The sequence below is a fragment of the Lolium perenne genome, chromosome 3, assembly GCF_019359855.2.
Source record: "Lolium perenne isolate Kyuss_39 chromosome 3, Kyuss_2.0, whole genome shotgun sequence".
Lineage (NCBI taxonomy): Eukaryota > Viridiplantae > Streptophyta > Magnoliopsida > Poales > Poaceae > Lolium > Lolium perenne.
This window is the reverse complement of record NC_067246.2, coordinates 295,572,710-295,716,888: the sequence shown is the minus strand read 5'-3', so window position 1 is coordinate 295,716,888 and position 144,179 is coordinate 295,572,710. Positions and strand designations below refer to the sequence as shown.

The window sequence follows — 144,179 nt, the reverse complement described above, 5'->3', positions numbered from 1 at the left end:
AGTATTATGTATGAGCACTAAGCATAGCCCTCTATGTAAGAAAAGTTTTTGTTGGTTCTCATTTTTGGAAAAAGGAAATTCATTTTCTCTTTGTTTTGAAATTTGGGGTGTTACAAACCCTTCTCCCTTAAACAAATCTCGTCCCAAGATTTTAAGAAAAGTTAGGTTCCTAAGAGAGATTGGGCGATATGATTTAACACGGAGACATACTTGGCATGGCCTGGGGTGCTTCTGGTGCTTCTGTGGCAGTCATGTTGTAGAGGCGGCCGTTGTTGTTCTGGTTCTTTCTTGCGGCAAAGCGGCGTTGGTTCTGAGCAGGTGCAGCGGTGTTGGCGGCAATCTTGGCTAGTCTCTTGGGGCACTCATTGGAGTAATGCCCAACCACTCCACACTCATAACAAGTGATGGTGGCCTTGTCCTTGTTGGCGACGGGGATGGCGTTGCTTCCAGTCCTAGGGCCAGTGTTGTTGTGGTTGTTGTTGTTGTTGTTGTTGTTGTTCCTGTTGTTGTTGTTGGTGTTGTTGTTGCTGGTGTGATTGTTGTTGTTGTTGCCTCCGGGCTTCGGGGGTCCTCCGTGATTGTTGGTGTAGTTTGGGCGGTAATTCTGAGCAGCGGGCTTGTTGTATCTTGGAGTAAATCCTCCAGATGAGTTGTTGCGGTACTTCTGGGTATTGCTGGACCCACTCTGGTGCATCATACGACGTTTGCGGTTCTCATTGGCTTGGTGAAGCTTCCCTTCCATCTGGATGGCGGAGTCCACCAGGGCTTCTAGGTCAGCAAAGGGAATGTTGACCAGTACAGTCTGCATCTCGTCGTGGAGTCCGTTCAGAAATCTTTCCTTCCGCTTCTCATTGGTGTCGGTTTCGTCCGGGGCGTACCTTGACAGAGTAAGGAATCTGTCGCGGTATTCTACCACAGACATTCTGCCTTGCTTGAGTTCGCGGAACTCGTCTCTCATCTTCTTAATCAGTCCTTGGGGCACATGGTACTTGCTAAACTTCAGCTTGAAGTCTTCCCAGGTCATCATCTGTCCCGCATTCATTGCGCGGGCGCTTGTCCACAAGGCTCTTGCAGGTCCTGACAGGTAGTGGGTGGCAAACAGTACTTTCTCTGCGGCTTCTACTCCCGCAACTTCAAGGTTGTTCTCTGTTGTCTGGAGCCAGTCATCGGCATCGAGGGGCTCTTCGGTCTTGCTGAAAATAGGTGGGTTGGTGTTCTGAAAGTTCTTCAGCTTTGACCCAGGGTGGTCGTGGTTTCCATGGCCATTGTTGTTCTGAGCGATCTGTTGCAGTGCAGCTATGTTGGCTTGGCGTTCAGCTCTCTCGGCTTCGCGGTCTGCCATCATCATCTCCAGCATCTGCATCATGGCGTCTTGGTTGGTGTTGTGGGTTGGTGGGGCCATCTGATCATTGAGGTAGATGCTAAGATAAGAGGGAAACTTCTATGGTTTGTTTGGGTGTTTAAGGTTCAAAAAGTTCAAAACTTGAAAGCTTGAGTAGTGTTGAGGGGGTAAAACCAACAACACTTTTTCATTCATACCAAACATCACACATTACAATTCTAACACACCGTTGGTTTGAAGAACCATTCATTCGCCCTACGATACAAGGGGATCCTGATACAACTCACACCTACTTAAGTGCGGGAGTGATACTACTCCTCAGGATGGATTCTTCGTCTTCACGGGTGATGTGCCTGGCAAAAGGCGAGGGCGTTGTCCAACTCCTTGCGGGTCTTGTACAGCATGAAGTCCAGGTGGGCTACATAGTGGTTCATCTCCGTGTGAGGGGGCTGTTGGAGATATGCCCAAGAGGCAATAATAAAATGGTTATTATAATATATCTTTGTGTTTATGATAATGTTTACATACCATGCTATAATTGTATTAACCGAAACATTGATACATGTGTGTTATGTGAACAACAAAGAGTCCCTAGTAAGCCTCTTGTATAACTAGCTTGTTGATTAATAGATGATCATGGTTTCGTGATCATGAACATTGGATGTTATTAATAACAAGGTTATGTCATTATATGAATGATGTAATGGACACACCCAATTAAGCGTAGCATAAGATCACGTCATTAAGTTATTTGCTATAAGCTTTCGATACATAGTTACCTAGTCCTTCGATCATGAGATCATGTAAATCACTTATACCGGAAGGGTACTTTGATTACATCAAACGCCACTGCGTAAATGGGTGGTTATAAAGGTGGGATTAAGTATCTGGAAAGTATGAGTTGAGGCATATGGATCAACAGTGAGATTTGTCCATCCTGATGACGGATAGATATACTCTGGGCCCTCTCGGTGGAATGTTGTCTAAATAGCTTGCAAGCATATGAATGGTTCATAAGAGACCACATACCACAGTACGAGTAAAGAGTACTTGTCATGAGACGAGGTTGAACGAGGTATAGAGATACCGATGATCAAACCTCGGACAAGTAAAATATCGCGTGACAAAGGGAATCAGTATCGTATGTAAATGGTTCAGTCGATCACTAAAGTCATCGTTGAATATGTGGGAGCCATTATGGATCTCCAGATCCCGCTATTGGTTATTGGTCGGAGAGAAGTCTCAACCATGTCTGCATAGTTCGCGAACCGTAGGGTGACACACTTAAGGTTTGATGTCGTTTAAGTAGATATGGAATATGGAATGGAGTTCGAAGTTTTGTTCGGAGTCTTGGATGGGATCCAGGACATCACGAGGAGTTCCGGAATGGTCCGGAGAATAAGATTCATATATAGGAAGTCACTTTCCAAGTTTGGAAATGATCCGGTGAATTTATGGAAGGTGGTTTCTAGAATTATCCGGAATAAAACACTATGGAAGGAGGAGTCCCGGAGGGACTCCACCAACCCTAAACCAGCCAACCAAGTGGGAGGGTGGAGTCCATGGTGGACTCCACCTCCTTGGCTGGCCAACAAAGGGGGAAGGGGAGAGTCCCTGTCCCTCTAGGTTTCGTCCATAAGGCAGTTTTTCTGTTGGGGTCTTATTCGAAGACTTTGGGCAAACCCTTGGGGTTCCACCTATATAAAGAGGGGAGGAGAGGGGCTGGCCGGCCACACCAATACCACCATGGCCGCACCACCTAGGGCTGCCCATGGCCGGCGCCCTAGCCACCCCCTCTCCCCAAACCCTAGCGGTTCCCTCCTCCCTCTCTCTCCCACATAGCTTAGGCGAAGCTCTGTCGGAGATCTCCACCACCACCGCCACCACACCGTCGTGCTGCCGGGATTCCGAGGAGGATCTACTACTTCTGCTGCCCGCTGGAACGGGGAGAAGGACGTCGTCATCAACACCGAACGTGTGACCGAGTACGGAGGTGCTGCCCGATTGTGGCACCGTCAAGATCTTCTACGCGCTTTTGAAAGCGGCAAGTGATCGTCTACCGCAGCAACGAGAGCCTCCTCTTGTAGGCTTTGGAAATCTTCAAGGGTTAGTCTCGTTCATCCCCTCGTTGCTCCCATCTTCTAGATTGCATCTTGGCTTGGATTGCGTTCTCGCGGTAGGAATTTTTTTTGTTTTCTATGCTACGAATCCGTACAGTGGTATCAGAGCCGTGTCTATGCATAGATGGTTGCACGAGTAGAACACAATTGTTTTGTGGGCGTTGATGCTTTGTTGTCTTTAGTTCGAGTAATTTGCATCTTTGTGGCATGGTGGGATGAAGCGGCTCGGGCTAACTTTACATGACCGCGTTCATGAGACTTGCTCCACGTTCGACATGCAACTTGTATTGCATAAGTGGCTTTGCGGGTGTCTGTCTCTCCCACCATAGTGAAGATTCAATTTACTCTTTCTATTGACAACACTAGTATCACCGTTGTGGTTCATGTTCATAGGTAGATTGGATCTTACTCGAAAACCCTAAACCACATAAAATATGCAAACCAAATTAGAGACGTCTAACTTGTTTTTGCTGGGTTTGGTGATGTGATATGGCCATGATGTGATGATGAATATGTATGAGAAGATCATTATTGTATGGTGGCAACCGGCAGGAGCCTTATGGTTGTCTTTAAATTTCATGTTGAGTAGTATTTCAAAGTAGTTGTAATAGTTGCTGCATGAGGTGAACAACCATGAAGATGGCGCCATGGACCTTGACACTACACCGACGATGATGGAGATCATGCCCGTTGATGATGGAGATCATGTATGTGCTTTGGAGATGAAGATCGAAGGCGCAAAGACTAAAGGGCCATATCATATCACATATGAATTGCATGTGATGTTAATCCTTTATGCATCTTATTTTGCTTAGATCGCGACGGTAGCATTATAAGATGATCCCTCACATTAATATCAAGATAATAAAGTGTTCTCCCCTCGTATGCACCGTTGATATAGTTCGTCGTTTCGAAGCATCTCGTGATGATCGGATGTGATAGACTCAACGTTCACATACAACGGGTGTAAGCCATGTTGCACACGCGGAATACTTGGGTTTGCTTGACGAGCCTAGCATGTACAGACATGGCCTCAAGACAACGGAAACCAAAAGGTTGAACACGAGTCATTTGGATGATATGATCAACATGTTGATGTTCACCATTGAAGCTACATCATCTCACGTGATGATCGGTTTTGGTGTAGTGGATTTGGATCGTGTACCACTTAACAACTATGAGGGATGTTGTATTAAGTGGGAGTTCATTAGTAATTAGATTAAAACATGAACTAATTATCATGAACATAGTCTGAGTAGTATTTTGAATTAATTTTGTAGTATTGGCATCCGTTTTTCTACCATGCGCTAGTCTTGTAATTGAGATAGAAATACTGTTAAAATCTGACAAGAAACTTTACGGATTGGTACCGTATTGTTAAAGAATCAAGAATTGATTAAGTCCTATTGCAAACTTTTAGTAAACCACACATTGTTGATTCAAAGAGCTATGGTTTCAATTAGTACCTAAAGTTATCTTGTCTCCGTAAAACTTGAAGTTCAAATCTGTTTGAAAAGTAAGGAACTGAAAATTTAGTTTTCAGAAATAATCAAGGTATGAGATATATGTGATATCTAAGACCTTATTGCAAGATGATAGAATATAATTTGGTGAGACTACATAAACTCATAAGTTTTATGGGAATGTACGAAGGTTGAAGACGCAAGGCGTCCCAATCCTCCAACTATTGGGGCACTAAAGATATTCGCATATCCATGAAGTGATCGTCCTTAGTATGCATCGTTGCTAAGACTCATCGTTTCGAAGCATCACGTGATGATCGGGTGTTATAGATTCTACGAGTGCATAAAATGGGTGCAAGCCAGATTTGCACATGCAAATACTGAGGTTAAACTTTACGAGCCTAGCATGTACAGACATGGTCTCGAAAAGTCGTCATGACATGATGGATAAAATTATGAGTGAAATTTGTTCGTCATATTAAAAGGTTACTAATAGTGAAATCCGGAACACTTGTCATATGATGATCAACTTCAAAGTAAGAACCTCAAAGTTATTGGTATTTGACCAACAAACCTAGAAGTTATTGATGTTGAAGTGTTTTTCTGAATAATGAGGAAAGCTGAAAGAGAAACTACAAAAGATTATTGGCAGAAAGAAAGAAAAGACTAGAAAGTCTAGCTCAGGTGTATATAAATAATATACATGTTATGGATGTATTCCTTGTTTGGTCACATAATGAAATTCTTGGGTATTTGTATCAGATTGGTTGGTATGAGATGTCATACAATACAACGCAATACAAGAATACGATGGCCTAAGTGACTGATAAGGAATATGGTAATAATGCACATCTGGAACATAATAAAGTGTTATTATGTTTGTCGTTGGCATTCTACCTAGCCCTTAGAATTTATAATAAAGAACTTAATAATTGTTATTTTGTTCCGGTCAAATGAAAACAATGAGTTGTTAAAATTATGACATTACTCCATGTACGATGGATAAGTTATTATAAATCTTAATGGTGAAACACACACACATAATACTGACGCTAAAATGCCATAAGGCAAATGATTTGAATTCCACTTATTTGTGGAACCGCCATTTAGGTCATATTAGAAAGGAACACATGAAGAAACTCCATGCAAATGGATTATTGGAGTCATTTGATTTTTGTATCATTTGGCGCTTGCAAATCTCTTCTAAAAGGAATGACTCAAATACCGTTCATAGGCCAAGTTTTGAACGGGCAACTAACCTAGTGGAAACATACATGATGATGTATATGGTTCACAAGGCATAGTTGTGTGCGGGAGATTCTTCTACTTCATGAAAACTTCCAACAAAGAATTGAGTATATATATGTGGATATATTCGATAAGGAAGAAGTTTGAAACATTTGAATGGATTCAAATAAATTTCAACATGAAGTGGAAATCATCGTAATTAAAAAGTCAAATATCTATGATTGGATCATAGTAGAAATATTTGAATTACTAGTTTTAGCGAACATCTAAGAGAATTATGAAATTGTTCCACAACTCACGTTTCTTGGAGTATCATAGTGATGATGGAGTATCCGAGAGATGTGTCCAAACCTTGTTGGGTCAATGATGAGATAAAATATTGATGCCATTATATTTTTGTGGATTATGCTTTAGAGACTACCGCTTTTACACTAAATAGAGCATCATCATGATCCGTTGAAATGACACCATACAAGTTATGGCATGGGTATAAACCCTAATAGTCCTTTCTTTAAATTTTGGTCTAAGAATTTTTCAACCAAAATCGGATAAATGTCTTTGTTGGTTATCCCAAAGAATTGATTGGGAATTCTTTCTACTATGAAGTAAAAGACAAAAGTGTTTGTCAATGTTACTTGATTATTTCCAAGAAATTGTTTTCTAGCGAAGTATTTGAGTGGGAGGACAATAGAACTTGATAAGGTTTATGAAACTGAGCATAATGATCAGAGTAGCGCAGCATCGGAAATTGGTTCCGGAAGCGGCCACGATGATCATGGCTTCCATGACTACAAAGTGTTTTAGCCATGGAGATTGAAGTAATTATTGAACCTTGTAGGTATGGTTTACTTTGCGATCAAATAAATGATTTGTGGACAAAGGATTGATTTTGAACAATGATAAACCAAAACAAAGAAGTTATGATGGGCCCTGACTCCGTTTAAAATGGCTATACGCCATGAAATCCAAGATAGATGAATACTTATTGATAGTAAATGGATCTATAAAATTGATGAAGCTTGACTTGTCGAAAAGTTGTTTACGACAAAGTTCAAAGAGTTGACTACGATAAGATTAGATCTTCCGTAGCAATGCTTATAGTCTATGTGGATTATTCTAGTAATCGCTACATATTTTCTTTTATGAGATATGCTGGTAGGATGGCAAAATACATTACTTATCAGAAGTGTGTATTAAAGGTGTATACAAGATACAACCAAGAGTTTTGCTAGTCCGTGGAATACTAGATAGGTATACGAACTTCAACTGGATGAAGTAAGTATCGCGGAGTTGGAATCTTCACCAGATGAAATAGTCAAAGAGTTTTTGATTTCATCAGAAATGATGAAGATGCTTGCATTTGCAAGATATTAAGTGGGAGCGCTGAGACATATTTATAATACTTTATGTAGATGACATATAGTTGGTTATAAATGATGTAATTATATACTTGATTAAAAGGTTTCATTGGGAAATTAACTTCAATGAAAGGATATGGACTGAAACAAATTTAGTGTCAAGATCTATGAAGATAGATTGAAACACATAATAAGTTTAAGTCAAAGTACATAGAATGGATATTGAAGTAGTTCAACATAGAAATATGAAGAAGGTGTTCTTTTCATGTGAAGGTTTAACAAGACTTGAGTGTGTCTGACACTCAATGAGTAAAGCCACATCAGTGATTTTAGATCACGGATAAAATGTACAACAATCAGATGTCCTGTGCTCTAAAAAGTTAGGAGTATATACCAGAATGATTCATGTGATGATTATTGAAAAACAGTAAGAATATTCTTGAGTACTTATGAAGAACCAAGGATGTATATATATAATTTTGTATGAAGAAATGACAAACAAATCGTTGTAAGGTGTTGCACCGATGTTGGTTTGGTCACATATAAAAATGAATTTCAAATCTCAATTAGGATAAGTGTTGATTAAAAGGTAGCACAATGAGCTAGATGAAATCTATGCTACATTTAGATAAGATCTAAATATTGTGACGGATTCTACAAACATAGGCAAAGCATGTCATTGTTTTGACAATGACTGACGATGTTGAGTCGAGAAGTTCTTCGAGAACTTGGTGTAGTTCCGATAGTGTCAGAACTTTGAAGCTATATTGTATGTGACAATATTAGTGACTTATTTCAGACTGCGGAATTAAGGTTCCACCAGAAGACCAAACATATTTAATGCGGACTCATTTGGAAAATGAGTGATGCGTTAAGACGCAAATGAATTGCAAAATACATACGTTTCTGAGCGTGTCAGATCCGTTGACTAAAACCTCCCCCGTGAGCAAAACATGATAAAGCACCGGAAGGCCAAGGTGTTAGATCTTTACATATGTAAACTAGATTATTGACTCTAGTGCAAGTGGGAGACTGTTGGAGATATGCCCAAGAGGCAATAATAAAATGGTTATTATAATATATCTTTGTGTTTATGATAATGTTTACATACCATACTATAATTGTATTAACCGAAACATTGATACATGTGTGTTATGTGAACAACAAAGAGTCCCTAGTAAGCCTCTTGTATAACTAGCTTGTTGATTAATAGATGATCATGGTTTCGTGATCATGAACATTGGATGTTATTAATAACAAGGTTATGTCATTATATGAATGATGTAATGGACACACCCAATTAAGCGTAGCATAAGATCACGTCATTAAGTTATTTGCTATAAGCTTTCGATACATAGTTACCTAGTCCTTCGATCATGAGATCATGTAAATCACTTATACCGGAAGGGTACTTTGATTACATCAAACGGCACTGCGTAAATGGGTGGTTATAAAGGTGGGATTAAGTATCTGGAAAGTATGAGTTGAGGCATATGGATCAACAGTGAGATTTGTCCATCCTGATGACGGATAGATATAATCTGGGCCCTCTCGGTGGAATGTTGTCTAAATAGCTTGCAAGCATATGAATGGTTCATAAGAGACCACATACCACGGTACGAGTAAAGAGTACTTGTCATGAGACGAGGTTGAACGAGGTATAGAGATACCGATGATCAAACCTCGGACAAGTAAAATATCGCGTGACAAAGGGAATCGGTATCGTATGTAAATGGTTCAGTCGATCACTAAAGTCATCGTTGAATATGTGGGAGCCATTATGGATCTCCAGATCCCGCTATTGGTTATTGGTCGGAGAGAAGTCTCAACCATGTCTGCATAGTTCGCGAACCGTAGGGTGACACACTTAAGGTTTGATGTCGTTTAAGTAGATATGGAATATGGAATGGACTTCGAAGTTTTGTTCGGAGTCTCGGATGGGATCCAGGACATCACGAGGAGTTCCGGAATGGTCCGGAGAATAAGATTCATACATAGGAAGTCACTTTCCAAGTTTGGAAATGATCCGGTGAATTTATGGAAGGTGGTTTCTAGAATTATCCGGAATAAATCACTATGGAAGGAGGAGTCCCGGAGGGACTCCACCAACCCTAAACCAGCCAACCTAGTGGGAGGGTGGACTCCATGGTGGACTCCACCTCCTTGGCCGGCCAACAAAGGGGGAAGGGGAGAGTCCCTGTCCCTCTAGGTTTCGTCCATAAGGCAGTTTTTCTGTTGGGGTCTTATTCGAAGACTTTGGGCAAACCCTTGGGGTTCCACCTATATAAAGAGGGGAGTAGAGGGGCTGGCCGGCCACACCAATACCACCATGGCCGCACCACCTAGGGCTGCCCATGGCCGGCGCCCTAGCCACCCCCTCTCCCCAAACCCTAGCGGTTCCCTCCTCCCTCCCTCTCCCACATAGCTTAGGCGAAGCTCTGTCGGAGATCTCCACCACCACCGCCGCCACGCCGTCGTGCTGCCGGGATTCCGAGGAGGATCTACTACTTCCGCTGCCCGCTGGAACGGGGAGAAGGACGTCATCATCAACACCGAACGTGTGACCGAGTACGGAGGTGCTGCCCGATTGTGGCACCGTCAAGATCTTCTACGCGCTTTTGAAAGCGGCAAGTGACCGTCTACCGCAGCAACGAGAGCCTCCTCTTGTAGGCTTTGGAAATCTTCAAGGGTTAGTCTCGTTCATCCCCTCGTTGCTCCCATCTTCTAGATTGCATCTTGGCTTGGATTGCGTTCTCGCGGTAGGAAATTTTTTGTTTTCTATGCTACAAATCCGTACAGGGGCATGGTCATCGGTCTTCCTGTTAGGTCATGTCTTGGGTAGTAGATGAAGCGAGTGTTCTGGATCTTGTTCTCATTTTGTCCACACAACGGGAGATTGCTTCTTGCATAGCTCCGACTAGTCCTTCCTTCCAAGTGTTTCCCGTTACAGAAAACCAAATGGTTTCCCATATTGGGGCTCCAAGCTTCCTTGGCAGATCTGCAGTAACTTTCCACCGAGGTGGTCCTCCGGAGTGATTGGTGAGGGGTACTCCGAAGAACTCGGGATACGGGCGTCCTAGATATTCCACCAGTTGCGTCAAATCCTTCTCGAACATCAGGTTTCCTTCGTGGCCAAGCTGATAGGACTTGCAGGTGTACTCCATCTGTGAGCAATTAGGATGAGTAAGTTAAAGAAATAGTCAAGTGTGCAAAGTTTTATGTAATTCTACAAGGAAAAGTAGAGCATGAATTTCTTCGTTTGAAAAAGATCTCAATGATAAGAGTGAGAATAAGTTTTTCACAAGTATTCACTTCTTTGGTTTTGAAACTAAGTTTTTCAGACGTCCATTCTAACTAGGGTCTCCTAAGGTCAAACAATGGCTCTGATACCAACTTGTCAACACCCGGATTTTTAAGTCCAGATGCCTGTTATGCCATACATCGCAATCCCAGGAATATTGTTGTTGCGAGACATAACAGTTGAATATCATAAGTCATCATTCATTACATACCATAGTCGTCTTACAAACTCAGATCACATGATCCATATTACACAAATAGTTGATCTATTGATCAACAAACACAAGTTCAAAGCGGAAGCGTAAATAGAAGGAACTCTCTAGTCCACAGGCCAACGTCTGACGTTAGAAGATTCCCTAGTTGTCGTAGACGTCTTGGTTGTAGTCCTCTTGGTAGTTCTGCTCCTCTACATAGTCTGGCCATTTGAATAGCCAGGGACACAGCCGTGAGTACTTTAAAGTACTCGCAAACTGATAGCGTGTATACACACGTCCGTTGGGAACCCCAAGAGGAAGGTGTGATGCGTATAGAAGCAAGTTTTCCCTCAGTAAGAAACCAAGGTTATCGAACCAGTAGGAGCCAAGAAGCACGTTGAAGGTTGATGGCGGCAGAGTGTAGTGCGGCGCAACACCAGGGATTCCGGCGCCAACGTGGAACCTGCACAACACAACCAAATTACTTTGCCCCAACGTAACAGTGAGGTTGTCAATCTCACTGGCTTGCTGTAACAAAGGATTAGATGTATAGTGTGGAAGATGATGTTTGCAGAAAACAGTAGAACGAGTATTGCAGTAGATTGTATTCGATGTAAAAGAATGGACCGGGGTCCACAGTTCACTAGAGGTGTCTCTCCCATAAGAAATAGCATATTGGGTAAACAAATTATAGTTGGGCAATTGACAAATAAAGAGAGCATAACAATGCACATACATGTTATGATGAGTAGTGTGAGATTTAATTGGGCATTACGACAAAGTACATAGACCGCTATCCAGCATGCATCTATGCCTAAAAAGTCCACCTTCAGGTTATCATCCGAACCCCCTCCAGTATTAAGTTGCAAACAACAGACAATTGCATTAAGTATGGTGCGTAATGTAATCAACAAATACATCCTTAGATATAGAATTGATGTTTTATCCCTAGTGGCAACAGCACATCTACAACCTTAGAGGTTGCTGTCACTCCCCCAGATTCAATGGAGACATGAACCCACGATCGAGCATAAATACTCCCTCTTGGAGTTACAAGCAATGACTTGGCCAGAGCCTCTACTAGCAACGGAGAGCATGCAAGATCATAAACAACACATAGATAGATTGATAATCAACATAGCATAGTATTCATTATTCATCGGATCCCAACAAACGCACATGTAGCATTACAGATAGATGATCTTGATCATGTTAGGCAGCTCACAAGATCTAACAATGATAGCACAATGAGGAGAAGACAACCATCTAGCTACTGCTATGGACCCATAGTTCAGGGGTGAACTACTCACACATCAATCCGGAGGCGACCATGGCGGTGTAGAGTCCTCCGGGAAATGATTCCCCTCTCCGGCAGGGTGCCGGAGGCGATCTCCTGAATCCCCCGAGATGGGATTGGCGGCGGCGTCTCTGGAAGGTTTTCCGTATCGTGGCTCTCAGTACTGGGGCTATTATCGACGAAGGCTTAAGTAGGCGAAGAGGTAGGTCAGGGGGCGTCACGAGGGGCCCAGACGACAGGGTCGCGCGGCCAGGGTCCAGGCCGCGCCGCCCTGGTGTCTGGCCACCTCGTGGCCCCACTTCGTTTCTCCCTCAGTCTTCTGGAAGCTTCGTGGAAAAATAGGACCCTAGGCGTTGATTTCGTCCAATTCCGAGAATATTTCCTTACTAGGATTTCTGAAACCAAAAACAGTGACGACAAGAATCGGCTCTTTGGCATCTCGTTAATAGGTTAGTGCTGGAAAATGCATAATAATGACATATAATGTGTATAAAAGATGTGAGTATCATCATAAAAGTAGCATGGAACATAAGAAATTATAGATACGTATGAGACGTATCAAGCATCCCCAAGCTTAGTTCCTACTCGTCCCGAGTAGGTAAACGATAACAAAGATAATTTCTTAAGTGACATGCTATCATAATCTTGATCAATACTATTGTAAGCACATGTAATGAATGTAGCGATTCGAAGCAATGGTAAATGTAATGAGTAAACAACTGAATCATATGACAAAGACTTTTCATGAATAGTACTTTCAAGACAAGCATCAATAAGTCTTGCATAAGAGTTAACTCATAAAGCAATAGATTCATAGTAAAGACACTGAAGCAACACAAAGGAAGATTAAGTTTCAGCGGTTGCTTTCAACTTGTAACATGTATATCTCATGGATATTGTCAACATAAAGTAGTATAATAAGTGCAATATGCAAGTATGTAGGAATCAATGCACAGTTAACACAAGTGTTTGCTTTTAAGATGGAAGGAAATGGGTAAACTGACTCAACAATAAAAGTAGAAGAAAGGCCCTTCGCAGTGGGAAGCATGGATTGCTATATTTGTGCTAGAGCTTTTATTTTGAAAACAAGAAACAATTTTGTCAACGGTAGTAATAAAGCATATGTATCATGTAAATTATATCCTACAAGTTGCAAGCCTCATGCATAGTATACCAATAGTGCCCGCACCTTGTCCTAATTAGCTCGGATTACCTGGATTATCATTGCAATACATATGTTTTAACCAAGTGTCACAATGGGGTACCTCTATGCCGCCTGTACAAAGGTCTAAGGAGAAAGCTCGCATCGGATTTCTCGCTTTTGGTTATTCTCAACTTAGACATCCATACCGGGACAACATAGACAACAGATAATGGACTCCTCTTTAATGCATAAGCATTTAGCAACAAATAATGTTCTCATAAGAGATTCAGGTTTGTTGTACAAACTGAAACTTCCACCATGAATCATGGCTTTAGTTAGCTGCCCAATGTTCTTCTCTAACAATATGCATACTCAAACCATTCAACTCATGGTAAATCGCCCTTACTTCAGACAAGACGAACATGCATAGCAACTCACATGATATTCAACAAAGAAATAGTTGATGGCGTCCCCAGGAACATGGTTATCGCTCAACAAGCAACTTATAAGAGATAAGATGCATAAGTACATATTCAATACCACAATAGTTTTTAAGCTATTTGTCCCATGAGCTATATATTGCAAAGATAAAGAATGGAAATTTTAAAGGTAGCACTCAAGCAATTTACTTTGGAATGGCGGAGAAATACCATGTAGTAGGTAGGTATGGTGGACACAAATGGCATAGTGTTTGGCGCAAGGATTTTGGATGCATGAGAAGTATTCCCTCTCGATACAAGGTTTAGGCTAGCAAGGTTGTTTAAAGCAAACACAAGTATGAATCGGTACACCAAAACTCACATAAAAGACATATTGTAAGCATTATAAGACTCTATACCGTCTTCCTTGTTGTTCGACCTTCACTAGAAAATATCTAGACCTTAGAGAGACCAATTATGCAAACCAAATTTTAGCAAGCTCTATGTATTTCTTCATTAATAGGTGCAAAGTATATGATGCAAGAGCTTAAACATGAGCACAACAATTGCCAAGTATCACATTATTCAAGATATTCTACCAATTACCACATGTAGCATTTCCCTTGCCAAGTATCACATTATTCAAGATATTCTACCAATTACCACATGTAGCATTTCCCGTTTCCAACCATATAACAATTTAACGAAGCAGTTCAACCTTCGCCATGTATATTATGAGTAAAGCCTAAGACATATGTGTCCATATGCAACAGCGGAGCGTGTCTCTCTCCCACACAATGAATGCTAGGATCCAACTTTATTGAAACAAAACAAAAACAAAAACAAAAAGACGCTACAAGTAAAGCACATAAGATGTGATGGAATAAAAATATAGTTTCACTAGAGGAACCTGATAGTGTTATCGATGAAGAAGGGGATGCATTGGGTATCCCCAAGCTTAGACGCTTGAGTCTTCTTGAAATATGCAGAGATGAACCACCGGGGCATCCCCAAGCTTAGAGCTTTCACTCTCCTTGATCATATTGTATCATCCTCCTCTCTTGATACTTGAAAACTTCCTCCACACCAAACTCGAAACAAACTCATTAGAGGGTTAGTGCATAACCAAAAATTTCACATGTTCAGAGGTGACACAATCATTCTTAAAACTTCTGGACATTGCACAAAGCTACTGAAAGTTAATGGAACAAAGAAATCCATCTAACATAGCAAAACAGGCAATGCGAAATAAAAGGCAGAATCTGTCAAAACAGAACAGTCCGTAAAGACGTATTTTTCTGGGGAAACAGACTTGCTCAAATGAGAAAACTCAAAACTAATGAAAGTTGCGTACATATCTGAGGATCACGCACGTAAATTGGCATAATTTTCTGAGTTACCTACAGAGAATTCAACCCAAATTCGTGACAGCAAGAAATCTGTTTCTGCGCAGTAATCCAAATCTAGTATGAACTTTATCATTAAAGACTTAACTTGGCACAACAATGCAATAAAACTAAGATAAGGAGAGGTTGCTACAGTAGTAACAACTTCCAAGACTCAAATATAAAATAAAAGTACTGTAGTAAAATAATGGGTTGTCTCCCATAAGCGCTTTTCTTTAACGCCTTTCAGCTAGGCGCAGAAAGTGTATATCAAGTATTATCAAGAGATGAAGCATCCATAATGGGGTTTGGAGTCTTCTCAACAATGCATTGTATCTTATCTATATAAGTTTCAGAGGCTCCCTTTTCATTACCCTTAGGCTTGCTACTCTCATCAAACAAAATTTCAGGAACAATCCAATCAAAATTCTTTTCTAGTGCCTCACACATTCCCAAGAGCTTGCAAGGTATTGATGTTTTAATATCCCCCTCATAATTAACTTTATTAGTGTACTTTTGTCTATCTTTTTCTATCTTTTCAAGGGTGCTAGCAAAGTTCGTATAAGAGCCAAGCATATTATATTTAGTAAAGACTTTTCTAGCTTCTCTTGCTACATCACCAAATTCTTTAAGAAGGGTTTCTAAAACAAAATCTTTCTTTTCTCCTTCTTCCATATCACCTAGTGTAAGAAACATATGCTGCATTATGGGGTTGAGGTTAACAAATCTAGCTTCTAACATGTGTACTGAAGAAGCAGCAGCAATTTCATAAGTAGGAGCAAGTTCTACCAAGTGTCTATCTTCAAAATCTTCAACCGTACTAATATGAGTGAAAAAATCTTCTATATTATCTTTCCCAATGATAGACCCTTGTCCTACCGGTAAATCTTTAAGAGTAAGCTTAGGAGGAAACATGATGAAATAAGTAAAGTAAATGCAAGTAACTAATTTTTTGTGTTTTTAATATAGAGAACGCAAACAAGATAGTAAATAAAGTAAACCCAGCAACTAATTTTTTTTGTGTGTTTTGTTTTAGTGCAGCAAACAAAGTAGTAAATAAAAGTAAAGCAAGACAAAAACAAAGTAAAGAGATTGGAGGTGGAGACTCCCCTTGCAGCGTGTATTGATCTCCCCGGCAACGGCGCCAGAAAAAGAGCTTGATAGCGTGTATACACACGTCCGTTGGGAACCCCAAGAGGAAGGTGTGATGCGTATAGAAGCAAGTTTTCCCTCAGTAAGAAACCAAGGTTATCGAACCAGTAGGAGCCAAGAAGCACGTTGAAGGTTGATGGCGGCGGAGTGTAGTGCGGCGCAACACCAGGGATTCCGGCGCCAACGTGGAACATGCACAACACAACCAAATTACTTTGCCCTAACGTAACAGTGAGGTTGTAAATCTCACTGGCTTGCTGTAACAAAGGATTAGATGTATAGTGTGGAAGATGATGTTTGCAGAAAACAGTAGAACGAGTATTGCAGTATATTGTATTCGATGTAAAAGAATGGACCGGGGTCCACAGTTCACTAGAGGTGTCTCTCCCATAAGAAATAGCATATTGGGTAAACAAATTACAGCTGGGAAATTGACAAATAAAGAGGGCATAACAATGCACATACATGTTATGATGAGTAGTGTGAGATTTAATTGGGCATTACGACAAAGTACATAGACCGCTATCCAGCATGCATCTATGCCTAAAAAGTCCACCTTCAGGTTATCATCCGAACCCCCTCCAGTATTAAGTTGCAAACAACAGACAATTGCATTAAGTATGGTGCGTAATGTAATCAACAAATACATCCTTAGATATAGAATTGATGTTTTATCCCTAGTGGCAACAACACATCCACAACCTTAGAGGTTGCTGTCTGATGACCCACAAGTATAGGGGGTGTATCGTAGTATCTTCGATAAGTAAGAATGTCGATCCCAACGAGGAGCAGAAGGTGTTGACAAGCAGTTTCGATGAAGGATTCACTGTAAATGCTCACAGACAAGTATTCAGGGGGTTTTGATGTAACAGTTGAATAAAGTACGAGTATGTAAAGTGCGAGAGTAACAATTGCAGCGAGTGGCCCAATCCTTTTTAGCACAAAGGACAAGCCGGTTTGTTTACTTATAATGACCAAACGTTCTCGAGGACACACGGGATTTTAGTCTAGTGCTTTCGCTACATACGGCTAAATAATCTTCATTGTTATGATAAGTGTTGTGTGGGTGAACCTATGCTAATGTACCGCCCTTCCTAGGACTAATACATACTTGTGATTATACCCCTTGCAAGCATCCGCAACTACAAGAAAGTAATTAAGAATAAATCTAACCACAGCCTTAAACTCTGAGATCCTGCGATCCCTCCTGCATCGATATACCAGCGGGGGTTTAGGTTTCTGTCACTCCGGCAACCCCGCAATTGGCAAACGAGTACAAGATGCATTCCCCTAGGCCCATAAATGGTGAAGTGTCATGTAGTCGACGTTCACATGACACCACTAGAAGAATAACACCACAACTTAAATATCACACCATTGAATATTACTCAACCATAATTCACTACTAACATTTAGACTTCACCCATGTCCTCAAGAACTAAACGAACTACTCACGAGACATCATACGGAACATGATCAGAGGTGATATGATGATGAATAACAATCTGAACATAAACTTGGTTCAATGGTTTCACTCAATAGCATCAACAACAAGTAGAGATCGATACCGGGAGAGTTTCCCCTATCAAACAATCAAGATCAAACCCAAATTGCTACGGCGGTGACGGTGTCCAGCGGTGATGACGGCGGTGATGATGGTGGAGATGATGATGATGGTGATGGCGATGATGTCCAGCTCGATGACGGTGACGATAGCGTCGATTTCCCCCTCCCGGAGGGAATTTCCCCGGCGGATTCCTGCCCGCCGGAGAGCTCTTTTCTCTCTGGTGTTCTCCGCCCCGCAGAGGCGGCTGTAACTCTTCGCGAGGTACCCTCTGTGGCTTAGGTTTTCGGGACGAAGGGTTTCGTGAAGAAAAGGAGGCGAAAGGGGTCGTGGGCCCCCCAGACCACATGGCGGCGCGGCCAGGGCCTGGGCCGCGCCGCCCTAGGGTGTGGGCCCACCCTGGGTCCTCCTGGCCCCTCCTTCTGGCTTCCTTCGTCATCTTGAAAAATAGGATTTTTGGTATAATTTCCTCCCACAGTTGATCTTCCGAAATATTGCGTTACGACGGTGCTTTTTCCAGTGAGAATCCACGGCTCCGGTGCTTGATCCTCCAATAATGATGAAACATGCAAAATAGATGAAATAACATAAGTATTGTGTCCCAATATGAAATATATCAATGAATAACAGCAAATTATGATATAAAATAGTGATGCAAATTGGACGTATCAACTCCCCCCAAGCTTAGACTTCGCTTGTCCCCAAGCGAAACTGAACTCGATAGACATGACCACATGTTTATGGAGTGAAGAGTCGATAAATAAAATACGGACAAGAAGCATCATATTCATTCACACAGGACATTATAGTAAACAACCTCTTATAACTCATATTGAAACAAGTATAAGGTAATCACAAGTAAAGGTGCATGAGAAATCATGATTGGTGATGGCAAACTTCGTTCTTGGTCAGAGAACAATTAACAGATTATATTTATCTCATTGAGCAGCGCTCTCATGTTAAAGTTTATAAGGCACAACTTTCATACTCAATCATAATGGTCTTCTCATGATCATTGATAACTTGCAAAGCTATATTCATTCAGATAAAAATTGTACTAAACAAGGAAGAACAAAAGACATGATGTAGCAAATCACAATATAATGGTTTGATCACAACTACTCAAATGCTTGCTTGAGATGGAGGGAAATAGGTTTACTGACTCAACATAAAGTAAAAGACAGGCCCTTAGCAGAGGGAAGCAGGGATCAAATCATGTGCTAGAGCCTTTTCAGTTTTGCAATCATATAAAGAGAATAAAAGTAACATTTTGAGAGGTGTTTGCTGTTGTCAACGACTGGTAGCGGGTACTCTAACCCCCTTGCCAGACAACCTCCCAAGAGCGGCTCCCATATTATTTTCGTTTTGTGTGGCACTCCTTCCAACCTTTCTTTCACAAACCATGGCTAACCGAATCCTCGGGTGCCTGCCAACAATCTCATACCATGAAGGAGTGCCTTTTTATTTTAGTTTTATTATGATGATGACACTCCCCCAACCTTTGCTTACACAAGCCATGGCTAACCGAATCCTTCGGGTGCCGTCCATCAATCACATACCATGGAGGAGTGTCTATTTAGTTTAATTAATTTGGGACTGGGAATCCCATTGCCAGCTCTTTTTGCAAAATTATTGGATAAGCGGATGAAGCCACTAGTCCATTGGTGGAAGTTGCCCAACAAGATTGAAAGATAAAACACCACATACTTCCTCATGAGCTATGAAACATTGACACAAATAAGAGATACTAAGTTTTGAATTGTTTAAAGGTAGCACATGAAGTATTTACTTGGAATGGCAGAAAATACCATGTAGTAGGTAGGTATGGTGGACACAAATGACATAGGTTTGGGTTAAGGTTTGGATGCACGAGAAGTAATCCCTCTCAGTACAGGTCTTTGGCTAGCAAGGTTAATTAGCAAGCATAAGAGTCGAGGGAAACAAACAAACATACATATGATAGAAACAATCATGCATCTTCCTTGTAAGCACAAACAATTTTAACTTCAGAATAGTAAGCTATGAGCTAACAAGAAAGACAATGAAACATCTACATGTATTTCTCTTTTCTATTTAAACCTCAAAGCGTTGTTGCTATTGACCAATGCTAAGTTTGCCAAAACCAAATAGATTCATTCAATGCTCCCAAAGTGATACTAATACTAACAACAAGGTGAATCATATAGTAGAGATTGCAAACTAAAATAAGATGTGCAATATGTAAATGATAAGACTTCTCATTAATATTCCATAACGATAACTCACACCAAGGGATACATAGATAACCAACTAAAGGAGAGATACTTCCAAACGCAACCCATCTTATATGATAACTTCCCTACTCATGATATGACACTACTTGACAATAAAAGTAAAAGGTAGTGATAATGTGATACCGCGGCACTCCCCCAAGCTTGAAACAAACCAAGGGGATGCCAATACCGATGATGAATTACTCCTGCGGAGATGGTGGTGATGAATTCCCGTCATCAAACTTCCAAGGAAGAGGCTCTCCATCAAGAAACGACATCTTGGTCTCGGGGATCCTGAAACTAGCAGCACGGCTTATGTATTTAAACCTGTTTTCATACTCACAGTTCTGATTCTGAAAATCATAGAGTTGTGCTTGGAGCTTGTTGGTGGTGTCGTGAAGTGAGAGGATGTCGCTCCAAAGCTTTGCAGTTTCCTTCTCATGTTCAGCAATGAGTTCAGACACAATCCTGTGGAAGATATCCACCTCACGCTCAGCCATCTTCTTGTACTTGAAAACCTCTTGTTCTAGCTTCTCCATCCTGTCTTCCAGGCTTCCTTCTCCTTTAGGACCCTGGACATCCTTGACCTGCAGTTCTCCTTCAACGAGCAGCAACTCCTTGGGGTGCATCCTCAGCTCCTCCATGTACAAGTGGCCAACATCCTTGCTGGAGCTGTCCTTCGGAGTTTCCGACGAAGACATGATGGCTCTAGATCCGAAGCAAATCCTGGCAGAAACAACTCGAAACAAAACACGTCGAAAACACGATATACGGACCTCCAGGGGTCCGGGGGATTATATAGCAAAAATTTTCACGACAAACGGAAAGTACCAGATCGAACCAGAGTCGGAAAGGGGCGACGAGGCGGCCAGACCATAGGTCGGCGCGGGCCCTGGTCAGGCCGCGCCGGCCTATGGTGCCACGCCCTCGTGCGTCCTTTCCACTCCGTTTCGAACTCGTAATTTTTCATATTTTCCAAAAACAGCGAAAATATTGTTCGGAAAGTAAATTGCGTACTTTTCATTACCAGTACTGTTACCTATTCAAAGTCGAGTTACGTGATTTGTCAATTTGCCCTTTGATGAAAGCTTCCGGTGTTTCCACTTGAATAATATCAACATCAACATTATAGGAATCACCTGAGATATAATGCTTGAGTCTTTGTCCATTCACCACTTGTGTAGCATTGCCTTGGAGAGAGCTAATTTTGATTGCTCCTGAACGATACACCTCCTCGACAACATACGGTCCTTCCCATTTCGAGAGTAATTTCCCTGCAAAGAATCTGAGACGAGACCGATACAATAGGACTTTATCCCCAATATTAAATTCTCTTTTGATAATCCTCCTATCATGCCATTTTTTAACTTTCTCTTTAAAGAGTTTAGCATTTTCATAAGCTTCACTTCTCCATTCATCTAGAGAACTCAATTGCAACAACCTCTTATCACCGGCAAGTTTAGGATCTTTATTTAATTCTCTAACAGCCCAATAAGCTTTGTGCTCTAGTTCTAAAGGTAAATGACAAGCTTTCCCATAAACCATTTTATAAGGTGACATTCCCATGGGATTTTTATAAGCAGTTCTATAAGCCCAAAGTGCATCCTTCAATTTACTAGCCCAATTCTTTCTAGTTTTATTAACGGTCTTTCCCAAAATAGATTTAATCTCTCTATTTGATAATTCTACTTGACCACTAGTTTGAGGATGATAAGCGGAAGCAATTCTATGATTAATACCATACTTAGCAAGAGTTTTTCTAAAACCTCCATGAATAAAATGAGAACCTCCATCAGTCATAATATATCTAGGCACTCCAAATCTAGGAAAAATAATATCTAAGAGCATTCTTAAAGAGGTCTCACCATCAGCACTTTTTGTAGGTATAGCTTCCACCCATTTAGTAACATAATCAACAGCAACAAGTATATGAGTGTTACCTTCCGAAGACGGAAAAGGTCCCATGAAGTCAAATCCCCAACAATCAAACGGTTCAATAACAAGAGTATAATTCATGGGCATTTCATTGCGTCTGGAGATATTACCAACCCTTTGGCATTCATCACAAGATAAAATAAACTTTCTCGCATCCTTGAAGAGAGTTGGCCAATAAAAACCTGATTGTAGAACCTTTTGCGCGGTTCTTTCTCCGGCGTGATGTCCTCCATAAGCACTACCATGACATTTACTCAATATCTCCTGTTGTTCATATTCGGGGACACATCTTCGCATAATACCATCCACTCCTTCTTTATATAAGTGTGGGTCATCCCAGAAATAATGCCTCAAATCATAAAAGAATTTCCTCCTTTGCTGAGCTGAAAAGGTTGGAGGCAAGTACTTGGAAACAATAAAGTTAGCATAATCAGCATACCAAGGACTGTCTCGCGAGCTCACTTTTATTACAGCCAATTGTTCATTTCGAAAACTATCATTAACAGGAACAGGATCATAAGCAATATTTTCCAATCTAGATAAATTATCAGCAACAGGATTATCAGCACCTTTCCTATCTACAATATGTAAATCAAATTCTTGCAAAAGAAGTACCCACCTAATAAGCCTCGGCTTAGCATCTTTCTTTGTCATAAGGTATCTAATTGCAGCATGATCAGTATGAATAGTAACTTTCGAATCAACAATATAAGATCTAAATTTATCACAAGCAAAAACTACAGCTAATAATTCCTTTTCAGTTGTAGCATAATTTCTTTGAGCAGCATCAAGAGTTTTACTAGCATAATGAATAACATTCAGTTTTTTATCTACTCGCTGTCCAAGAACAGCGCCTACAGCAAAATCACTAGCATCACACATAATTTCAAAGGGTAAGTTCCAATCAGGAGGTTCAACTATAGGAGCAGTTGTTAAGGCTTTCTTAAGAGTTTCAAAAGCTTCCTTACAATCATCATCAAAAACAAATGGTACATCTTTTTGAAGAAGATTAGTAAGAGGCTTTGAAATCTTGGAGAAATCTTTAATAAATCTCCTATAAAACCCAGCATGACCAAGAACACTACGAATACCTTTTACATCCCTAGGATAGGGCATCTTCTCAATTGCTTCAACTTTAGCTCTATCAACTTCAATACCTCTCTCAGAAATTTTATGTCCCAATACAATTCCTTCATTAACCATAAAGTGGCATTTCTCCCAATTAAGAACAAGGTTAGTTTCTTCACATCTCTGCAAAACTTTATCAAGGTTTCGGAAGCAACTATCAAAAGAATTCCCATAGACGGAAAAATCATCCATGAATACTTCTACAATACTTTCACAAAAACCATGAAAAATAGCAGACATGCATCTTTGAAAAGTTGCAGGAGCATTACATAAACCGAAAGGCATGCGTCTATAAGCATAAGTTCCATAGGGACAAGTAAAAGTGGTTTTCTCTTGATCTTTAGCTTTAACAGCAATTTGTGAAAACCCAGAATAACCATCAAGAAAACAAAAATGAGTATTTTTAGACAATCTTTCCAGCATTTGATCAATAAATGGTAAAGGGTAATGATCTTTCTTAGTAACTTTGTTAACTTTTCGAAAATCAATGCACATTCTATACCCTACAACTACTCTTTGAGGGATGAGCTCATCATTATCATTAGGCACAACAGTCATACCTCCTTTCTTGGGAACGCAATGCACAGGACTAACCCATCTACTATCAGCAATAGGATATATAATACCAGCTTCAAGAAGTCGTAATACCTCATTCCTTACCACTTCCTTCATCTTTGGAATTAGACGACGCTGATGCTCAACAACAGGCTTTGCATCATCTTCCATATTAATAGCATGTTGGCAAATAGAAGGAGAAATCCCTTTCAAATCATCAAGAGTGTAGCCAATAGCTCCTCGGTGCTTCTTCAATATTTCCAATAACCTTTCTTCCTCAATCCCTGAAAGCTTAGAACTAATAATAACAGGATATATTTTCTTATCATCAATATGAGCATATTTAAGATTATCAGGTAAAGGCTTTAAATCAAAAACAGGATCTTCCTTTGGTGGCGGTGTTGTACCCAAATCTTCCACCGGTAAATCATGCTTGAGAATAGGTTGGCGAAGAAAAATTTCCTCAAGCTCATCTCTTTCTTTCCTAAAAACTTCACTCTCGCTATCCTCCAAATGTTGCTGCAAAGGATTATTAGGAACAAGAACAATAGATGCACACTGCTCCATTTTAAAATCATTACTAGGCAAATCAGCTTTATAAGGAGTTTTAGTAAATTTAGAGAAGTTAAACTCATAAGATTCACCAGCAAATTTAGTCAAAATTTTCTCTTTCTTGCAATCTATAATAGCTCCACAAGTATTTAGAAAAAGGTCTAACAAAAATAATAGGACAATAATCACTAGCAGCAGAACCAAGTACCAAAAAGTCAGCAGGATATTTAATCTTACTGCATAAAACTTCCACATCTCGAACAATACCAATTGGAGAAATAGTTTCTCTATTAGCCAGCTGAATAACCACATCAATATCTTCAAGTTCACAAGAATCAATTTCGTGCATAATCTCCGTGTAAAGCTCATACGGAATAGCACTAACACTTCCACCAATATCGCATAATCCATAATAGCAATGATCACCAATTCTAACAGATAGCATAGGAACACTAGCTTGTTTGGGTTTATTAGGATGTGAAACAATATTAGAAGCATCTTCACAGAAAATAATATGACCATCCTCCACATTTTCAGTCACAAGATCTTTAACTATTGCAATAGCAGGTTCAACTTTTATTTGTTCTTCAGGTTCTACAGGTTTCTTTTCACTTTTATGAACCGCACTATTTATAACAGAGTACTCTTTCATTTTAGCAGGAAAAGGAGTTTTTTCAATATAAGCTTCAGGAATAACATGATCAGCAGTTTCAACGACAACGCATTTATTAATAGATGAATCAATTTTATCTTTATACGGTTCATGATACTTATCAAAATTCTTCTTTGGCAATTCATAATGAGAGGCAAAAGCTTTATAAAGATTTACAGCAACTTGAGAATCAAGACCATATGTAGCACTCATATTACGAAATTTATCAGTATCCATAAAAGCTTCAATGCATTTATAATCATAAATTATACCTGATTCTCTATCCTTGTTGTTCTCCCATCCTTCAGTATTTTCTTGGATCCGATCAAGAAGGTCCCTTTTAAACTCTTCTTTGTTGCGTGTAAATGATCCAGAACAAGAAGTATCCAGCAAGGTCTTGTCTTGAAAAGAAAGTCTTGCATAGAAATTATCAATAATAACATTACCAGGAAGCTCATGAATGGGGCATTTGAGCATTAAAGACTTCAATCTCCCCCAAGCTTGGGCAATACTTTCTCCATCATGAGGCCAAAAATTATATATGCGATTCCGATCCTTATGAATTTCACTTGGAGGATAGAACTTAGAATAAAACCGGGGCACAATATCATTCCATTCAAGAGAATCCCCATTATCCAGTAATTTATACCAATGCGCCGCCTTACCAGACAGCGATAAAGAGAATAATTTCTTCCTCACTTCATCCATAGCAATGCCTGCACATTTGAATAACCCGCATAATTCATGCAAAAACAGTAAATGATCACCGGGGTGGACAGTTCCATCCCCTTCATAGCGGTTATCCATAACACGTTCAATAATTTTCATAGGTATTTTATACGGTATCACTTCCTCACCTGGCGCCTCATCCACTACCGTTGCAGTAGTAGTAGATTTCCCAAATAGAAATTGAAGAGAAGATCTCTCCATAATGACTTATAGCAGCAGGCAGAAATAAAATCAGCACAACAGTAAAGGTTTTCCTTACCAATTCCACTTACCAATAGCACTTCACTCCCCGGCAACGGCGCCAGAAAATAGTCTTGATGACCCACAAGTATAGGGGGTGTATCGTAGTATCTTCGATAAGTAAGAATGTCGATCCCAACGAGGAGCAGAAGGTGTTGACAAGCAGTTTCGATGAAGGATTCACTGTAAATGCTCACAGACAAGTATTCAGGGGGTTTTGATGTAACAGTTGAATAAAGTACGATTATGTAAAGTGCGAGAGTAACAATTGCAGCGAGTGGCCCAATCCTTTTTAGCACAAAGGACAAGCCGGTTTGTTTACTTATAATGACCAAACGTTCTCGAGGACACACGGGATTTTAGTCTAGTGCTTTCGCTACATACGGCTAAATAATCTTCATTGTTATGATAAGTGTTGTGTGGGTGAACCTATGCTAATGTACCGCCCTTCCTAGGACTAATACATACTTGTGATTATACCCCTTGCAAGCATCCGCAACTACAAGAAAGTAATTAAGAATAAATCTAACCACAGCCTTAAACTCTGAGATCCTGCGATCCCTCCTGCATCGATATACCAGCGGGGGTTTAGGTTTCTGTCACTCCGGCAACCCCGCAATTGGCAAACGAGTACAAGATGCATTCCCCTAGGCCCATAAATGGTGAAGTGTCATGTAGTCGACGTTCACATGACACCACTAGAAGAATAACACCACAACTTAAATATCACACCATTGAATATTACTCAACCATAATTCACTACTAACATTTAGACTTCACCCATGTCCTCAAGAACTAAACGAACTACTCACGAGACATCATACAGAACATGATCAGAGGTGATATGATGATGAATAACAATCTGAATATAAACTTGGTTCAATGGTTTCACTCAATAGCATCAACAACAAGTAGAGATCGATACCGGGAGAGTTTCCCCTATCAAACAATCAAGATCAAACCCAAATTGCTACGGCGGTGACGGTGTCCAGCGGTGATGACGGCGGTGATGATGGTGGAGATGATGATGATGATGGTGATGGCGATGATGTCCAGCTCGATGACGGTGACGATAGCGTCGATTTCCGCCTCCCGGAGGGAATTTCCCCGGTGGATTCCTGCCCGCCGGAGAGCTCTTTTCTCTCTGGTGTTCTCCGCCCCGCAGAGGCGGCTGTAACTCTTCGCGAGGTACCCTCTGTGGCTTAGGTTTTCGGGACGAAGGGTTTCGCGAAGAAAAGGAGGCGAAAGGGGTCGTGGGCCCCCCAGACCACATGGCGGCGCGGCCAGGGCCTGGGCCGCGCCGCCCTAGGGTGTGGGCCCACCCTGGGTCCTCCTGGCCCCTCCTTCTGGCTTCCTTCGTCATCTTGAAAAATAGGATTTTTGGTATAATTTCCTCCCACAGTTGATCTTCCGAAATATTGCGTTCTGACGGTGCTTTTTCCAGCGAGAATCCACAGCTCCGGTGCTTGATCCTCCAATAATGATGAAACATGCAAAATAGATGAAATAACATAAGTATTGTGTCCCAATATGAAATATATCAATGAATAACAGCAAATTATGATATAAAATAGTGATGCAAATTGGACGTATCACTGTCACTCCCCAGATTCAATGGAGGCATGAACCCACTATCGAGCATAAATACTCCCTCTTGGAGTTACAAGCAATGACTTGGCCAGAGCCTCTACTAGCAACGGAGAGCATGCAAGATCATAAACAACACATAGATAGATTGATAATCAACATAGCATAGTATTCATTATTCATCGGATCCCAACAAACGCACATGTATCATTACAGATAGATGATCTTGATCATGTTAGGCAGCTCACAAGATCTAACAATGATAGCACAATGAGGAGAAGACAACCATCTAGCTACTGCTATGGACCCATAGTCCAGGGGTGAACTACTAACACATCAATCCGGAGGCGACCATGGCGGTGTAGAGTCCTCCGGGAGATGATTCCCCTCTCCGGCAGGGTGCCGGAGGCGATCTCCTGAATCCCCCGAGATGGGATTGGTGGCGGCGGCGTCTCTGGAAGGTTTTCCGTATCGTGGCTCTCGGTACTGGGGCTATTATCGACGAAGGCTTAAGTAGGTGAAGAGGTAGGTCAGGGGGCGTCACGAGGGGCCCAGACGACAGGGCCGCGCGGCCAGGGTCCAGGCCGCGCCGCCCTGGTGTCTGGCCACCTCGTGGCCCCACTTCGTTTCTCCCACGGTCTTCTGGAAGCTTCGTGGAAAAATAGGACCCTGGGCATTGATTTCGTCCAATTCCGAGAATATTTCCTTACTAGGATTTCTGAAACCAAAAACAGCAGAAAACAGCAACTGGCTCTTCGGCATCTCGTTAATAGGTTAGTGCCGGAAAATGCATAATAATGACATATAATGTGTATAAAACATGTGAGTATCATCATAAAAGTACCATGGAACATAAGAAATTATAGATACGTTTGAGACGTATCACAAACTAATACTAATGTAAGTGCTAACAATTCTAGTAAGGGGTACTAAGCTCTAGTTTATTTGCATAAAGCCAATTTTAGTTCACAAGTATTTGAGAAAGACTTATTCAAGTGCTAACTAACTCAAGTGGGAACATTATTGTCATTCCCACAACATTTGGTGTGATTCTAAAAACATCACCAAATTCACCATTAATTTCACCATCATTTTCAAGAATCTGATACCGGAAACTGTATGGCCTTTCCAACCGTCCGTAACCGTGGACACGGCTATTCGAATAGGTTTACACTCTGCAGAGGTTGCACACTTGTGCCACAACATTTGATTTCATCCGTCGGGATAACCCCGAATCATCGTAACTCAGTACGCGGATCATCAACCATAACCTTTCACTTACATACCCTAGTATGAGCACCTCTCCCCATGAGCTTGGCCTCCCGGTGAAGACCAACTATCAACCCGGGAACTGCACAGGGCTTGGCCGTACAATTCAGCTCAATTCACATCATTTATCAACAACGGAGGCAGCCTCGGCATAACCCCTATGATGTGTGTTCAGAGAGAACCCATACTAAGATGCATAAATTTCCCGTTAAGCTCTACCCATAATCAGGTATTGTGGGGGTACTCAAAAATTGGAAAGGTATCGCATCCAAACCAATATCAGTTTTATCAAAAATCACCATCTTCTCTTGGTCATATTCACCTTCAAAATTCATTCAATGGAATGACTCATCATTCCAAGGTTTCAAATTCATTTCAAGTCACATGTTCCCATCTAGAGTAGTCAAGTTTTAATATTTAGCACTAGCACTAATCATGAGGGGTGCTATCTTGCTTGGCTAGCTTGGGACTACTTTGCTACTCTAGTAACCTTCTTAACTTCGGACCAAAGTTAACTATAAAAGTAACTCTTTGAATAAACAAGTAAAAATTTGTAAGGTAGAAACTTGGGATAGGCTTAAGGTAAGAAAGGTAAACTAATGGTGCCTTGCCCCAAAGGGCTTTGCACTTTGCAAGAATATTATCTTGCAACAATATAACTTGTAATAGTCTAGCTTGCATTGGTGTTAGCTTGCCTTCGTTGTTGAGGTGATCAAAGTGCTCTTCTTCTTCTGGGTAGAATCCTTCCTCTTCCTGGTATTCTCCGGCACTAGCGTCTATACACGAATATGAGGATACAATCACCAAGCAATACTTAAGTAGTCTTAATTAGCCTTAATGGTTCACTCCAAATGATCTAGCATCACCACTTAGCATTGCTACTTAAAATAAATCTAGGGTTTTCTTACTTAGTGTTAGAGAGACAATTTCCTCTCATTACATATGTAAATGATAGTTTCCATTTAGTTCTTGAGGAATAATTTCCTCTCATTGAATCTTCTTAAGATTTAATTTCTCAAACAATAATACATGAAATCAGGTTGACCTAGGTCAACCATTCATTATTATCATTTGAGAAAATGATTTAAATGAGGTAAACCACCTCATACTATTTAATAATTCTACAAGTGATTTAAAATCTCCAAGTATTTCATATGAGAGCATTTGACCAGGGGTTCAAACTTCATATGAAATTACTTGGGACAAGATTTAAATGAAGTAAAATACTTCATATGATTTGCATAATAGTTTTGGACAATATCACTTAAGTAAACTAGCCATATTGTCCGTTATTTAATCTAGGGCATGATCATACAAAGTGACCACACCATTTTATTGCAGAAACAATTAGTGTAAGTTAAATGTGAGCTATTGGAGTTGGAATTAACTAAATATCTATTTTGGTTGATTTTTAAGATTTATTTGAATATTGAAAAGTCTCTGAATTGTTCTTTTTATCACATTAATTCTACAAAAGATTTTGGTGTGAAACCAGTGTGGTTGGATAAAGCTTTTCATAAGCTTTCCAACAACATAAAATTCAAAAAATTGGTTCGGTAGATTTGAAACTATTTAATTTCTAAGACAGGACCAGTATTTGAATTTCTACCAAATTAATTAACCACATTTGAACAGATGGGCTTAGGCGGGAAAACTAGCTGGGCTGCGCAGCAGAGAAGAGTTGGGCCGGCCCAGCTAACGCTGCGGGCCAGCTGACAGCAGGACCCACCCGTCAGCGAGCCAGACTCACCGAAACGGTACGCTTGATCACGAGCCGTAGGATTACAGGGGGGATCCTACGGTTGGGGTTCGTCGTCTCCGTCGAGGGGAAGAGTGCGCTGCCGTGGCGGAGGTAGGGGTCGGTGGCGCTTCTGGACTCCGGCGAGGGGTGGCGACGGTGCTAGTCGAGGTTGTCGTCGACGGCGAGTCGAATGGTACTGGGCGTCGCCAATGGTGCCCGAATTCGTCGGCGGCGATCTCAGCACCTCTGCGGGCTTCGGCGAAGAAATTGCACAGCTCCAGCGGCTAATCGAGGGAGAGGAGTGGACGAGGAGCTTGAGAGGAGAGAGGGGAGTAAGTTTGTTGTGGAGGTGAAGGCGCGGGGACGGCTCGTTTTATAGGGTTCGAGTTGGCCGTGAGGTGGACGGCAAGGGCGACAGCAGAGCGGCGGCGCCGGCGAAGGAAGAGGGTCGATGAGGTAGGCGCGAGGTAGACGGCATCTAGGCGATGCTAGGAAGCTAGAGGGCGAGGTGGGGGACGGCCTGGTACGCGCGCGAGATGGCTAGGTTCTGGCGGCAAGTTCACGGGAATCCGGCGAGCTGGTCTTCGGCGACAAGGCTTGCGCGAGCAGGGGAGCGTGTCCGGCGGGATCATGGCATGGTGGCGAAGCTCAACACGCAGCAGGGTGGTTCAGGGGAGGCGGCGTTCGTCGGCGTTCACGTGGCCCGGGTTTGCCGGTGGACGCGTCCACGACGTCCTCGGCATCGACCAGAGCGCGTGAATTCCGGCGAGGCTCTTCGTCCCTTTCGACAGGTGATGATGCTAGGTGGTGTAGGGTGGTGCTGTGGCGCTCAGACACATGGTGGCCAAGGTTGAGGGAAAGGAGAAGAGAGGAGGGTGCACCATGTGTGCCATGGCCGGCATGGCCATGCCATGCTAGCTTTGGCCCCTCCTCTTAGGGTTTCTGTGCATGGGTTAGATGTAGAGGGGACATGGGAACATGTGGAGTGATTTGGGGCAGTAGCATTTGGTAGATCACTATTCCAAATAGTGTTTCAATTTATTCCATAGTTGCACTTTGCAAATTTTGTCCAAATTTGAAATGAGTTCAAATGGTTGCCAGTTTGAAAAGTGTGGGTTTTGTTGAGTTGTATTCGACCAGAGAGAATGATGGGTGGTGGTGGAATTTCCAAAATCAAAGAATTGCCAATTTTGCTAAGTGTGAGATTGTTCCACATAATAAAAAGTTCCAACTTTACATGAGCATAGAATTTGATCCAAAGTGAATTTGGCATGGTGGTCTTTACAAAAGTTGTTCACCTTGATGTGATCTTGGATGAGGTGCAAAGAGTTGGTAAAGTTTAGTTTCAAAATTTTGAATTGCAAGGGCTCAAAGTAGGGACCAGATTATAAATGGCAGATTTGACCAATATCACATGTGCTCACAATTTGAGTTCAAATTTTATTTAATTTGTGTTTCTTTGATTCCAAAAGTTGTAATAAGTGTTTGGTATCATATTACAACTAATGGTGAAGACCAAAATGGTCCAGGTCAAAGATTTAGAAAAATGGCATAAACCATATGTGAGGGTTTTGTGATTTTCCAACTTTTATTCTTTTCTTTTTCTTTGCTTCACTTAAGCATGTGTGAGGTTTATTTGGGGTTAGATTGAGTTGGGTGAAAGGTTCAAACCATTTTGGGGCAAAGGGGGTGCCTAGGTCAAGATTTGATATTTTGGCTAAGTGCCACATATGCTTCTATGCATATGCTTTATTTGATTTTTGTTTCCAACTTGAATTGGTTGGTAAGTACTTGGTTGAGTGTGTTGAGGTATTTCAATTCATCTACTCAAGGTAGACAAAGCAAAGCTCATTATTTGCAAAAAGTAGCCATAGGCTTGCATATGCCTTTTTCTCATTTAAGGTCTTTTCTTTTTATTTTGTTTTTTCAAAGATTGATGACAAGAGGGATGAGGTTTAGGGTTTAGTAAGTTTTGCAATGGTTCACCACCATTTTTTCAAAGTAAGAAAGGTAGGGTTCAAAAATTTACACATTAGGGCTACATGCCCACATATGTCTTTTTCTTGTGTTTTGGTTTCTCAAAATATATCCTAAATTTTTTTGAGAAGGTTAGGGTTTAGGGTTTTTCTTATTTGATTTCTTTCTCTTTTATTTTATTTGGTTTGTGATCTTCACTTGATCACTTTAGGGTTTTAGGGTTTATCACCTAGGCATAGTAACACTCAACATGGCAAAACACAAGTATTATGTATGAGCACTAAGCATAGCCCTCTATGTAAGAAAAGTTTTTGTTGGTTCTCATTTTTGGAAAAAGGAAATTCATTTTCTCTTTGTTTTGAAATTTGGGGTGTTACAACCAAGCCCTTCCACGCGCCGCTGAGTTCACCTTCCTCCAACTCGGCGCATCCCGCTACGTCACCATAGATCTATCGGAAGTTCGTGCAAGGTTCAAATTCCTCCAAATTCCTCCATACCTATAGGGTTAATCTATTCTTATTTTCAATCTTAGTGCTGAATGTTATCTTCATCAATATATTTTAGATACTACTTCGTCGGCTTTTGCCGTGGTGTCATCGTGCTTGCCCAGAAGAACCCGCCGCACAAGATACGGCTTCTGAACCCACTCACAAAGGCATCGAACACTATGTTTGAGGCGCAGATGCCATTTGTTTTTATGAATTCAGTCGCTGTAATCAAATCCCCTACTATGGTCTTCGTTTGCTCACATTACCCGAGCGAAATTAGTTGGGTCGATGAGAGCACTCCAACTAAGGATATATATGAAGATTGGGGAGATTGTAGTTTTTCGATGGAGAACCATATTTTGCGTTGCATTACCCCATTCAATGGTGAACTGTATGCAATAGCTGTGGATAATTTTGAGTCCGGAAGAATAGTGTGCACCAATGTACAGTTGCAGCAGCGCGCGAGCACTGTCAAGATGGAGACACTAATTTCATTTCCACAACTTGGAAATGAAAAGTTATATCTTGTGAAGTCGGATGGTGACCTGCTGCTTGTGTTGTTGGACAACATGCTTTTGGAGGACCAACCATTGGTGTACCGTGTGGACACTCAGAGCCGCTCTCTCCATCCGGTCAGTAACATTGGCAGTCATGCCTTCTTCGTGCATTATATCCGGTGTATCTCCATCGACACCAGAGTGCACCCGACACTTCTACCTGGCTGCATCTACTACGCTGATTTGGGTTATATCAGAGAGTATATTCATGATACAAAGGCCTGGGATGAGTGGCCACGATATGTGGATAGAATGGGAAACTACGGTCTGAAAAATGAACACAGGCCATACCGTCTGGAGGATGTATTGGCCGCACATTGCAGACGGAAGGAGTTCAATGAATATTTCCTTGGGATAATGCACGAATGGGGCGACGAAGAAATATATGAGCAATGAGGAATCTTCTAGCTGGCCATACATTGCGTGCATCTTGTATTTTTTTTCATCTTAGTTTGTCGTGAACATTAACAATGTTATTGGCTGCTTTTGGCTGATGTATGCAGTTTATGTATTATACTTAGTTTTCTGATTATGCTGCTGTGAATTTATCATATACTAGCTTCTAGATTTGCTGCCATATTGGGCAAAAAACGAGGGTCAAAAGGCAGAAATAGAAGCTTCTCTAGATTTGATACTAATTTGGTGAAAAAGACAGAGAGAGAAAGAGGGGAAAAGGTGCTCTTAAAAGGGAAAATGCCAATTTGGGCCGAGAGAGACAAAACTGAGCTCCTTCTCACGTGCAACCAAACGCTATCTCGTCCTGTCCCACGCGGTCCCTTTCTACCAGCTCCACGCGACGAGGGCCCACACGATGCGGCCCCACACGTCAGCACGGAACGGTCAACTTAACGGGAATCCTGCCGTCTGAGCTGCTTCTGCGGGTTTCAAACAAGGACTTGGGGAAAACTGAGGAAAAACTAAGGAGCTGGGGAAAACTGAGCCCAACTAAGGAACCGAGGGCACGAAAATAGAAATCCCTTGAAAAAATGTTGGCCTTTTTACCATATTTCCCCTCATGCAATGGGTTCAAACTCCGACGCTGAGTTGTATTACTGACGCGCACACTCCACAACATGGTAGTTGTGTGCTCGCTCCCATGCGTGTGGGTCTTCTTCAGGTGAGAGCTTAGAGCATCTCCACCGGTAGCTTCCAAATAGGCTTCGGTAGGGCACCAACACCTTTGTTTGGGGGACGCTGGCACTGCATTCTCTATTTGGGGAAGCCGTTCACACACTGGCGACCCTAAAACGGCGGCCCCGATAGATGTTTTGAATTAAAATTATAAATAAATACATAGAAAATTGAATAAGAAACATTTTATTCCACAAACTAATACATAGTTTGAACCATGGTTGACACAATATAAAAATATTGCAAAAAAAATAAACCTAACTAGACCGGTCAACGCAGGTTTCGTGTTTTCGCTGCCAAGAAAGAACACTCGAGGCCACAGCCAGTCACCCAAACTAGAAAATCCAGCTGGTGAGGGTTCCTCTGTTGGTTCTTTCCAGGAAGAACATCCAAAAACATGCGTGCCGATATTCGCTGCGAAGAAACAACACTCAGTCGTTGTCCTCCTCGGTGCTGTCGCCGTGGTAGTGGCGGCGGCTACGCGTGTCGTCGAACACCTTGACGCTCATGTCCCTGTCGCCAAAGTAGGAGAACACAAGCACGAAGCCGGCTTGGAGGCGGTGGTGGCGCGCGAACTACTCCCAGCCAATGTGGAGGTACATCTTGTCGCACGCATCATAGATCACGTCCACGATCCACCGGTAGTAGCCGCACGCACCCTCCCGCATATGCATCTTGCCCGGGCGCTCGTAGCCGGCGATAAAGTCAGCGAAGGAGTTCGGCAGCCTCTGGATGCCGCGTGGGTCGCCCTTTAGGACGAGGACGAACTCGAACAACACATTCCCCTCCTCGTCCATGTCCGACGATGTAGACGACGGCGTTGCAGGCGACGGCGTGCGTGCACCTCTGCCAGACATGGCATCATCTTTTCAGATGGTGGAGGCTAGGGTTGGGGAGAGAGGCTCTAGGGTTTGTGTGTGAGAGGGACGATGAGAGGCGGCCCTTTTTATAGGCGGGAGGGAGGCGGGGGAGCGGGGAGCAGTGGCGCTCATTAAGGGCGGCACGAAGAGCAAGGTGCGCGCGACCGGATGGTTCACTACGCGTCTGCGGAAACTGCACCGCCGCTTGCGCCCCAATAACTCCCGTCGCGAGGTAGGCAACGGTTAGGTTAAAATTGAATGAAACACTGACGCGTCGGCCCCGCCACTCCCTTCTGGTGTCGACTTTTGGGATGTGTGGCTGACAGGCGGCTCCCACGCCCAAAATTTTCAGCCTCACGAGGTGCCGGCGCGCACGATTTGCGCCCTTGGCGAAGAAGCCGGCACGGGGTTGCCGGCGATTCTATTGGGCTCGAAAATTGGCCGGTGCCGTTTGGGGTGCGCCGGTGTGAACCCATTTTCGCTCCCGACCCCCAAAAAAGCTATCGGGGGCGTCGGTGGAGATGCTCTTACCAAAGTGCACTAAGAGCATCTCCAGTCGCGTCCCCAAACCGTCCTCCAAAGGGATTTGGGGCGCGCCGGACAAAAAAAAACGTTCCCAGCCACGTCCCCCAAAGCCGCTTTTTGTCCGGCGCGGCCCGATACGGTGTCCGGCGCCTCGAGCCCGTACCCGCCCCAGAGGGGACGCTCCGGGCACGCCGGACACAATGAAAATAAAGGCGGGAGTGGCGGGACCGACGCGTCAGCGTCACATTCAAGTTTGGACCTAACAGTCGCCTACCTCGCGACGGAAGTTATTCGCGCGCAGTGACACACGACCGAAGCGTCGCAGCTTTGCCTTAATGGCGACTGAGGGGAAGGCGAGACGTCTCGTCGGTGCTGCGCAGCCTCCACGCGTCGCCGGTGTTCGCATGCCACCGCGCGTTCCCGCCGCTTATAGCCTCTTCCCGCACTTTCTTCCCGACGCCGGCATCTATAAAAGCCCCCCGGCTCAATGGCAGCCACCACAGCCGCCGGCACCCCTTTCTTCGCCACAAGCGGAGCCCTCGCCGCTCGAACACCGCTGTGCAATGATGATCCGGCCCGGCATCGGCCAGTTCCCTCCACCGCCGTCTCCACCAACACCACCACCTCCACCACTGGATTCGCAGTTCGGGATCGACGACGCCACCCAGGAAGATTCGCGGCTGCGCCGGGCGGAGCTTTGGCGTGCAGAGCGGCGGCAGCAGCGGGAGGCAATAGAGCAGCAGGCCCGTCAGCAGCGTGAGGCGGTGGCAGCGGCGTCAGCAGCGGGAGACCCCGCAGCAGAGGAGAACGCGGCGTGGGAGGAGGCGCTGGCGGACACCATTGCGGCGTTCGACGCCGCCACGGAGGAAAGGCGTGGCAGCGCCGGATGGAGGAGATGGCCCAGCTGTGGTGTGACGAGCGCCAGCGCATGGAGCGGGAGGCGCAGTACCGTGAACGGCGGGAGGCGATTGAGCGACGGTGGCGGGAGGAGATGGAGCGTACGCAGCAGCGGGAGGCGGCGCTGGCGGCAATGGAGGCAGCCTGGGGGCGCGGGCGGATGCGTTGGCGGCGGAGGCCGACGCATTAGCGGTGCGACTGGAGGTGCAAATGGAGGATGAGGAGGAGGAGGGGGAGGAGGAGGAGGCGGAGGTGGAGAAGGCGGAGCAGGAGGACGACGATGACGACTTCGAGTGGTTCGATGACGATGGTCGCACCCGTACGAGGCGGCGGATCAGCAACGCACTCTCGTCGAGTCCTTCGAGTCGGAGAAGAAGCTCCAGGATGATGCTCGTGCACGCGAAGAGGCGTAGGTTCGCTGCGCCATCGAGCTCTCCCTCCAGGCGGCGCAGCAGGGGAGGGCAGGCGACGACGCGCTGCTGGAGCTGCGGCGTCTGGTCACCGCCCTACGCATGGAGAGGCGGCGCCTGGAGGAGCTGCGGCGGAGGGGAGGCAACGACGGGGCAGGACCATCGAACACACCACCGAGCGGTCAGTAGGCTAGGGTTTAGATGAAATCTAGCCGTTTTCATTCAAATTTTGTAATATATAATCAAATTTTTGAATGAAAACCTTTATTTTCGTGCACTAATATTCATTTGGAGTGGACGTTTGGAGGACACGGCTGGGGAGCAACGTCCCCCAAACACGGCACGAACAAAGACGTCTCTCAAACCCTCAGTCCGGTGCCGTTTGGGGGACGGATGCTCTAATGGCCTCCCTATCATGTGTGCTCTTCTTTACGTACTATCTATCTGCATATGTATGGATCCATCCTTATCATTCATGAAAGTAAATACTTACTCTCGAAAAATAGAAAGTTAATACTCCATTTGAGTCAAATATTCGTGGATTTATCTAGATACAGTTGTGTCTAGAGTCTAGGCACGTTTTAGTGTATAGATAAATGCGAATTTAGGTAACTTTGCGGCAAGAAATTTTTTTTTTGACAATCAATACCACATATATTCATAGTAACAAATAGTACATGGTAGAGATACATGAACTGACTCCAACGATTACAAAATAAAGTCTAAAAGATAGTAACAAATCTTCGAGGTCTTCAATTTCTTTCTTCTTCCAGAACACAATCTTGTACTCTTGTGAAGGCAGCCAAAGATACATAACGAACCATAAACCTGTAGATACCGACGAAAGTTCTCCCATAATTTTTTGAGCCGCAATGCCAAGACTGCGTGCACGCACGCAACCATTAAAGCAGTCATACAACATCGGCAAGAGTACCAACACCAGTATATCAGGGAATAATAACCAACTAGCTTTGTCGTCGTCGATGGAGAGCCGAGAGTACGAATCACCATTGTCGAGGACGTAGCAGCCGGGACAAAAACTGCGAGGATAATCCTCCTCGCGGCAACAACGACAAAAGATCCAAAATCGATCTGGCGAAGCAAGATCCGAAGACCCATACCTAGAAAATTGTGATTGTTCAACACCACCATTGACGCCGGGAAGAAGATCTCGTCGCCGAACAAAAGTCCGAAGATCACTTATTGCATACGATGCCATCTCCATTGAGGGGAAACCAACAAGAAGGCGGCTACCAAAATCCTAACATAATCTAATGAAAACAATACTTTTATTCAAAACTCCACGCATAGATCGGGTTCCCCACTCCTCCTGACGCCGGCGAAGCCGACCGGAGGAGGGGGAACCAATCTATGGAGGAGGATGAACTGGAGGCGGCTAGGGTTAGGGCGGCGGCTGAGAGGAGAGACCACGGGCGTATATTTGCGGCAAGAAATTTTAATCGGAGGGAGTATTTAAAACTTGATACTAGAATGAAATATGATAGTGCAACCCAACTAGGAAACTGTTAACCATTTTAATTCATCAACCTTTTTTCGTGCCTGCAAAAACATCTTGACAAGTAAAGTTGGCCTGCGGTCACATTTATTATTCGTCATAGGGGGCCGCATCTCTATAATAACTAAATACTCCCTGCGTCTCAGTTTACTAGTCTTCCCGTGTTGCTAGGTCGTCAGTTTAACTTATATAATTTAAAATATATAATGTAAAAAATTATATCATTAAAAACTAGAACATCTAAACTTTCTAATGATATAATTTTTATAACATATAACTAATGCTAACTTGATCGAATTTGGGATCTAGGAGTAAGTTGTTTTCCCTACTTATTTTATTATTTATTTAAACATACAGGCCATCCAGCTCATCAAGTGGCCACGTCAGCAATTTTTATTCCGTTACATACAGCTACCTCAGCTAGCTCCTTTTTGTTTCTTTTCTAAGCAAAGAAGAACAGTCAAGTCCACTGTATGAGGCCTCATCTAGCCCATCACTGTAGATCTCACGTGGTCGAAGAAACAGCCAACCATTTTATTATTTTCATTGATTTGGCAGACGTAGCAAAGCGCGCCGGGTTCTTCTAATACGATCGATGTGTCAACGTACTACAGCTAAGAGTTAGCCTAAGACGCCAATGTGTCAGTATAGTACGATGGAGCAGTTAGACCTACATAAATCAAGGTGCTTCGTATTTTTGTCTATTTCTAGAACAATGGACTGTACATTGATACGTATGATAGAGCAAGTTGCTCTTATATTGTAAAGACATGATGGTCAAGTGGTTAGAGATGACCGAAGATAAGAGAGAAACTTCGCATAGGATATCAAGCCTTGATACCCATCCCTTGTCCTAATCAATGCTTTTTTTTTTTTTTTTTTGGAGCAACCGGCAGGAGCACTGCCTCTTTATTAAGCAAGGGGGAAAAAACAAAACAAACTGTACAGGGAGGCATATGTTTAGATTAAGGTGGTAACATAGCAAAAACCCACCCTAAAGAAATAAAAACTAATCAGGCTCGGGCGGAATGGCCTGTCCGGAGGTGGTAAAAGCGCGCTGACGCTGTGTAATGTCCTCCCTAGCAAGATCCGCAACCTCCGGGTATGTGAGCCGAAGGCCGGTGAAGATACGACGGTTCCTTTCCTTCCATGCGTTCCATACAACGTAAAGGAAACGCCCGCTGATACGTCTTTGCTCATTGCGAGGCTTGCCGGTAAGCATGTCGTCCCACCAATCTGAAATGGAGATGAAGGAGGATCTGGTGTCGGCGGAAACATCATTATCCCAGGATTTGGCCATGTTCCAGAGGGCCACAGTGAACGGGCAGTCTTTGCAAAGATGCACAGCCGTCTCGGGCGCTCGTCGACAGAGCGGGCAGACAGGGTCATGGGTCCAACCTCGGATGGCTAACATGTCGGCGGTGAGTAATTTCCCGTGTAGCGCAAGCCAGGCAAACAATTTGCACTTTGGCTCTGCATGCGCCGACCAAATCTTTTGCGCAGCGAAGCTGGGATGGGAACCGAGGAATTGTGCCTTATAAGCCGAACTGGCGCTGTAATTCCCGTCGGTGGTCAAAAGCCAGGATATGGAGTCCGGTCGCGAGGGGTCAAGGAAGATGGTCTGAACAATGTCCCAAATCTCCAAATATTGCGTTAGCTGTGTAGGGGAGTTAATCCTTGCGACGGAACGTATCCAGTTGTTGTCACTTATCTCCTTTGCGACAGAACGGTTTTTCCTTGTGGCGATGGCGAAAAGGTCAGGGGCCCATGCGGCGAGAGGTCCGCGAGTACACCAATTATCGTGCCAGAAGGAAGCTGTTTCACCGTCACCGATGTCAATCCTTGTAGAGGCCCTGAATAGGGACATATCCTTTTCATCACAGGGAAGTTGGGAGCCTGCCCATGGGCGCTCCGGCTCAGTCCAGTTCAGCTAGGGCCATCGAAGGCGAAGAGCGCGCCCCGTTCTCTCGAGATCAGGCATTCCAAGGCCACCGAGCCCTTTAGGCTTGCAGACGGTCTTCCAGTTAACCAGCGCTTTTCCTTTTGCCGCGTGCTTAGCGTCGTCGCCAGCCCAAATGAAGTTCCTGGCAATCCTATTAATCTTGTCCCGTGCCCATTTAGACAAAGGTATGGCGGTGGCATGATAAATCCCGGTCGCCATGAGAACCGACTTGGCGAGAGTTACCCTTCCAGGTCGTGCCAGATTCTTGCCCCTAATCAATGCTTTTGTCATGTGTACTCTGATGTAATGTGTTAAGCCTTGTTTATCCGAGGGAGAGGATGACACTTTCAGGATAGCTGCCAATTCGAGCCCATATGTGTGCTGTGCGACCTGGAGGGGCACAACTCCGCTGATTGCGAGATGAGGGGCCAGGCCCCGGAGCTGCTGTTGCTGGGGCAGGCGACAGCCGATGAGGGTTTCTTCTACCTCGACTTTGAGGATGATGGGGTGGAGGAGGTTGGGGCTCCAATGAAGCCATCATCTCTTTCCCCAAGGTGTGCTTGAGTGCGGACGAGCTCCATGCCGAGCTGTGCCACCTTGTGGAGTGCGAGTGGGAAGTGTCAAACCAAAATATCCGGGCCTAGTGCGGATGCTGTTGGCATGCCGCAACCCGTAGAAGCTGAATGGGGTGGTGCAGCTGTTCCACAAGTCGTTCGGCTACAGCGTGGGCATCAAAATTGTGGGCAACCCTCGCCTTGGTTCCACTTCTGCCCCACCCCCACCACCGCCTCGAGGCCCCGATGATGACCTTGATAACGACGACGAGGACTCTGGTTGGGAGAGCCTATCGGAGGGCGAGTGGCGGGCGCTGGGGAAGAAGGACGCGGAGCGCAAGGCTCGGTCTGCCCAGGCGGCCCTGGAGCCTGCGGATAAGGCGGGTGGCGAGGCCGCGAAGGAGGTTGTGCTCGATGAGCAGGACATACCGGACTCTCCGTTCGACCGCCGCAGGAGTGCTCCGGCGTCGATCGACCTTGGGGGGCTTGATCAGTACGGCTCCAACTTGGGGCGTGGTGGCAAGTGGCCGGCCCCGTTGGTGGAGGTGGAGCTGCTTCGTGCTACGGCCTCTCCTACCCTCTAGCCGGGAGGAGTTGTGGTGCAGGTGGGGGAGCACGGGGCGTCGCCCGTCTCACCTCCGATGGACTCTTCCACGCTCCTCACGGCGGGCTCGGATGAAGATGCAGATCCTCTCCGTGAGCCCCACCCGTCTAGGAGGATGGCGGACACACCCTCCAAGGCCACCAGCGCGAGGAGGGACGTTTCCGGGGACGCATCGCTGATGGAGGAGGACGGCCCGATGCTGCAGGAGGTGGCGGCCATGGAGGAGGTGGAGGTCCCTCGTGGCCACCGCTCGAAGATGGCCACTGTCGGCCCTGCGCGCAAGAGCGCCCGGTTCACCGGTACAGAGGCGTCAGTACCGGTGATGCAACAGGCGTTAGAGAGGACGGCGAACAAGAACCTCGACGGTCCAGGTAAACACCTTGAATCTGACTTTACTGTCTTAACGCACGTTTCTGATTCCCACCTTATAGATGTTGCACATGATTCGGGTCTGGCCTTTACTGTGGAGTCGGGATCGTCCTTGGAGGCGGTCTCGCTGATTCGGGCCAAGGAGGAGGCGCAAGCGGCGTTGGCCCTTGCGGCTTACCGATGATCCTTGTTGAGGCCGGAGGAGGGGTCCCAGTTGGACCCCGCCGGCGAGGACACAGTTGGGTTGAGGAGGTCTCGACGGACATTACCTAGGCTCCCCCGCCAACCAGGACGTAGGGTAAGAGAAGAGTTACGCTGGCACCCCGCCGTGGGCGGAGTAAAAACCGTGGTGCTCCATGAGAGCGGGGATATGGAATATCCGTGGGTATCGTGCGCCGGGACGCCGGACCTAGATTAAGGACTTTATTTCCTGAGAGCACTGATACGTCTCCGACGTATCGATAATTTCTTATGTTCCATGCCACATTATTGATGTTATCTACATGTTTTATGCACACTTTATGTCATATTCGTGCATTTTCTGGAACTAACCTATTAACAAGATGCCGAAGTGCCAGTTCCTGTTTTCTGCTGTTTTTGGTTTCAGAAATCCTAGTAACGAAATATTCTCGGAATCGGACGAAATCAACGCCAAAGATCTTAGAATCCCCGGAAGCATCCAGAACACACGAGAGGGACCAGAGGGGGGGCACAGGCCCACCACACCATACCCTGGCGCGGCCTAGGGGGGGCCCGCGCCCCCCTATGGTTTGGCCAGCCCTTCGACCCTCCTGCGCCGCCTCTTCGCCTATATAAAGCCTCCGTCGCGAAAACCCTGATACGTTCGACGAAAACCACAGAAACCTTCCAGAGCCGCCGCCATCGCGAGGCCAAGATCTGGGGGACAGGAGTCTCTGTTCCGGCACGCTGCCGGAGCGGGGAAGTGCCCCCGGAAGGCTTCTCCATCGACACCGCTGCCATCTCCATCGCCATCTTCATCATCGCTGCTCCCATGAGGAGGGAGTAGTTCTCCATCGAGGCTCGGGGCTGTACCGGTAGCTATGTGGTTCATCTCTCCCATGTACCTCAATACAATAATCTCATGAGCTGCTTTACATGATTGAGATTCATATGAGTTTTGTATCACTATTCATCTATGTGCTACTCTAGCAATGTTATTAAAGTAGTTATATTCCTCCTGCACGTGTGTAAAGGTGACAGTGTGTGCACCGTGTTAGTATTTGGTTTATGCTATGATCATGATCTCTTGTAGATTGCGAAGTTAACTATTGCTATGATAATATTGATGTGATCTATTCCTCCTACATATGCATGAAGGTGACAGTGTGCATGCTATGTTAGTACTTGGTTTAGTCTTTTGATCTATCTTACACTATAAGGTTACTTAAATATGAACAAATTGTGGAGCTTGTTAACTCCGGCATTGAGGGTTCGTGTAATCCTACGCAATGCGTTCATCATCCAACAAAAGTGTAGAGTATGCATTTATCTATTCTGTTATGTGATCAATGTTGAGAGTGTCCACTAGTGAAAGTCTAATCCCTAGGCCTTGTTCCTAAATACTGCTGCGTTACTACTGCTTGTTTACTGTTTTACTGTGTTACTACTGCTGCAATACTACCACCATCAACTACACGCCCGCAAGCTATTTTCTGGCACCGTTGCTACTGCTCATACTTATTCATACCACCTGTATTTCACTATCTCTTCGCCGAACTAGTGCACCTATTAGGTGTGTTGGGGACACAAGAGACTTCTTGCTTTGTGGTTGCAGGGTTGCATGAGAGGGATATCTTTGACCTCTTCCTCCCTGAGTTCGATAAACCTTGGGTGATCTACTTAAGGGAAAACTTGCTGCTGTTCTACAAACCTCTGCTCTTGGAGGCCCAACACTGTCTACAGGAAAAGGAGGGGGAAGTAGACATCAAGCACTTTTCTGGCGCCGTTGCCGGGGAGGAAAGGGTAAAAGGTACTCACACTCCGGACCTCGGCTATCAAGCTATTTTTCGTCGTTGTAAGTACTCGAAGCTATTTCCTTTAGATCCTGCAATTGCAACTTTTTGTTTCTTGTTTACACTAGTTAGGCATAATGGAAAACATCTGTGAGCTCTTTGTACTATTTCCTGAGTCAAGACATGAATGGTTTAATGCGAAAATTAAAAAACCCATGGAACATGTTAGCATGAATACTTTGAACACCATTGTTGCTAATGATATGGAAAATTCTAAGCTTGGGGAAGCTGGTTTTGATGAGCATGATCTTTTTAGTCCACCAAGCATTGAGGAGAAAATTTTCTTTGATGATACTTTGCCTCCTATTTATGATGATTATAATGATAGTAGTCTTTTGGTACCACCTACTATGGAGAGTAAATTTTGTTGTGATTATACTATGCCTCCAACACTTGATGAGAATAATAATGATAGCTACTTTGTTGAATTTGCTCCCACTATTACTAATAAAATTGATTATGCTTATGTGGAGAGTAATAATTTTATGCATGAGACTCATGATAAGAATGCTTTATGTGATAGTTATATTGTTGAGTTTGCTCATGTTGCTACTGAAAGTTATTATGAGAGAGGAAAATATGGTTGTAGAAATTTTCATGTTACTAAAACACCTCTCTATGTGCTGAAATTTTTGAAGCTATGCTTGTTTTATCTTCCTATGCTTGTTACTTTGCTCTTCTTGAACTTGTTTATTTACAAGATTCCTATGCATAGGAAGCATGTTAGACTTAAATGTATTTTCAAATTGCCTCTTGATGCTCTCTTTTGCTTTAAGTACTATTTCTTGCGAGTGCATCATTAAAACTGCTGAGCCCATCTTAATGGCTATAAAGAAAGAACTTCTTGGGAGATAACCCATGTGTTATTTTGCTACATTACTTTGTTTTATATTTGTGTCTTGGAAGTTGTTTACTACTGTAGCAACCTCTCCTTATCTTAGTTTTGTGTTTTGTTGTGCCAAGTTAAGCCGTTGATAGAAAAGTAAGTACTAGATTTGGATTACTGCACAGTTCCAGATTTCTTTGCTGTCACGAATCTGGGTCCACCTCCCTGTAGGTAGCTCAGAAAATTAAGCCAATTTACGTGCATGATCCTTAGATATGTACGCAACTTTCATTCAATTTGAGCATTTTCATCTGAGCAAGTCTGGTGCCATTTTAAAATTCGTCAATACGAACTGTTCTGTTTTGACAGATTCTGCCTTTTATTTCGCATTGCCTCTTTTGCTATGTTGGATGAATTTCTTTGATCCACTAATGTCCAGTAGCATTATGCAATGTCCAGAAGTGTTAAGAATGATTGTGTCACCTCTGAATATGTCAATTTATATTATGCACTAACCCTCTAATGAGTTGTTTCGAGTTTGGTGTGGAGGAAGTTTTCAAGGATCAAGAGAGGAGTATGATGCAACATGATCAAGGAGAGTGAAAGCTCTAAGCTTGGGGATGCCCCGGTGGTTCACCCCTGCATATATCAAGAAGACTCAAGCGTCTAAGCTTGGGGATGCCCAAGGCATCCCCTTCTTCATCGACAACATTATCAGGTTCCTCCCCTGAAACTATATTTTTATTCCATCACATCTTATGTGCTTTGCTTGGAGCGTCGGTTTGTTTTTATTTTTTTTGTTTTGTTTGAATAAAATGGATCCTAGAATTCACTTTATGGGAGAGAGAGACACGCTCCGCTGTAGCATATGGACAAGTATGTCCTTGGTTTCTACTCATAGTATTCATGGCGAAGTTTCTCCTTCGTTAAATTGTTACATGGTTGGAATTGGAAAATGATACATGTAGTAATGTCTTGGGTAATGTGATACTTGGCAATTGTTGTGCTCATGTTTAAGCTCTTGCATCATATACTTTGCACCTATTAGTGAAGAAATACATAGAGCATGCTAAAATTTGGTTTGCATAATTGGTCTCTCTAAGGTCTAGATAATTTCTAGTAAGGTGTTCGAACAACAAGGAAGACGATGTATAGTTTTATAATGCTTGTAATATGTCTTCTATGTGAGTTTTGCTGTACTAGTTCATGCTTGTGTTTGCTTCAAACAACCTTGCTAGCCTAAACCTTGTATCGAGAGGGAATACTTCTCATGCATCCAAATCCTTGAGCCAAACAACACTATGCCATTTGTGTCCACCATACCTACCTACTACATGGTATTTTCCGCCATTCCAAAGTAAATTGCTTGAGTGCTACCTTTAAAATTCCATCATTCACCTTTGCAATATATAGCTCATGGGACAAATAGCTTAAAAACTATTGTGGTATTGAATATGTAATTATGCACTTTATCTCTTATTAAGTTGCTTGTTGTGCGATAACCATGTTCACTGGGGACGCCATCAACTATTCATTGTTGAATTTCATGTGAGTTGCTATGCATGTCCGTCTTGTCTGAAGTAAGAGAGATCTACCACCCTATGGTTAAGCATGCATATTGTTAGAGAAGAACATTGGGCCGCTAACTAAAGCCATGATCCATGGTGGAAGTTTCAGTTTTGGACATATATCCTCAATCTCATATGAGAAAATTATTAATTGTTGTTACATGCTTATGCATAAAAGAGGAGTCCATTATCTGTTGTCTATGTTGTCCCGGTATGGATGTCTAAGTTGAAGAATAATCAATAGCGAGAAATCCAATGCGAGCTTTCTCCTTAGACCTTTGTACAGGCGGCATAGAGGTACCCCTTTGTGACACTTGGTTAAAACAGTGCATTGTGATGATCCGGTAGTCCAAGCTAATTAGGACAAGGTGCGGGCACTATTAGTACACTATGCATGAGGCTTGCAACTTATAAGATATAATTTACATGATACATATGCTTTATTACTACCGTTGACAAAATTGTTTCATGTTTTCAAAATCAAAGCTCTAGCACAAATATAGCAATCGATGCTTTTCCTCTATGGAGGACCATTCTTTTACTTTCATTGTTGAGTCAGTTCACCTATTTCTCTCCACCTCAAGAAGCAAACACTTGTGTGAACTGTGCATTGATTCCTACATACTTGCATATTGCATTTGTTATATTACTCTACGTTGACAATTATCCATGAGATATACATGTTACAAGTTGAAAGCAACCGCTGAAACTTAATCTTCCTTTGTGTTGCTTCAATGCCTTTACTATGAATTATTGCTTTACGAGTTAACTCTTATGCAAGACTTATTGATGCTTGTCTTGAAGTGCTATTCATGAAAAGTCTTTGCTTTATGATTCACTTGTTTACTCATGTCATATACATTGTTTTGATCGCTGCATTCATTACATATGTTTACAAATAGTATGATCAAGGTTATGATGGCATGTCACTCCAGAAATTATCTGTGTTATCGTTTTACCTACTCGGGACGAGCAGAACTATGCTTGGGGATGCTGATACGTCTCCGACGTATCGATAATTTCTTATGTTCCATGCCACATTATTGATGTTATCTACATGTTTTATGCACACTTTATGTCATATTCGTGCATTTTCTGGAACTAACCTATTAACAAGATGCCGAAGTGCCAGTTCCTGTTTTCTGCTGTTTTTGGTTTCAGAAATCCTAGTAACGAAATATTCTCGGAATCGGACAAAATCAACGCCAAAGATCTTAGAATCCCCGGAAGCATCCAGAACACACGAGAGGGACCAGAGGGGGGGCACAGGCCCACCACACCATACCCTGGCGCGGCCTAGGGGGGGCCCGCGCCCCCCTATGGTTTGGCCAGCCCTTCGACCCTCCTGCGCCGCCTCTTCGCCTATATAAAGCCTCCGTCGCGAAAACCCTGATACGTTTGACGAAAACCACAGAAACCTTCCAGAGCCGCCGCCATCGCGAGGCCAAGATCTGGGGGACAGGAGTCTCTGTTCCGGCACGCTGCCGGAGCGGGGAAGTGCCCCCGGAAGGCTTCTCCATCGACACCGCTGCCATCTCCATCGCCATCTTCATCATCGCTGCTCCCATGAGGAGGGAGTAGTTCTCCATCGAGGCTCGGGGCTGTACCGGTAGCTATGTGGTTCATCTCTCCCATGTACCTCAATACAATAATCTCATGAGCTGCTTTACATGATTGAGATTCATATGAGTTTTGTATCACTATTCATCTATGTGCTACTCTAGCAATGTTATTAAAGTAGTTATATTCCTCCTGCACGTGTGTAAAGGTGACAGTGTGTGCACCGTGTTAGTACTTGGTTTATGCTATGATCATGATCTCTTGTAGATTGCGAAGTTAACTATTGCTATGATAATATTGATGTGATCTATTCCTCCTACATATGCATGAAGGTGACAGTGTGCATGCTATGTTAGTACTTGGTTTAGTCTTTTGATCTATCTTACACTATAAGGTTACTTAAATATGAACAAATTGTGGAGCTTGTTAACTCCGGCATTGAGGGTTCGTGTAATCCTACGCAATGCGTTCATCATCCAACAAAAGTGTAGAGTATGCATTTATCTATTCTGTTATGTGATCAATGTTGAGAGTGTCCACTAGTGAAAGTCTAATCCCTAGGCCTTGTTCCTAAATACTGCTGCGTTACTACTGCTTGTTTCTTGTTTTTCTTGTGTTACTACTGCTGCAATACTACCACCATCAACTACACGCCCGCAAGCTATTTTCTGGCACCGTTGCTACTGCTCATACTTATTCATACCACCTGTATTTCACTATCTCTTCGCCGAACTAGTGCACCTATTAGGTGTGTTGGGGACACAAGAGACTTCTTGCTTTGTGGTTGCAGGGTTGCATGAGAGGGATATCTTTGACCTCTTCCTCCCTGAGTTCGATAAACCTTGGGTGATCTACTTAAGGGAAAACTTGCTGCTGTTCTACAAACCTCTGCTCTTGGAGGCCCAACACTGTCTACAGGAAAAGGAGGGGGAAGTAGACATCAAGCACCTAGATTTTTTTGGGCTCCAGGAGACGATCAAGGCCTCGTTTACACCCTCTGAGCTGTTGGCAATCGATCCCCAAGGGAAATTTTCCTGGCATCATACCCCGACGTTGGGGCGTTCGGGGGGGATGCTGATGGGGGTCAACGAAGACACCTTCGAGGTGTTGGCCTGGAAGGAGGGGCGCTTCTTCATTTAGGCTGATGTGTTACAATTGGACTCTAGCTGGTGCTGGTCCTTCATTTGTGTGTATGGTCCGATGATCACCGCAGATCGCCCGACTTCCTCGCGGAACTCACGGCGACGATTGATACGTCCATTTTGCATCACTATTTTATATCATAATTTGCTGTTATTCATTGATATATTTCATATTTGGAGATGATACTTATGTTATTTCATCTATTTTGCATGTTTCATGATTATTGGAGGATCGCGCACCGGAGCCAGGATTCTGCTGGAAAAAGCGTCGTCAGAAGGCAATATTTCGGAAGATCAACAATTGCCAGAAATTATATGAAAAATCCTATTTTTCCAGAAGACGAAGGGAGCCAGAAGGGGGAGCCGAGGAGGGCCGCCATGGGCCCCCCTCACAGGCCGGCGCGGGCCCTGCCCTGGCCGCGCCGCCATGTGGGGAGGGGGCCCACAGCCCCCCTCTGCCTCCTCTCCTTCGCGTACTCCTTCGCCCCGAAAACCTAAGCTCGTCAGAAAGTCGGGAGGAGTCACAGCCGCCTCTGCGGGGCGGAAAACACCAGAGAGAAAAGAGCTCTCCGGCAGGCTGAAATCTGTCGGGGAAATTCCCTCCCGGAGGGGGAAATCGACGCCATCGTCACCGACATCGAGCTGGACATCATCTCCATCACCATCGTCATCATCTCCATCATCATCACCGCCATCTCCACCGCTGCACTTCGTCACCGCTGTAACAATTAGGGTTGAATCTTGATTGTTTAATAGGGGAAACTCTTCCGGTATTGATCTATACTTGTTATTGATGCTATTGAGTGAAACCATTGAACCAAGGTTTATGTTCAGATTGTTATTCATCATCATATCACCTCTGATCATGTTCCATATGATGTCTCATGAGTAGTTCGTTTAGTTCTTGAGGACATGGGTGAAGTCTAAATGTTAGTAGTGAATTATGGTTGAGTAATATTCAATGTTATGATATTTAAGTTGTGGTGTTATTCTTATAGTGGTGTCATGTGAACATCGACTACATGATACTTCACCTTTATGGGCCTAGGGGAATACATCTTGTACTCATTTGCTAATTGCGGGGTTGCCGGAGTGACATAAACCTAAGCCCCCGTTGGTATATCGATGCAGGAGGGATAGCAGGATCTCAGAGTTTAAGGCTGTGGTTAGATTTATCTTAATTACTTTCTTGTAGTTGCGGATGCTTGCAAGGGGTATAATCACAAGTATGTATTAGTCCTAGGAAGGGCGATGCGTTAGCATAGGTTCACCCACACAACACTTATCAAAACAATGAAGATTAATCAGCTATATGAAGCGAAAGCACTAGACTAAATCCCCGTGTGTCCTCAAGAACGTTTGGTCATTATAAGTAAACAAACCAGCTTGTCCTTTGTGCTAAAAAGGATTGGGCCACTCGCTGTGATTGTTACTCTCGCATTTTACTTACTCGTACTTTATTCAACTGCTACATCAAAACCCCCCGAATACTTTTCTGTGAGCATTTACAGTGATTCCTACATCGAAACTGCTTGTCAACACCTTCTGCTCCTCGTTGGGATCGACATTCTTACTTATCGAAAATACTACGATACACCCCCTATACTTGTGGGTCATCAAGACTATTTTCCGGCACCGTTGCCGGGGAGTGAAGCGCTATTGGTAAGTGGAATTGGTAAGGGAAACTTTTACTGTTTGTGCTGATTTTATTTCTGCTTGCTGCTATAATTCATTATGGAGAGATCTTCTCTTGAATTTTTTTTTGGAAAATCTACTACTACTGCAAAGGTAGTGGATGAGGCGCCAGGTGAGAAAGAGGTTCCATACAAAATACCTATGAAAATTATTGGACGTGTTGTGGATAACCGTTACACAGGGGATGGAACTGTCCACCATGGAGATCATTTACTGTTCTTACATGAATTATGCGGTTTATTCAAGTGTGCAGGTATTGCTATGGATGAAGTGAGGAAGAAACTATTCTCTATATCGCTGTCTGGTAAAGCGGCGCATTGGAATAAATTACTGGATGATGGGGATTCTCTTGAATGGAATGATATTGTGCCCCGATTTTATTCTAAGTTCTATCCTCCAAGTGAAATTCACAAAGACCGGAACCGCATATATAATTTTTGGCCTCATGATGGAGAGAGTATTACCCAAGCGTGGGGGAGATTGAAGTCTTTAATGCTCAAATGCCCCATTCATGAGCTTCCTGGTAATATTATTATTGATAATTTATATGCAAGACTTTCTTTTCAAGACAAGACCTTGCTGGATACTTCTTGTTCTGGATCATTTACACGCAACAAAGAAGAGTTTAAAAGGGACCTTCTTAATCGGATCCAGGAGAATACTGAAGGATGGGAGAACGACAAGGATAGAGAATCAGGTATAAATTATGATTATAAATGCATTGAAGCTTTTATGGATACTGATAAATTTCGTAATATGAGTGCTGCTTATGGTCTTGATTCTCAAGTTGCTGCAAATCTTTATAAAGCTTTTGCCTCTCATTATGAATTGCTTAAGAAGAATTTTGGTAAGTTTCATGAACCGTATAAAGATAAAATTGATTCATCTATAAATAAATGTGTTGTAGTTGAAACTGTGGATCATGTTATTCCTGAAGCTTATATTGAAAAAACTCCTTTCCCTGCTAAAATGAAGGAGTACTCTGTTATAAATAGTGCGGTTAATAAAAGTGAAAAGAAATCTATAGAACCTGAAGAGCAAATAAAAGTTCAACCTGCTATTGCAATAGTTAAAGATCTTGTGACTGAAAATGTGGAAGATGGTCATATTATTTTCTGTGAAGATGCTTCAAATATTGTTTCACATCCTAATAAGTCTAGGAAAGCTAGTGTTCCTATGCTATCAGTTAGAATTGGTGATCATTGTTATTATGGTTTATGCGATATTGGTGCAAGTATTAGTGCTATTCCTTATGAGCTTTACACGGAGATTATGCACGAAATTGGTTCTTGTGAACTTGAAGATATTGATGTGGTTATTCGGCTGGCTAATAGAGAAACTATCTCTCCAATTAGTATTGTTCGAGATGTGGAAGTTCTATGTGGTAAGATTAAATATCCTGCTGACTTTTTGGTACTTGGTTCTGCTGCTAGTAAGTATTGTCCTATCATTTTTGGTAGACGTTTTCTAAATACTTGTGGAGCTGTTATAGATTGCAAGAAAGAGAAAATTTTGACTAAATTTGCTGTTGAATCTTATGAGTTTAATTTCTCCAAATTTGCCAAATCTCCTTATAAAGCTGATTCACCTAATAATGATTTTAGAGTTGAACAGTGTGCATCTATTGCCCTTGCTCCTAATAATCCTTTGCAGCAACATTTGGAGAATAGTGAGAGTGAAGTTTTTAGGGAAGAAAGAAATGAGCTTGATGAAATTTTCCTTCGTCAACCTATACTTAAACATGATTTACCAGTAGAAGATCCAGGTATAACATTGCCACCGAAAGACGTTCCTGTTTTTGATTTAAAACCATTGCCTGATGATCTTAAATATGCTCATATTGATGATAAGAAAATATATCCTGTTATTATTAGTTCTAAGCTTTCAGAGATTGAGGAAGAAAGGTTATTGGAAATATTGAAGAAACACCGAGGAGCTATTGGTTACACTCTTGATGACTTGAAGGGTATTTCTCCCTCTATTTGCCAACATGCCATTAATATGGAAGACGATGCAAAGCCTGTTGTTGAACATCAATGTCGTCTAATTCCTAAGATGAAGGATGTGGTAAGGAATGAGGTATTAAAACTTCTTGAAGCTGGTATTATATATCCTATTGCTGATAGTAGATGGGTTAGTCATGTGCATTGCGTTCCTAAGAAATGAGGAATGACTATTGTGCCTAATGATAATGATGAGCTCATCCCTCAAAGAGTAGTTGTAGGGTATAGAATGTGCATTGATTATCGAAAAATTAATAAGGTTACTAAGAAAGATCATTACCCTTTACCTTTTATTGATCAAATGTTAGAAATGTTGTCTAAGAATACTCATTTTTGCTTTCTTGATGGTTATTCTGGGTTTTCACAAATTGCTGTTAAAACTAAAGATCAAGAGAAAACCACATTCACTTGTCCCTATGGAACTTATGCTTATAGACGTATGCATTTTGGTTTATGTAATGCTCCTGCTACTTTTCAAAGATGCATGTCTGCTATTTTTCATGGTTTTTGCGAGAGTATTGTAGAGGTATTCATGGATGATTTTTCTGTCTATGGGAATTCTTTTGATAATTGCTTGCGGAACCTTGATAAAGTTATGCAGAGATGTGAAAAAACTAACCTTGTTCTTAATTGTGAGAAATGCCACTTTATGGTTAATGAAGGAATTGTATTGGGACATAAAATTTCTGAGAGAGGTATTGAAGTTGATAGAGCTAAAGTTGAAGCAATTGAGAAGATGCCCTATCCCAGGGATGTTAAAGGTATTCGTAGTGTTCTTGGTCATGCTGGTTTTTATAGGAGATTTATTAAAGACTTCTCCAAGATTTCAAAACCTCCTACTAATCTTGTTCAAAAAGATGTACCTTTTGTTTTTGATGATGATTGTAAGGAAGCTTTTGAAACTCTAAAGAAAGCCTTAACAACTGCTCCTATAGTTGAACCTCCTTATTGGAACTTACCTTTTGAAATTATGTGTGATGCTAGTGATTTTGCTGTAGGTGCTGTTCTTGGACAGCGAGTAGATAAAAAATTGAATGTTATTCATTATGCTAGTAAAACTCTTGATGCTGCTCAAAGAAATTATGCTACAACTGAAAAAGAATTGTTAGCTGTAGTCTTTGCTTGTGATAAGTTTAGATCCTATATTGTTGATTCAAAAGTTACAATTCATACTGATCATGCTGCAATTCGATACCTAATGCAAAAGAAAGATGCTAAGCCAAGGCTTATTAGATGGGTACTTCTGTTGCAAGAATTTGATTTGCATATTATAGATAGGAAAGGTGCTGATAATCCTGTTGCTGATAATTTGTCTAGATTGGAAAATATTGCTTATGATCCTGTTCCTGTTAATGATAGTTTTCCAAATGAACAATTGGCTGTAATAAAGGTGAGCTCGCGAGATAGTCCTTGGTATGCTGATTATGCTAACTTTATTGTCTCCAAGTACTTGCCCCCAACCTTTTCAGCTCAGCAAAGGAGGAAATTCTTTTATGATTTGAGGCATTATTTTTGGGATGACCCACACTTATATAAAGAAGGAGTGGATGGTATTCTGCGAAGATGTGTTCCCGAATATGAACAACAAGAGATATTGAGTAAATGTCATGGTAGTGCTTATGGAGGACATCACGCCGGAGATAGAACCGCGCAAAAGGTTCTACAATCAGGTTTTTATTGGCCAACTCTTTTCAAAGATGCAAGGAAGTTTATTTTATCTTGTGATGAATGTCAAAGGGTTGGTAATATCTCCAGACGCAATGAAATGCCTATGAATTATACTCTTGTTATTGAACCATTCGATTGTTGGGGATTTGACTTCATGGGACCTTTCCCCTCTTCAGAAGGTAACACTCATATACTTGTTGCTGTTGATTATGTTACTAAATGGGTGGAAGCCATACCCACAAAAAGTGCTGATGATGAGACTTCTTTAAGAATGCTTTTAGATATTATTTTTCCTAGATTTGGAGTTCCTAGATATCTTATGACTGATGGAGGTTCCCATTTTATTCATGGTGGTTTTAGAAAAACTCTTGCTAAATATGGTATTAATCATAGAATTGCTTCCGCTTATCATCCTCAAACTAGTGGGCAAGTAGAACTATCAAATAGAGAGATTAAATCTATCTTGCAAAAGACTGTTAATAAATCTAGAAAGAATTGGGCTAGTAAATTAAAGGAAGCATTGTGGGCTTATAGAACTGCTTATAAAAACCCCATGGGTATGTCACCGTATAAAATGGTTTATGGGAAAGCTTGTCATTTACCTTTAGAACTAGAGCACAAAGCTTATTGGGCGGTAAGAGAACTAAATAAAGATCCTAAACTTGCCGGTAATAAGAGGTTGCTACAATTGAGTTCTCTAGATGAATGGAGAAGTGAAGCTTATGAGAATGCTAAACTCTTTAAAGAGAAAGTTAAGAAATGGCATGATAGAAGAATTATCAAAAGAGAATTCAATATTGGGGATAAAGTCCTATTGTATCGGTCTCGTCTCAGATTCTTTGCAGAGAAATTACTCTCAAAGTGGGAAGGACCATATGTCATTGAAGAGGTGTATCGTTCAGGAGCAATTAAAATTAGCTCTCTCCAAGGCAATGCCACACAAGTGGTGAATGGACAAAGACTCAAGCATTATATCTCAGGTGATTCTTATAATGAAGATGTTGATGTTATTCGAGTGGTAACTCCAGAAGTTTTCATCAAAGGTCAAATTGACAGTCCGGCAGAGTTCGACTTTGAATAGGTAACAGTACTGGTAATAAAAAGTTCGTGTTTTACTTTCCGAACAATGTTTTTGCTGTTTTTGGAAAATATGAAAAATTACGAGATCGAAACGGAGTGGAGGAGACGCACGAGGGGGCGCCCCCATAGGCCGGCGCGGGCCCTACCCTGGCCGCGCCGCCCTATGAGGAGGCCGCCTCATCGCCCCTCTCAGATTCTGGTTCGACCTGGTACTTTCCGTTTGTCGTAAAATTCTATATAATCCCCCGGACCCCTGGAGGTCCGTACATCGTTTTCTCTACGTGTTTTGTTTCGAGCTGTTTCTGCCAGGATCTGTTTTCAATCTAGAAGAACCATGGTCTCCAACAACAAGGGCAAGGGGCTTTCGGATGAAGATATTCAAGATCCCGAGTGGAAAGAGGTGGACGAGAGCGTCAAGGAAGAAGATGAAGAAGAAGTGGAGGAAGACTCGCGTGCGCACCTGCGTGCTTCCATCGCAAGCATCAGGGTGGTGGAGAACCCTGTCAGTGCCAAGAGGAGCGCAAGAATTCGCACCGGAGGAAAGGTTCCACGTCACTACCTCGCTCCAAAGACATCTTCTCCAGGCACCTACAACCCCTTCCGCAATCTAATTTACAATAGTCAAATTGAAAGGACTCCCAAGGCAGCATTGCCTAGCAATTGGGATATAGATCGTTCTAACACTGCAGGAAGGAAGAAGCCTGAAGCTGAAGAGTGGGGAGGTAAATCCAAGAGTTGGGACTCGCCATCGGACATACTTCTCAACCGTGTCGAGCACAATTCGGAGATGATCCGCAACCTCATGTACAAGATTGATGAGCTTCAGGAGCTGGTTGAGAAGCTTGTCAAGAATTCATCATCACCACCGCCGAAGGAGTAATTCATCATCGGTATTGGCATCCCCTTGGTTTGTTCCAAGCTTGGGGGAGTGCCGCGGTATCACATCATCACTATCTTTTACTTTTTACTATCAAGTAGTGTCATATCATGAGTAGGGAAGTTATCATATAAGATGGGTTGCAGTGTGGAAGTATCTCTCCTTTAGTTGGTTGTCTATGTATCACTTGGTGTGAGTTATCGTTATGGAATATTAATGAGAAGTCTTATCATTTACATATTGCACATCGCATTTTAGTTTGCAATCTCCATTATATGATTGATCTTGTTATTAGTATTGGTATCACTTTGGGAGTATTGAGTAAATCTATTTGGTTTTGGCAAACTTAGCATTGGTCAATAGCAACAGCACTTTGAGGTTTAAGTAGAAAGGAGAAATACATGTAGATATGTTGTTTCATTGTCTTCCTTTCTTGTTAGCTCATAGCTTATTATTCTGAAGTTAAAATTGTTTGTGCTTATAAGGAAGATGCATGATTGTTTCTATCACATGTATATCTGTTTGTTTCCCTCAACTCTTATGCTTGCTAATTAACCTTGCTAGCCAAAGACCTGTACTGAGAGGGAATACTTCTCGTGCATCCATACTTTAACCCAAACCTATGCCAATTGTGTCCACCATAACTACCTACTACATGGTATTTCCTGCCATTCCAAGTAAATACTTTGTGTGCTACCTTTAAACAATTCAAAATTTACTATCTCTTATTTGTGTCAATGTTTTATAGCTCATGAGGAAGTATGTGGTGTTTTATCTTTCAATCTTGTTGGGCAACTTTCACCAATGGACTAGTGGCTTCATCCACTTATCCAATAACTTTGCAAAAAGAGCTGGCAACGGGGTTCCCAGCCCCAATTAATTAACTTTCATCATTTTACAAATAGACACTCCTCCATGGTATGTGATTGTTGGATGGCACCCGAGGATTCGATTAGCCGTGGTTTGAGAAAGAAAAGGTGGGGAGGAGTGTTATCTAAATAAAATTAAAATAAAAAGGCACTCCTTCATGGTATGAGATTGTTGGCAGGCACCCGAGGATTCGGTTAGCCATGGTTTGTGAAAGCAAAGGTTGGGAGGAGTGCCAACCAAAAATAAAACTTTATGGGAGCTGCTCTTCGAGAGTTTGTCTGGCAAGGGGGTTAGAGAACCCGCTACCATTCGTTGACAACAACAAAAACCTCTCAAATTGTTACTTTTATTCTCTTTATATGATTTCAAAACTGAAAAGGCTCTAGCACATGATTTAATCCCTGCTTCCCTCTGCGAAGGGCCTGTCTTTTACTTCATGTTGAGTCAGTAAACCTATTTCCCTCCATCTTAAGCAAGCATTTGAGTTGTTGTGATCAAACCATCTACATTGTGATTTACTTCATCGTGTCTTTTATTCTTCCTTGTTTAGTACAAGTTTTATCCGAATGAATATAGCTTTGAAAGTCATCAATGATTATGACTGAGTATGCAAGTTGTGCCATATAAACTTTAACATGAGAGCGCTGCTCGATAGATAAGTATAACCTGTTAATTGTTCTCTGACCAAGAACGAAGTTTGCCATCACCAATTATGATTTCTTATGCACCTTTATTTGTGATTACCCTCTACTTGTTTCAAGTTGAATTATATGAGGAAGTTGTTCATTAGAATGTCATGTGTGAATTGATATGATGCTTCTTGTCCGTATTTCATTTATCGACTCTTAACTCCATAAACATGTGGTCCTGTTTACCGAGTTCAGTTTCGCTTGGGGACAAGCGAAGTCTAAGCTTGGGGGAGTTGATACGTCCATTTTGCATCACTATTTTTTATCATAATTTGCTGTTATTCATTGATATATTTCATATTTGGAGATGATACTTATGTTATTTCATCTATTTTGCATGTTTCATGATTATTGGAGGATCGCGCACCAGAGCCAGGATTCTGCTGGAAAAAGCGTCGTCAGAAGGCAATATTTCGGAAGATCAACAATTGCCAGAAATTATATGAAAAATCCTATTTTTCCAGAAGACGAAGGGAGCCAGAAGGGGGAGCCGAGGAGGGCCGCCATGGGCCCCCCTCACAGGCCGGCGCGGGCCCTGCCCTGGCCGCGCCGCCATGTGGGGAGGGGGCCCACATCCCCCCTTTGCCTCCTCTCCTTCGCGTACTCCTTCGCCCCGAAAACCTAAGCTCGTCAGAATAGTCGGGAGGAGTCACAGCCGCCTCTGCGGGGCGGAAAACACCAGAGAGAAAAGAGCTCTCCGGCAGGCTGAAATCTGCCGGGGAAATTCCCTCCCGGAGGGGGAAATCGACGCCATCATCACCGACATCGAGCTGGACATCATCTCCATCACCATCGTCATCATCTCCATCATCATCACCGCCATCTCCACCGCTGCACTTCGTCACCGCTGTAACAATTAGGGTTGAATCTTGATTGTCTAATAGGGGAAACTCTTCCGGTATTGATCTATACTTGTTATTGATGCTATTGAGTGAAACCATTGAACCAAGGTTTATGTTCAGATTGTTATTCATCATCATATCACCTCTGATCATGTTCCATATGATGTCTCGTGAGTAGTTCGTTTAGTTCTTGAGGACATGGGTGAAGTCTAAATGTTAGTAGTGAATTATGGTTGAGTAATATTCAATGTTATGATATTTAAGTTGTGGTGTTATTCTTCTAGTGGTGTCATGTGAACGTCGACTACATGATACTTCACCTTTATGGGCCTAGGGGAATACATCTTGTACTCGTTTGCTAATTGCGGGGTTGCCGGAGTGACAGAAACCTAAGCCCCCGTTGGTATATCGATGCAGGAGGGATAGCAGGATCTCAGAGTTTAAGGCTGTGGTTAGATTTATCTTAATTACTTTCTTGTAGTTGCGGATGCTTGCAAGGGGTATAATCACAAGTATGTATTAGTCCTAGGAAGGGCGATGCATTAGCATAGGTTCACCCACACAACACTTATCAAAACAATGAAGATTAATCAGCTATATGAAGCGAAAGCACTAGACTAAATCCCCGTGTGTCCTCAAGAATGTTTGGTCATTATAAGTAAACAAACCGGCTTGTCCTTTGTGCTAAAAAGGATTGGACCACTCGCTGCAATTGTTACTCTCGCATTTTACTTACTCGTACTTTATTCAACTGCTACATCAAAACCCCCTGAATACTTTTCTGTGAGCATTTACAGTGATTCCTACATCGAAACTGCTTGTCAACACCTTCTGCTCCTCGTTGGGATCGACATTCTTACTTATCGAAAATACTACGATACACCCCCTATACTTGTGGGTCATCAACGATCCACACCTGTACCCTTCCGGTGGTGGTGTGGGCGATTTTAATCTGATTAGGGGATCAAAGGATAAGAACAACGACAACATCAACTGTCCGCGTGTGCACAGGTTTAACGAGTGCATCGCTGACCTGACACTACGCGAGATTCGTAGGGGTGGATCGAGATACACCTGGAAAAACCAGAACCTTAAACCCTGCGCGGTGTGTGCTGGACCGAGTCTTGGTCTCAGTGGATTGGGAGACCTTGTTCCCCATGTGTTCCTAATGACTCATACCATCCTGGGCTCCGATCACTCCCCTCTTGTTCTCTCCTCCTTGGAAGAGCTGAGGTAGAGGAGTTTGCAGTTCTTTTTTGAAAAGGGCTAGCTCGAAAGACCAGAATTTGTGGACCTGGTCTCGTCCAAGTGGAGGTTGCTCGAGGAGTCAGGTGCCGCCTTCACGGACCCGATTGACGCTTGGCAGTTCTTATCAGCGGGTAACCGTTAGTTCCTCAAGGGTTGGGGAGCTAACTTAGGTAAGGCTGAGTGATGGCGCGTGACGGTGATGGATTGTTGATTCCTACCCAGCGACGGCGCCATCAAAGTAGCTTCTTGTGACGGTAAAGCACACGTCCGTTGGGAACCCCAAGAGGAAGGTATGATGCGTACAGCAGCGAGTTTTCCCTCAGTAAGAAACCAAGGTTATCGAACCAATAGGAGAAGAAGGCCACGTGAAGGTTGTTGGTGAAGGAGTGTAGTGCGGCGCAAGACCAGGGATTCTGGCGCCAACGTGGAACCTGCACAACACAATCAAGATACTTTGCCCCAACTTAACAGTGAGGTTGTCAATCTCACCGGCTTGCTCAAAACAAAGGATTAAACGTATGGTGTGGAGAATGATGTTTGCTTGCAAAGAACAACAGAGAACAATGATTGCAGTAGGTTGTATTTCAGATGTAAAAGAATGGACCGGGGTCCACAGTTCACTAGTGGTGTCTCTCCAATAAGATAAATAACATGTTGGGTGAACAAATTACAGTTAGGCAATTTACAAATAGAGAGGGCATAACAATGCACATACATATCATGATGACTACTATGAGATTTACTTAGGGCATTACGACAAAGAACATAGACCGCTATCCAGCATGCATCTATGCCTAAAAAGTCCACCTTCGGGTTAGCATCCGCACCCCTTCCAGTATTAAGTTGCAAACAACAGACAATTGCATTAAGTACTGTGCGTAATGTAAACAATACAAATATGCTTAGACAAAGCATTGATGTTTTATCCCTAGTGGCAACAGCACATCCACAACCTTAGAACTTTCTATCACTGTCCCAGATTCAATGGAGGCATGAACGCACTATCTAGCATAAATACTCCCTCTTGGAGTTACAAGTATCAACTTGGCCAGAGCCTCTACTAGCAACGGAGAGCATGCAAGATCATAAACAACACATATATGATAGATCGATAATCAACTTGACATAGTATTCCATATTCATCGGATCCCAACAAACACAACATGTAGCATTAAAATAAGATGATCTTGATCATGATAGGCAGCTCACAAGATCTAAACATGATGGCATAATAGGAGAAGACAACCATCTAGGTACTGCTATGGACCCATAGTCCAAGGATGAACTACTCACGCATCAGTCCGGAGGCGGGCATGGTGATGTAGAGCCCTCCGGTGATGATTCCCCTCTCCGGCAGGGTGCCAGAAGAGTTCTTCAGAACCCCCCGAGATGGGGTTGACGGCGGTGGCGTCTCTGGAACTTTTCTCGTATTTTGGCTCTCAGTACTAGGGTTTTCCGATACGAAGGAATATATAGGCGAAGAGGCAGCGTCGGGGGAGCCAGGAGGTGGGCTCCCCACACCTGGGCGCGGCAGTGGGCCCAGCCGCGCCGCCCTATGGGGTGCCCCCCTGCTGGCCTTCTCCGACTCTTCCTCGATGTTCTGGAACACTCTGTGGAAAATAGGGCTGTGGGCTTTTGTTTCGTCCAATTCCGAGAATATTTCATGTGTAGGATTTCTGAAACCAAAAATAGCAGAAAACAGGAATTGGCGCTTCGGCATCTTGTTAATAGGTTAGTACCGGAAAATGCATCAAAATGATATAAAGTATGAATAAAACATGTAGGTATTGTCATAAAACTAGCATGGAACATAAGAAATTATAGATACGTTGGAGACGTATAAAGCATCCCCAATCTTAGTTCCTACTCGCCCTCGAGTAGGTAAACGATAAAAAGAATAATTTATGTAGTGACATGCTACCAACATAATCTTGATCAATACTATTGTAAAGCATATGAGATGAATGAAGTGACTCAAAGCAATGGTCTATAGTTTGCTAACAAAAAGATAATGACTAAACAACTGAATCATATAGCAAAGACTTTTCATGAATAGTACTTTCAAGACAAGCATCAAAAAGTCTTGCATAGGAGTTAACTCATAAAGCAATAGATTCTTAATAGAATGTTTTGAAGCAACACAAAGGAAGATTTAAGTTTCAGCAGTTTCTTTCAACTTTCAACCTGTATATCTCATGGATAATTGTCAACACAAAGTAATATGATGAGTGCAATAAGCAAGCATGTAAGAATCAATGCACACAGTTGACACAAGTGTTTGCTTCTAAGGTATAAAGAAGTAGGTAAACTGACTCAACATAAAGTAAAAGAAAGGCCCTTCGCAGAGGTAAGCAGGGATTAAATCATGTGCTAGAGCTTTTCAAGTTTTGAAATCATATAGAGAGCATAAAAGTAAAGTTTTAAGAGGTGTTTGTTGTTGTCAACGAATGGTAGTGGGCACTCTAACCCCCTTGTCAAACAGACTTTCAAAGAGCGGTTCCCATGAAGGACGTTATCTCTACCAGCAAGGTAGATCATCCCTCTTCTCTTTTGTTTACACATGTACTTTAGTTTTATTTATGAATGACACTCCGCCCAACCTTTTTCTTTCACAAGCCATGGCTAACCGAATCCTCGGGTGCCTTCCAACATTTCACATACCATGGAGGAGTGTCTATTTGCAAAATTAAGTTGCTTACTGATGAATCAGGGCAAAACATGTGAAGAGAATTATTAATGAAAGTTAATTAATTGGGGCTGGGAACCCCGTTGCCAGCTCTTTTTGCAAAATTATTGGATAAGCGGATGTGCCACTAGTCCATTGGTGAAAGTCTGCCCAACAAGATTGAAAGATAAAACACCACATACTTCCTCATGAGCTATAAAACATTGACACAAATAAGGAGTAATAAAGTTTTGAATTGTTTAAAGGTAGCACATGAAGTATTTACTTGGAATGGCAGAAAAATACCACATAGTAGGTAGTTATGGTGGACACAAATGGCATAGGTTTTGGCTCAAGGTTTTGGATGCCCGAGAAGCATTCCCTCTCAGTACAAGGCTTTGGCTAGCAAGGTTGTTTGAAGCAAAAACAAGTATGAACCGGTACAGCAAAACTTACATAAGAACATATTGCAAGCATTATAAGACTCTACACTGTCTTCCTTGTTGCTCAAACACTTTTACCAGAAAATATCTAGACCTTAGAGAGATCAATCATGCAAACCAAATTTCAACAAGCTCTACGGTAGTTCTCCACTAATAGGTTTAAACTACATGATGCAAGAGCTTAAACATGATCTACTTGAGAGCTCAAAACAATTTCCAAGTATCAAATTATTCAAGAAAATATACCAATTACCACATGAAGTATTTTCTGTTTCCAACCAAATAGCAATAAGTGCAGCGGCTTTCAGCTTTCGCCATGAACATTAAAAGTAAAACGAAGAACACCTGTGTTCAATATGAAAAAGCGGAGCGTGTCTCTCTCCCACACAAGCATGTTAGGATACGAATTTATTCAGAGGATGAAAATAACAAAACAAAAATAAAAGCACACAGACGCTCCAAGTAAAGCACATAAGATGTGACGGAATTAAAATATAGTTTCACTAGAGGTGACCTGATAAGTTATTGATGAAGAAGGGGATGCCTTGGGCATCCCCAAGCTTAGATGCTTGAGTCTTCTTGAAATATGCAGGGATGAACCACGGGGGCATCCCAAAGCTTAGATCTTTCACTCTTCTTGATCATATTATATCATCCTCCTCTCTTGATCCTTGAAAACTTCCTTCACACCAAACTCAAAACAATCTCATTAGAGGGTTAGTGCATAAACAAAAATTCACATGTTCAGCAAGGACACAATAATTCCCAACACTTCTGGACATTACCCAAGGTTACTGAAATTTAATGGAGCAAAGAAACTCATTCAAACACAGTAAAAGAGGCAATGCGAAATAAAAGGCAGAATCTGTCAAAACAGAATAGTCCGTAAAAACGAATTTTTTCGAGGCACTTAACATGCTCAGATGAAAAAGCTCAAATTGAATGAAAGTTGCATACATATCTGAGGATTACTCACGATTTTTTATCAAGATTTTACGATTTTCCTACAGAGAGAACAGCTCAAATTCGTGACAGCTAAAAATCTGTTTCTGCGCAGAAATCCAAATCTAGTATCAACTTTCTATCATGGACTTTACTTGGCACAACAATGCAATAAAGTAAAGATACAAAGGTATTGCTACAGTAGTAACAAGCACCTTGACTCAAATATAAAACAAAAATTGCAGAAATAAAATAATGGGTTGTCTCCCATAAGCGCTTTTCTTTAACGCCTTTCAGTTAGGCGCAAAAAGTGAAATCAAGTAACATCAAGAGAAGAAGTATCAACATTATAATTTTATCTAATAATAGAATAAAAAGGCAACTTCATTCTCTTTCTAGGGAAGTGTTCCATACCTTTATTAAGAGGGAATTGATATTTAATATTTCCTTCTTTCATATCAATAATAGCACCAACGGTTCGAAGAAAGGGTCTTCACAACACAATAGGACAAAATGCATTGCATTCAATATCCAAAACAACAAAATCAACGGGGACAAGGTTATTGTTAACCGTAATGTGAATATTGTCAATCCTCCCCAAAGGTTTCTTTATAGAATTATCAGCAAGATTAACATCCAAATAACAATATTTCAAAGGTGGCAAGTCAAGCATATCATAGAGTTTCTTAGGCATAACAGAAATACTTGCACCTAGATCACATAAAGCATTACAATCAAAATCATTGACCTTCATTTTAATGATGGGCTCCCAACCATCTTCTAACTTTCTAGGAATAGAAGCTTCAAGTTTTAATTCCTCTTCTCTAGCTTTAATGAGAGCATTTGTACTATGTTTTGTAAAGGCCAAGTTTATAGCACTAGCATTAGGACTTCTAGCAAGTTTTTGCAAGAACTTAATAACTTCATAAATATGACAATTATCAAAATCAAAACCATTATGATCTAAAGCAATGGGATCATTGTCCCCAATACTCTGAATTTTTTTAGCTCTTTTATCACAAACAGTTTCAGCAGTTTCAGGCAATTTTGCACGCTTTGTAATAGAAGTAGAAACATTGCCAACACCAATTATTTTACCATTGATAGTAGGAGGTTTAAAAACATGTGAAGCATCAACATTACTAGTGGTGGTAATAGTCCAAACTTTAGCTACATTATTCTCTTTAGCAAGTTTTTCTTCTCTTTTCCACCTAGCATGCAATTCAGCCATCATTCTAATATTATCATTGATTCAAACTTGGATAGCATTTGCTGTAGCAAATGACTTAATATCTTTAGTTTCATTAGGCATAACTTTCAGTTTTAAAGGATCAACATCAGCAGCAAGACTATCAACCTTAGAAGCAAGAACATCAATTTTACCAAGTTTTTCCTCAACAGATTTGTTAAAAGCAGTTTGTGTACTAATAAATTCTTTAAGAATGACTTCAAGACCAGAGGGTACACTCCTACTATTGTTGAAATAATTACCATAAGAATTACCATAACCATTACCATTATTAGAAGGATATGGCCTATAGTTGTTACCAAAATTATTCCTATAAGCATTGTTGTTGAAATTATTATTTTTAATGAAGTTCACATCAACATGCTCTTCTTGAGCAACCAATGAACCTAAAGGAACATTATTGGGATCAACATGAGATCTACCATTAACAAGCATAGACATAATAACATCAATCTTATCACTCAAGGAGGAGGTTTCTTCAACAGAATTTACCTTCTTACCTTGAGGAGTCCTTTCAGTGTGCCATTCAGAGTAGTTGATCATCATATTATCAAGAAGCTTTGTTGCAGCACCCAAAGTGATGGACATAAAAGTACCTCCAGCAGCTGAATCCAATAGGTTCCTTGAAGAAAATTTTAATCCTGCATAAAAGGTTTGGATGATCATCCAAGTAGTTAGTCCATGGGTGGGGCAATTCTTTACCAAAAATTTCCTTCTCTCCCATGCTTGGGCAACATGTTCATTATCCAATTGCTTAAAATTCATAAAGTTATTTCTCAAAGATATAATTTTAGCAGGAGAATAATATCTTCCAATGAAAGCATCTTTACATTTAGTCCATGAATCAATACTATTTTTAGGCAAAGATAGCAACCAATCTTTAGCTCTTCCTCTTAAGGAGAAAGGAAACAATTTCAGTTTTAGAATATCCCCATCTACATCCTTATACTTTTGCATTTCACAAAGTTCAAAAAAATTATTAAGATGGGCAACCGCATCATCAGTACTAACACCAGAAAATTGCTCTCCCATAACAAGATTTAGTAAAGCAGGTTTGATTTCATAAAATTCTGTTGTAGAGGCAGGTGGAGCAATAGGAGTGCATATGAAATCATTATTATTTGTGCTAGTGAAATCACACAACTTAGTATTCTCAGGAGTATTCATTTTAGCAATAATAAAAATAAATAAAGCAAACCGAATTAAATAAAGTAAAACAAGTAACTAATTTTTTTGTGTTTTTGATATAAAGAAAGCAAACAAGACAGTAAATAAAATAAAGCAAGACAATAAACAAAGTAAAGAGATTGGGTGTGAGAGACTCCCCTTGCAGCTTGTCTTGATCTCCCCGGCAACGGCGCCAGAAAAGTGTTTGATGGCGCGTGACGGTGATGGAGTGTTGATTCCTCCCCGGCGACGGCGCCAGCAAAGTAGCTGCTTGTGACGGTAAAGCTCACGTCCTTTGGGAACCCCAAGAGGAAGGTATGATGCGTACAGCAGCGAATTTTCCCTCAGTAAGAAACCAAGGTTATCGAACCAGTAGGAGATGAAGGCCACGTGAAGGTTGTTGGTGAAGGAGTGTAGTGCGGCGCAAGACCAGGGATTCCGGCGCCAACGTGGAACCTGCACAACTCAATCAAGATACTTTGCCCCAACTTAATAGTGAGGTTGTCAATCTCACCGGCTTGTTGAAAACAAATGATTAAACGTATGGTGTGGAGGATGATGTTTGCTTACAAAGAACAATAGAGAACAATGATTGCAGTAGGTTGTATTTCAGATGTAAAAGAATGGACCGGGGTCCACAGTTCACTAGTGGTGTCTCTCCAATAAGATAAATAACATGTTGGGTGAACAAATTACAGTTGGGCAATTTACAAATAGAGAGGGCATAACAATGCACATACATATCATGATGACTACTATGAGATTTACTTAGGGCATTACGACAAAGAACATAGACCGCCATCCAGCATGCATCTATGCCTAAAAAGTCCACCTTCGGGTTAGCATCCGCACCCCTTCCAGTATTAAGTTGCAAACAACAGACAATTGCATTAAGTACTATGCGTAATGTAAACAATACAAATATCCTTAGACAAAGCATTGATGTTTTATCCCTAGTGGCAACAGCACATCCACAACCTTAGAACTTTCTGTCACTGTCCCAGATTCAATGGAGGCATGAACCCACTATCTAGCATAAATACTCCCTCTTGGAGTTACAAAAATCAACTTGGCAAGAGCCTCTACTAGCAATGGAGAGCATGCAAGATCATAAACAACACATATATGATAGATCGATAATCAACTTGACATAGTATTCCATATTCATCGGATCCCAACAAACACAACATGTAGATTACAATAAGATGATCTTGATCATGATAGGCAGCTCACAAGATCTAAACATGATGGCATAATAGGAGAAGACAACCATCTAGATACTGCTATGGACCCATAGTCCAAGGATGAACTACTCACGCATCAGTCCGGAGGCGGGCATGGTGATGTAGAGCCATCCAGTGATGATTCCCCCCTCCGGCAGGGTGCCGGAGGAGATCTTCAGAACCCCTCGAGATGGGGTTGATGGCGGCGGCATCTCTGGAACTTTTCTCGTATTTTGGCTCTCGGTACTAGGGTTTTCCGATACGAAGGAATATATAGGCGAAGAGGCAGCGTCGGGGGAGCCAGGAGGTGGGCTCCCCACACCTGGCCGCGGCAGTGGGCCCAGCCGCGCCGCCCTATGGGGTGCCCCCTGCTGGCATTCTCCGACTCTTCTTCGATGTTCTGGAACACTCCGTGGAAAATAGGGCCGTGGGCTTTTGTTTCGTCCAATTCCGAGAATATTTCCTGTGTAGGATTTCTGAAACCAAAAACAGCAGAAAACAGGAACTGGCGCTTCGGCATCTTGTTAATAGGTTAGTACCGGAAAATGCATCAAAATGATATAAAGTATGAATAAAACATGTAGGTATTGTCATAAAACTAGCATGGAACATAAGAAATTATAGATACGTTGGAGACGTATCACTGAGCGCGAGCTCAAGGAGGGGATCTTGGCGCAGATCTAGGCCCTTGATCACTAGGCGGACTCCTTGGGTCTTGATGTTGAGGGCTGGGCAGTACGTTATCACCTTGAAGACCAACTCGCGCACCTTGCTAAGGTGGAGGAGGAATATTGGCGTCTGCGTAGCAGATAGAAATGGTTGCTTCAAGGGGATGCCAACACTACCTACTTCCACACCATCGCTAATGGCCGGAGACGCAAATGTGTGATCTCCCGACTTATGTCGGAGCAGCGACCTATTTTGGACCCTAGAGACCTCCAGGAGCATATCTACTCTATCTATCGGGGCCTTATGGGGGTCGCGGGAGAGGCGAGTAATATTACCCTTTCTTAGGGGCTTTGGGACGCATTGGGGCGAGTGTCTGAAGCCGAGAACGAGGAGATCATGGTTACCTTTACCGCTGAGGAACTTGACGAGGTTTTAGCATCCATGAAGGTAGATACGGCACCTGGCCCAGATGGCTTGCCAGTAATCTTCTTCAAGAAATTCTAGACGCTGGTCAAACCGTACATCCTGGCCATCTTGAATGGCTTTGCCCTCGGGAGGGTGGATATTTCCCGGCTTAACTTTGGGGTTCTCTCTCTGATCCCGAAAGTTCATGGTGCTGACAAGATTCGTCTCTTTCGATCGATTGCGCTTATCAATGTTATCTTCAAGTTTGTGGCGAAAGCTTATGCTATCCGTTTGTCACCTGTAGCTCATAGGACTATTAGTAGACACCGAACTGCTTTCATTAAGGGCCGACACATCCACGAGGGAGTCTTGTCGCTCCAAGAGATTATTCATGAGATTAAGTCCAAGAAACTCAGGGGAGTGTTCCTGAAGCTGGACTTTGAAAAGGCCTATGATAGGGTAAACTGGGTTTCCTGCGCGAGTTCCTTCTTAGGAAAGGCTTTGACCCGGGTTGGGTGCACCGCGCGCTCGGTTTGGTCTCGGGGGGCCAAACCGCTATCACCATCAGTGGTGAGGTGGGGAATTTCTTTAGGAACGGGCGGGGAGTTCATCAGGGAGACCCATTCTCGCCCCTCCTGTTTGACTTTGTGGTGGAAGCGTTGGATGCCATCCTATCTAAGGCGAGTGGTGCGGGACATATCAGGGGAGTTGTCCCACACCTTATTCCTGGAGGCGTGACTCACTTACAGTAAGCTGATGATACCATCATCATGATTCAATCGGAGGCCTTAGATATCACGAATCTCAAATTCCTTCTGCTGTGTTTTGAGAGTATGTCTGGCTTACGCATCAACTTCCACAAGAGCGAAGTCTTGGTCTTGGGGGACTCGGACTTGGGCCAACTTAGGATTGCAAACATGTTAAATTGCAAACAAGGAACATTTCCTTTTACCTATCTAGGTCTGCCCATTGGAGAGCGAGCTCTCCTGGCTTCGGATTGGGGTCCGGTTAAGGCTAAAGTGGCAAAGAGAGCGGACCCATGGATGGGAAAGTTCATGTCCTATGGAGCTCGCCTTACGCTCATTAATGCTTGCCTCTCTAGCCTCCCTCTACATGCGATGGGGTGTGTCTTCTGGGAGACGGAGTTCACCATATTATGAACAAGCACCGTTCAAGATTCTTCTGGGAGGCTAACGGACCTAGATATAAATTCCATTGGGTCCGTTGGGATGCCATGTGTAAACCAAAATCCTTGGGGGACTGGGGATCATGGACACCAAGATCATGAACATCTGCCTCATGGCGAAATGGATATGGAAGCTCTATTATGGAGAACATGGCTTGTGGGTGGACCTCTTAAGACAAAAATACCTCCGATCCAAAGATCTCCTGACTGATAACCACCGTCACGGGTCGCAGTTTTGGAATGCGCTTCGGCGTATTAAGGGTGTCCTGCGCTTGGGGGCCAGACACTCTGGCTTGATGGGTGACCCGATGTTTGACGGATTTTTGTACCAAAAATTCATAATATAATAATATACATCTAATAATACAGGTACATGTCAATCATGATGGTACATCCGAAATTGTTGTAACCCATGTATGGCACAATAAGGTGTGGACCTCTTTAGTATTTATATTTGGTTGCACGTGAGAAGGAGAAGCGGAAAATTCCAGCTATCTGTTTTCCTTGCCTCGCATGAAGCAAATCCATGCAAACACACTATGTGGTGTGGATGTTGATACACGTTGAACACACAGTTCAACAAGGAGAAAATTGCAATGGACTTGTTCTTGACATGAAGCCAGTATTACCATGCAAATACTAGCTAGATCGTACGAAATATGCATGGGATCCTACGTCAAAAAATAAATAAAGGCCTAGGACCCACATGCCGAGCTGCCTCACGTTCAGATAGTTTCCTGGCTAACTAGCACGTTGGTTTGAAAAGGATTGCGCGTGCGTACCAAGTCTGGACGAGATACAGGACGCGTTTTCAACTAACTGACTACAAGGCTCGCCTCGGTGCATCGCCTATATAAAGACCACCATACGGGAGGGGATAGAGAGGAGATGAAAACGCTGCGAATTTTTTTTAAATAATACACTTTTTAATATTAATTTCAGAAATAATAGCCGTTTTTAGCAATTTTCAGAAATAATACACCGTCGGGGCCCGTGAACCCGAAATTTGAAAATCAGGGTCAGCGAACCCGCCTGCCGGCCACGCGGACAAGGCCATTTTCGGGCTCAGCACGCCCGATTCAGCTTTGTCGGGCTCAGCGCGCCCGAGGCGCTTTTGTCGGCCACGCGCTGCCGCTGTCGGGCTGTCTCCTGGCCAGGAGCAGGCCGAGTCGGGGTGGACCGTCCCGAAGCGGGCGATTCGGGGAACCTGCGCCCGAAATTGCAGGGCAATAAATCCCGGCCGACGCACGGTGCAGCTCGCCCAGCTCTTCTTCCTCCTGCAGCACAGCTCACTCAGTTCATCTCAGGTCTCTCTCATTTGCTCTCAGTCCAGCAGCTAAATGTCTCATTTCTGAGCCATTTTTCCAGCCATTTGTTGTAGTTTGACCACCAAAAGTTGTAGAATCACCTGATCTATACATGGGTTAGTTTTTGAGGCGTTTTGGTGGAGGTGCTGTTGGTGGTGGTGGTGGTGGAGGAGCTGGTGGTGGTGTTGTTGTTGTTGCTGCTGCTGCTGCGTGGTGGTGCAGCTGCTGCGTGGTGGAGGAGCTGAGCTGCTGACGGAGGTGTTTGGCACGCTTCAAGGGTAAACCCTAATTCCTGGTATTAGATGGTGTACTCATAATGCATGTTGCGTTCGTTAGCTGCGCACATTAGTTACTGAAATATGTACCGGTAGATAGTATTTATTTAGGACTGCAGGTGCTAGATTTTTATTTATTTTAGAGTGTAGGTGCTAGATTTTTTTGACGAGTATGTAATTTTTATAGGTGAGCAGATATGTCAGATAGATTAAAATTCGTTGTTTACTTCGGTCATGGCACGGTCCGAACAACTCCGATGGGAGCTGATCTGAGCGAGTTTCGATTTAGGAGTTGCATCTGACAAACCCAAAAACATGGCGAGTTAGTCAGTTGAAGGAGTGGTTGACCGTGAATTTCGGGCTTAATCCCGAAGCATACACTGTTGGTGTGCATGCTTTGTGGAGCAGCTCCAGTACCCAGATTTTCTGGCGGTTGAAGCCGATTGAGCGGACCTCTCAGTGGGTGCACTGGTTGGAAGCGTGCGAGCGCAGGGGAACTCACCCCATCGCCTTAATGCTTCCCGAGGCGAAGGTGGTGAATTTCCAAGAAGGCGAGGGTGCGTTCCATCCAGGCCAGAGCAGTGAAAGTTACGATGTGCGGCGGCGGTTTCCAATCCGGCAGAGTAGCCATGCGGCGGTGGTCATGACGATCTTGTTGAGCTTGAAAGCGTGGACGAAGAAGAAGAACAGATGCAGAACATGATGGACGAGGAAGACGAGGATGGAGTGGACAATGAGGTTGACTCAGATGAATCCGGTGGATCCGATACTTCAGATGATAACGAAGAGGCGGATCCGATCCCCTCTTCTTGGAACCATGATTTGTCGGAGGCAATGATAGTCGATGATCGGCACGATTCTCGCACAGGAGTACAAAGATGAACACCATCTCAGTTGGTGCTAGATATGCTGACAAGAGACATCTGCAGGAAGCAATCACTCAGTGGGCAATGAACACGCAAAGGGTATTCAGAACCACCGTTTCAAGTCAGAAATTCTTGACAGTGATCTGCAGCGATGCTAGATGTCCATCAAGGGTGCATGGGTACTGTCCGAAGTATGACACAACATGGGTGGTGAGCGACTTCGTGCCGCACACATGTGTCCTTAAGAGTATGTTGAAGGATCACCGAAACCTTACATCCACTCATATTGCTCGCTTTGTTCTACAAGGAGATTGTAGAGAATACAGCAATGGGGGTTAAAGCCATCCGTAAAAGAGTTCACCTTCAATATAAGTATGTAATTGAATATGGCAAGGCATGGAGGGCTAAGCAGACGGCCTTTGGAGAACAGATTCGGGACCTTCTATGATGCTTATGACGGTGTCGTCCGTCTCCCTGCAGACATTGAAGAAACGGAATCCGGGCACCCATGTGGACATACAAGACTTTGTGATACCGTAGTTCCCTAATGTCGTGGTTACGCACAGGTGTTTTTCGCATTCAAGCATATGCATCGAGGCTTTCATGCACTGTCGTCCGGTGATGTGTGTAGATGGAACTTTTCTAAGCTGGGAGGTACAAGGGACGATTCGACAGCAATTGGAGTGGATGGCAACAATCGATGTGTGCCTCTCGCATTTGCATTTGTTGAGAGCGAGAACACCGCTAGCTGGTTATGGTTCTTCGTGCGCTTAAAAAAATCGATAGTGAAAGATCGCGAAAATGTGTGCGTGCTACATGACAGGCATGCAGGTATACTTGCGGCTATCAAGACTCGTAGAAGCCGGACCGATGAAGAGACGCCATGGCAGGATATGCAGATTAGGTGGTGCATGCGCCACACAGGGGGCCAATTTCTTCTCGCAGTTTAGGAGCAAGGGTCTTATGAATCTGTTCAAGAAGTTGTGCAAGCGAGAATCAAGAATGCAAGTACACTTTTCTCCGCGGCAAGCTGGATGAGTTCACTAAGGACCATGTGCGGCACGGAGTTAGCCGCCCGAGCTGCATTAGTAGCAGCTCATGCAGCAGTGTGGCACAGGGTACACAGGTTCCGGTGGGCCCGAGCCAGATCCTATTGGGCTATGTGACCTGCCTGGATTTGACCCACCCGATACTAGAAGGAGGCCTGGACGACGGATTAAAATTTTTGCAGAGTGGATAGAGCACGAGCCATTAGAAAGGTGGTCTTTGCTGCATGACACACATGGATCTAGGTATGGTGTGATGACTACCAACCTAGCTGAGTCATACAACTTCGTGCTTAGGGGAAATAGGGCATTGCCGCTGACAGCCCTTGTGGAGGGTATTTTATATGGCACTATGAATTATTTCAAAGAGAGACGGGAGTTGGCTTTGAGCCATATGCTTGAAAATCCAAACACTCCTTACTGTAAGGCCATTATGGAATATATGGATGTCAAGATGAAGAAGGGTATGTCACACACTGTTCTGGCCATCGGTAATCAGGAAAGGAGGTTTGAGGTACGCTTACCAACCGACAAGTTTGGTTGTGTGAATGCGGTGAGAACACATGAGGTCAGAATTGGAAATGAAGAATGGCCATCGTGTGACTGCACATGCAACAAACCGAGGTTGCTTCACCTTCCATGCTCCCATGTGCTGGCAGCTACCAGACAACTAGGGCTGGACTCAATCTCTTTCGTCTCTCCATATTACGCGAAAGAGGCTGTGCTGCACACCTGGACCGGCGAGATGGTCGGATACAGAGTTGTGGGAAATTTTACTACGGTGATACCAAATGAAAGACGGTACATCCCTGACCCAAGATCATTGCGGACGAACAGAGGTCGACGGGAGACAAGGCGCATTAGAAATGATATGGATGAAGCAGAAGCGGGTGGTCCAACTAGGCAATGTTTTCTGTGCAACCAATTTGGACACAGGGACCCCCTATGTCCCACTTTCTACCCAGCAGCTGCAGCGGCGGCGGCTAACCGTGGGCGAGGCAACCGAGGAAGGCGTGGGAGGGGAAGAAATAGAGGGAGATAGTAATATTTGTAATACTTATGAAGTATGCTTTAATTTGTAATATTTATGAACTATGCTTTAATTTGTAATATTTGTGAACTATGCTACAATTTGTAATATTTATGAACTATGCTACAATTTGTAATATTTATGAACTATGCTTTAATTTGTAATATTTGTGAACTATGTTATAATTTGTAATATTTATGAACTATGCAGCAATTTGTGATATCTTTATGCAGATATGGCGGCTCAATCGTTGCTCGATCCACTTATTGATCAGAAACATCGTGCATCGCACTTGGAGGCTGACCCGCAGAGCATGGAGCCACTGCAGACCCGTACTCCAAAGAAGAACTGGATGATACACCCTCAATGGGAAGACAGGTACTTGTTCAATTGTTTTGTCTCAAATTTATAAGAACTACATTGGACCTGCTTTAGCTTGTGTATTATTTGTTTTGCAGGTTGAAGTGGGCAGGACTACTACCTTTCGCTCGATTAGTGGAGGCCCGAGATCACATTTCACGCCTGAACTACGATGCTGCTTTGATCACCTGCTTAGTGGATCGATGGAGGCCCGAGACCCACACGTTCCACTTTCGCTGGGGTGAGATGGCGCCTACTCTACAGGACGTGTCTATGTTGCTGGGCCTTCCGTTGGCAGGTGAGCCCATAGGCCCATTGGAGGAAACCGTGGGCTGGATGCACAGCATGGATGCACGTTTCCAGGGTGTTCGTGCAGACGTTGGGCCTATGACTTTTGAGGCTCACGGGCCTCGCCAGGCATGGCTACACGAGTTCCAGGTCCGTAACAGTTTCGTCTTTTTTATCACAACTTATTTACCTCATAATATGTAAGTTCTAACATTGAAATATACCTTGACAGATCGAGCAGTTCGGATTCCCAGATGTACCGATGACTGCGGTTCAGATCACTCGCAGCTTGGAGGCGTACCTCATGTGGCTACTCGGGAAGACGATGTTCACGGACAATCACGGGAACACGATCAGTGCGCGGTACATCCCTATAGCTCAGGAGATAGCAGAGGCCACCGAAGCAGAGCACATCACACAGAGGAGCTGGGGTTCTGCGGTCTTAGCCGCTACGTACCGAGGTATGTGTAAGGGTTGCCAGCTAACCTCGCATGGTTCTGGCATCGTTGGTTGTCCACTCCTGTTGCAGCTCTGGTCATGGGCGAGGTTTCCCATCGGCCGTCCTGAGATTAGTGGTCGATCTTGGCTGCCAGACGAGTTGTACGACGCAGAGTGCATCGATATGCCGACGTTTGGTTCTCTATGGACATCGCGGAAGGTATTCGCAATATTTACTCCTTCTTTATATTTTTATATAAGATGTAACACTAACTTAGTTGTGTTATGTTATGCAGAGACATTTTGGGCATAATCAGCTAAGGAATTGCTACCCAGCATTCACAGAGCAGTTTGACCTACTACTAGAGAGAGATGTCACCTGGGAGCCATACAGTGAGGACCACCGCGACGAGGCATACCCAGGCGGTATATCGAACATGTGTACCAGAGATTGGGCCTACTGGATGACGAAGGCGAAGATCATCTTCGATATCTTCGTGGAGGAGATGTCGCAGCAGAGGGTCATGAGACAGTTTGGACAGCGTCAGCTGATCGAGCCACCACCTCCCACAGTTCCTCTACCACCACGCGTCCACGCGTGAGTACAATTTAAATTTATCCAAAGTTATTACATCATGTTGGACAATCATAATTTTATCCTAAGACATGTTCGTCTTCATTTTTCAGGTACAACAGAAAAGGAGCGAATAAGACTGCTGCTGGATGGTTGCAACTCCTCGCTCCATACATCACCGGTTGGGCCAATGCGCCGGCAGATTCATGGGCCACCATGGAGGCATTTGATCTTCAGGAATTTGAGCACTACTTGCGAGCATACATGCCTAGGACACGACTTCGGCTGAGCCAGGCGTGTGACCCAGTTCAGAGGGATCCCTCGACACAGTGGGACACCTACCCTCGTCACTCCACTTCAGGCAGTCGGCATCACGCAGTAAGTCAAATATATTTTTTTAACAATTGGCCAACACATAACTAATTTGAGCTCACAATTGTAGGCCGTGTTGACGGCGGAGCTGCAAGATGACGCCGCCCAGTATGCACGGTCGCTCTCCACCGGCCCACTTCTTGGACGGTATGAGCACCACGCCTCCTTTGCACAGCGTCTTCAGGACAAACTACGTCGTATCTATGCGACTATCACATGCACGCGATCTTCGGATGTTGCCGAGTACCGAGCAGCATAGCGGCCACCTCGTCCCTCTTTGCAGGTGCATCAGCCGCGGCACGCCCCGCGCCCACGTATGGAGGTACCGCCGAGCCCGAGGCCACCATCTCCTAACCAGGCAGGAGGTTCTGGGTGGCAAAACCAGCAGCAGCAGGAGCCTACTTACGAGTATTGGCAGCGTGCCGGTTTCGGCATGGAGCAGCAATTTCCCATGCCTAACTTCGGGTGGCGTCCCCGTATGGATGAGCCAGAGGGTACGCAATTCATCACTATCCATATTAATTGTGCACCATGTGTGAATTTCCTCATGATCGACTAACGGTTTTTTTATCTAATCAAAGGTGAGGGACATATGTCGACGGGGTCCGGATCACGATCCTTGGTCCAAAGTGCTCACGATCGGGACGAAACACAGCAGAGCTATCAAGACTGGATTTCAAGTCAACAGCAAACTCCACCTCCGGATCCCACGCAAAGTCGGCACAAGCAGGGTACATGCTTCCTCCCCGACATCGCCAGCCACCTGTTCATATGTACTCGCCGTCACCTTTTCAGGCTCGACCGCCACCGAGGCGAGGTGGAGGGAGGGGCCGTGGTCAGTGAGATGAGTACTATTTGTATGCACCATGTATGAGTACTATTTGTATGCACCATGTATGACTACTATTTGTATGCACCATGTATGAATACTATTTGTATGCGCCATGTATGACTACTATTTCTATTTAACAAACATTTCATATTGAACTTCAAGCGATAATTAAGATACAACTTACTACTACAACATAACTCTCTGCTAACATATTAAATGGTACACCATCGCTACAACATACTACAAGATCCATGATTACTGATAACTAAAACACTAAGAACGCAGCACACCCTTTCCCTTGCCCTTCGACGATGCAGCTTTCATGGCCTTGGTGGTAGGCTCGAAGTCGTCGTCTGAATCGACGACTGGCGGTGCAGCACTCTTGCCCTTTGAGGACTTGCCACTCTTGCCCTTCGACGATGCAGCTTTCTTTCCCTTGGTGCTAGGCTCGAAGATATCATCGTCGGCTTCACTCTCAGCCGCCCATCGTTCGGGATATTTTAAATCCCTTTCCCTATCTTCTTCATTCTTCCATGTTAGTGACTTCCACTTCTCATTCAACCTGATAAGCTCACACCTTATTTCCCGTGGGCTACGAGCAGGCATCTTCTTCACTGGATATCCATAAGACCAAGTCTCAAATTTCCTACCGACCTTACGGAGCAAGGCGTCGCTACTGATGAACTCCTCGAATGTCTCTATCTTACTCTCCCTCATCACATAGCGAGCACTATCTAGAAGATATTCGGCCATGAATTCATTGAAAAGATGGGGGGGATTCTTATAAGGGGGATCCATCTTGTTGAGAGGCTACACTGAAAGACAAGAAAACGGTGGGGGTATTTATAGGCTACAAGGGATGACTTTCGGCGTGAAGATGTGAGCGGGAAAAAATGGGCGCGAAAGATTGGCGGCAGATTTGGGCGGGAATAAATGGCGGGAACATTGAGCGGGACAAATTGGGCGGGAAAAAGTGGCGGCAAACAATTGAGCCCAAATTTCTGACACAACATTTTCGGGGCAAATTCATTTTACATTAATACTACAACTGAAATTAAGATACATTGCAGCTGAAATTAAAATACGGCTTAGCACTACAACGGAATTTAAGATACAACGACAAACTAAAACTGAATTTAAGATACATTGCCAGTACGACACATAACTCTACTTTCCCTGCGTCCACCGTGGCCATTTCCCAGACTTGTCGCCGCGTTCTTCTGCCGCTTGCGCCTCAGCAGCTCTTTCCCTTAGTCTCTTTCTCTCCGCTTCACGAGCCTCCCTGCGCACCTCTTCCTCTGCAAACCTACGTGCAGCCTCATCATCCATCCTCTTCTGATTCACCTCGCGATTATGAGCTTGTTCCGCCCTAAGTTTCTGTATCTGCCTCTCCCGCTCTGCTTTTTCATTAGCACGAACCTTTTCCCAACGCTCCTCCTCAAAGAACGTTGCCCACGCACGCCGGTGTTTCTCCTCAACCTCCTGACGCGCCCAATCCGGCTGCTCCGTGTCTATCCAGTGAAACCATGTGCATAGGGGCGGGGGAGACTGCAGCACAAACAATAACATTAAATCACATTCATAAATAAATTAATGCCAACATAAAATTATGTCCAAACATACCGGCGGCCTGGTGGACGACGAAGCTGAACTACGGGGTGGATCATGCTCATAGCTCGCACACATGAAAAATTTCATGCCGAACTGGTCGGAGAAATCCTCCACCTGCATAACCTTTGCAAGACGGCCGCACCAACACCGCTCCGCAGTCACACCCGGGGGCAAACTTGCAGCCTTCGCCTTCGCCGGCCTAAAGTCCTCGTCAGAGCAAGGCACACTCATGATGGCTAAGGGTGAGCAAACGGGATAAAATAGAGATACAAGAACTTGTGCAATCCAGAGTAGCGATGCCTGCTTTTATAGGCAAAAATTCGACAGTGTGGCGGGAAAATTTAGCGGGAGATAGTGGCGGGAGATGATGGCGGGAAGGAGTGGCGGGAAGAAGTGGCGGGAAGGGTGGCGGCAAAGGCGGGAGGGAAACACGGCGGTGCGAATGCGACAAGGCAGGAAAATTTCGTGCTGGGCGGAAAATCGGGTTCAATAAACCCGATTTATTGAAGTCGGGTTCAAATTGCCCGATTATTAGGTATCGGGTTCAACGTGCCCGATTTTCAGAAATCGGGTTCAACCACCCCGATTACTTCTTTTTTTATTTTTCTTTTTCCATCACGGCGCAGAAGGCGCAGAAGAATCTTATTTTCGGGTTCCCCAACCCCGATTTTGTGTATTCGGGTTCCTCAAACCCGATTCCGTAATTTCGGGTTCCACCACCCCGACGGTGTATTATTTCTGAAATTTGCTGAAAACGGCTATTATTCCTGGAATTAATATTAAAAAGTGTATTATTTAAAAAAAATTCGCGAAAACGCTAAGATGAAGTCACGGAAACACACGCGCGCAAAGAGGCATTGACGGGAGGCCGGCAAAAACACGCCGAGCTACTCTCGCTCCCTCGCGCTACCGATGACTCAAATATCTATACACATACACACGTGCACGCGAAGGAAGTAAGGCACAATCACGCCAGACCCTCGCGCCAGACAAGTTCGTCGCTTCGCATCAGAATTTTGCAGTGACGAACAACACCAGATTCATCCATCCAGTTTATCGATCTTGCATCAGAATTTTGCAACGACGAACGTCACACTTTCACCCACCAACATTCGAGACGTTTGTTGCGACGCAGCAGCGTCTATGGCAACTACTATGGGGCCAGGAGGAAAGCGCGTCTTTGATGGTAAGCAATAAATTTTAGCATCTTGATATTTCTTCCTCGAAGTGTTTATTCTACGACCTATATGCATCCTCCATTGATGAAGAGGCAAGATCAAGATCAAATAAATTATAGATTCCGCCATCGAAGCGAGGCTATAAATCATGGCTTCCCGATGTGATGGGATCGACTATCGAATATATGATGAGCGCAGGACGATTATCCCCACGATGTTGGTTTATCCTACGATTGTGGATTACCTCAACAAGGGTGGTCGACTGCAGCTTTGTATAATTTATGACGGAAGTATGCGGCCAAACGCCAAATATGAAGGAGTCGAAATATTAGATTGATCTTGCTCCTTACGGGGGAGGCATGCTCAATCATTCATCTACATCGCCCCTTATGAGGAGGCGTCATTACTATATATCCAGCATCGATCTTGCTCCTCGACGAGACAATGGCTCCATATCATTAACATCATGTCTAAGCTGACGAGGCTAGACAAAACCATGGCCAAGTGCCGACGATGCTAGGTCACCATTATTATCGACATGTACCAAACTTACAGGATCGGACATACCGTTGCTTGGCACCGACGAGGCGATAGCGACACATACACATGTCCGCGTCTGATGAATTCAGGGTTTTACATGACTGGGCACCGACAAGGCGAAAGTCATCCCCTTCATCGACATATCCTATTGGTCATACCAACATGGCGATAATACACGTGACTGGGTTTCGGCGAAACAAAGCCACTGGCACACATATTTTCCATGAATATCACATGCATATGGATGAGCAATCCAAACATGACGACGACCATCAGCGCAGCTTAATCGGAGGTATTCTGCGGGCTTGAGCCTGCGGATGTAATTAACTGGATGCTTGTAAAGGCACCGGGAATCAATGAACTACGCAATCTTCTATGTCAGATGTTCCATGAGCGCGACGCAGAAGGCAAAAAGGATATAATCCTATTGGAACATGCAATATGTATTTGTACAATGCAATGATATAAATAAAATGCAGTGTTCCTCATATGGTGTTTTGTCTTTGTTTGTCTACTTTACTTTTATTTCTTGTTTTCATTAAGAAAGATCGCACGCCCGCATATTTGTACGCTCATGTACGTATCTAGCAAAACCCCTACATACCCTAGGGGAAAGTTTCGCTACTTTTTGTCGAAACACCCGGCCCTACCACCCTTAGGGCACACTTCCCTTCCCTATATGCTATTGCGGCGGACCCTGAGGCGTCGGTAGCGCATAGTTGGAGAGGGGGGGCTGGGTGATCCCCTTACGTCGAACCTTGAGTAGGGGCGAGAGGTTAGAGTGGGACGAGTTGCCATCCCGCTCAAGATCAGAGTGTTCCTGTGGAAGTTAGTGCGTAAACGTTTACCCACTAATGGCAACATCCAGCAGCGACATGGCCCATCTAATGGGAGATGTGTGTTGTGTGATGAACATGAGGACACTAATCACCTGTTCTTCATTTGCCATATCGCCAAGTTCCTCTGGAGCGCAGTTAGGGAACTGTTGGGATGCTCCTGGAACCCCTCGTGTTTTGCCGACCTCTATAGACAGCGTCAACGTTGTGAGAGCCAATCCAAACGCGTCCTTTGGATTTGCAGTGCTGCCCTCTGTTGGACCTTATGGAACATTCGCAACAAGTTCACCATAGAAGGGTTTTCCCTAACCAACTAGCTGATGCGCTCTATAAACTATCTATGTATTTGCAGGTGTGGAGACCAGTGGCTAGGAGACATGACCGGACGATGATCCTACCTAGAAGACCCCAGGACTTGTGCGTCGGCTGTGTGTATGTCTGCGTTGGAGCGTAGGCATGCTGTTTAGGTTGCTCTATTTGCTTTGTGCCTGTATCTATCTGCTTAGCTTATCTATCGTTCGAGTTGGGCGTGTTTCGTGTGTGACTCTTAAGTCGGTTTCCGGTGTGGTTGTGACTTTTGTATGGATGCGGCCGGTGTGGCTTTATTAATTTAAAGTCGGGCTCTTCTCGAACCTATTGTATTGTCTAAAAAAGAATACAGAATCCTTATTTCTGGTGAATCACCAGAGATAGACCAAAACTGTTGGAGGAAATTTCCTTATCGGGTATGGGTCAGACATTACATGGCACAGATGCTTGCTTAAGGAGACTCCTGTTTAGATCTAACCGGGAAAGCTTCTCTTGGGTTAGGGCATTTCCAACGAAGACCGTAAACGGATAGATATCGGCTGAAGTTATCTCCACGGATAGATTGTAGGGAAAATCTACCTAGAAGCGCCGCACCGCTCGCTCTGCCGTGCGGCGCGTCAAGATTCATAAAAGCACATCTCGTCTCTTTAACAGCTCACGCCACTCTCCCGCATGTGCCTTATCCCCTTCCGTGTGGTACTCTCAGCCACTCAATCTCTCTCCAAAACTACCATGGGAAAACAAGGCGATGAGTGTCGTGCGACGGGGGAAGCTGCCGCCGGGTAGGCCGCCGCCGCCGAGCACACGTCAGCAGGGGAGGACGCCGCCGAGCACGCGGCAGGGAGTCATCCGCCGACGAGCCTCAGGCGATGTAGGGTTCCACGTAGCAAGAGGTCGTGCCGCGGGGAGCCAACTCCGAGAACCTCGCCGGGGAAGATGACGGTCGCACGCGCTGCCTCCGCTGGGAGCAACGACATCGAGGAGGAAAGCCGCGCCGCGCTGGGAGCAACCGTGCCGCCGGTTGACCAAGCTAGGTCGCCTTGAGGGCGAGCACAACATGGAGGGGCTGGCGGTGCGAGACCATGCACTTGTGGAAGCTCAGAGCAGAAGTTTCAGGATGTGGCAATGGCGTCCATTTGGTGGTGTGCACCCAAGAAGGAAAATGGTGCTCGTGCGGTCTACACAATGTCAGGGTGAGTCTTCTATGCTAGTCGTTTGTTTCTGCCTGGTAACTCGTCTTCAATTTCGTTTGCTTTACAAAGTTGCTACTACGCATGGCAGTGCTACAGCGGTAGTAGGGGGCGGTCTTATTTTTGGGCTGCTAGCTGATCTGATAGTTGTGGCTAATGAAACAGGCATTTGCAGCTAATTAATCTGTTAATTGCTTTGTCAAAGAACGTGGTACTAATTGTTCACCTCATAGTTAATTTGATAACTGTGGCTAATGAATCTGGCATTAGCAGCAAATTACTCTGTTAATTGCTTTGTCAAAGAACTTAGTAGTACCGCCGGTTGTCAAAGAACTTGTTTACCTGATAATTAAGTTGGTAGCTGCGGCTAATGAAACTGGCAAACGTGGCAAATTAATCTAGTAATTTCTTTGTCAAAAAAATATGGCAATTGTTTACATAGATCACTAATTTGTAAATTCTGTCTAATTAATCTGGGGCTAATTAATCTGGTGACTGTTTTGTTAAATGGCAGGGATTCGCCATGGAGTCATGGAGCGTTTTTGGTGTTCGCATGTGGTTTTGCATTTTTTTCCTGTTGGTTTTATGAGATTTATTTTTGTGTCAAGAAAGAAGTTGTAATTGTTGTGGCTGTGTCTGATCTGGACTAGCCACAGGTTACGTTGTTTATTCGTTCTAAAGTGTAGAGCCGGACCGGATTGAGACCTCCGGAGTCGGGACCAGGGAATCTTTCCTTGTTGGACAGCCGCCGCACGGAAGCTGCCTGGTGCGGCGCCGCCAGGTAGCCAGGTCCTAGATTGTAAGGTCCAACTGTGATCCGTAAACGAATCTTACCCCGCGAACTGGTCCGTTTTAATGCATTCTCAGTCGGGCTGGCTTTGCGGTCTAGTGTACAGCCCGCGCGTCCGCCTCCCGCATCCATTTGTCTGCCTCGTGATCTCCAGCCAGCCATGAACAATTCACTTTGCAGCAGTTCATATTCTTCAATATATTCAAGCTTTTCTCGAGTCGTCCTCGCTATCGCTCGAATTTCTTAGTCCGTGTCGTCGACAAGGGCACACCTGGCTAGACGTGCCCTCCACGACCCCAACCCGTTGTCGCCCCTCCGCCGCCGTGATGTCACCGTCGACTGCAACAACCGATTTTGCCACTTGTTCCGGTCGTTTCGTAGTTGTACGCATTCGGGCCTCTCGCCTCAGTTGTAGGGTGGTCTTGGCGTCACCGTAGTTGCCTACGCCCCGGTCGCCACGACCACTTATTGCGCATATGGCCCGTTCCGCCTGCAAGCTGTTCGACCAATTTCCATGCCGGCCAAAGAGGCAATTTGCACGGCTCGTAGTCCACTTTTTCCTCTGCATATACATTTTATAAATAATTGTTGCTTATAGTGCGTTGTAATTATCGTAGATCATGGCGTATAGTTTAGACCAGTTTTTCTGCAACCATTTCATCAACACGTCGTTGGGAGAGACGATGATGACAGCGAGATCATGGCGGTCATGGCTCTTCTAGTCCATGAGCACGAAGAGAAGCAAATCAAGATATTCACGATATTTTTATGTGTGCAAAATAGCTAAAAAACTATGTGAAATTGGCAAAACTTTCCTAGCCATGGACCAAATCGGGGCACTATTGGCTGCACAACCACCCTCAAACGGGCATGGTCGTCCGACCGATCTAAATGCCAACACAAACAGACCAGATCGGACACTTTTGGTCTCCAAACTCGGGGGCGCCGTTGGAGATGCCCTTATAGTGATGGATCCCCATTAGTATATCGCCTAATAGGTATTATGCATGTTAGGGTTATACGATGAAGCTTAGGAGGAATACTCAAGGTAGTGATATCTCATCTTGGTGACTTCATGGGCAGCGGAGGTTTGGATGCTTCTGCCACTCTCTCCTATATGACTTCTTTTTTGTGAAAAATCCACCAATCTATTCATAATCTTAAAAAGAAGTACACTAAAACACAAAAATAATAAAAATACAAAAAAGACCACCTTGCAAAGACCATTGGGTATATGATTTTTTTGAGTGACGAGGTTGATGAGGCGGGTGTGCTGGCACCAAACTCGGAGGTTCTTTTTGCCACACAAAAAATTGCGACATGCTCATCTGTTTAGAGGAAGCTAGCCTTGAATATAGCAAAGAGATTACTTGTGACTTGGCAAGGAAGGCATCAGAGGGGTCTCTCAGGAGCAAAAGAGAGAGAGGGGGGGGGGGGGGCAGTGAAAGAAATGATCGACGGAGACAACTTAGGCTATCATGTCTGTCGTTCTATGGGTTTTCATGGTGGCATGATGATCTATGTGCCATCAGTTTGCAGCTGTAGTAGGTCGAAGAATTCATTGGTTTGTTTAGTCAGTCGAGAAGTTGAATTGCTTTATGTGTTATTCGCTTGTGGTTCTGTTGTAACTGTTTTTGCCCATTTTTCCGTTAATTAACTAAGAAATATTACTTTTAATAAATAGATTGAGGCAAAATTTATGGCCATGTTTTTAAAATAAAGACTTGGTCACCTCACTGCATTAGCTAGCGGATGAGATCATCTGTGCTGTAGGTAATGCGCCTCATCCGCGTGCAAGCGCGCAGCTGTTTAGGGATAACCGGAATTCCGGTACTGAGTTGCTCTCGGGTCACCGTTTTCCAAGCTGTATTTCAAGATTTGACTTTCCCCAACTTCATTGAGAGTTCATTTCGCTTTCATTGTCCTATCCCGGAACTTTTCTGTCTATAAAACAGCTCGTATTTGGTATGATAGGTCATGTCTCTTGGAGGGCTCTAGCCAGCTAGAAATGGCGTGTTTGGGGACACCCGTCTTCCCTGCAAGCATCACCGTTTTGGTTCGGATGTGGTTGATTATTGCTCTGCACGGAGCCGTGTTAGGCGCTGGTGCCGCCGATACCTTGACCGTCGACCGGCCGTTGTCCAGCAGCCAGAGGCCACTAGTCTCCAAGCGTGGCAAGTTTGCGATGGGATTTTTCCAGCCAGGTAAGGTAGCATGTATATACGGGTTTTTCCATCTTTAAACTGTGTTTGTAGATATGAGAAATGATGAACTTTGGCATATTTTGGTGTTCTTCATGATGTTTCCAAATTTGTTAGCAGAGGGTTTACTCCTATGGAAGTTACTTCTGAAATTTCTTCCGCTTTGAATTTAGTTCTTGATTCAGCTCAGTTAGTGGGGTGGAAAATTAGTGAGAGCGACTGAGTAATGGGTAGCGAAAATAGTTGATATTCTTTTTCAATGGCTTGGATAGAAATTCAATACTCAGCATTCTCGAATTAGAAATAAGAAATCCTATACATTGTTAGAAATCTAAAATTCAATGCTCAACATTTTCAGTTTAGAAATAAGAAACTCTATACAAAGTTACAAACTGACGCATATTAAAAAATTATTAGACACTGAGGCTCCCGAAAGAATGTTATTGCCTCCATCGTGCCTTCACATTTCCCTTTTTTCACATTTCCTTTTGGTATGCAACAGATAACTCACAGAGATGGTACATCGGCATATGGTACAACAAAATACCGGGGCAAGTACCAGTGTGGGTTGCAAATAGGGACTCTCCAGTCTCCAGTCCAGAGACTTCAAGCCTAACCATATCAACCGATGGTAATATGGCACTACAGGAATCCGGCAATATGCCGACGGCCTACGGCCCTCGGCGTAGGACAGACTTGCCCTCAGCGTACGATACGCCGACGGGGTCCCTCGGCGTAGCTCCTCGGGGAAGGTGGGCCTCGGCGGAGGCCACGTGGCCCTCGGCGTAGCGCCGCCCGTCGGCGTAGACGGAGAGGGCCGACGGCAGGCCCCACCCGTCGGCGTACTGGCCGTCGGCGCAGCTCGCTAACAGGCACCGTCAAGGTGACGGCCGTTACGGCTACGCCGAGGGGCGCACCGTCGGCATACGTCCACACGTGGCAGGACCTGGGCGACCCTGCTGCTCCATACGCCGAGGGCCTCCCCGTCGGGGTACCTCCACACGTGGCAGGACCTGGGCGACCCTGCTGCTCCATACGCCGAGGGCCTCCCCGTCGGGGTACCTCCACACGTGGCGCGGCCTGGGCGTCCCTGGGCGACGGACGCTACGCCGAGGGCCTCACCGTCGGGGTAGAGGCGACCATTTGGTCCATTTCTGGACGCGTGGCGCGCCCTGGTGGAACCTGGGAGCTACCCCGAGGGTAGACCCGTCGGCGTAGAGGGTGCCATTTGGTTCATTTTTTTCGTTTTTTGCTGTTTCGCGCGTTTTCCAGATTTGACAGGATACACAAGCACATATAATTCACATGAAATTCATAGGCATGAAGTGCAAATACATATAACATCAAGTGCATACATAGTGTCATAGTGCCATAGGTTGCATACATAGTGTCATAGTGACATGGGATGCATACATAGTGCCATAGTGTGCATACATGCATGGTGCCATAGTGTGCATAAGATACATGGGACTACTAGAGGAGCTCGTCGCCGCTAAACACCGGCCCGGGCCGATTCCTTCCGGTAGAAGCTGCGGAAGAACCACCGGGAGAAGGACCGGGAGAAGTACCGGGAGAAGTACCGGGTGTAGCACCGGGAGAAGGACCACCATGATGAACCGGTGTCATGTCCCTCCCACCACCCTGGTTTCCGGAACATCCCGTTCCCTACACACATGTTCCCGAGATGTTAGCAATTTGCGAGGCAAAGGAAAGCCGTAGTATTCGGTTTGGCGAAGAACTTACCGTTGTTCTCCCATAGTACTCCGCAGCGAAATTTTCCTTCGATGGCATGTTTGGCGCCGGCCCCGGAAAGGGAGGCATCGGCCCTAAATCCGCTGTATGTCCAGTTTGATTGCCCACAAACGACGCCTGCAAGATAGTTTACATGTCAGTCTTTGCAGAAATGAAGCATCAAACTAGGGGAAAGTGGGACTTGTCATCATTTGCGAAAACAAAGGTTGGAACTTACATGTATATATGCCATGTACTCCATGAACTGCTGCTGGTGCTGGTTGAAGGCCACCTGATATTCTTGATGAGCGGCCACGTAGGCCGCCTCGAAGTCAGGCTACAATTTCACAAATTCATGTCTCGTTAGCACTTAGCAATGTATGAACGAAAGTCGGAAAGAGGATGGAAATGAGGGAAACTTACGTCGTATGCGGGTTGCCGAGCCCGGCGACGAGGCGGGAGAGGGGGGCTGTCCTTGGTGAGTCCCGCCTTGAGACGCGTGAAGGTCGTGGTGAGGGTATGCTTGACGGCCTTGTTCAGCATGGCGAGACGGCCATGCGGCAACCCTCCGGACGACAGGACCAACGACTCCTCGTCGACCTCCGCGCTCATGGGGTCATCCACCTCCGGGTGACAATGCCTCACCATCTCGCAGTAGTTCTCGACGTCCTCGGCGTAGGTGCCGAAGTACTCAGGGAGCGAGGGCTGAGGCTGCGAGAGATCGGGCTTCTTAAGCCGCATCTTGTTGTATATCTCGAGGTCAGACATCTCCTCCTCGGGTCCTAACGCGGCCCTCGCATCGCGAAAAGGAAATGTTGTGAGTACCAACTTTGAACCTGAAGGAAAATAAAATGTATACATACCGTCTTCCCCTTGTAGCGCTCGTAGCTGAGGTTTCCCCCACAGTGTGTGCCACCGTCGCCTCGGTTCTCCGCGTTCCGCCTCGCCACGGCTGCAAAGTCCTCGTCCATCTTGAGCCACCTCGTCCTAACCATCTCCTCCCATGCCTCGGCATGCGGCTCGGCCCAATCGGGGATAACCTGAAAATGCAATACTCAACTCAATCTAATGCAATCGCAACTTAGTAGCAATGTAGAATCTCATTGACATTTTACTCACCGACATGTAGTCCTCCACCGTCATCTCGTACTCGGCCTTAGCATTCTTACCGACAATGTCCGGCTTATGGACCCTCTCGCCTCTCTCTGCCCAGAAGTGACCCGCGGACGTGATCCTTTGGTTGTACCACACCTACGGTGTCAACCTCTCACAAGTCGCCCGCAAAGTCCTGTTCGCGGCCGTCTCCTCAACCTCGGGCGCCACACGATAAAAAACACTTCAATCATGCAAAAAACAATTGTGAGATTCATGAGTTAGAACATTGGGGTCATCAAATATGAACGAAGCTCGAGAAAATATGTCTTACCCAAAACTTTCTCATCACGGCCTCAGCAGCCGTCGGGAAGCCTACGCCAGGGGCACTCTCGTAGTCCGTCCAAGTAGTGGCTAGCTTCGTCTCGCCAGCTGGGACAGTGCCGAGGGGATAGTACTTGCCCGGCCAGAACTTCCTAAGCAAAGCTCCAATCATGCTGCTAGGCAGGCGCCCCTTGACCCCCGGAGGAAATATCCAATTGCTGCACATGAAAATCAAACATTAGCACATGAAAATCAAACATTAGTACTTGAAAATCAAAATTGCCAAATTAGTACACTTACTCAGGGCCAGCAGGAATAATAAGGGTCTTCGCCTCATGGGTCTTAGGCTCCTTCCTCTCGTCGGGGACTCTCGCTTCCCCACGAATCTTCAGTGCCTTCGGCCGCCCATCCACCTCCGGAGTCTCAAACCCGCGGCTAGAGTCCTCCTCGGCTCTAGACTCCGTCTCCGCCTCCTCTCTAGACGTCCCCTCCAAAAAGAACCCGGAAGCAACGTCGCCTGAAGCCGAGGGTGGTGGCTCAGAGTCCGGTCCTCCCCAGCCACCTCCACCTCCACCTCCACCTCCACCTCCTCCCAAGCCACCTCCAGCTCCACCACCTCGTCCCCGTCCTCGTCCTCGTCCTCGTCCTCCTCCTCCTACCGCGCCGTCCTCGTAACGCGGATTGCGACGCGGTGCCCTCTCACTCCTTCTAACATTGTTCTTGCGTTGTTGCATCTTCTTAAGCAAGCTCGACGAGTCCTCCTTGCCGCCGCTCATATTGTTCAATCACCTGCATTGAGAAAGAGAAAACAATTAAGAAGCATGTTGAAAAATATATAAATAGTAAGCATAAAGACACTAAACAATTAAGAAGCATGTTCAAAAATATATAAATACTAAGCATAAAGATACTAAACAATAAAGAAGCATGTTGAAAAAATATAAATACTAAGCATAAAGATACTAAACAAATAAGAAGCATGTTGAAATATAAACACATAAAAGACCCTCACCAGCCGTCATCAATCTCATCGTCAATCTCATTTTGTTTCTCCTTGCCACTATCACTATCACTATCTTTTGAGTAGTAAGTTGGATCTAAAGGTATAATAGCTGCCCCCCCATGGGGGTCTCACAGAGTTTAGTGATTCTGGACCATTGGATTTTTACTGTTCTTGGTCAACACTCGATCTCAGCCGTCCATTTCTGGCAGTAGCGCCCTAGCAAAAGCCATGAACTGGCCGTTATCTACCCACATCTGGCTGCGTCTGGGTCCTATGGTCCGGTGGGTCCACACATCAGTCTCTACGCCTTGTTTCCGTTTGCGCAGCTAGCGTGCAAAATATCTTCACCGCGGAAAACGTGCGCCGAAACCCTACCTCACCCAATCCCTCGCACCCACCTCCTCCCCAATCCCTCGCACCCACCTCCTCCCCAATCCCCTCTCGTTCTCTGGCATGGCAGCGGCGGCGGCGCCGAGCACGCGCCTGGGCAACGGAGCCGAGCGCGCGCCTGGAGATGGCGCGGCGAAGGCGCACCTGGAGATGGCGCGGCGAAGGCGCACCTGGCGGCGGCGGCAAGCGCGCACCTGGAGATGGCGCGGCGAAGGCGCACCTGGCGGCGGATGGCGACCGTCGACAACGAGGCCGGTGCCGAGGTGGAGTTGACCGACGGAGGGCTGACGGCGGCGACCGCGACGTTCTCCTCACCGCTCTTCGTGGGGCTCGACGATCTCAACCTCCCCGGTAGGTTTCCAGATCCATGGCGACACAACGCCGATGCTCGCCCGCAGATACTTCTGCCCTCTCCCTTTCCCATCTCTGCTCTCTCTCCCATCTCACCTCATCTCCTCCGTGCAGTTGAAGGGGGCTGGGGAGTCACGTGGCCGAGGAGCAGCTGTTGGCGGCGGCCTCCTCTCGCGTCCCCTCCGTCCCGTAGGCCTCCGACCACAAGCACGGCGTGCTGCTCCTCCGCCCCGACCCTCAAGCACGGCGTGCTGCTCCTCCCCGACCACGAGTGAGGCGGCAACCGCCTGGGAAGTAGGCGAGCACCCTCGTCCCCTCCATATTGTATGCAGGTATGCTGCCTCATCCCCCAACTTTCTGCTACCTTGATTTCTCCATCTCCACCTCGTCTCCGTCCTGATCTCTTCCCACCTTCTTCTTCGTCTTCTCCATCACTGAGCTCTCGTCTCTTCTGTTTCTGGTTGCGTGTGGAACAAATCCTAGGCTGTGGGGCAACCAGGATGAGGGGAGGCAAGCAGCAACAGTAGGGGCAGTGGCAGCAAGGAAGCAATGGCAAACAAGACAACATGGGAGCAGCGGCAACAAGCATAGCAGTTGTCCAATTTTTGGGTTCCATCGATCCATTTTCTGCAAGGTAAGATGAGTTTATGTGCTGCTATTTTCTTACTCTGTCCAGTTATTCGCATCTGCAGATTGATTTATGAGAACTGAGCTCCAATTTAGTATTGTGGTGCGTCCCCCCTTTTAGGTGGTGTAGTACTGAATTGGTTCCTACTTGTCCTCACGATATTTGTATTACTGTGTAATTAATGATTGTGGATGACGGCCACGCGAGCGTGAACTTAGTGTTAGCTGTTTCTTACATAGTTTAGGCTGTAGTTCTTCCAGGAGAATTTTCCATGTTTAGCCTAATAGGGAAAAGAGTAAAATTTCTTCAGATCAAGTGAAACTGATTTTCTATAGTCAGTTTACATATTGCAATAACTAGCTGTTATGAATAGATTCCCCAAATCAGAGTGAAAAGTAAAATAGAATATGTAAATAATGCTAGAGTGTGAGAAATGCAATGCTAGAGCATGTCATCCCAGTAACGAGGCGGTTCTCCCCCATCTCAACTCCTTCCTCTCATATCTTTCTCTTTGGCTTCAACAATCTGCAGATGTTGCAATTTATCTGAAAAAGACCATCTGACCTCTCACCAAGCAGTAGTTAGCAAGATGAATGCTTAATCTGGGACGCAATGCTTATTCCATCTATTTATGTTTTGTTTTACTGATGCGATGGATGGTTGTGGTTTAATTGCTGCTATCCTGCTATAGATTTGATTCTCATAGGAAATTTATCACTCTTGTTTATGCAAATGACAATATATTTATCCTCTTGTTTACATCCACAATATGTTTAATGTAAGAAGCAATACAACAAGGATTTCATTACAGCAATGTTTTTATCCTCTTGTTTACATCCACAATTTATCTTTTATTTCTCTATTTGTTTTACAGACTTGTTCTGGGTCAGTCTCGCGGGCAGGCGCAGAGCCGCTTCATTGACCTCCCTGTCAGGTTTGTCGTGGAGATGAATTTATATGTCCAAGAGTTTCTTACACCCCACTATTGTTTTTTATGGAGTCCATCGCTGCTGTAGGTATGCCCATTCTCCCCGTCTCTATTTCCACTCTTTCGTCTCTTATGGATTGCACTGTTTGCTCCCCTGAATCTGTAATATGCCTTCTGAGCAAGCATTTGGTGACATGATGACTGAATCATATTTATAGATCCATTTCATCATACACAGTAATTTTCTTTTGATTTGATGATTTGGTTGCACTGAAGGTGATATTTGCAAGCATAAAATAGGCATGTGAGTGAGCAATTGAAATGCCGCTTAGAAAGCTTGTTTACTGAAAATATTTTTGTTGTTTCTTACGATGCAAAAAATACCACAGGTCTGCTTACTTGTCCTGTGAGATGATGACGTTGAGAAATATGTAGACTTTGAAGGCCCACACATCATGTTAATATGTCGCCTGTTGTCGAATCTGCCTACGAGTCTGTAAGCTCCCTAAACTAATAGTGCCATGCCATTTTGATTGTATCTACCCTCATTATACCTCCATAAGTTGGATTTGAGATTAACAATCTTTCGGCCAAGACCGTCTTAATTTCGTAAGCTACACATGGTTGGATTCCGTCTTTTTTTGCAAGTGAAAAATACATCAGCACGAGGATGCAGAGACATTTTGTAAATTCCATATTCTATTGATCTCACGACATCCATAGTAAAGATTTGTTTTAGCCCTTATATATGTGGTGTAGCGTTTTGCGAAATAAGTGATTACCTTGATTGTACTTTGGGTTGTGGTCTCAGTGCGAGGTGTTTTTAAGCTGGGGCAGACAACACATGTATACATCAAATAAAATTGAAATATAAAAGTAAAAGTTGATTTATCATTGCCCTTTGTTCCTGCTCTGGTGTAATCCAAGAGTTTGAATCCAAGATCGACTAAAGCTAGCACATGACAAAAAAAGCTTTATATTTGACAAAAATGTTTTGTTGGTGTATTGTCAATTAAATGTAAGGAGACCTTTTAGGATGTGCTGTTGCAATTGTTTGGCAGACACCGGTGCAGGTTGATCTGACATATAAGATCTGTCATGTATGTGCAAGGATTTCTATCTAATACTTTTATTATTTACCGAAAGATGGTTTAAAGTAATGTACGGTGGGTTCTTAGTTAAAGGATTATGTGCCTCAGTTGTCATATCCTAAGACCAAGTAAGATATCATCTTCAATGATGAGCTTTATTCGATGTCTCTCATGCCAAAATCTTCAAACTTCAATGCTCTTGTGTTATGATTCATGGCTTTTTTGTCATTCTTGAATTTGGTAATAAGACCTGAATATCAGATGGAGTGGAGGCTTTTTGTTATGATTCATGGCTCTTGTGCATTCCTTATTTTGCTCATCTGAAAAGGAATAATAACAGTTCACCTCTGTTTTCTCTATACCTTAGTTCCTTCGTATTTTTTGCATATGTACCTCTGGTGTTTGTGTTTTATACCTTAGCATAATTAGCTAATTGCTTAGGTGTTTAACTTCTATTTCTTACTATTCACATGGTATATGCAAATTAACGTTTTTCCTTCATTTTTGCTACTTATAGATGTAACGTGAAGCATTGATGTTCTCTCATGCCAGTCGATCAGACTGCACCCATTTTTTTGCGCAATACAGTACACTTATGGTGAAATTTGGTTGTTTTGCCTGTCCGTATGGTTCAGATGATTTATCATGTGAATTCAATATTCTTTTTGGCTGAAATCAGCACATATGGCACAATTGTTTTACTGTGTGCTAGGCAGGTTACTGTATCACGGGCTAATTGACTCCTCTCTTTTTCTCCCGGCACTGCTACGTCATTGTAACGACCGCGTGAGAACTAGCAAAGTGAACTCACCACGACACGGATCAGTGAGTTTCCACACAGCATTTGGTGGAGACCATGCTTCACAAAAAGGGAAAATTGCCTCGGATGCGATTGCCTATCCTAGGCCCCCACGTGATGTTGATTTTTAATAAATATATTTCACTTGCCTTCTCAAAGTCTAGCATTTCTTTGTGTTCCTTTTTTCTAACTCAAGAGTATGCTTATATGTTTTCCTTCAGTTTTTGGTATTCAGCTTTGTATATGTTAATATATTTTGCCTCTAAATGAAGGAAATACACTTCATTTAATCCAGGACTGGAGTGACGCCGACGCCACTCTGATGGTCACACTACTGCATCTCGAGGTCGTACTAGGTTTAGTCAAAGTCAAACTTTAGAAAGTTTGACTAAAAATATATGAAAATATACTAATATCTAAAATATAAATTGTACTATTAGAATCACCTTGAAATGTACTCTAATATTATATAATAAATATGTAATCGTGGATGTTGATATTTTTTGTTACATCTTTGGTCAAACTTTAAATTTCTTGACTTTGACTAAAGCCAAAACGAAGGGTAAATAAAAACGGAGGGAGTACATTTTTCATCATTCTCTACTTATTTGATGAATACTTATCATTGTTTTGTATTGAATGACAGGTCATGTGGTATTAAACTATTAATGATGATTAATATTGGATTTTACCAAATGACTACTACAGAAAAAATGGTGAATTATTTTTACCAAATGAATCTGTTTTCCTTTACATTGATGTTGACTCTTCCTGGGATAGATTGTAAGCAGATTGTAAGCACATTTAGGCCACTAATACCTTTCGTCATTCTCAGGGCTTGCTTCTTGTGCGGGCAGGAAAAGTTCTTGTTCTTTCATGAAATGTGCGATGGTGTTCAATGTGTGCGATGTTGTGTAAATGCAAGCTTGATATAGAATCTCTACGCGATATGCATGTGAGTATATTTTGGTATGGCTATCTCTACTGAGCCCCTTTTTCCTTGTTCATTGTGCAATCACAAGGCAAAAAACAACCAGTCTAAAGGAATGTAGCATTTAGAAATAAAGCACATTGAAGCTTCCGGTAATTTCCGGCATTTTGATTGCACCTCTGTCTGCACAAAAATTATGAATCGCAGATCTGTAGGTGTTTGTCCCTTATTGCCTCCTTCTTACTTTCTACTCAAAGTCTGTATCCTTTTGTGCAATGCCAGATATTTCATGAAATAAAAATGTTTATAGGGCTTTCTACCAAGTATCTGGATCTTACCTTGGTAATGGTCAGGTGCTAATCAACATCTCATAAAGAACTTGCATAGTCTCTTTGCCTTTTTGCTTCTGACCTAAAACTTGCTAAAACCACCCAAGTGTTGAGGAGCTTGCCTTCCATGTGACAAGAAGGTAGCAGTTTTTATCCATGACAGTTAAACCACTCTATGCATGTGCCCTGCATCCTTTAGATGTTGCTCGCTGTTATGACTAAATAGGTTAATAGTCGCTTGCAGCCATGGATCTTAGACTATGAGTTTGGTTGCTGGTCCTAGCATAGTTGTCCATTATTCTTAGCTACTGCTTATTTATGTTCAGAAAGATTCATTACTCATTGATTAGGCCTGTTGTGTCTTGGCTATACATATTATCCAATGGCTCCTCTTACATTCTCTAGGTGTACTTATTAACTCACAGCTTATCATTGATTTATGTTAATGCTTCACATATCATTTACCAGTTGTTTACTAGTGCGAATTACAGGGAAGCGCGGCAAGACCGCGCTCTATCTCATTTCGGTTAAAAACTAGAATGTGAGGTGTGTAAATATTCACTATAGCTTTTCCAGCAAAAAAATCACTACAGCTTGTGATCCAGTGACAGATGTTACGCATACAACGTGGATCAGGCTATAGACAAGAACTGTATGCCATGGATTCTTTGTTATTTTTATACTCAATAAATACAAATTATTTACGCATTCTGAGTAGGTTAATGCTCACAAGAACACTAACTCAGTTTCTCAGATTTCATTTCTTGTGTTTTGATTTGAAAACTCTAATATGTTATTAGGGGAATATTTGGTGAGTGCAGCTGCTGTGCTGAACTAATATTTTCATTATTTCTACTAGGTGGGCATCTTTGAGCTGAACGAAACTTGATGGTCGAAGTCTTGCCATCAGTATATTCATAAACACAATTACATCCATAGGTTCAATATGTTCGATGTGTTTGCTCAACTCCTTCTTTGGTTCATTATCTCTACAGCGATATTGAGCATGGTAATCTACTTGTCAGATAAGAATAGTCTTATAGTTGTTAGATTGCTCGAAATTCTTAACCTTGAACAAAAATGCGCCTATGCACATTGATTGAGCATACATGCTTCCTCGAGGCCAGAATCTTTTTTCCTCAACATTATTATTGAATCAAATGTTGACCTACGAATGTAATTGTCCTTTCTATGGTGTGTCAGTTGTTTTTTCAATGATATACTCTTTGGATTACATAATTGTTTACCTTACGACTTATCTATGAATCCTTGATACCAACTGTAATCTTGTGAAGGTTTGTACATACTTTGCGTGCTTGACTTTAGATCTTTCATACTCATTATTTCTTCTTGGGTTATTCATTTTGTTTTTCTTTAGATTTATTCTTCTTTGTTCTGTTCTTACTCTTTTGGGTCTTCTTATGTTATACAAAATTTGAATTGACGAATCCCACAGTATCGTGCACTAAGGCTCATCCCTAAAACTCCGTTGTTTTTGTTGCTTTTGACTGAATCAATCAATGAATGTTTGTTGCTACTCTGTTTGTAATTTTTTTGTGAGCCACTATGTTTTGTAAGATAAAAAAAATATTATTACTTTTCTATCTATACATGAGTCTCACGGGGTCGTGCGCCAAGGCGCACATTAAAATCTAGTTTTGATAGACGGGTGGAGGCTCATCATCGCTATCATCTTCCACTTGTAACTTCTCGAGCATATCTATGTCCTTTAGATCCACCACTGACTCACCACGAGTTTCTGCATCGTTCATGAGGTCCTCTTCAAGAACACATTCTAACTCAAAGTGCCCGAAGTCCTCTTCCTCTTGATAGAAAATTCCCTCGTATGTTACAGGGTCAATGTTGTTGTAATCGTCCTCGGAGGGAATCGGTAGGTTACCATGTGGCGATACCTGGAACACGACTTCCCAGCCGTTGAGGGCCGCTTTCTGGCATGGGTACGGCAAATAATAAACTTGCTTGGCTTGGTGAACAACAATATAGACATCGGCTCCGGTATAGGTGGTGGAAGGCTTAACTTCAACTAACCCAATGGACTTGGTAATTCTCTGTCCACCTCTTGGGTCGAACCAATGACACTTGAACACAACGAGATTGAGTTGTTTGTTTGTACGATTGAAGGTCAGCTCGTATACATTCTCTAATCTCCCGTAGTAATCAAAGGTATCGGATCCTTTAGTGAAGACACCAGTATTTATCGTTTTTGGATTCGCCCGGCCCTTCTGGTGTGTCTCTGTATGGAATCGAAACCCATTCACGTCATACTTCTCATACTTCATGACGTCACGGTTACAACCTTGGGAAACACATCTCAACTCATCTGTCATCTCAACGTTTGCATCAGCTCCCTACAAGCACGGTTCAAATTTGTTGTGTGCATTAGTTACGTGGAATAACAGGGACAAGTCACATATTGGTAGGTAAGAGGGACAGCTTAGACATTACTTTTTTCATGAACCAAGACACAAAGTTTATTTTTACTTCGGGAGCACCCTCTTTCAGTAGAGTCTCCAACTCCGCGCCCGTGGGATCGCGCGGAAGCCACCACTGTTCATCCGTGAATTCGCTGAAAGGATACAATAAGCATTAGACCGAGTTGAGTGTAGGTGATCGAAACTAGATACAATAAGCATTACACCATGTTACCTAATGAAATCGTGACCGCCATCGTAAGTCGTCCCCCCCACCACTTCCTTCATGTTCATAAGCACATAGAGCATTATGCAATCCTTCTCTTCCCTCTCCAATCTATATTTTTATCCTTTACCAGCCTTGCCACCGGGACATTGGAATAGTTGAAGCTTGGGGTCATTCATGGGCACGTCGACATTGTAACGAGAGACCGGGTTATGCAGAGTGGGAACTTCATCAGGATAGTACGTTGTTGCGGCATCTGCCATCTCCCGAAGGCACGTTGCCTCAGCTATGCATGCTTCAATCTTGGCTTTGTTTCCAGTTATCTTCCGAATATACTTGAACTCTCTCTCAATACAAAACTGCCACCAAAACTGCACTGGGCCACCCAAGAGTGCCTCGTTTGCGAGGTGCACAATGAGATATGCCATCGGAGTAAAGAAGCCTGGCGGAAAGATCATCTCCAAATTGCATAGCAACTCCGGCACTTGAACTTGCAGCTTCTCAATAACCTTAGGACATATCTGCTTAGCACAGAGCGTGCGGAAGAAATGGCTCAACTCCGCGAGCACTCGCCATATTTTCTCGGGGAGATACCCTCGAAGCATCACCGGCATCAGCCGCTCAATCCATATATGATAGTCATGACTCTTGAGCCCGGTGACTTTTCCCGTCGAAAGATTGACTCCCTTGCTCATATTCGAACAATAACCATCAGGGAACATCACAACGTATTTTAGCCACTTGAATGCCTCCTTCTTTTGGATGGAATCAAGGCAGAAGTCGGCGTGCGGCTTGAACCAATTCTTTCGACGGCCAGTAGGACGTTGCATGTGTAATTTCTTCCTATCACCTTGCTTCTCAACATCGACTCTAGCCTTGACATTATCCTTTGACTTCCCGGGAATGTTTAGGCACGTGTGAAATAAGGACTCCGCGACATTCTTTACGGTGTGCATCACATCGATGTTATGGGGAAGTTCGAGGTCCTTGCAATACTCGAGCTTCGTTAAGGCTGCCTCGTGAGTCCAGTTGTGCGTTACACCATATCCCTCAAATTGATGGCCAGCTTCTGATGCCGCTGGCACGAGAGCACGTAGCTCGGCATCAACAGCTATACCATCGAACTTTGGCACCTCTGTTACTTCATGCACAACTTTGCCTTTCTTGAAGTTCTTTTTGTCTTCTCTGAACGGATGCCTCCGTTTGAGGTACTGCCGATTCGTGTCAAACGCAACATACTTGCGACCCTTATTTAGCCAAAGGAACTCAAGTCGATGCTGCACCGGGCATGGCCATTTACCGATTGTACACCATCCGCATGTTAGGGCGTACCCGGGCATGTCATGCATGGTATCTGCAACCAAACTTTCATGCAGAAGTTTGTCTTCGATGCTCGGTCGTACGTCAACGTCCCGTGGTGCCAAGAGTGGTTCAAATCTTCCACAATCGGCTGCATGTAGACACTCAAGTTCTTCCCCGGGTAATGGGGCCCTGGAATGATCATTGACAGAAACATGGTCTTCCTCGTCATTAGGACTCCGGGAGGGAGATTGAGCGGAATTACAAACACGGGCCAACAACTGTAATTGGCATTCGACATACCATATGGATTGAAGCCATCTGTAGCTATCGCAATTCTGACATTCAGAGCATCTGCTGCCCTATGGGGGTATTTTCTATCAAAGTTCTTCCATGCATTGCCATCAGATGGATGTCCCATCTTCGTCCGCCCCTGATTGTCCTTTATTCGAGTCCCCATCTTGTGCCACGTCATCTGTTTGGCGGTCTCCTCAGTCAAGTAAAGCCGCTGGATTCTTTTTATGAATGGGAGATACCGAAGAATCGACTTTGCGATCTTTGACTGCCTCACCTGACCATCCTTTCCCGTTACCTCTTCATACCTAGAGGCCTTACAAATGGGACAGTACTTGTCCTCCGCAAAGCTTGTTTCGAGAAGAGAACACAGCCTTTTTCACAACAGTCTATCCTTTGATAATCCATGTTGAGCGCCGACATGAGTTGCCTCGTCTCGTGCGAGGCTTTTAGGCAGACAATGCCCTTTGGGCAACATGTTACCAGTTGTTTTCAGACTTGCTTGAAGCCGTCACGGGTGGTGTTGTACCGGGTCTTGTCGGCTAGACATTGGGAGATGGCATCGAGCTGAGAAATCTCGGCGCCATCGTACGGAGGCGTCTTAGCAGCGGCTATCATATCATAGAAGGCCTTCGCGGCTGGCTCTGGTTCCTCCGGTTACGGAGGTTCCTCCGGTTACGGCGGTTCCTCCCGTGAAGGTGGCGACTACGGCATGTGGGCATCGACAAGATCATCTAGAAAGTCTCTAACCCCATCGTACTCATTGCCATTGAGCCGCTGCCGCATCACCTCACCTATGTCACGTTCGTGCTCATCAAAGTCGATCTGCGTGACGTAACGAGGCATATACCCATATTGCAGAAGGTGTTTAAACATGTCATCCTTTCCACGACGGTGATGCTTCAAGCAACGATTGCACGGGCAAAGTGGCTGAACCTTCTGTTTTGTACCACACGCCAACTCCTTCACTAAATGCCAAGTCTTCCTTATCCACTCATCTGTTTTATTAGTCGCACTAACACGGCCGGTGTACATCCATCCATTATCAGCCATCCTCTGCTCTATTGGAAGCCAAACGACAAGCATAGCATTTATATCAAATAGGAAAATGCATCATATTTTAATTTTTTTAACAGGCAAAACGAATGCATCAACCTACATCTCTACTAGGTGGGCTCCTAGCAGCCGCCGGATCCGTAGATTGAGTACGTTCTCCATGCTCTACCCCGGTCCGAGTCAAAATTTCGGCAGCACCTCCCCGCTGCTCTCCCGATACACGTCTCGCCAAAAAGACAAGAGGATGTGCATCCGGAGAACAACGGTGAGGCGCTGCCGAAATCCTGACTCGGACCGGAGCAGAGCATGGAGAACGTACCCAACTACGGATCCGCCGACTGTCCCGTAAATGCCGCAAGCGTTACGGTTGAAAATATGCCGACCACTAATGCATATGTATCCGCGTAACGCTTGAGGACGGGAAGTGACACCTAGGTTACGCAACTTGACTTGGAAAATGAATCTAGTGACATAAATAAAATGCAGAGAAGAAGTTGGAAATTTAGCTCACCCTCGGCTGTAGAGGAAGTAGTCGAACAATCGAGTGTCGATGTCGGCGACCGTCGAGAAGCGCGTCAAGATCCGGGATCGTCACGCCGGGGTGCTCAAGACGAGGCGGTCACGGCCTGGCCTATTACAAATACATATTATTAGAAGAAATTCACATTTGCATTTCTATTTACATTATTAAACATAGCATTTCAATTTCAACTACACATTTCTATTTCTTTCCAAATGTCCACTATTCTATTTCTATTACTATTTCAAATCAATCCTACTTCTATTTTTTTCTACTATTTACACTATTCTATTTCTATCCCCACTATCTATTGTTGGAGAACATACATACATATGGTTTCTATTTCTATTTCTATTTCAAATAAATTATATTTCTATTTGTTTCTACATCAATTTCTCTTACAACAATTAAAGGAATACAAAAATAAAAACAAAGTGTAAAGTTGCTTACCATCTCCCGGGTACTGGGAGGGGCGCTGAGGAGGATTTGGGCGGCGACGGGCGGATGGCCGGGGCGAGGAGGAGGAGGCCGGGGCGAGCAGGAGGCCGGGGCGAGGAGGAGGCCGGTGGCGAGCGAGAGGAGGAGCGGGGGCGACGGCGGGTCAGGCGACCTGCGGTGGGGAGGGGGCGGGCCGGCGGTGGAGGTGGCGGGCGAGAGGATGAGCGGGGCCGGCGGCGCGGGGCTCAGTTGAGGAGGCGGCGGCGGCGGGAGGATGGGGACGGGAGGAGGGCGGCGTCGGGCAGGAGGAGGGCGGCGTCGGCTGCGGTGGCGGGCACGAGGTGGCGACGAGAGGAGGGGCGGGGGCCGAGGAGGCGGGCTGGAGGCGGCGACGGGAGGAGGGGTCCGGGGCCTGAGGAAGCGGCGGCGGGAGGAGGGCGGCGCGGGGCTCAGGCGGCGGCGGCGCGGGGCTCAGGCGGCGGCGGCTCGGGCGGGAGAAAAATGAAAAACGCGCGGTGGAGGAAAACGCGCGGTGGAGGAAAACACGCAGCCGACCAGGTGAAAAACGCGGGTGGGATCTACGCCGAGGGCCACCCTCGGCTTACACAGATGCTCGGTCGTACGCCGAGGGCCACCCTCGCCTTAGCCGGGCCGACCAGGTGGACCCTGGGGTTAATGCTAGGGTTTGGCTACACCGAGGGCTACGCATACGCCTAGGGCAGCCCTCGGCATAGTTTATTTTTTTTTTGTTAATTTTTTTTGTTTCATTCTATTTTCTAACTATAATATACTAGTATATATTATATTAGGTCTACCCTTTGACCTAATATGCTAGGATTACCTTTTTTACCACATCGACATTGAATTGAATGCGCGGTCTACCCTTTGACCGACCTCCATCGGCGGTGCCCCCGTTACTTTACTCTGCCTTTTTAGGACACATAAAATGACGCCACGCGGCTCCGCTCGATTTTTTGGCTCCGTTTGCTTTGCCAACTGGGCAAAACGGGGCCGCCGGGACATGCGGTATGGCCGTACCGGGCGCGCGCGTGCACCCGTCCGCCAACGCGCGAAACGGAAAACATTTAGCACATAAAATGACGCGTCCTAGACCTAAAAACATTTTTCCCTCCATTTATTGAGCGAAGGAAAGTGTCGCCCCAGTTCAAATCCGGACAGTTTCCAGCGGATTCGGCGGGGCACCGCAGGAAGCGGGTGGGATTACCAGATGGCTTCCGCGCGCATATGGCATGTGATAGGTGGTGCGTAGGAGGTATCCTAGCGCCGCGCGGAGGTCCCGCGCGATACTGAAATGCGCACCATGTAGCTGCTTCACAAAAAAAGCCCTTCCGGCACCCCGAAAATGGAAAAACAGTCGCCCGTGGTTCGGATTGGAAATCCGCGACCGGGGCCTTGCTTCCCATCCTAAGGCCCATGCACGTGCCAAATATGGCCTCGTTCCGACAAACTATGTGGTGAAACGGGCCGTTTCCTACTCATTTCCCCTAAAAGCCATAGAACTCCGGACGAGATAGCCCTGTTCGTGAAGGGTTCTCCAAGATAATTGCCGTATCCCAGTTCCGTCTTTTGCAGTGGTTACTAGGACACATAAAATGATGCCACGCGGCTCCGCTCGATTTTTTTGGCTCCGTTTGCTTTGCCAACTGCGCAAAAAACGGGCCGCCGCGACACGCGGTAGGGCCGTACCGGGCGCGCGCGCGTGCACCCGTCCGCCAACGCGCGAAACGGAAAACATTTAGCACATAAAATGACGCGTCCTAGACCTAAAAACATTTTTCCCTCCATTTATTGAGCGAAGGAAAGTGTGGCCCCAGTTCAAATCCGGTCAGTTTCCAGCGGATTCGGCGGGGCACCGCAGGAAGCGGGTGGGATTCCCAGATGGCTTCCGCGCGCATATGGCATGTGATAGGTGGTGCGTAGGAGGTATCCTACCGCCGCGCGGAGGTCCCGCGCGATCCTGAAATGCGCACCATGTAGCTGCTTCACAAAAAAGCCCTTCCGGCACCCCGAAAATGGAAAAACCGTCGCCCGTGGTTCGGATTGGAAATCCGCGACCGGGGCCTTGCTTCCCATCCTAAGGCCCACGCACGTGCCAAATATGGCCTCGTTCCGACAAACTATGTGGTGAAACGGGCCGTTTCCTACTCATTTCCCCTAAAAGCCATAGAACTCCACACGAGATAGCCCTGTTCGTGAAGGGTTCTCCAAGATAATTGCCGTATCCCAGTTCCGTCTTTTGCAGTGGTTACTAGGACACATAAAATGACGCCACGCGGCTCCGCTCGATTTTTTGGCTCCGTTTGCTTTGCCAACTGCGCAAAACGGGGCCGCCGGGACATGCGGTATGGCCGTACCGGGCGCGCGCGTGCACCCGTCCGCCAACGCGCGAAACGGAAAACATTTAGCACATAAAATGACGCGTCCTAGACCTAAAAACATTTTTCCTTCCATTTATTGAGCGAAGGAAAGTGTCGCCCCAGTTCAAATCCGGACAGTTTCCAGCGGATTCGGCGGGGCACCGCAGGAAGCGGGTGGGATTCCCAGATGGCTTCCGCGCGCATATGGCATGTGATAGGTGGTGCGTAGGAGGTATCCTACCACCGCGCGGAGGTCCCGCGCGATACTGAAATGCGCACCATGTAGCTGCTTCACAAAAAAAAGCCCTTCCGGCACCCCGAAAATGGAAAAACCGTCGCCCGTGGTTCGGATTGGAAATCCGCGACCGGGGCCTTGCTTCCCATCCTAAGGCCCACGCACGTGCCAAATATGGCCTCGTTCCGACAAACTATGTGGTGAAACGGGCCGTTTCCTACTCATTTCCCCTAAAAGCCATAGAACTCCGGACGAGATAGCCCTGTTCGTGAAGGGTTCTCCAAGATAATTGCCGTATCCCAGTTCCGTCTTTTGCAGTGGTTACTAGGACACATAAAATGACGCCACGCGGCTCCGCTCGATTTTTTGGCTCCGTTTGCTTTGCCAACTGCGCAAAACGGGGCCGCCGGGACATGCGGTATGGCCGTACCGGGCGCGCGCGTGCACCCGTCCGCCAACACGCGAAACGGAAAACATTTAGCACATAAAATGACGCGTCCTAGACCTAAAAACATTTTTCCCTCCATTTATTGAGCGAAGGAAAGTGTGGCCCCAGTTCAAATCCGGTCAGTTTCCAGCGGATTCGGCGGGGCACCGCAGGAAGCGGGTGGGATTCCCAGATGGCTTCCGCGCGCATATGGCATGTGATAGGTGGTGCGTAGGAGGTATCCTACCACCGCGCGGAGGTCCCGCGCGATACTGAAATGCGCACCATGTAGCTGCTTCACAAAAAAAAGCCCTTCCGGCACCCCGAAAATGGAAAAACCGTCGCCCGTGGTTTGGATTGGAAATCCGCGACCGGGGCCTTGCTTCCCATCCTAAGGCCCACGCACGTGCCAAATATGGCCTCGTTCCGACAAACTATGTGGTGAAACGGGCCGTTTCCTACTCATTTCCCCTAAAAGCCATAGAACTCCGGACGAGATAGCCCTGTTCGTGAAGGGTTCTCCAAGATAATTGCCGTATGCCAGTTCCGTCTTTTGCAGTGGTTACTAGGACACATAAAATGACGCCACGCGGCTCCGCTCGATTTTTTGGCTCCGTTTGCTTTGCCAACTGCGCAAAACGGGGCCGCCGGGACATGCGGTATGGCCGTACCGGGCGCGCGCGTGCACCCGTCCGCCAACGCGCGAAACGGAAAACATTTAGCACATAAAATGACGCGTCCTAGACCTAAAAACATTTTCCCTCCATTTATTGAGCGAAGGAAAGTGTCGCCCCAGTTCAAATCCGGACAGTTTCCAGCGGATTCGGCGGGGCACCGCAGGAAGCGGGTGGGATTCCCAGATGGCTTCCGCGCGCATATGGCATGTGATAGGTGGTGCGTAGGAGGTATCCTACCGCTGCGCGGAGGTCCCACGCGATACTGAAATGCGCACCATGTAGCTGCTTCACAAAAAAAAGCCCTTCCGGCACCCCGAAAATGGAAAAACCGTCGCCCGTGGTTCGGATTGGAAATCCGCGACCGGGGCCTTGCTTCCCATCCTAAGGCCCACGCACGTGCCAAATATGGCCTCGTTCCGACAAACTATGTGGTGAAACGGGCCGTTTCCTACTCATTTCCCCTAAAAGCCATAGAACTCCGGACGAGATAGCCCTGTTCGTGAAGGGTTCTCCAAGATAATTGCCGTATCCCAGTTCCGTCTTTTGCAGTGGTTACTAGGACACATAAAATGACGCCACGCGGCTTCGCTCGATTTTTTGGCTCCGTTTGCTTTGCCAACTGCGCAAAACGGGGCCGCCGGGACATGCGGTATGGCCGTACCGGGCGCGCGCGTGCACCCGTCCGCCAACGCGCGAAACGGAAAACATTTAGCACATAAAATGATGCGTCCTAGACCTAAAAACATTTTTCCTTCCATTTATTGAGCGAAGGAAAGTGTCGCCCCAGTTCAAATCCGGACGGTTTCAGCGGATTCGGCGGGGCACCGCAGAAGCGGGTGGGATTCCCGGATGGCTTCCGCGTGCATATGGCATGTGATAGGTGGTGCGTAGGAGGTATTCTACCGCCGCGCGGAGGTCCCGCGCGATACTGAAATGCGCACCATGTAGCTGCTTCACAAAAAAGCCCTTCCGCACCCCAAAAATGGAAAAACCGTCGCCCGTGGTTCGGATTGGAAATCCGCGACCGGGGCCTTGCTTCCCATCCTAAGGCCCACGCACGTGCCAAATATGGCCTCGTTCGAGCAAACTATGTGGTGAAACGGGCCGTTTCCTACTCATTTCCCCTAAAAGCCATAGAACTCGGACGAGATAGCCACCTGTTCGTGAAGGGTTCTCCAAGATAATTGCCGTATCCCGATTCCGTCTTTTGCGGTGGTTACTAGGACACATAAAATGACGCCACGCGGCTCCGCTCGATTTTGGCTCCGTTTGCTTTGCCAAGCTGCGCAAAGCAGGGCCGCGGGACATGCGGTATGGCCGTACCGGGCGCGCGCGTGCACCCGTCCGCCAACGCGCGAAACGGAAAACATTTAGCACATAAAATGACGCGTCCTAGACCTAAAAACATTTTTCCCTCCATTTATTGAGCGAAGGAAAGTGTGGCCCCAGTTCAAATCCGGTCAGTTTCCAGCGGATTCGGCGGGGCACCGCAGGAAGCGGGTGGGATTCCCAGATGGCTTCCGCGCGCATATGGCATGTGATAGGTGGTGCGTAGGAGGTATCCTACCGCTGCGCGGAGGTCCCGCGCGATACTGAAATGCGCACCATGTAGCTGCTTCACAAAAAAAGCCCATACCGCAACCCCGAAAATGGAAAAACCGTCGCCCGTGGTTCGGATTGGAAATCCGCGACCGGGGCCTTGCTTCCCATCCTAAGGCCCACGCACGTGCCAAATATGGCCTCGTTCCAACAAACTATGTGGTGAAACGGGCCGTTTCCTACTCATTTCCCCTAAAAGCCATAGAACTCCGGACGAGATAGCCCTGTTCGTGAAGGGTTCTCCAAGATAATTGCCGTATCCCAGTTCCGTCTTTTGCAGTGGTTACTAGGACACATAAAATGACGCCACGCGGCTCCGCTCGATTTTTTGGCTCCGTTTGCTTTGCCAACTGCGCAAAACGGGGCCGCCGGGACATGCGGTATGGCCGTTCGTGGCGCGTGCGTGCTCCGGTCGTCCTACGCGCGAAACGGAAAACATTTAGCACATAAAATGACGCGTCCTAGACCTAAAAACATTTTTCCCTCCATTTATTGAGCGAAGGAAAGTGTCGCCCCAGTTCAAATCCGGACAGTTTCCAGCGGATTCGGCGGGGCACCGCAGGAAGCGGGTGCGATTCCCAGATGGCTTCCGCGCGCATATGGCATGTGATAGGTGGTGCGTAGGAGGTATCCTACCGCCGCGCGGAGGTCCCGCGCGATACTGAAATGCGCACCATGTAGCTGCTTCACAAAAAAAAGCCCTTCCGGCAACGATAAAATGGAAAAACAGTCTCCAGTTGTTCGGATTGGAAATAATCTACCGTGGCCTTTCTTCCAATCCTAAGGCCCACGCACGTGCAAATATGGCCTCGTTCCGACAAACTATGTGGTGACACGCGCCGTTTCCTACACCATTGCCCTAAAAGCCATAGAACTCCGGACGAGATAGCCCTGTTCGTGAAGGGTTCTCCAAGATAATTGCCGTATCCCAGTTCCGTCTTTTGCAGTGGTTACTAGGACACATAAAATGACGCCACGCGGCTCCGCTCGATTTTTTGGCTCCGTTTGCTTTGCCAACTGCGCAAAACGGTGCCGCCGGGACATGCGGTATGGCCGTACCGGGCGCGCGCGTGCACCCGTCCGCCAACGCGCGAAACGGAAAACATTTAGCACATAAAATGACGCGTCCTAGACCTAAAAACATTTTTCCCTCCATTTATTGAGCGAAGGAAAGTGTGGCCCCAGTTCAAATCCGGTCAGTTTCCAGCGGATTCGGCGGGGCACCGCAGGAAGCGGGTGGGATTCCCAGATTGCTTCCGCGCGCATATGGCATGTGATAGGTGATGCGTAGGAGGTATCCTACCGCCGCGCGGAGGTCCCGCACGATACTGAAATGCGCACCATGTAGCTGCTTCACAAAAAAAAGCCCTTCCGGCACCCCAAAAATGGAAAAACCGTCGCCCGTGGTTCGGATTGGAAATCCGCGACCGGGGCCTTGCTTCCCATCCTAAGGCCCACGCACGTGCCAAATATGGCCTCGTTCCGACAAACTATGTGGTGAAACGGGCCGTTTCCTACTCATTTCCCCTAAAAGCCATAGAACTCCGGACGAGATAGCCCTGTTCGTGAAGGGTTCAACAAGATAATTGCCGTATCCCAGTTCCGTCTTTTGCAGTGGTTACTAGGACACATAAAATGACGCCACGCGGCTCCGCTCGATTTTTTGGCTCCGTTTGCTTTGCCAACTGCGCAAAACGGGGCCGCCGGGACATGCGGTATGGCCGTACCGGGCGCGCGCGTGCACCCGTCCGCCAACGCGCGAAACGGAAAACATTTAGCACATAAAATGATGCGTCCTAGACCTAAAAACATTTTTCCCTCCATTTATTGAGCGAAGGAAAGTGTGGCCCCAGTTCAAATCCGGTCAGTTTCCAGCGGATTCGGCGGGGCACTGCAGGAAGCGGGTGGGATTCCCAGATGGCTTCCGCGCGCATATGGCATGTGATAGGTGGTGCGTAGGAGGTATCCTACCGCTGCGCGGAGGTCCCGCGCGATACTGAAATGCGCACCATGTAGCTGCTTCACAAAAAAAAGCCCTTCCGGCACCCCGAAAATGGAAAAACCGTCGCCCGTGGTTCGGATTGGAAATCCGCGACCGGGGCCTTGCTTCCCATCCTAAGGCCCACGCACGTGCCAAATATGGCCTCGTTCCGACAAACTATGTGGTGAAACAGGCCGTTTCCTACTCATTTCCCCTAAAAGCCATAGAACTCCGGACGAGATAGCCCTGTTCGTGAAGGGTTCTCCAAGATAATTGCCGTATCCCAGTTCCGTCTTTTGCAGTGGTTACTAGGACACATAAAATGACGCCACGCGGCTCCGCTCGATTTTTTGGCTCCGTTTGCTTTGCCAACTGCGCAAAACGGGGCGCGGGACATGCGGTATGGCCGTACCGGGCGCGCGCGTGCACCCGTCCGCCAACGCACGAAACGGAAATCATTTAGCACATAAAATGACGCGTCCTAGACCTAAAAACATTTTTCCCTCCATTTATTGAGCGAAGGAAAGTGTGGCCCCAGTTCAAATCCGGTCAGTTTCCAGCGGATTCGGCGGGGCACCGCAGGAAGCGGGTGGGATTCCCAGATGGCTTCCGCGCGCATATGGCATGTGATAGGTGGTGCGTAGGAGGTATCCAACCGCCGCGCGGAGGTCCCGCGCGATACTGAAATGCGCACCATGTAGCTGCTTCACAAAAAAAAGCCCTTCCGGCACCCCGAAAATGGAAAAACCGTCGCCCGTGGTTCGGATTGGAAATCCGCGACCGGGGCCTTGCTTCCCATCCTAAGGCCCACGCACGTGCCAAATATGGCCTCGTTCCGACAAACTATGTGGTGAAACGGGCCGTTTCCTACTCATTTCCCCTAAAAGCCATAGAACTCCGGACGAGATAGCCACATTCGTGAAGGGTTCTCCAAGATAATTGCCGTATCCCAGTTCCGTCTTTTGCGGTGGTTACTAGGACACATAAAATGACGCCACGCGGCTCCGCTCGATTTTTGGCTCCGTTTGCTTTGCCAACTGCGCAAAACGGGGCCGCCGGGACATGCGGTATGGCGTGCACGGCGCGCGCGTGCACCCGTCCGCCAACGCGCGAAACGGAAAACATTTAGCACATAAAATGACGCGTCCTAGACCTAAAAACATTTTTCCTTCCATTTATTGAGCGAAGGAAAGTGTCGCCCCAGTTCAAATCCGGACAGTTTCCAGCGGATTCGGCGGGGCACCGCAGGAAGCGGGTGGGATTCCCAGATGGCTTCCGCGCACATATGGCATGTGATAGGTGGTGCGTAGGAGGTATCCTACCGCCGCGCGGAGGTCCCGCGCGATACTGAAATGCGCACCATGTAGCTGCTTCACAAAAAAAGCCCTTCCGGCACCCCGAAAATGGAAAAACCGTCGCCCGTGGTTCGGATTGGAAATCCGCGACCGGGCCTTGCTTCCCATCCTAAGGCCCACGCACGTGCCAAATATGGCCTCGTTCCGACAAACTATGTGGTGAAACGGGCCGTTTCCTACTCATTTCCCCTAAAAGCCATAGAACTCCGGACGAGATAGCCCTGTTCGTGAAGGGTTCTCCAAGATAATTGCCGTATCCCAGTTACGTCTTGTACCGTGGTTACTAGGACACATAAAATGACGCCACGCGGCTCCGCTCGATTTTTTGGCTCCGTTTGCTTTGCCAACTGCGCAAAACGGGGGCGCGGGACATCTTGCGGTATGGCCGTACCGAAGGCGCGCGCGCGTGCACCCGTCCGCCAACACGCGAAACGGAAAACATTTAGCACATAAAATGACGCGTCCTAGACCTAAAAACATTTTTCCCTCCATTTATTGAGCGAAGGAAAGTGTGGCCCCAGTTCAAATCCGGTCAGTTTCCAGCGGATTCGACGGGGCACCGCAGGAAGCGGGTGGGATTCCCGAGATGGCTTCCGCGCACATATGGCATGTGATAGGTGGTGCGTAGGAGGTATCCTACCACCGCGCGGAGGTCCCGCGCGATACTTTGAAATGCGCACCATGTAGCTGCTTCACAAAAAAAGCCCTTCCGGCACCCGAAAATGGAAAAACCGTCGCCCGTGGTTTGGATTGGAAATCCGCGACCGGGGCCTTGCTTCCCATCCTAAGGCCCACGCACGTGCCAAATATGGCCTCGTTCCGACAAACTATGTGGTGAAACGGGCCGTTTCCTACTCATTTCCCCTAAAAGCCATAGAACTCCGGACGAGATAGCCCTGTTCGTGAAGGGTTCTCCAAGATAATTGCCGTATCCCAGTTCCGTCTTTTGCAGTGGTTACTAGGACACATAAAATGACGCCACGCGGCTCCGCTCGATTTTTGGCTCCGTTTGCTTTGCCAACTGCGCAAAACGGGGCCGCCGGGACATGCGGTATGGCCGTACCGGGCGCGCGCGTGCACCCGTCCGCCAACGCGCGAAACGGAAAACATTTAGCACATAAAATGACGCGTCCTAGACCTAAAAACATTTTTCCCTCCATTTATTGAGCGAAGGAAAGTGTGGCCCCAGTTCAAATCCGGTCAGTTTCCAGCGGATTCGGCGGGGCACCGCGAGAAGCGGGTGGGATTCCCCGAGATGGCTTCCGCGCGCATATGGCATGTGATAGGTGGTGCGTAGGAGGTATCCTACCGCCGCGCGAGGTCCCGCGCGATACTGAAATGCGCACCATGTAGCTGCTTCACAAAAAAAGCCCTTCCGGCACCCGAAAATGGAAAAACCGTCGCCCGTGGTTCGGATTGGAAATCCGCGACCGGGCCTTGCTTCCCATCCTAAGGCCCACGCACGTGCAAATATGGCCTCGTTCCGACAAACTATGTGGTGAAACGGGCCGTTTCCTACTCATTTCCCCTAAAAGCCATAGAACTCCTGGACGAGATAGCCCTGTTCGTGAAGGGTTCTCCAAGATAATTGCCGTATCCCAGTTCCGTCTTTTGCGGTGGTTACTAGGACACATAAAATGACGCCACGCGGCTCCGCTCGATTTTTGGCTCCGTTTGCTTTGCCAACTGCGCAAAACGGGGCCGCCGGGACATGCGGTATGGCCGTACCGGCGCGCGCGTGCACCCGTCCGCCAACGCGCGAAACGGAAAACATTTAGCACATAAAATGACGCGTCCTAGACCTAAAAACATTTTTCCTTCCATTTATTGAGCGAAGGAAAGTGTCGCCCCAGTTCAAATCCGGACAGTTTCCAGCGGATTCGGCGGGGCACCGCAGGAAGCGGGTGGGATTCCCAGATGGCTTCCGCGCACATATGGCATGTGATAGGTGGTGCGTAGGAGGTATCCTACCGCCGCGCGGAGGTCCCGCGCGATCTTGAAATGCGCACCATGTAGCTCCTTCACAAAAAAAGCCCTTCTGGCACCCCGAAAATGGAAAAACCGTCGCCCGTGGTTCGGATTGGAAATCCGCGACCGGGGCCTTGCTTCCCATCCTAAGGCCCACGCACGTGCCAAATATGGCCTCGTTCCGACAAACTATGTGGTGAAACGGGCCGTTTCCTACTCATTTCCCCTAAAAGCCATAGAACTCCGGACGAGATAGCCCTGTTCGTGAAGGGTTCTCCAAGATAATTGCCGTATCCCAGTTCCGTCTTTTGCAGTGGTTACTAGGACACATAAAATGACGCCACGCGGCTCCGCTCGATTTTTTGGCTCCGTTTGCTTTGCCAACTGCGCAAAACGGGGCCGGGACATGCGGTATGGCCGTGCCGGCGCGCGCGTGCACCCGTCCGCCAACACGCGAAACGGAAAACATTTAGCACATAAAATGACGCGTCCTAGACCTAAAAACATTTTTCCCTCCATTTATTGAGCGAAGGAAAGTGTGGCCCCAGTTCAAATCCGGTCAGTTTCCAGCGGATTCGACGGGGCACCGCAGGAAGCGGGTGGGATTCCCAGATGGCTTCCGCGCGCATATGGCATGTGATAGGTGGTGCGTAGGAGGTATCCTACCACCGCGCGGAGGTCCCGCGCGATACTGAAATGCGCACCATGTAGCTGCTTCACAAAAAAAAGCCCTTCCGGCACCCCGAAAATGGAAAAACCGTCGCCCGTGGTTTGGATTGGAAATCCGCGACCGGGGCCTTGCTTCCCATCCTAAGGCCCACGCACGTGCCAAATATGGCCTCGTTCCGACAAACTATGTGGTGAAACGGGCCGTTTCCTACTCATTTCCCCTAAAAGCCATAGAACTCCGGACGAGGTAGCCCTGTTCGTGAAGGGTTCTCCAAGATAATTGCCGTATCCCAGTTCCGTCTTTTGCAGTGGTTACTAGGACACATAAAATGACGCCACGCGGCTCCGCTCGATTTTTTGGCTCCGTTTGCTTTGCCAACTGCGCAAAACGGGGCCGCCGGGACATGCGGTATGGCCGTACCGGGCGCGCGCGTGCACCCGTCCGCCAACGCGCGAAACGGAAAACATTTAGCACATAAAATGACGCGTCCTAGACCTAAAAACATTTTTCCTTCCATTTATTGAGCGAAGGAAAGTGTCGCCCCAGTTCAAATCCGGACAGTTTCCAGCGGATTCGGCGGGGCACCGCAGGAAGCGGGTGGGATTCCCAGATGGCTTCTGCGCGCATATGGCATGTGATAGGTGGTGCGTAGGAGGTATCCTACCGCCGCGCGGAGGTCCCGCGCGATACTGAAATGCGCACCATGTAGCTGCTTCACAAAAAAAAGCCCTTCCGCCACCCCGAAAATGGAAAAACCGTCGCCCGTGGTTCGGATTGGAAATCCGCGACCGGGGCCTTGCTTCCCATCCTAAGGCCCACGCACGTGCCAAATATGGCCTCGTTCCGACAAACTATGTGGTGAAACGGGCCGTTTCCTACTCATTTCCCCTAAAAGCCATAGAACTCCGGACAGAGATAGCCCTGTTCGTGAAGGGTTCTCCAAGATAATTGCCGTATCCCAGTTCCGTCTTTTGCGGTGGTTACTAGGACACATAAAATGACGCCACGCGGCTCCGCTCGATTTTTGGCTCCGTTTGCTTTGCCAACTGCGCAAAACGGGGCCGCCGGGACATGCGGTATGGCCGTACCGGGCGCGCGCGTGCACCCGTCCGCCAACGCGCGAAACGGAAAACATTTAGCACATAAAATGACGCGTCCTAGACCTAAAAACATTTTTCCTTCCATTTATTGAGCGAAGGAAAGTGTCGCCCCAGTTCAAATCCGGACAGTTTCCAGCGGATTCGGCGGGGCACCGCAGGAAGCGGGTGGGATTCCCAGATGGCTTCTGCGCGCATATGGCATGTGATAGGTGGTGCGTAGGAGGTATCCTACCGCCGCGCGGAGGTCCCGCGCGATACTGAAATGCGCACCATGTAGCTGCTTCACAAAAAAAAGCCCTTCCGCCACCCCGAAAATGGAAAAACCGTCGCCCGTGGTTCGGATTGGAAATCCGCGACCGGGGCCTTGCTTCCCATCCTAAGGCCCACGCACGTGCCAAATATGGCCTCGTTCCGACAAACTATGTGGTGAAACGGGCCGTTTCCTACTCATTTCCCCTAAAAGCCATAGAACTCCGGACGAGATAGCCCTGTTCGTGAAGGGTTCTCCAAGATAATTGCCGTATCCCAGTTCCGTCTTTTGCAGTGGTTACTAGGACACATAAAATGACGCCACGCGGCTTCGCTCGATTTTTTGGCTCCGTTTGCTTTGCCAACTGCGCAAAACGGGGCCGCCGGGACATGCGGTATGGCCGTACCGGGCGCGCGCGTGCACCCGTACGCCAACGCGCGAAACGGAAAACATTTAGCAGATAAAATGATGCGTCCTAGACCTAAAAACATTTTTCCTTCCATTTATTGAGCGAAGGAAAGTGTCGCCCCAGTTCAAATCCGGACAGTTTCCAGCGGATTCGGCGGGGCACCGCAGGAAGCGGGTGGGATTCCCAGATGGCTTCCGCGCGCATATGGCATGTGATAGGTGGTGCGTAGGAGGTATCCTACCGCCGCGCGGAGGTCCCGCGCGATACTGAAATGCGCACCATGTAGCTGCTTCACAAAAAAAAGCCCTTCCGGCACCCCGAAAATGGAAAAACCGTCGCCCGTGGTTCGGATTGGAAATCCGCGATCGGGGCCTTGCTTCCCATCCTAAGGCCCATGCACGTGCCAAATATGGCCTCGTTCCGACAAACTATGTGGTGAAACGGGCCGTTTCCTACTCATTTCCCCTAAAAGCCATAGAACTCCGGACGAGATAGCCCTGTTCGTGAAGGGTTCTCCAAGATAATTGCCGTATCCCAGTTCCGTCTTTTGCAGTGGTTACTAGGACACATAAAATGACTCCACGCGGCTCCGCTCGATTTTTTGGCTCCGTTTGCTTTGCCAACTGCGCAAAACGGGGCCGCCGGGACATGCGGTATGGCCGTACCGGGCGCGCGCGTGCACCCGTCCGCCAACGCGCGAAACGGAAAACATTTAGCACATAAAATGACGCGTCCTAGACCTAAAAACATTTTTCCCTCCATTTATTGAGCGAAGGAAAGTGTGGCCCCAGTTCAAATCCGGTCAGTTTCCAGCGGATTCGGCGGGGCACCGCAGGAAGCGGGTGGGATTCCCAGATTGCTTCCACGCGCATATGGCATGTGATAGGTGGTGCGTAGGAGGTATCCTACCGCCGCGCGGAGGTCCCGCGCGATACTGAAATGCGCACCATGTAGCTGCTTCACAAAAAAAGCCCTTCGGCACCCGAAAATGGAAAAACAGTCGCCGTGGTTCGGATTGGAAATCCGCGACCGGGGCCTTGCTTCCCATCCTAAGGCCCACGCACGTGCCAAATATGGCCTCGTTCCGACAAACTATGTGGTGAAACGGGCCGTTTCCTACTCATTTCCCCTAAAAGCCATAGAACTCCGGACGAGATAGCCCTTTTCGTGAAGGGTTCAACAAGATAATTGCCGTATCCCAGTTCCGTCTTTTGCAGTGGTTACTAGGACACATAAAATGATGCCACGCGGCTCCGCTCGATTTTTTTGGCTCCGTTTGCTTTGCCAACTGCGCAAAACGGGGCCGCCGGGACATGCGGTATGGCCGTACCGGGCGCGCGCGTGCACCCGTCCGCCAACGCGCGAAACGGAAAACATTTAGCATATAAAATGATGCGTCCTAGACCTAAAAACATTTTTCCCTCCATTTATTGAGCGAAGGAAAGTGTGGCCCCAGTTCAAATCCGGTCAGTTTCCAGCGGATTCGGCGGGGCACCGCAGGAAGCGGGTGGGATTCCCAGATGGCTTCCGCGCGCATATGGCATGTGATAGGTGGTGCGTAGGAGGTATCCTACCGCTGCGCGGAGGTCCCGCGCGATACTGAAATGCGCACCATGTAGCTGCTTCACAAAAAAAGCCCTTCCGGCACCCCGAAAATGGAAAAACCGTCGCCCGTGGTTCGGATTGGAAATCCGCGACCGGGGCCTTGCTTCCCATCCTAAGGCCCACGCACGTGCCAAATATGGCCTCGTTCCGACAAACTATGTGGTGAAACGGGCCGTTTCCTACTCATTTCCCCTAAAAGCCATAGAACTCCGGACGAGATAGCCCTGTTCGTGAAGGGTTCTCCAAGATAATTGCCGTATCCCAGTTCCGTCTTTTGCAGTGGTTACTAGGACACATAAAATGACGCCACGCGGCTCCGCTCGATTTTTTGGCTCCGTTTGCTTTGCCAACTGCGCAAAACGGGGCCGCCGGGACATGCGGTATGGCCGTGCGGGCGCGCGCGTGCACCCGTCCGCCAACGCGAAACGGAAAACATTTAGCACATAAAATGACGCGTCCTAGACGAAAAAACATTTTCCCTCCATTTATTGAGCGAAGGAAAGTGTGGCCCCGGTTCAAATCCGGTCGGTTTCCGGCGGATTCGGCGGGAGCACCGCAGGAAGCGGGTGGGATTCCCAGATGGCTTCCGCGCGCATATGGCATGTGATAGGTGGTGCGTAGGAGGTATCCTACCGCTGCGCGGAGGTCCCGCGCGATACTGAAATGCGCACCATGTAGCTGCTTCACAAAAAAAAAGCCCTTCCGGCACCCCGAAAATGGAAAAACCGTCGCCCGTGGTTCGGATTGGAAATCCGCGACCGGGGCCTTGCTTCCCATCCTAAGGCCCACGCACGTGCCAAATATGGCCTCGTTCCGACAAACTATGTGGTGAAACGGGCCGTTTCCTACTCATTTCCCCTAAAAGCCATAGAACTCCGGACGAGATAGCCCTGTTCGTGAAGGGTTCTCCAAGATAATTGCCGTATCCCAGTTCCGTCTTTTGCAGTGGTTACTAGGACACATAAAATGACGCCACGCGGCTACGCTAGATTTTGGCTCCGTTTGCTTTGCCAACTGCGCAAAACGGGGCCGCCGGACATGCGGTATGGCCGTACCGGGCGCGCGCGTGCACCCGTCCGCCAACGCGCGAAACGGAAAACATTTAGCACATAAAATGACGCGTCCTAGACCTAAAAACATTTTTCCCTCCATTTATTGAGCGAAGGAAAGTGTGGCCCCAGTTCAAATCCGGTCAGTTTCCAGCGGATTCGGCGGGGCACCGCAGGAAGCGGGTGGGATTCCCAGATGGCTTCCGCGCGCATATGGCATGTGATAGGTGGTGCGTAGGAGGTATCCTACCGCTGCGCGGAGGTCCCGCGCGATACTGAAATGCGCACCATGTAGCCGCTTCACAAAAAAGCCCTTCCGGCACCCCGAAAATGGAAAAACCGTCGCCCGTGGTTCGGATTGGAAATCCGCGACCGGGGCCTTGCTTCCCATCCTAAGGCCCACGCACGTGCCAAATATGGCCTCGTTCCGACAAACTATGTGGTGAAACGGGCCGTTTCCTACTCATTTCCCCTAAAAGCCATAGAACTCCGGACGAATCGTCAACGCCGGGTACATGCAAGGTTAGACAAACCTTACATCACACTTGTACACATATGTTAGGGACAAATGCAAGTTTTCAAGCGATTCCGACGCTCCGGTGATCTGTATCTTGGGAAACCCTAGGGCGGGGACCCTGCAGATCTACCCCTATAGCTTTCTCCGTGCGAGGGTTTACCAATGGATTTTTTTATTTGCTTTGCTTTGTTTAGGACATATGCACATGGAAACCATAGGTTTGGAATGAAATAGGCCCCGGATGAGCCGTAGCAGGAGTTTCCACATACAAATCCTGGATTTTACCAAGTGTGGGCCCATGTATGCGGAAATCGTCAACGCCGGGTACATGCAAGGTTAGACAAACCTTACATCACACTTGTACACATATGTTAGGGACAAATGCAAGTTTTAAGCGATTCCGACGCTCCGGTGATCTGTATCTTGGGAAACCCTAGGGCGGGGACCCTGCAGATCTACCCCTATAGCTTTCTCCGTGCGAGGGTTTACCAATGGATTTTTTTATTTGCTTTGCTTTGTTTAGGACATATGCACATGGAAACCATAGGTTTGGAATGAAATAGGCCCCGGATGAGCCGTAGCAGGAGTTTCCACATACAAATCCTGGATTTTACCAAGTGTGGGCCCATGTATGCGGAAATCGTCAACGCCGGGTACATGCAAGGTTAGACAAACCTTACATCACACTTGTACACATATGTTAGGGACAAATGCAAGTTTTCAAGCGATTCCGACGCTCCGTAGATCTGAATCTTGGTAAACCCTAGGCGGGGTCCCCTGCAGATCTACCCCTATAGCTTTCTCCGTGCGAGGGTTTACCAATGGATTTTTTTATTTGCTTTGCTTTGTTTAGGACATATGCACATGGAAACCATAGGTTTGGAATGAAATAGGCCCCGGATGAGCCGTAGCAGGAGTTTCCACATACAAATCCTGGATTTTACCAAGTGTCGGCCCATGTATGCGGAAATCGTCAACGCGGGGTACATGCAAGGTTAGACAAACCTTACATCACACTTGTACACATATGTTAGGGACAAATGCAAGTTTTCAAGCGATTAAACGCTCCGGTGATCGTATCTTGGGAAACCCTAGGGCGGGGACCCCTGCGGATCTACCCCTATAGCTTTCTCCGTGCGAGGGTTTACCAATGGATTTTTTTATTTGCTTTGCTTTGTTTAGGACATATGCACATGGAAACCATAGGTTTGGAATGAAATAGGCCCAGGATGAGACGTAGCAGTAGTTTCCACATACAAATCCTGGATTTTACCAAGTGTGGGCCCATGTATGCGGAAATCGTCAACGCCGGGTACATGCAAGGTTAGACAAACCTTACATCACACTTGTACACATATGTTAGGGACAAATGCAAGTTTTCAAGCGATTCCGACGCTCCGGTGATCTGTATCTTGGGGAACCCTAGGGCGGGGACCTGTGAGGATCTACCCCTATAGCTTTCTCCGTGCGAGGGTTTACCAATGGATTTTTTTATTTGCTTTGCTTTGTTTAGGACATATGCACATGGAAACCATAGGTTTGGAATGAAATAGGCCCCGGATGAGCTGTAGCAGGAGTTTCCACATACAAATCCTGGATTTTACCAAGTGTCGGCCCATGTATGCGGAAATCGTCAACGCGGGGTACATGCAAGGTTAGACAAACCTTACATCACACTTGTACACATATGTTAGGGACAAATGCAAGTTTTCAAGCGATTCTGACGCTCCGGTGATCTGTATCTTGGGAAACCCTAGGCCGGGGACCTTGCAGATCTATCCCTATAGCTTTTTTCGTGCGAGGGTTCACCAATGGATTTTTTTAATTTCTTTGCTTTGTTTAGGACATATGCACATGGAAACCATAGGTTTGGAATGAAATAGGCCCCGGATGAGCCGTAGCAGGAGTTTCCAGCGATTCGGACGCTCCGGTGGTTTGTATCTAGGGAAACCCTAGGGGGCGGGGACCCCGCAAATCTACCCCTAGGGTTAGGGTTAGGGTTAGAGTTAGGGTTAGCAATGGACTTTTTTCCTTTGTTTTAGGACATATGTACATCGATAGCAGATGTTGGGCCTACTGGATCCCGTCGACCCGTCTACGAAGAGCGTCACTCGTGGGATCTACATAAGCCATCTACCATTTTTTTCTTTAAAAAAGTAACTATTTTTACATAATTCATACTAGTACATAAATAAAACAAACATAATATAAAGTTAATGACCAAAAAGAAAAAAAGAAAAAAAAATGTATGCCGAGGGTGGCCGTCGGCATAGGTGGGTGATGCCCTATGCCGAGGGTGGCCCTCGGCGCCTCGCTGACGCCGTGACCGGGCCGTCACGACCGGAGCGGGACCGGAGCACATGCTAGTGCTACGCCGACGGCCTTTAGTACGCCGAGGGTGGCCGTCGGCGTATCCGTCTCTACGCCGAGGGTATGTCTACGCCGAGGGGCTAGATGGGCCGCTGCCATGGACCGGACGTACGCCGACGGCCCCGACATTTGGCCGTCGGCGTACGCCACGGCCGTCGGCGCAGCGAGCCATTCCTGTAGTGTGGTCCTACTCGATGATTCAAGATCGGCGGTCTGGTCTACCAACATGAAGGCCATCACCTCCTCTTCCATAGTTGGTGTCATCCTCGACACTGGCAACCTTGTCCTAGCAGACGCATCCAACACCTCTATCATCATGTGGCAAAGCTTTGACCATTTCGGAAACACGTGGCTCCCTGGTGGCAAGCTTGGCCGAGGCAAGCTCATCGGCGGCAGCACACGTCTAGTCGCCTGGAAGACTTTCAGTGACCCAGCTCCAGGGTTGTTCTCCGTTGTACTAGATCCAAATGGCACAAGCCAGTTCTTTCTCATGTGGAATAGTACCCAGCAATATACGACCAGTGGCAACTGGATTGGCGACAGTTTCTCCAACATGCCGGAGATGGCACCCACCAATGGCTATCCCAACTCGATGTACACATTCTACTATGTCGATGGTGCAAGCGAGAGCTACTGTGTATATGATGTCAAGGGCGACGAGCTCACCACTAGACTCGTCGTGGATGCGACAGGGCGTATTAATGTCCTCACGTGGACGGAGAGCGCCAAGAAATGGATCTTGTACTGGTCGGCGCCCAAGAAGCAGTGCGAAGTTTACATGTCATGTGGGTCGTTTAGTATCTGCACTGGCAATGCATTAGCATCTTGTAGCTGCCTTCGTGGTTTTAGTGAACAATACCAAGGGCAGTGGTTACAGGGTGATCATACTCAAGGCTGCAAAAGAAATGCTGCCCTTCAGGGCAGCAACAACAGTTCACGGAGTGACAAGTTCTACACTGTGGTCGATGTGGAATTACCAAGTAACGAACATAACTTTGTCGCAGAAGGGAGTACTCAAAACTGTGAGCTTGCGTGTCTAAGCAGTCATGACTGCACCGCTTATTCCTTTAGCAGCAGCTGCTCACTTTGGTATGGGGACCTTATCAACATACAAGCTTTGAGTAGTGATGCTATTGGTACTAAAGGTGGTTCTATTCAAATTCGTTTGGCTGCATCCGAGTTCTCTGATAGAAAGTACACTAGGAAATTGGCCATCATAATCACCGTTGCTACTATCAGTGTTGCATTAGCAGTTGTTGCTTTAGCTTTCGTGGCGATGAAGAGGTTTACGGAGGTTCTTCTAGTTGAGGGTTCACTGATGGCATTCAGATACCAGGCTGTGCAAAATCTGACCAAAAACTTCTCCAATAAGCTTGGCGGTGGAGCCTTCGGTTCAGTGTACAAAGGGTCAGTAGCCGAAGGAACCATGGTGGCCGTGAAGAAGTTGGAAGGATTTCGTCAAGGCGAGAAGCAGTTCCGTGCGGAGGTGAGCACACTTGGAACCGTACGACATGTCAACTTAATTCGACTGCTCGGTTTTTGTTCAGAGAGATCGCACAGGCTACTCATCTACGAGTACATGCCAAACGCATCACTGGACCGGTACCTCTTACAGAGAACCCAACAACCATTGCTAAGCTGGAGCACGAGGTACCAGATTGCACTGGGAGTCGCTAGAGGATTACACTATCTCCACGAGAGATGCAGGGACTGCATTATTCACTATGATATCAAACCTGAAAACATACTTCTCAGTGACACCTTTGTGCCGAAGGTTGCAGACTTCGGCCTCGCGAAGCTCGTGGGACGCGACTTCAGCCGTGTCTTGACGACGGTGAGGGGAACCCTAGGATACCTTGCGCCAGAGTGGATAGCCGGCACGGCTATCACGACCAAGGCGGATGTTTATAGCTATGGCATGATGTTGTTCGAGATTGTGTCGTGCACGAGGAACGTGAGGCAGCGGCATGACAACACAGTGGATTTCTTTCCGTTGATGGCCGCGATGAAGCTAAGTGAAGGGGAGCTGCAAGACCTCTTTGATACACAGCTGGGCTGCAACGTTGACGCAGCTGAGGTGGAGAGAGCTTGCAAGGTCGCCTGCTGGTGCATCCAGGACGAAGAGGGCGCTAGGCCATCCATGGCAACAGTCGTGCAGGTTCTAGAGGGGCTGGTTGAGGTTAATGTCCAGCCGGTGCCGAGATCACTCAAACTACTGATGGACCAATCGACTTATGTAGAGCTCTCTTAGGAGCTACCGTCAGAATGAGAAGATTTGGTTTGTGTGGCAGAACCACGCTGCTTGTGAATTTTAGTGTGTTGGCATATGTTATGTTTAATTATCTATTACTTTACTACTACTTACCGCAAAATTTAAAGGCTGCAATTGTTATTTAATAATAAAAAAATAAGGCTTCTTATTCATTCATTTTAATTGCCCCTAATATATTGTCTAAATTACATGACCTACCACCGGTAAGTCAATCTCTATCCAGAAAACGCTTCGTGGCCAATAAGAAAGAAGACGCTTGGTCGAAACTTTCCTTATGTGAAATCAGGGGTAGGCCTATCGAACTCAAGTCTGTCCCAAGTACGTATTTGCTGACCCGGCCCAGATTGTAACTCAATCGGTTGCTCACTTCTTCTTCGTCGTCTCTGCCTCTCGAGTATCTACTGAAGTAGAACTAACCACTACTGGCCGAGGACACTAGTAGAAAAACGGCCATCAATACCGGTTTCAGAGGACCTTTCGTACCGGTTAGGCAACCGGCACAAATAAATTGGGACAAACCCCCTCCCTCCTTTGGTATCGGTTCCTTACGAATCGGTATTAAAGGGGCCTCCACGTGGGCACAGAGGAGACCGCGTGGCTGGAGACCTTTTGTACCGGTTTGTAAAACGAACCGGTACCAAAGCTTGGCTACCGCGGCAGAGAAAGTGCATAAATATCTGCCGCGGCACGGAATTCAGGGTTTAGGGTTTAGGAGGGGTTTAGGGGTATCGGACCGTTTCATCGTATGAGGATCGCGTCGATGCGCCAGAAACACGTTTGAGTTTAGATAGTCCATGAAGATCAAGGTGATACATACCAACTTGGTGCATATATATATAACACATGTAATTGCTGTTATCACCAGATTTTGGCCAAATCAGGGAGTGGGCCGTGAGAGAGATGGGCTTGGAAGATCACACGTGGAAGATCTCTGAAGCGGCCTTGCGCGAAGAGTTTGGGCTAGACTGCCCGTGTATCTTTAATTATGATAGGTTATATCTTAGATTGAAAGTTAGAGTTTTACCCGTGCACGGTTAGGTGCACGCCTAAATTAGAAAGTCCCCTGGACTATAAATATGTATCTAGGGTTTATGGAATAAACAACAACCAGCGTTCAACCAACAAATCAATCTCGGCGCATCGCCAACTCCTTCGTCTCGAGGGTTTCTACCGGTAAGCAACATGCTGCCTAGATCGCATCTTGCGATCTAGGCAGCACAAGCTCCACGTTGTTCATGCGTTGCTCGTACTGAAGCCTTGTTGATGGCGAGCAGCGTAGTTATCATAGATGTGTTAGGGTTAGCATAGTTCTTCGCGTAACATGCTATCGTAGTGCAACCCTTGCATGTCTAGCCGCCCTCACACCTATCTTAGGTGTGGGGGCGGCACCCCGCTTGATCATTATTTAGTAGATCTGATCCGTTGCGATTGCTCCTTGTTCTACAAGGATTAGTTTAATATCTGCAATAGTTAGGCCTTACAAAGGGGTGGAGGATCCAGCGGCACGTAGGGTGTCGTTCGGCCCTAAACAGATGTTCCGGGATCAACCTTGTGTTGGTTTTTAGGCCTTGTTTAGGATCGGCTTACGATCACCGTGCGTGGCCGCGAGGCCCAACCGTGAGTAGGATGATCCGATTATGCGGTGAAAACCCTAAATCGTCGTAGATCTCATTAGCTTTATCTTGATCAAGCAGGACCACCATATATTCGTGCACCTCGTACGAATCATGGGTGAATCGGCTCCCCGAGCCGATTCACGAGATAACCCGAGAGCCGATCGAGGCTCGTATTTAATGTTTACGTGTATGCCATGCAGGAAACTAAGCGAGGCATCTCCATCACCTTCCGACCAGGTATAGGTCAGGTGGCACGCCCTTGCATCAGCATCGGACGTGTGACCGAACGCTTTGCGGGCCGTCGCTCGGAGGGACCTCGGCCAGCCGCAGCTCTAGGTTGTTCCCGGCTCTACGGTGTTGCCCGTCGCGGCCCGCCGGTGGGTTTCTGACGACAACACAGTCTGGCACGCCCGGTGGGACAAGCTACTACAGCCACCACATCGCCATCTACATCTGAGATGGCGGACGGCACGCCAGTCACGTACGAGGATCTGACGGACGAGCTCAAGAAGAAGTATGACGAGATCAAAGTCATCCTCGAAGCCGACCTCATCGGCTCTTTCCACAGAACCCGTTCACATGGCATCAGGTGGAAGGGGTTCTCGCCTAATGGTGCACTGGATGGGATAGACCTCTCTGCCCCGTCGGAAGAACGCACCAGGTCCCTGCGGCAGGAGATCAACTACTTGGTGGCTCACTCGCTACACCGCCACTCTGAGAACCTGGTCAACACGTTGGAGCGTGTCGCTCTTCGCGTGATCCAGGAGATCATGAGGCACCAGTACTCGCCGTCAGGACCAGCTCTCGGGACGCATCAAGGAGAGTTGCCACTCCAGTCCCGTCCACCGCTGCCATATGCGTTGGCAGCACCAGAAGTGCCGGCTACACCGGCATTCGTCGTCTACAAGATCGGTGGTGACCCTAGTGACTACCAGCTCTTGCCTGAGGCGCCTAAGGAGATCCCTCACGGGTACACGTGCACGTATGTGCCAGATTGTGGTGACTGGGCACTCACAAACCAGGCCACAGCATCAGGGACTTCTGGGAAAACAGGAGGGACGTCAACAACAGAGCTTGAGAAGCAGACGTGGCTGACTAAATATGCCACCCCGACGAACCTCCAGAGCTCAGCTCCTGCAGTTGGCTCAGAGCTGGAAAAGCAAGCATGGCTGGCTAAGTACGCCACCCCGGCGAATCTTCAGAATTCAACCCCTGCAGCCAGCACAGCGGATCAGATCAGTACCATACTGAGAGACCAGTTCGGCATGGTGCCGAAAAGAAGGGCCATCGGCTATTCCAAGCCGTACCCCGACGACTACGAGATGATCCCGCTACCACCTAAATATCGGCTCCCTGACTTCTCCAAATTCAGTGGATCAGATGGTTCCAGCTCCATCGAGCACGTGGGCCGATATTTGGCGCAACTAGGACCGGCTTCAGTGTCGGATCAACTACGCGTGAGGCTCTTCTCACAGTCCCTCACGGGATCGGCTTTCGGATGGTACACCTCTTTGCCACCAGACTCCATCCGGACTTGGAAGCGATTGGAAGAGCAGTTCCATATGCGGTACCATTCGTAGGCTTCCGAGTCCGGCATTGCCGATCTAGCACAACTACGTCGAAGCGCGGAGAAACTCGTGACAGAATACATCCAGCGCTTCAGGCATCTTAGGAACCGCTGTTATTCGGTTCGTCTAAACTGAAAAAGACGCGGTCGAGTTGGCAGTAGCAGGCCTTGCAACACAGCTCAAGGACATGGCCTCCCAAGCAGATTATCCCTCACTGGCGCACATGGTTCAGAAACTATCGGCATATGAACAGCGCCACCTGGACCTGTACCAAGACAAGTTCAAGCGTGCAGTAGTCCTGGTTGATGCAGAGGAAGACGAAGTTCCTGCGGGAGACCAAGAGGTAGCAGTGGCTGAATGGACTCGGGGAGGAACCCCCGTATCCTGCAAATGGGTAAAGCCACCAGGCCCGCCCAGGGGATTTGATTTTGACGTGACCAAGACTGAGCAAATCTTCGACCTCCTGCTCAAGGAGAAACAGTTGACGATTCCGGTAGGTCTCAAATTCCCCACGGTGCAAGAGCTGAACGGAAAGCCATACTGCAAATGGCACAACTCGCTCTCCCATGCCACCAACGACTGCAGGGTATGGCGTCAGCACATCCAAGCGGCGATAGAAAAAGGGCGTCTAATTTTCAACCAATACGCCATGAAGGTCGACACCCAGCCCTTCCCCGCCGTTAACATGGTAGAGTGCACTTACCCTGAAGGTTGCCAGCCAGGACCCTCGTTCAGCATCAACATGGTAGGACCTGGGAACCACTCTGGCAAAGATGGAGACGAGGGCAGCTGCTCTCATAGCAAGGACACAGAAGAGGCCGCTCCACGCGATCGGCTCCGTCATGATGGCAAGCGCTACGTCACAGAGGGAGAAGTGAAGAACATGAGATATCAAAGACCCCTCTCTGATCACCTCCTCAACAAGTATGTGAGTCAGTATGACCAACGCCGACGATCCAGCGATGATGATGAGAGAGATCGTCTGGCTAGAGAAGCCAGAAGACATCGTCGGCACGATCGCGATGAGGAGGAGCACGAGCGCCGTGCCACGGAAAAATCAAGGGAGCAAGACGACAACGACAGGCACTGGGACTGCCCCTTCTTCAGACACTGCTGGGATTCAGGAATGAGCCGATTGCCCACAATCGGCAATTGCCCAGAATGCAACAAGAAGAAGAAGGAGGCAGCCAACGTGTCTGTGTTCAAGCGCTTAGGGCCTCTCCCGCCACAAAGCAAACGCGCTGAGTCCCCTCGCTGGGCAGATCTCGAGGATTCAGAAGACGAGGGACAAGAAGAGGAAGAAGACAGGTACCACCGGCCAAGGTGGTGCCCTGATGGACTCAGCCGTTCACAAAAGCGCAGGGTTCAGCGATTGCGCGGCCTGGAGGAAGCCGAAAGGTTATACTTGCATACGTTAAGGAAGGCACGACCTGATCTGGCTGCGAAAGTTCAGCGAACCCTGGACGAAGAGGGTCGTCCATGGAAAATGGAGTGGCGCCCCAAACAAAGGAAAGCCGATGATGAAACATCGGCTGGTACAAACATGGTGTTCATCCTCCCTTCGGAGTTTGGTGCTCCAGGGTCAGATGAAGCACTCTCAAGCGTCGTACCGGTGGAGAAGAAGGACGGCCGATGGCGTGTGGCTATAGATTTTCGAGACCTCAACAGAGCCACCGGCCTGATCGAGTAGCAAGAACCAACTTATGCACGAACATGGCAAGGCCGATCCTTTGGATCGGCCCCAAAAATTATGAAGGAGCATTATAAAACCTTCAGTCAGCGCTTCAATGGATATGGAGGCCGATTCCAGCAATCGGCCAAAATTATCTTCACCACATGTTCTGCTTGTGTTCAACATCGGTCTACCGGGCAGCGGCCACGTCGGCGGATATAAGTCAGCACGAATCCTCGCGGAGCCGACGTGCAAGTACAGTGCCTTGGCTAACCACAAAGCCGATATCTGCAGTCACCTGGCAGATTCGGCTCGGGGGGCATATAGTCAGATGAACATGTGCAGATAAACATGTGTAAACATGTGTGTAGCAACCATTGGGGGCCGATGGGAAAAATCGGCCAGTAAAAAAAAAATACACTCGCAGTGGGTATACGGCCGATGCATGGCCATCGACTCAAGAGTCTCCAAGTTCGGCAGTACCAGTCAAGCATGGACCAAGGAGGCGGCTATGATGTTTTGCCTAGCATGGACCAAGTTTGCCAGAGATGATGAGCCGATCTGATCAGCAAGGCGCGAGTAAGGAGTTGAGAAGCCATTGTGTTTGAGGCTTCTTAGTTCGAGGAACAGATTTGCTGATCTGTCCAAGGCTTTTCAGTGCGACTGTTTTTCCGAAAATCAAAGGCTCGGGGGGCAGCTCGCCCTGAAATATCTTTGCTCTAGAGAGCCGATTTTGTTGGAATCGGCTGTTTCTGCATTATAACTTGGAAACCAATGGCGACGCATTTGGCTCGCTTTGGATGAGGCTCGGGGGGCAACTCGCCCGAGAGGTTCTTGGCTTTGGGAGCCGATTTTGTTGGAATCAGCTGGCTCTACATTGCAACTGTTCTGAAGAATGATGCTTTATTACAGAGTTATCAGTTTCAGCATCCAAGCTGATTCAGCAACAGTTCCGGGGCTCTCTTGGGAACGTCCGCTCAAAATCAAAGAAAGCCGGTCTGCTGCGATCGGCTACACCCAGTGCTATCGTCATCGGCAGAGCTAGTTAACTTGGAAGAGCTAAGTTAACTTGGAAGGATGACTGAATTGGCCTGTCTCGCGGATTATCGTGAGAGACCAAGGCGTGGCCCCATCTGGTCATTGAGCATTGGTTAGGCTAATAATCGGCAAAGTCAGATGAGGAAAAATCGGCTAAATCAGCATGAAGAGCATCGGCAAAATCAGAGGAAATTTTTCATTGATAATAAGATTTCTTACAAAGAGGAGCCGATTGTTCAGCAAAAGGGACAGGTTGCTGCTGCTAATCCTATACTAGTAGGTCCCTATTCTAGGGGCTGTTGCCGTCTTCGCCGTCGCTGAGGTAGCTGCCTTCATTGCTGCTGTCGACGAATCCCTCTGTGCTGCTACTGTGACCTTCAGCAGAGGCTTCTTCCTCGTCATCATCATCGTCCTCGTCTGACCAAGCCCAGCCCCGGATGCGCTTTGGAGGTGGTTCGTCGGAGGAGGTGTCGTCCTCCTGTTCCTTCTTCAGGTCGGAGGAGACATCTTCTTCTTCGTCGTCCTCTTCTTCTTTGGTGACGGAGGTGAATTTGCCCCGGAAGAGAGGGTCGTCGTCATCACTCTCCACCTCCAGTGCTCCGTCAACCAGGTACCGGAGGTCATCTTCCCCGTCGGTTAGGGGCATGGCCCCATCTGACCAGACGAGGTCTTCACCCTCCGGCACGAAGTCGAAGTCCCACTCCTGCTTGTCCCAATGTTTGGGAGCCCGGCGGTTGTACGCCTCCATCTTGTCGTGCTCTGGGATCAACTCGCTTGAGGAAGAGGATTGGAGGGAGACGGAAGAGGAGGAAGAAGACGACATCGCTACAGAGGAAGAGGGTTTTTTGGTGCCGATGACTGGAACAGAGGAAGGGGATGAAGAGAGCTAATTAATCGGCACAGTTAAATAATGAGGAGCCTGGTGAAAATTTAGTGCCATTGCAGTTTCCGAGGAAGTGATGCCAAAGCTATCGAATTTTGCAGAGAAGCTGGAAAGACAGGGCATCATGATGAAGGATACTGCGACGGGTCTGCTCTGCCACGACATGACCCTTCGAAGGAAATACAGAGTGGTTTTGAAATTATCATTGCCAAAACCAGGGGGGCATGTGTTATCACCAGATTTTGGCCAAATCAGGGAGTGGGCCGTGAGAGAGATGGGCTTGGAAGATCACACGTGGAAGATCTCTGAAGCGGCCTTGCGCGAAGAGTTTGGGCTAGACTGCCCGTGTATCTTTAATTATGATAGGTTATATCTTAGATTGAAAGTTAGAGTTTTACCCGTGCACGGTTAGGTGCACGCCTAAATTAGAAAGTCCCCTGGACTATAAATATGTATCTAGGGTTTATGGAATAAACAACAACCAACGTTCAACCAACAAATCAATCTCGGCGCATCGCCAACTCCTTCGTCTCGAGGGTTTCTACCGGTAAGCAACATGCTGCCTAGATCGCATCTTGCGATCTAGGCAGCACAAGCTCCACGTTGTTCATGCGTTGCTCGTACTGAAGCCTTGTTGATGGCGAGCAGTGTAGTTATCATAGATGTGTTAGGGTTAGCATAGTTCTTCGCGTAACATGCTATCGTAGTGCAACCCTTGCATGTCTAGCCGCCCTCACACCTATCTTAGGTGTGGGGGTGATGGCGTGTATTTCACACGTTCGTTGGGCAACCCCAAGAGGAAGGTATGATGCGCACAGCAGCAAGTTTTCCCTCAGAAAGAAACCAAGGTTTATCGAACCAGGAGGAGCCAAGAAGCACGTTGAAGGTTGATGGCGGCGAGATGTAGTGCGGCGCAACACCAGGGATTCCGGCGCCAACGTGGAACCTGCACAACACAACCAAAGTACTTTGCCCCAACGAAACAGTGAGGTTGTCAATCTCACCGGCTTGCTGTAACAAAGAGTTAACCGTATTGTGTGGAAGATGATTGTTTGCAGAAAACAGTAGAACAAGTATTGCAGTAGATTGTATTTCAGTAAAGAGAATTGGACCGGGGTCCACAGTTCACTAGAGGTGTCTCTCCCATAAGACGAACAGCATGTTGGGTGAACAAATTACAGTTGGGCAATTGACAAATAAAGAGAGCATGACAATGCACATACATATCATGATGAGTATAGTGAGATTTAATTGGGCATTACGACAAAGTACATAGACCGCCATCCAACTGCATCTATGCCTAAAAAGTCCACCTTCAGGTTATCATCCGAACCCCTTCCAGTATTAAGTTGCAAAGCAACAGACAATTGCATTAAGTATGGTGCGTAATGTAATCAACAACTACATCCTTAGACATAGCATCAATGTTTTACCCCTAGTGGCAACAGCACAACACAACCTTAGAACTTTCTGCAATCCTTGTCCCTGTGTCAATGCAGGCATGAACCCACTATCGAGCATAAGTACTCCCTCTTGGAGTTACAAGCATCTACTTGGCCAGAGCATCTACTAGTAACGGAGAGCATGCAAGATCATAAACAACACATAAGCATAACTTTGATAATCAACATAACAAGTATTCTCTATTCATCGGATCCCAACAAACGCAACATATAGAATTACAGATAGATGATCTTGATCATGTTAGGCAGCTCACAAGATCCGACAATGATAGCACAATGGGGAGAAGACAACCATCTAGCTACTGCTATGGACCCATAGTCCGGGGGTAGACTACTCACACATCACACCGGAGGCGACCATGGTGGCGTAGAGTCCTCCGGGGATGATTCCCCTCTCCGGCAGGGTGCCGGAGGCGATCTCTGGATCCCCCGAGATGGGATCGGCGGCGGCGGCGTCTCCGGGAAGGTTTTCCGTATCGTGGTTCTCAGATGCAGGGTTTTCGTCACGGAGGCTATTTGTAGGCGGAAGGGCAGAGTCGGGGCCGACGAGGGGGCCACACCATAGGCGGTGCGGGCCCCCCTGGGCAGCGCCGCCATGGGGTGTCGCCACCTCGTGGCCCCCCTTCGTGTGTTCTTCGGTCGTCTGGACGCTCGGTGGCAAATGAGGCCGCTGGGTGTTGATTTCGTCCAATTCCGCGAATATGTCCGTACTCGGATTTCTGCACCCAACCACAGCAGAAAACAAAGAAGCGGCACTTCGGCATCTTGTTAATAGGTTAGTTCCGAAAATGCACGAATATGACATAAAGTGTGCATAAAACATGTAGATAACATCAATAATGTGGCATGGAACATAAGAAATTATCGATACGTCGGAGACGTATCAGCATCCCCAAGCTTAGTTCTGCTCGTCCCGGCAGTAAAACGATAACACAGATAATTTCAGAGTGACATGCCATCATAATCTTGATCATACTATTTGTAAAGCATATGTAGTGAATGCAGCGATCAAAACAATGTGTATGACATGAGTAAACAAGTGAATCATATAGCAAAGACTTTTCATGAATAGCACTTCAAGACAAGCATCAATAAGTCTTGCATAAGAGTTAACTCATAAAGCAATAATTCAAAGTAAAGGCATTGAAGCAACACAAAAGAAGATTAAGTTTCAGCGGTTGCTTTCAACTTATAACATGTATATCTCATGGATATTGTCAACATAGAGTAATATAATAAGTGCAATAAGCAAGTATGTAGGAATCAATGCACAGTTCACACAAGTGTTTGCTTCTTGAGGTGGAGAGAAATAGGTGAACTGACTCAACATTGAAAGTAAAAGAATGGTCCTCATAGAGGAAAAGCATCGATTGCTATATTTTTGCTAGAGCTTTGATTTTGAAAACATGAAACAATTTTGTCAACGGTAGTAATAAAGCATATGCATCATGTAAATTATATCTTATAAGTTGCAAGCCTCATGCATAGTGTACTAATAGTGCCCGCACCTTGTCCTAATTAGCTTGGACTACCTGGATTATCACCGCAATACATATGCTTTAACCAAGTATCACAAAGGGGTACCTCTATGCCGCTTTGTACAAAGGTCTAAGGAGAAAGCTCGCATTGGATTTCTCGCTTTTGATTATTCTCAACTTAGACATCCATACCGGACAACATAGACAACAGATAATGGACTCCTCTTTTAATGCTTTAAGCATTCAACAACAATTAATTCTTTTCTCATTAGAGATTTGAGGATGTTTGTCCAAAACTGAAACTTCCACCATGGAACATGGCTTTAGTTAGCGGCCCAATGTTCTTCTCTCACAATATGCATGCTCAAACCATTCAACTCGAGTAGATCGCCCTTACTTCAGACAAGACGAACATGCATAGCAACTCACATGAAATTCAACAATGAGTTGATGGCGTTCCCCAGTAAACATGGTTATCGCACAACAAGCAACTTAATAAGAGATAAAGTGCATAATTACATATTCAATACCACAATAGTTTTTAAGCTATTTGTCCCATGAGCTATATATTGCAAAGGTGAATGATGGAATTTTAAAGGTAGCACTCAAGCAATTTACTTTGGAATGGCTGGAAAATACCATGTAGCATAGGTAGGTATGGTGGACACAAATGGCATAGTGGTTGGCTCAAGTATTTTGGATGCATGAGAAGTATTCCCTCTCGATACAAGGTTTAGGCTAGCAAGGCTTATTTGAAACAAACACAAGGATGAACCGGTGCAGCAAAACTCACATAAAAGACATATTGAAAACATTATAAGACTCCACACCATCTTCCTTGTTGTTCAAACTCAATACTAGAAATTATCTAGACCTTAGAGAAACCAAATATGCAAACCAATTTTAGCATGCTCTATGTATTTCTTCATTAATGGGTGCAAAGTATATGATGCAAGAGCTTAATCATGAGCACAACAATTGCCAAGTATCACATTACCCAAGACATTTATAGCAATTGCTACATGTATCATTTTCCAATTCCAACCATATAACAATTTAACGAAGGAGAAACTTCGCCATGAATACTATGAGTAGAAACCAAGGACATACTTGTCCATATGCTACAGCGGAGCGTGTATCTCTCCCATAAAGTGAATGCTAGGATCCATTTTATTCAAACAAAACAAAAATAAAAACAAACCGACGCTCCAAGAAAAAACACATAAGATGTGATGGAATAAAAATATAGTTTCAGGGGAGGAACCTGATAATGTTGTCGATGAAGAAGGGGATGCCTTGGGCATCCCCAAGCTTAGACGCTTGAGTCTTCTTGATATATGCAGGAGTGAACCACCGGGTGCATCCCCAAGCTTAGAGCTTTCACTCTCCTTGATCATGTTGCATCATACTCCTCTCTTGATCCTTGAAAACTTCCTCCACACCAAACTCGAAACAACTCATTAGAGGGTTAGTGCACATTATAAATTGACATATTCAGAGGTGACACAATCATTCTTAACACTTCTGGACATTGCATAATGCTACTGGACATTAGTGGATCAAAGAAATTCATCCAACATAGCGAAAGAGGCAATGCGAAATAAAAGGCAGAATCTGTCAAAACAGAACAGTTCGTATTGACGAATTTTAAAATGGCACCAGACTTGCTCAGATGAAAATGCTCAAATTGAATGAAAGTTGCATACATATCTGAGGATCATGCACGTAAATTGGCTTAATTTTCTGAGTTACCTACAGGGAGGTGGACCCAGATTCGTGACAGCAAAGAAATCTGGAACTGTGCAGTAATCCAAATCTAGTACTTACTTTTCTATCAAAGACTTTACTTGGCACAACAAAACACTAAACTAAGATAAGGAGAGGTTGCTACAGTAGTAAACAACTTCCAAGACACAAAATAAAAACAAAGTACTGTAGTAAAATAACACATGGGTTATCTCCCAAGAAGTTCTTTCTTTATAGCCATTAAGATGGGCTCAGCAGTTTTGATGATGCACTCGCAAGAAATAGTATTTGAAGCAAAGGAGAGCTTCAAGAGGCAAATTCAAAACAAATTTAAGTCTAACATGCTTCCTATGAAGAGGAATCTTGTAAATAAACAAGTTCAAGAAGTATAATGCAACAAGCGTAGAAAGATAAAACAAGTGTAGCTTCAAAAATTTCAGCACATAGAGAGGTGTTTTAGTAACATGAAAATTTCTACAACCATATTTTCCTCTCTCATAATAACTTTCAGTAGCATCATGAGCAAACTCAACAATATAACTATCACATAAAGCATTCTTATCATGAGTCTCATGCATAAAATTATTACTCTCCACATAAGCATAATCAATTTTATTAGTTGTAGTGGGAGCAAATTCAACAAAGTGGCTATCATCATATATAGGAGGCATATTGTAATCATAAAAGAAAATTTTCTCCTCAATGCTTGGGGGACTAAAAAGATCATGCTCATCAAAGCCAGCTTCCCCAAGCTTAGAATTTTCCATAGCATTAGCAACAATGGTGTTCAAAGCATTCATAGTAATAACATTCCCATTAGCATGCATATAAAGTTCCATGGGTTTTTTAATTCTCTCTTCAAACACATCATGTCCTAATTCAAGATAAAGTTCATAAAGATCTCTCATATTTTTGTTGTTTTCCATTATGCTTAACTAGTGAAATAAAAACATGCATGATATTAAGTAAAGTAAAACAAGTAACTAATTTTTTTTTGTGTTTTTGATATAGCAAACAAGATAGCAAATAAAGTAAAACTAGCAACTAATTTTTTTGTATTTTGATTTAGTGCAGCAAACAAAGTAGTAAATAAAACTAAGCAAGACAAAAACAAAGTAAAGAGATTGAGAAGTGGAGACTCCCCTTGCAGCGTGTCTTGATCTCCCACAGCAGCGCTTGAGAAAAAGAGCTGTTGCCGTGGGAGGCAATTCTCTGTGGTGTAGCTTTTCTTCAGTTCCCCGGCAACGGCGCCAGAAAAAGAGCTTGATGGCGTGTATTTCACACGTTCGTTGGGCAACCCCAAGAGGAAGGTATGATGCGCACAGCAGCAAGTTTTCCTCGAAAGAAACCAAGGTTTATCGAACCGGGAGGAGCCAAGAAGCACGTTGAAGGTTGATGGCGGCGAGATGTAGTGCGGCGCAACACCAGGGATTCGGCGCCAACGTGGAACCTGCACAACACAACCAAAGTACTTTGCCCCAACGAAACAAAGTGAGGTTGTCAATCTCACCGGCTTGCTGTAACAAAGAGTTAACCGTATTGTGTGGAAGATGATTGTTTGCAGAAAACGATGAGAACAAGTATTGCGATAGATTGTATTTCAAGTAAAGAGAATTGGACCGGGGTCCACAGAGTTCACTAGAGGTGTCTCTCCCATAAGACGAACGACATGTTGGGTGAACAAATTACGGTTGGGCAATTGACAAATAAAGAGAGCATGACAATGCACATACATATCATGATGAGTATAGTGAGATTTAATTGGGCATTACGACAAAGTACATAGACCGCCATCCAACCGCATCTATGCCTAAAAAGTCCACCTTCAAGGTTATCATCCGAACCCCTTCCGTATTAAGTTGCAAAGCAACAGACAATTGCATTAAGTATGGTGCGTAATGTAATCAACAACTACATCCTTAGACATAGCATCAATGTTTTACCCCTAGTGGCAACAAACACAACACAACCTTAGAACTTTACATCCTTGTCCTGTGTCAATGCGGGCATGAACCCACTATCGAGCATAAGTACTCCCTCTTGGAGTTACAAGCATCTACTTGGCCAGAGCATCTACTAGTAACGGAGAGCATGCAAGATCATAAACAACACATAAGCATAACTTTGATAATCAACATAACAAGTATTCTCTATTCATCGGATCCCAACAAACGCAACATATAGAATTACAGATAGATGATCTTGATCATGTTAGGCAGCTCACAAGATCCGACAATGATAGCACAATGGGGAGAAGACAACCATCTAGCTACTGCTATGGACCCATAGTCCAGGGGTAGACTACTCACACATCACACCGGAGGCGACCATGGCGGCGTAGAGTCCTCCGGGGGATGATTCCCCTCTCGGCAGGTGCGGAGGCGATCTCCTGGATCCCCGAGATGGGATCGGCGGCGGCGGCGTCTCTGGAAGGTTTTCCGTATCGTGGTTCTCGATGCGGGGTTTCGTCACGGAGGCTATTTGTAGGCGGAAGGGCAGAGTCGGGGGCCAGACGAGGGGGCCACACCATAGGGCGGCGCGGGCCCCCCCTGGGCCGCGCCGCCACGTGGTGTCGCCACCTCGTGGCCCCACTTCGTGTGTTCTTCGGTCTTCTGGAAGCTCCGTGGAAAAATAGGCCCCTGGGCTTTGATTTCGTCCAATTCCGAGAATATTTCCGTACTAGGATTTCTGATACCAAAAACAGCAATGAAAATGCGCACTTCGGCATCTTGTTAATAGGTTAGTTCCAGAAAATGCACGAATATGACATAAAGTGTGCATAAAACATGTAGATAACATCAATAATGTGGCATGGAACATAAGAAATTATCGATACGTCGGAGACGTATCAGGGGGCGGCACCCCGCTTGATCATTATTTAGTAGATCTGATCCGTTGCGATTGCTCCTTGTTCTACAAGGATTAGTTTAATATCTGCAATAGTTAGGCCTTACAAAGGGGTGGAGGATCCAGCGGCACGTAGGGTGTCGTTCGCTGGCCCTAAACAGGATGTTCCGGGGATCAACCTTGTGTTGGTTTTTAGGCCTTGTTTAGGATCGGCTTACGATCACCGTGCGTGGCCGCGAGGCCCAACCGTGAGTAGGATGATCCGATTATGCGGTGAAAACCCTAAATCGTCGTAGATCTCATTAGCTTTATCTTGATCAAGCAGGACCACCATATATTCGTGCACCTCGTACGAATCATGGGTGAATCGGCTCCCTGAGCCGATTCACAGGATAACCTGAGAGCCGATCGAGGCTCGTATTTAATGTTTACGTGTATGCCATGCAGGAAACTAAGCGAGGCATCTCCATCACCTTCCTGACCAGGTATAGGTCAGGTGGCACGCCCTTGCATCAGCATCGGACGTGTGACCAGAACGCTTTGCGGGCCGTCGCTCGGAGGGACCTCAGCCAGCCGCAGCTCTAGGTTGTTCCCGGCTCTACGGTGTTGCCCGTCGCTGCCCGCCGGTGGGTTTCTGACGACAACAATTGCATAAGATCACAAATTAAGTAGTACATGCATGAAGCTCGATCTTCATGCATAGTGGTACTCTCCGAGGCATACTATATATTACATGTAGCATAGTGGTACTCTCCGAGGCAAAATATATATTACATGTAGATCTTCATGCATAGTGGTACTCACCAAAATTAGCTATGACTGACGTCCCGAAGGAAAAATCCCGCCAATTGCTTTGAAGCGGTGATCGATTGAGAGCCTATCCCGCTTTCTTGCCAACTGTAAAAAATGAGATACAAATGAATGCATGAGCTATGTGTGTGTGTGTGTGTGTGTGTGTGTGTGTATATATATATGTATATATATATATATATATATAGGTCTGCTATTCTCGAACCGGTTCGAGAATAACTATTCTCGAACCCTTTCTGAACTTCCGCGTGTTTCACAAGTGAACTTCTCGACGGAATACCAGAATTGCATATTCGTGCAGACAGTATTTTCATGTTGATTTTCAAACCGCTTATCGGAATGATGCATATAATATATCGTTGGATTCGTATAGTAATTTCGCATCTTTATCTTGTTCATTGTTTTTCGAAATTCTCTATTGTATAAAAATAATTTTGAATATACAAAATAACATTTTCGCGGATTTCAGCAATTCCGTGCAGTTTTTTAGGTCTAATTTTCAAAAGGTTCATCGGATTGATGCATATGATATGCCATTGGAAAGCTGTTGACTAGGCGCAACTTTTTTATATAGATCGTTTTCTCCAGTTCTTTATAGTTTAAGAGCAGATTTGAAAAAGAATCATGATTCTACTTTCCGGAACACTAGAATTACATATTTATGCGGACAGTAATTTTAATTTAATCTTTGAATTGCTTATCGGAATGATTCATGTAATATACCGTTGGATTCGTACAAGAATTTATCATCTTTTTAGTGTTCATTGTTTTTCCAAATTCTCTATTGTTTACAAATAATTTTGAATATACAAAACAGTATTTTCGCGGATTTCACTAATTCCGTGCAGTTTTTCAGGTCTAATTTCTAAACGGTTCATCGGATTGATGCATATGATATGCCATTGGAAAACTGTTGACTAGGCGCAACTTTTTCATATAGATCATTTTCCCCAATTCTTTACAGTTAAAGAGCAGATTTGAAAAAACATAATTCTACTTTCCGGAACATTATAATTAAATATTTATGCGGACAGTATTTTTAATTTAATCTTTGAATTGCTTATCGAAATGATGCATATAATATACTATTGGATTCATATTGTAATTTCGCATCTTTTTCGTGTTCATTGTTTTTCCAAATTCTTTGTTGTTTAAAAATAATTTCGAATGTACAAAACAACATTTTCACGGATTTCACTAATTTCGTGCAGTTTTTGAGGTCTAATTTCCAAACGGTTTATTGGATTGATTCATATGATATGCCATTGGAAAGGTATTGACTAGACGCAACTTTTATATATATATATTTTTCACCAATTATTCACAGTTTAAGAGCAGATTTGAGAAAACATGATTCTACTTTCCTTATTTCTTATTTTTATTTACTGTTTTTGGGAATTTATTTCCGAACCACTTGTCGGAATGTTCCAACTGAAATTTTGTTGAAAAGATATTGATTAGGTGCAACTTTTTCGTTTTGAATTTTTTAAAGCAAACTTCCTCGAGGTACAATGTGAACTTCAGGACGTTACGAAGTGAACTGTCATTTTGACCAAAGTGAATTTCAACAAAATGTAGTTGTATGACGTATTTTAAAGTGAACTTCGATGAGATGGAAAGTGTACTTCCACGCGGTACAAAGTGAAATTCATTTTTTACAAAAGTGAATTCCCACAAGAAGTAATTTTATCGGCGTGCAAAAAGGTGAACTTCTACGTGGTGCCAAGTGAACTTCCTCGTAGTGTTCAAAGTGAACTACTGTTTTAACCTAAGTGAATTTTGACAAAAAAAGTATTTCAACTTGTTTGACAAACGTAATGTGAACTTTCGAAAAATGATGTGAACTTCCGGAAAAAGTAAAGTGAACTTCCGGAAAAAATTTAAGTGAACTTCCGAAAAATGAAGTGAACTTCCCGAAAATGAAGTGAACTTCCCAAAAAAGTAAAGTGAACTTCCGAAAAATAAAGTGAACTTCCCAAAAAAGAAGTGAACTTCCGGGAAAAGTAAAGTGAACTTCCAAAAAAACTAAAGTGAACTTCTGAGAAATGAAGTGAACTTCCCGAAAAATGAAGTGAACTTCCGAAAAAAGTAAAGTGAACTTCCGAAAAATGAAGTGAACTTCCTAAAAAAAATGAAGTGAACTTCCGACTAAAGTAAAGTGAACTTCCGAAAAATGAAGTGAACTTCCCAAAAAAATGAAGTGAACTTCCCAAAAAAGTAAAGTGAACTTCCGAAAAATGAAGTGAACTTCCCAAAAAAATGAAGTGAACTTCCGAAAATAGTAAAGTTAACTTCCAAAATGAAGTGAACTTCCCAAAAAATGAAGTGAACTTCCAAAAAAGTAAGGCGAACTTCCGAAAAATGAAGTGAACTTCCCAAAAAATGAAGTGAACTTCCCAAAAAAGAAAAGTGAACTTCCGAAAAATGAAGTGAACTTCCCAAAAAAAGTGAAGTGAACTTCCAAAAAATGAAGCGAACTTCCAAAAAATGAAGCGAACTTTCAAAAATGAGTTCGTCGGTATGTGGCGTGGGTTTGATAGTAGGCGGGATGGAGTCGGCGGGAGGTAAGGTAGGGTGGGGTCATCGAGAGGTGGTGTGGGTGGGATCTTCGGAAGTTGGAGGTGTGGGGTTGGTGGGTGGTGGTGGTGGGGTAGGGTCGACGAGAGGTAGAGTGGGGTCGACGAGGGGTGGGGTTGGCGGGCAGTAGCTAGGTGGGGTGGGGTTGCCGGGAGGTGGGTGGGTCGGGCCGGCGGAAGGTTGGATGGGATTGGGTGGTTGTGTCGGGTTTAGAAGGTCTTTAGAGATGGGTTGTAGAATAACTTGTCTATAACATCCTGGGGGGTTCTAGAATAGCTATTCTAGAACCACTCTTAAGGGGGGTTCGAGAATAGTCTTGCTCTATATATATATATATATATATATATATATATACCGTTCATGTGCTTTGAGATTAGTACTTCTTTTCACATTTTTGTTTATAGTGTGACCCATAGAAAAGAAGTGAAATGGGATTCTCTCTCCTTGTTTCTGGCACATGTATCTATGTTGTGCAGGATTTTTGAATCTCCTTGCTATTTTGGTGTAGATTGTTATGTGAGGATTTATATTGAGTTCAAAATAGACCTACTTTTGAAGAGTTGGACAGAGCATTGGGCCAAACTGTCACATGCCAGCTGCGTCAGTTCTCTGAGGTCTAGCTGCGTTTCCCACATTGGAAACTTTTCGTTCAAACTCCTCTAAGTTATCGCTTTGTCTGACATGGCAGGCTAACTTGGGCCGGTACCAAAACTACCAACCTCCCTACGGTGTCGCTGGTCTCGGAAATTTGTTCCTGCTAACCCATTATAGTATAAGTACTAAAAGTCCAGATAACTACGTCCAGTACCGCGTGTTCCCCACGATTCTAGATAGTTCAGTTTGTTTTATGTGCATGGAAGCTACTAGTAAACTAATACTACTACGGAGTAGATAATTTAGTACAACCGTGCATACTCTAATGCAGGTATCGATGGTAGTAGCATTGTAGCATGCATGCAGTCTGCATACGGTGTTAATTAGCTAGAGTGAGACGCTGCGGTTCCTTCCTTGAGCTATCGCTTGCCTGTACTGCCTGTATAGTGTACAGTCGGTAGAGTAGATATTTTTGCATACGATGAGCAGTAGAGGTGCTAACTGCTAAGCTGCTGGAGTGGGCTCACTCGTGTAAGGTTTTAATAGTCAGGGCAACTACGTTGCGGTGCTGAGCTTCCGGCACCCGGTTGTGAGTACCTAAAATTCGACTCAAAAGATAATGCAAAATTTTCAATGTCTCATTTTATTGGTCAAGCAAATATTATTCGGCACCAAAAGTTAGCTGTTCAAGCACCCTCCTAAAAATATATTTGGCACCTGGTTTTAAATTGTGAGGTACCTAAAATTCGACTCAAAAGATAATGATAATTTTTCGATGTAGCAAGTCATTTTATAGGACAAGAACATTATTCGGCACCATGAGCTAACTGTTCAAGCACCCTCCTAAAAATACATACAACACCCGGTTAAAATTGTGAGGTACCTAAAATTCGACTCAAAAGATAATCAAACTTTTCCGATGTTGCAAGTTATTTTATAGGACAAGCAACATTATTCGGCACCATAACTTAGCTATTCAAGCACCCTCCTAAAAATTCATATGGCACCCGGTTTTAAATTGTGAGGTACCTAAAATTCGACTCAAAAAATAAGGCAACTTTCCGATGTTGCAAGTCACTTTATAGGTCAAGCAACATTATTCGGCACCACAACTCCGCTGTTCAAGCACCTTCCTAAAAATATATCTAGCACCCGGTTAAAATAGTTAGGTACGTAAACTTTGACTCAAGAGATAATCGAACTTTTCCGATGTCGCAAGTCATTTTATAGGTCAAGAAACATTATTCGGCACCATAACATAGCTGTTAAAGAACCCTCCTAAAAATAAATCCAGCACCCGGTTAAAATTGCGAGGTACCTAAAATTTGACTGAAAAGATAATCAAACTTTTCCGATGTTACAAGTCATTATATAGGTCAAGCAACATTATTCGGCACCACAACGTAGTTGTTCAAGCACCCTCCTAGAAATATATCCGGCACCCGGTTTTAAATTGTGAGGTACCTAAATTCGACTGAAAAGATAACGCAACTTTTCCGATTTCGCAAGTCATTTTATAGGTCACAAGGTTGCAGAATAATATTCTGAGCACCGATTTGTACTTTCCGGGACACAAGGTTGTACTTCCTGGATAACATGGTTCAACTTTCTGTCGAACTTACCTAAACTTCCCGTTTTCTTCAGAGGTACTGATTATACCTCAAGTTACTGTACTGCCCAAAAATAGAATCATCAAAAGAGAAATGTGATTCAGAGTGCTGTGAGCCAGGCCACCAACACATCAGGAGAAGTAGGAGTGCCGACGAGGGCATGGATGGTGCAGAGAGGAGCTCGTCCGAAAATCGCGTCCCGTTGCGGCGTTGACCACGGCTGATGCCTCCGGGGAAGAGTCCGGCGGCGGAGGATGAGGCTAGTCGAAGGGAGCCGCCGGAGGGAGGGTCCTTGAGATGGCCGCAGGTAAGGCGCAGTGGGGGAGCTGTGTGGTGCGAGGTCGTAGGGTCGTCGGGGGTGATTGGGCAGGGGCGCGGCCGCCGGCGGGGGAAGGGGCCTCGTCGCCGGCAGGGGAAAACGGGGCGCATCAGCGGTAACGGTGGCGAGCGCTGGTGACTGCAGGATCCTCCCAGTAGCAGCGACGCTTGAAGACATGAGGAGAGGAGACAGTGCAATGTGGTAGGAGATGGAGCGGGTCGCCGGCGCACGAGTTCGTGGAGGTCCTGGTCGGCGGTGGGAGTCGCTCCAGCGACGCGCAAGCCACCATGGCTGCAGTGCCGACAATGATGAAATTGAACTTCTCGCTAAATTATCAGTTTCACAGAAATATCTCCGAAATATTGATCGTACTTGAGCTGAAAATGTGCCAACTTATGGTTTCAGTCTTGTCATAACTTCGTCAAGTAGATTCGAGTATCTGATAGATGCTAGAAATTAACCTTACAGTAGTTATCCTGGTAAGTGGCCTTCACAACTCTGCTCAAATTTCATTCGTAGACTATGTTGAAAGTTCCATCTCTTAATCCACACTATCACCACTAGAACAATCTGTCATGCTGAAAAAACATGGCAGTACGGACTCCTTTTTGTTTGTTTTGCCACTGCACTTTTTTTTTTTGAAGCGGAGGCAAAAGTTTTGCCTCATTATTAATTAAGAAGAAGG

The 144,179-nt window shown here is 45.7% G+C and overlaps 3 protein-coding genes and 4 long non-coding RNA genes across 8 annotated transcripts; 5 read left to right on the top strand and 2 right to left on the bottom strand.

Annotated features, from left to right (window-relative positions):
* Window positions 1–78,944: 78,944 nt before the first annotated feature.
* On the bottom strand, window positions 78,945–79,938 carry LOC139837695 (uncharacterized). Its single transcript, XM_071827000.1, has 2 exons — window positions 79,518–79,938; window positions 78,945–79,442 (listed from the first exon to the last, which is right to left on the bottom strand). The coding sequence occupies exons 1-2, from the start codon at window positions 79,734–79,736 to the stop codon at window positions 79,062–79,064; spliced, it is 600 nt and encodes a 199-aa protein (XP_071683101.1). The 5' UTR covers window positions 79,737–79,938; the 3' UTR covers window positions 78,945–79,061.
* Window positions 79,939–82,985: 3,047 nt separating this feature from the next.
* On the top strand, window positions 82,986–84,262 carry LOC127338794 (uncharacterized). Its single transcript, XR_007874506.2, has 2 exons — window positions 82,986–83,561; window positions 84,073–84,262. It is a non-coding gene; the product is annotated as an uncharacterized lncRNA (long non-coding RNA).
* Window positions 84,263–88,488: 4,226 nt separating this feature from the next.
* LOC127340185 (uncharacterized) lies at window positions 88,489–89,071 on the bottom strand. Its single transcript, XM_071827599.1, has 2 exons — window positions 88,704–89,071; window positions 88,489–88,617 (listed from the first exon to the last, which is right to left on the bottom strand). The coding sequence occupies exons 1-2, from the start codon at window positions 89,046–89,048 to the stop codon at window positions 88,489–88,491; spliced, it is 474 nt and encodes a 157-aa protein (XP_071683700.1). The 5' UTR covers window positions 89,049–89,071.
* A 2,212-nt stretch (window positions 89,072–91,283) lies between these two features.
* Window positions 91,284–92,106, top strand: LOC127345107 (uncharacterized). The gene is made up of 3 exons (XR_007878425.2): window positions 91,284–91,440; window positions 91,555–91,772; window positions 91,924–92,106. It is a non-coding gene; the product is annotated as an uncharacterized lncRNA (long non-coding RNA).
* An 842-nt stretch (window positions 92,107–92,948) lies between these two features.
* On the top strand, window positions 92,949–94,361 carry LOC127345108 (uncharacterized). Its single transcript, XR_007878426.2, has 2 exons — window positions 92,949–93,084; window positions 93,386–94,361. It is a non-coding gene; the product is annotated as an uncharacterized lncRNA (long non-coding RNA).
* Window positions 94,362–95,041: 680 nt separating this feature from the next.
* Window positions 95,042–97,452, top strand: LOC127345109 (uncharacterized). Of its 2 annotated transcripts, none has more exons than XR_011756145.1 (3): window positions 95,042–95,232; window positions 95,533–95,602; window positions 95,722–96,961. It is a non-coding gene; the product is annotated as an uncharacterized lncRNA (long non-coding RNA). The 2 variants fall into 2 exon arrangements; XR_007878427.2 differs by lacking the exon at window positions 95,042–95,232 and adding an exon at window positions 97,006–97,452 and having other exon boundaries at window positions 95,270–95,602; window positions 95,722–95,841.
* Window positions 97,453–121,189: 23,737 nt separating this feature from the next.
* Window positions 121,190–123,252, top strand: LOC127340186 (G-type lectin S-receptor-like serine/threonine-protein kinase At2g19130). The gene has a single exon (XM_051365960.1). It carries the CDS (start codon window positions 121,228–121,230, stop codon window positions 123,250–123,252), a length of 2,025 nt encoding a protein of 674 aa, XP_051221920.1. The 5' UTR covers window positions 121,190–121,227.
* Window positions 123,253–144,179: the final 20,927 nt, after the last annotated feature.

Bases quoted from the DNA above. Each gene is read 5' to 3' on its own strand.
- LOC127340185 (XM_071827599.1), bottom strand. From the start codon at position 89,048: ATGTCTGACCTCGAGATATACAACAAGATGCGGCTTAAGAAGCCCGAT. The intron at 88,618-88,703 runs GTAAGTTTCCCT...GTGAAATTGTAG, and splicing joins CTCGGCAACCCGCATACGAC to CCTGACTTCGAGGCGGCCTA.
- LOC139837695 (XM_071827000.1), bottom strand. From the start codon at position 79,736: ATGAGTGTGCCTTGCTCTGACGAGGACTTTAGGCCGGCGAAGGCGAAG. The intron at 79,443-79,517 runs GTATGTTTGGAC...TTTGTGCTGCAG, and splicing joins CGTCGTCCACCAGGCCGCCG to TCTCCCCCGCCCCTATGCAC.
- LOC127340186 (XM_051365960.1), top strand. From the start codon at position 121,228: ATGAAGGCCATCACCTCCTCTTCCATAGTTGGTGTCATCCTCGACACT.